The sequence below is a fragment of the Amblyomma americanum genome, chromosome 7, assembly GCF_052857255.1.
Source record: "Amblyomma americanum isolate KBUSLIRL-KWMA chromosome 7, ASM5285725v1, whole genome shotgun sequence".
NCBI lineage: Eukaryota > Metazoa > Arthropoda > Arachnida > Ixodida > Ixodidae > Amblyomma > Amblyomma americanum.
Window position 1 is genome coordinate 107,036,532 of NC_135503.1, and position 140,200 is coordinate 107,176,731.

Genomic DNA, 140,200 nt, shown 5'->3' on the forward strand with positions numbered 1-140,200 from the left:
GAAACCCTTTACTGCATCGATTGTCCTGCTTATGCTATCTTGGTTAACGCAGAAAACAGCAACGTCATCTGTGTATGCTAAGAGCTTCACTTCTGATGCCTGTACACGAAAGCCATGGATAGGCTCGTTTCCTATAATGTTTAGGCAGAGGGTTTCTATATAAATACAAAACAGCAGGGGGCTGAGGGGACAGCCCTGGCGTACCGATCTCTGCACACAAATGGGGGCCCCCAAGGTCTTGTTTACTATTAGCCTCGGAGTGCAGTTACGGTAAGCCATGGCCACACCCTCTCTGATAACAGAACAAACGTTAATGTAATGTAGAATGCAAAGCAGCAATTCGTGCGCCTCACAGTCAAACGCCTTCTCGAGGTCAATCTGAAGAACTGCGACCCGAGGATATATTGCGTCACAACACTTAAGCACGCACCTAGCCTTGTGAATATTCTCAATAATGGAACGCCCCTTGATCCCACACGTTTGGTGAGGTCCGACTATTTTATGCATTACGGTCTGTATCCTGCCTGAAAGAACCTTCACATAAATTTTTCAGTCGACATTTGTGAGGGCTATGGGCCTGTACGATGTTACCTGTCTGAGTTTTTCTGTTTGATCGGTTTTTGATATGAACACAGTATGCCAGGATGCATATGATGGAGGCAAAGTATGCAACACATACGCTTCATTAAATACCACTGAGAGGAGCGGTGCTAGTTCCTTCTTGAAAGCTTTATAAAAAGCCGCGCTCAGGCCGTCAGGCCCCGGCTACTTTCCTGAGTTTAATTTATCAATAGCCTGTTCCACTTCTTGTTCGCTAATTGGCAGCTCTAATCTTATTCTGTCTGCGTCATCAATGCGTGGCATGGCCCCTAAAAATATCTCCTTAAATCTTCCCATGTCAACCTGCCTCGAAGCGAAAAGCGCTTGATAGTAATAAAAAAAAGCCGTTGCTATGCTGTCATCGTCAGATGGAGTGGCACCGCCCCATTGAATTTCCTCGACATGGTTTCGCCGAGCGTGCGCCCTTTCCATTCCTAACGCCCGTTTTGTGGGTGTTTCGCTCGCGGCGAATTGCTCAGCTTTCGCGCGCACAAGTGCACCGCGATATCGCTCCTCCTCTATCGTTTCTACCTTTTGTTTGGTTTTTCCGACGTTTTCACTGAAAACGCCCGGTGCCTTGCATTCCTGAGCTAATAACTTGTCCAGTAAGGACTTCAAATGGGCCTCGCTTAACCTTTCTTGAAAACGTATGCAGCTGGCCCTTTCTATTGCATACACTTTTATCTGCTGTTTGCAACTTTCCCATACTTCTCCAGCTGCCCGATTGCCATTAACGGTTATTTTATTAATTTCATGTGATGCAAACCCGGTGAAAATTTCGTCTTTCAGAAGCTGATTGTTGAATTTCCAGAGATCCCACTGGAAAGAGTTTTTACGTTTTACCGCGCCTATACTGCATTTCACCAAGCAGTGGTCCGAGAAAGTTGCAGGAACAACATCGTAGCTGTGACACTTTGGCGACAGGTCGACCGATACATATATTCTATCAAGGCGGGCATGGCTACTTCGTTGGAAGTGCGTGAACATCATGCCGCGCTTGTATACCACACATTCAGTCACGTACTCCAATGCAAACTTATCGATCAAGCGACGGAGAAGTTCGGTGCTTTCATCGCGGTACGACCGCGATGAAAGACACAATTAAAATCTCCCACAATATAAGGTGTTCTTCTGTGCTTAAGAAACGCTGAATGCTCTCACAAAAGGCTACCTATCCTCGCCCAGGTTAGGTGCGTAAACGCAAATTAGTCGCCATTCAGAGCAGGCGAAAGAAAAATCCACTACTACGCAACGACCCGAAGGGCACGATGTGTACGCCTGCACCTCGAGGCTAGGCAGCTTTTTTATAAACACAATGCATCCGGCAGATGTGCTGACGGCGTGGCTCACAACCGCATAGAATCTTGACGTAAAACGTTGCACGATGCGCTCGGTGTCTTGTTCCCCTTCCACTTTCGTTTCCTGAATAGCAAGCAGATCGATATTTTGATCTGTTAAAATGCGGTGCACTTGGCTCTGCTTCCTCTTAGCGGCAAAACCTCGGACATTGAGCGTTGCAAAAGTCAAGGAGGTTGCAGAAGCCATATTTAAAACGTGTGAAGACGCCGAGAGCACCGTGCTCACCTTTCACGTCTAGCACGAAGCTAGACGCCGTTGCCACCACCGGAGCCGTCACGAGCGGATGCCTGGTTTTGCTGCGGAGGCAGAGGAGGCGCCTTCTCGGCGACCCGCGTGCCTGCCGCAAGGTTGGGCGTTGGCCTGAGTGTTGGTCGCCTGGACTGGCCTGTTTTCGCTGGCGGCTCCTCAACGCCGCCATCTGCGGGCTTGTCCCCTTCGTTGTCGGTCGGGTCGTGAGGTCGCTTGGCTGGGGCGGCGACGGTTGTCACACGGGCGCCGCTCTGGTCCATCTGTTCCTCGCTGGTTGGTGGTTGGTTGACATTTTTAGCCGGATGACTGGTCCCGTCGCTGGATGACCCTTCATTTGTCCCAGCTGGAATTACCGTCCCCGTTTCCTTCCCACCGCCGCTGGCCGTGTTTCCGTCGCCGCTCGGGTGCCCTGAAGTCTCCGTCGTCACCACCGGTTTCGTCGTCACGTCGGTTCCCTTTGCCGCCTCTTCTGTCTCGGCGACGTCCATAATGTGCTCCGTCGTGTCGACTCCCATTGCCAGCCTGGTTGCCACTGCGTATGTGCGGACGCAGTCGCTGTCGGCGTGGCCGTAACGCCTGCATTTCGAACACCGGGGCACTTTACACTCTCGCCGAACGTGGCCCGTGCCATGACAGCGCAAGCACTGCATCGGTCGCCCCGGCGCCACAACAAGGGCCAATCCCCCGGCGACACGTATCTGGTGAGGCAGATCGTCGACCTTCAAACCAGGTTTCAGTTTTAGGAGCACAGTTCGTGTTGTAGATCCCTTGTCGTGGACGCCTTGGTCGCGCCACCGTTCCCGTGTAATATCGGTTACCTTCCCGAACGCAGCAAAAGCCGTCCGGATGTCTTCGTCGGCCACGCCTTCCAGCATCCAGTGGAGCCGTAGCTTGACTTGTTGGTCTTCCGGATCGATGATAAGACATCGCCGTCCTTCCACTTTCAGTTCCTTGAAGGCGGTAAGCCTCTTGGCTCCTTCAGCGGTCTTGAAAGTCACAGCCCAAACGTGGTTGATTTGGTACGCCCCCAAAGCCACCACGTCAGGGAGCGTACCAGCCTGGGCCAGCGCATCACGAAAATCCTCGACCCGAAATGGCCTAACACAAACATCACCGTGCAGAAAAAGTGTGTTTGAAACCACATGTCCGGTAGGCAGCTGTGGCAAGATCACCTGATAATCCGTATCTTCGTTTCCCTCGATCCTGTTTCCGCGGCCAGCAAGGGCCGCAGTCGCCGCTCCGCCGGAGTTCATGATCCTGCGTCCGTCACGCTCGGTGGCCGGAAGTAGAATGCGGACGGATTCTTTCTCCACTCACTTCCCAGAGCATAAAGGCCGCGCTATTGTGTGCACTCCATTGGAAAGGAAAACAGGGCCAGAAACGTGTGTCCTGTTCATTCCACGCGGCCCGCTTCACAGCTCTTCTCAACCACAGCGATGCCTGCATGCACTGTAGGGGAGAGTGTGTACCCACCATTGTCATAAGCGCTTTGTCAGTGAGCGATGTCTAAAAATAAAAAGGAACACGTCCGCGACAGGACTCGAACCTGCAATCTTCTGATCCGAAGTCAGACGCCTTATCCATTAGGCCACGCGGACGGATTCTTCCTCCACTCACTTCCCAACGCATAAAAGCCGCGCTGTTGTGTACACTCCCCTGGAAAGGAAAACTGGGCCAGAAAGGTGTGTCCCGTTCATTCCACGCGGCCCGTTTCACAGCTCTTCTCAACCTTAGCGATGCCTGCACGCACTGTAGGGGAGAGTGTGTACCCACCATTGTCATAAGCGCTTAAAATGGAGAGATTGGTGCCTTTCCATTTTCCAGCTCTGTCACGTGCTTCTTTCGTTTGCTGTTTCCAATACTCCTCGCTTTCGCGATAAGCATCGAGCGGAACGCCCAAATGCTTGCCCGGTGTCGTCGTCCACGGTACGTTGGCAAAATGGTCCGGGTGGGATGGCCACCATCCATGCCATAGTCCGAGGCATTTGGACCAATTAACAGAGGCTATGTACAGGGCCTTGTACAGTGCAGGTCCTGGAGCTGATGTTTTAAAAAGGGTAAAGAAAATGCAGGTGCCACCAGGAGTAAAGACCTTCTTTTTTAAATTACACACCGGGACACTCCCAGTTAAAAAGTTTTTGGAGGGAAAGGATTTCTTTTTAACGTGGGGATCGAACTGCTTAATTTGTAAACAGCCCGAAACAATAGACCACGTTTTTTTGCATTGCTGGGAAGGGGTTTATTTTTGGGATGTGTTACAAAGGACAATAAAGAAAGAGCTACCACTTGACGCGCAGGGAATTCGTTATTTAAGCACAGACAATGAGGATGGGGTACCATTTGATCTCATAATGCTCTTGGGCCTCCACAGTATATGGCGCTCCAGAATGGCAGGCTATTATTGTGACAAAGACGCACGACCTGCCCGAATTTATTTTCGGGAAAGAATGGACTGCTTTCTGGCCATCCAGAAAGCAGCTGCGGAGCCTCCCGAGTGGCTCTCGAGGCTAGAGCCGCTCTGTATGCTTCGTGAATTTTAGAATGACGAAGCCAGACTCGTGCTGGCTGACCACGACAGTGTCTTATGTACATAGTGTTTTGTGTGTTTTTTGTTGAATGTTTTTTTGCTTAAATGTTATGAGCCAAAGCCAGGCAATAAAGGAAAAAAAAGGTGTGTCCCGTTCATTCCACGCGGCCTATTTCACAGCTCTTCTCAACCTTAGCGATGGCTGCATGTACTGTAGGGGGAGAGTGTGTACCCACCATTGTCATAAGCGCTTTGTCAGTGAGCGATGTCTAAAAATAAAAAGGAACACGTCCGCGACAGGACTCGAACCTGCAATCTTCTGATCCGAAGTCAGACGCCTTATCCATTTTTTTTCCTTTATTGCCTGGCTTTGACCCATAACATTTACGCAAAAAACACTCAACAAAAAACACACAAAACGCTATGTACATACGACACTGTCGTGGTCAGCCATCATGAGTCTGGCTTCGTCATACTAAAATTCACGAAGCATACAGAGCGGCTCTAGCCTCGAGAGCCACTCGGGAGGCTCCGCAGCTGCTTTATGGATGGCCAGAAAGCAGTCCATTCTTTCCCGAAATTAAATTCGGGCAGGTCGTGCGTCTTTGTCACAATAATAGCCTGCCATTCTGGAGCGCCATATACTGTGGAGGCCCAAGAGCATTATGAGATCAAATGGTACCCCATCCTCATTGTCTGTGCTTAAATAACGAATTCCCTGCGCGTCAAGTGGTAGCGCTTTCTTTATTGTCCTTTGTAACACATCCCAAAAATAAACCCCTTCCCAGCAATGCAAAAAACATGGTGTATTGTTTCGGGCTATTTACAAATTAAGCAGTTGGATCCCCACGGTAAAAAGAAATCCTTTCCTTCCCAAAACTTTTTAACTGGGAGTGTCCCGGTGTGTAATTTAAAAAAGAAGGTCTTTACTCCTGGTGGCACCTGCATTTTCTTTACCCTTTTTAAAACATCAGCTCCAGGACCTCCACTGTACAAGGCCCTGTACATAGGCTCTGGGAAAACAATATCACAAAGATCATGGTACAACTTCTTTCTTTTAGTTTTATACAAATAATCGCTAGAAAAACGCGCTGAAAGAAACCTAACACTTGCTACAATCTCTTTGTAGTAACCAAAAATTCCACCCGAGACCTCTTCTGTGGTAACAACAAACTCGGGCAGCAATCGCCGCAGCCTCACCTGGCACACGGTGCGCAAGAACGGGTCTGACACGTCGCGAAAAAACATAAAACGGTTCACCAGCTGCCTTAAATAGAGGTGCCCTAGCCCCAACCCCCCGTTTTTTACCCGCCGGAACAGGTTCGTTCGGCTGCAACGTTCCCATTCGGAAGCCCATATAAAGACGGCAAAAATCCGGTGTAACTTCTGAATGTGCACCCGAGAGCAATGCAAAACCTGCATCACATACCACAGCTTGCTAATAAAAAACAGGTTGCAGACTGTAGCTCTGACGAAAATGGAGAGATTGGTGCCTTTCCATTTTCCAGCTCTGTCACGTGCTTCTTTCGTTTGCTGTTTCCAATACTCCTCGCTTTCGCGATAAGCATCGAGCGGAACGCCCAAATACTTGCCCGGTGTCGTCGTCCACGGTACGTTGGCAAAATGGTCCGGGTGGGATGGCCACCATCCATGCCAGAGTCCGAGGCATTTGGACCAATTAACCCCGCTACCGGTGACTTCGCTGAACTCGCGTACACACCCGACAGCTTCGCTTATGCTCTCCTGGTCAACCGTGAATACAGCAACGTCGTCAGCATACGCCAGCAGCTTAACTTCAGCAGCTTGCAACCTAAAGCCATTAATACTATTGTCTTCTAATATTTTCCTACACAGTGTTTCGATGTAAATACAAAATAAGAGAGGGCTGAGGGGGCAGCCCTGACGCACCGAACGCTGCACGCTAATGGGGGCCCCCAGGCACTTGTTAACAATCAATCTTGTCGTGCAGTTTCGATACGCCAGGGCTACACCCTCGCGGATAACTGAACCGACATTCACATGGTCTAAAACGGAAAACAAGATTTCATGAGAAACACAATCAAAAGCTTTTTCGAGATCAATCTGAAGCATTGCCACCCGCCCATTAATTGCATCGCAGGTTTCAAGTACACTGCGTGCTTTGTGAATGTTGGAAAAAATCGATCGCCCTTTTATTCCACATGTCTGGTGGGGTCCAACAATTTCCTTTATCACTGTCTGTAGTCTTCGCGCCAATACCTTCATAAAAATTTTGTAGTCCACATTAGTGAGTGCTATCGGTCGATATGCGGTAACAGATTTTAATTTCTCTATATCATCAGTTTTCGGTATGAGTACCGTATGGGGGGTCCCAAAAGACGGAGGCAAAAAGTTTATTCCATAGGCTTCGTTAAACATTGTACATAGCACCGGGGCAATTTCATGCTTATATTCTTTATAAAATGCCGCACTGAATCCATCTGGTCCTGGTGATTTTCCGAGGTTTAATTCATCTATCGCATGCCGTACTTCGTTTTCAGTTATTTCTAGTTCCATTTTCTTTTTCCTTTCTTCGTCCAGCCGTGGCAATGCACCAAGAAACTGATGCTTAAATGCAACTGCGTCTGCCGGATGCCACGAAAAAAGCCTCTGGTAGAATTGTGTAAAGGCTGCTTCGATGTGGTCATTGTCTGCCGATAAGATACCCCCCCCCCCCCCATTCTATTTTATCGATGTGATTACTTTCAGCGTGGGCTTTTTCTAAACCGAGAGCACGTTTTGATGGCGCTTCGCCAGCAGCTGTGTCTTCCGCCCTCGCCCTCACCAGTGCTCCGCGATAACGCCGTTCTTCCATGAGTTCTATCTTTTGCTTGGTTTTCCTGACATCTTCAATCCATTTCCCAGGCGCCTTGCATTCCTGCTTCAGCAACGTTTGCAGTAGTGCCTTTAACTCAGCTTCGTCTTGTTTTTCCTTATACCGGATACAAGTGGCCCTTTCTATTGCTTTGATTTTTAAAGATTCTTTGCTTAACTCCCACTGTTGCCATATCTTCAGGGTCTTGCACGGGTTTATTTTTCCTATTTCATCCTTTACTGCTCGATAGTAGACATCGTCGCGAAGAAGCGTGTTGTTTAGCTTCCACATTTCCCATGAAAATGCCTTGCTTCGCTTGACACTTCCGAGGCAGCACTCAACTAAACAGTGGTCTGAGAAGGACACTCCCACAACTTCGTACTGGCTCCATACAGGGGCAAGGTCAACTGATGTATAAATGCGGTCCAGCCGTGCATGGCTTGAGCCCTGAAAATGGGTGAACTTCACTGCCCGCGCAACCTCAAGACATTCAGCCACATCTTAGAGGTTTCCGTTATCAATAATTCTGATCAACACTTCAGTGCTCCTGTCTCGAAACCCCCGGATGCTTGACTTATCGCGAGCATTTAGGACACAATTGAAGTCACCTAAGACGATGAGCTGCCTCTCCGTGCAAACGCGTTCTAGGAGGCTTTGGAAAAAAGCAACTCTTTCCTCTACCCCGTTCGGTGCATACACAACAACAATGCGCCACTCAATGCTATTCAGGGAAAAGTCAAGGACAATACACCGGCCAGACACACACGAAAAATATGCTTGCACCTCTAGCCCCTGGATCTTCTTTACAAAGAGCACGCAACCAGCAGATGTCTCCACTGCATGACTGACGACAGCAAAAAATCTTGTCGTGAAACGCAGCACCATACTGTCGGTTCCTTCGTTGCCGTCCACTTTCGTCTCTTGCACGGCCAATACATCTATCTCGCGCTCCGTAATAAGTCGATACACCTGACCTTGTTTTTTCCTAGTCGCCAGGCCTTGTACATTCAGCGTAGCGACTTTAAAGGCAGAGGCGGGAGCCATTTTAACTTAAAAGGAAAGGACCCAACAGCATGGCGCTTACCTCCCACGTCTAGCGCGCGGCTAGACGCCACTGTTGCCGCCGGTATCATCCGGCGGAAGAACATCGGCCTGCTCGAGGAGTACCTTGCCGCCGGCCCGCTTGTCATCCGAAAGGTTCGGGCGCGGCCGTAACTTCGGACGCCGGGATTGAGCCGTCTTTGCAGGGGGTTCCTCGACGCCGGGCGCTACCACCTTGTCCCCTTCGGGGCTGGTCTGGTCGTGGGGACGCTTCGCCGGTGTGGTGACGGGGGGCGTGACGCTAGTTGCACGGGCGCCGCTCTTCTCGTGGATGTCCTCGCTCGGCTCTTTTGCCTCGACGTCCTCAGGCTCTGTTGGGCAGGCCCCGTTCCCTGACGTCTCGTTAGCAAAGCGGGGGCAGTCTACCGTCGGCGGTTGGCTCGCTGGTTCGTCGGCCGCCTTGGTGCTATCCTCGGAGCTCACACACGTGGCAAGCGTCGAAGGCGGCTTGCCCGCCTCGTCCGTGCCAGTCGCTGCTTCCTCCGCCTCGGCGACGTCCATGAGTTCCACGGTGTCGTTCGCCTTTCCGAGACCGGTAGCCGACGCGTAGGTACGGACGCAGTCCGCGTCCGTGTGTCCATAGCGCCTGCACTGGGAACACCTGGGAACCTTGCAATCTCGGCGAACGTGGCCCGTGCCGTGACAACGCAAGCACTGCATCGGTCGCCCGGACACAACCACGAGGGCCAGCTCACCGGCTACTCGCAACTGGTGTGGCAAATCATCCACCTTCATTCCAGGCTTCAACTTGAGTAGCACGGTCCTGGTGGTTGAGCCTTTCTCCTTCATCCCTTGGACGCGCCAACGCTGCCGCGTCACCTCCGTCACGTTTCCGAACGCCGCGAAAGCAGTCCTGATGTCTTCGTCAGCCACACCGTGCAGCATCCAATGCAGGCGCAGCTTAACCTGCTGATCCTCCGGGTCGAAAATGATGCACCGGCGTCCTTTCACTTGTAGCTCCTTCAATGCAGCAAGCTTTTTCGTGGCTTCAGCACTGCTGAGCGTCACCGCCCACACATGATTTATCTGATACGCCCCCAACGCCACGACGTCGGGAAGCGCACCAGCGTTGGCGAGGGCGTCCCGAAAATCTTCCACCCGGTAGGGCCTCGCTCGCACGACACCATTCAGAAACACCGTGTTAAACCGCGTGGAATGAACGGGACACACATTTCTGGCCCTGTTTTTCTTTCCAGGGGAGTGTACACAACAGCGCGGCTTTTATGCGTTGGGAAGTGAGTGGAGGAAGAATCCGTCCGCGTGGCCTAATGGATAAGGCCACGCGGACGGATTCTTCCTCCACTCACTTCCCAACGCATAAAAGCCGCGCTGTTGTGTACACTCCCCTGGAAAGGAAAACAGGGCCAGAAATGTGTGTCCCGTTCATTCCACGCGGCCCATTTCACAGCTCTTCTCAACCTTAGCGATGCCTGCATGTACTGTAGGGAAGAGTGTGTGCCCACCATTGTCATAAGCGCTTTGTCAGTGAGCGATGTCTAAAAATAAAAAGGAACACGTCCGCGACAGGACTCGAACCTGCAATCTTCTGATCCGAAGTCAGACGCCTTATCCATTAGGCCACGCGGACGGATTCTTCCTCCACTCACTTCCCAGCGCATAAAAGCCGCGCTGTTGTGTACACTCCACTGGAAAGGAAAACAGGGCCAGAAAGGTGTGTCCCGTTCATTCCACGCGGCCCGTTTCACAGCTCTTCTCAACCTTAGCGATGCCTGCACGCACTGTAGGGGAGAGTGTGTGCCCACCATTGTCATAAGCGCTTTGTCAGTGAGCGATGTCTAAAAATAAAAAGGAACACGTCCGCGACAGGATTCGAACCTGCAATCTTCTGATCCGAAGTCAGACGCCTTATCCATTAGGCCACGCGGACTTTTTTTTTTTATTGCCGACTTTGACATTCAAAACACACAAGATCAACGATTAAAACGTGTCGGCAGACCTTTGCCTGACACGGCATGTTAAAATTTTTTCAGTCTTGCCAAATCATCAAGCACATCGATCCATTTTGGCTGTTCAGGGAGGGCCTTATACGCCTCCATAAATCGCACAACATTTTGAATGAAATGTTCCCGTACAGGTTTCACTTGTTCATCTGCATGGTTAAACTCCATTCTGGTTTTCCACAAGCTGTGTAGTCCCAGGAGCATTACTGCATCAAATGGAAAATCATCTGTTTTGTGAAAAGGTAGAAATCTTATGCCATATGCATCTAATGGTAGGTCTTTCTTTAAAGTTCTCTGAAGGACATCCCAGAAAAAAATGGGATCCCAACAGTCCAAAAACACATGTTCAATGGTTTCCGGTTTGTGGCACAGGAAACAGCTTGTTGACCAAGGGACGAAAAGACCTTTATCGTGCATCCACGTTTTCACCGATAAGGTATTAGTGTGGAGTTTAAAGAAAAAGGATTTGATCGCTGGCAATATTGGCATCTTCTTAACTCTTTTAAGCACATCAGCTCCTGGGCCTGCAATGTGTGGCAAACGATATATCGGCGGAGGAAGCATTGTGTCCACTAAGTCCACGTACAATTTTTTTTTCTTGACATTACACAAATACTCCATGGAAAACCGAACATGCAGCATTCTGTACGCGAGCACAACTTCTTTAAGGTACCCTCTTATCGCACCATTTACATGTACCGAACTTACAAGAAGGTCAGGAAGAAGTCGCCAAAGCCGTACTTGCATTACGGTCCGGAGGAAGACATCATTTTCATCCCGTAGGTAAATGAAACGCGAGACAACTTGTCTCAAAAATAAATGCGCCAGGCCAAGCCCACCTTTCTTCACAGAAAGAATCAAGTTTGTTCGACTCGTCGTTTCCCAGGTCGAAGCCCAAATAAAAACCGCAAATACACGATGAAGTTTTTGAATGCTTGCCCGGGAAGCACTGAGCACATTCATCACATACCACACTTTAGCAGTAAGGAACAGGTTGCAGATAATGGCACGCGAAAACATCGATAACTGTCTCCCTTGCCATGCATCACTTCTTTCCTTGGCCCTCGATGCTTGGTCAAGCCAGTACGGATCTGGGTCCCGGTAACTGTCAAGGGGTACTCCTAAATACAACGCTGGAGTGGTGGACCAGCGCGTCCGAGAATAGTGTTCAGGCGTGACGTCCCAGCCAGCGTGCCAGAACCCGATGCTTTTTTCCCAGTTGATCTGGGCTCCAGTGCAGCTACAAAATTTGTGCACGACGTTCGTTACCTCAGAAATATTTTCTGTATTTGCACAAAATACAGCGATGTCATCAGCATAAGCCAAGATTTTTACGTGCGCTGATTGCAGCCTGAAACCCGTTATGCATTCATTATTCCGGATGGCCAAGCAAAGTGGCTCAAGGTACGCCGCGAACAGCAATGGCGACAGGGGACAACCCTGTCTTACAGAAGATCGCACTTGCAGGCTGCCAGTGAGTTCGCCGTTCACAACAATCTGAGTCGTACAGTTTGCGTATGCCATTCTACCGCCTTCTGTTATTATTCGGCCAACATTCGCATGCTCTAGTACGGCAAACAGGACGTCATGAGACACCCGGTCAAAGGCTTTTGCCAGATCTAGTTGTATCATCGCCACTCGGTCATCAAAAGAGTCACAGCATTCTAGTATGGACCGCGCCACGTGTATGTTCGTAGCGATACTTCGACCTTTTATGCCACACGTTTGGTGCGTGCCTACAATCGATGTTATAACACTCGGCAGTCTCTTCGCCAACACCTTCATGAAAATCTTTTAGTCGACGTTTTTGCGGCTTATCGGGCGATAAGACCCCACCATCAGGAGCTTTTCAGCATCATCGGTTTTAGGAATGACCACTATGTGCGAAGTTGTGAAGGACAGCGGAACACGTTTTTCTCATAACTTTCAACGACAATGACTTGCAGTATCTGGGCTATTGCAGTTTTGAAATCTTTGTAGAAAGCTGCTCCCAGGCCGTCGGGGCCAGGAGCTTTACCGGTTGGCAATGCATCTATCGCGTCCTCTATTTCTTGCAAGGAAATCGTCTGTTCGAGCCGTATTTTGATTTCTTCGTCAAGTTTCGGCATAAGTGGTAGAAATTCGAAATGGAAGCCCCTTTCCGCTCTCCGCGAATGACCCAGCATGTCTTTGAAGTGATCACAGATTGTTTCTTTGATTACGCCACTGTCTGCCGAAACCCCTGCCCCAGTGTTTATTTGTCGTATTTGCTTTCGGCACGAGTATCGTTTTTTATCGGATATCGCTCGTTTTGTTGGTGTTTCCCCTGCCCATAGCTGCTCAGTTCGCGCCCGAATAACTGCCGCAGTATACTTATCGGCGTCCATTTTATCCAGCTGGGCTTTGACATCCCTGATTTCATTAAAACATGTGCCTGGTTGGTCGCTTTCTATACACGTGAGGTATTCAAGCTGTTCACGAAGCTCTGCTTCCTTTTGTTTCTCCGCATATTTCAACTGCGTACCTTTTTCAATCGCTCTTATTTTTATCCTTTGCTTAAACTCCTCCCACTCTGCAGCGAAGTTCGACGGTTGCGCTCTAATTAGCTTCTCTAGTTCTTGCTTTACTTCCTTAGCGAACCCTTCGTCCTCCAACAACTTATTATTTAATTTCCATAAATGCCAATTAAACCGCTTTTTGCTTTGCTGCCTGCCAAAGGCTGTAATCACAAGGGCGTGGTCACTGAAAGCCACAGGTCTGACATCGTACAATGTGCATAGTGAAAAAAGTTCTGCCGACACATACACTCTGTCCAATTGGGCATGGCTATTGCCCTGAAAATGGGTATACCGTGTACAAGGGCCATTGGTGAAAACACTTCCAATATCTTCTAAATTATGGCCATGGACCAATTCGTTCAAGACATCAGCACTCCTATCTCTCAGAAACGAACTTCTTGCACGATCGGTAGCCTGACAGACGCAGTTGAAATCGCCCAGTAGGATTAGTACTTTGTCACAGTTTAGTTATGTCTCAAAGCGGACAAAGAACACTCTTCGCTCGGACTCCGCATTTGGTGCATATTCACAAATAACTCGGAACTCAACGACAGAGTGCAAAAAATCAACGACAAGAAGACGGCCGCTATCACACGAGAAAAGTGACTGCACCGTAATACCGAAATTATTGCGAAGAAAAAGTACGCAGCCGCCAGAGGCACCTACAGAATGACACACACATACTTCAAAGTGCGTACGGAAAACGGACACCATACGTTCTGTAGCTTCTTGGCTTTCAATTTTTGTTTCTTGTATTGCAACTACGTGCAGATCGTTGCCTAGAAGAAGGCGACCGAGCTGGCATTGTCGCCTTCTTGCTGCAAGGCCTCGCACGTTTAAAGTGGCTACAGGCAGCGCTTCAGTTAAAATGAGAGCCATATCGAGAAAAAAAACGCCTTATTTTATGGTGTCTGCCTAGGCCACGCAGACGGATTCTTCCTCCACTCACTTCGCAGCGCATAAAAGCCGCGCTGTTGTGTACACTCCACTGGAAAGGAAAACAGGGCCAGAAAGGTGTGTCCCGTTCATTCCACGCGGCCCATTTCACAGCTCTTCTCAACTTTAGCAATGCCTGCACGCACTGTAGGGGAGAGTGTGTACCCACCATTGTCATAAGCGCTTTGTCAGTGAGTTCCCGGGTTCAAACCCGACCGCGGCGGCTGCGTTTTTATGGAGGAAAAACGCTAAGGCGCCCGTGCGCTGTGCGATGTCAGTGCACGTTAAAGATCCCCAGGTGGTCGAAATTATTCCGGAGCCCTCCACTACGGCACCTCCTTCTTCCTCTCTTCTTTCACTCCCTTCCTTATCCCTTCCCTTACGGCGCGGTTCAGGTGTCCAACGATATATGAGACAGATACTGCGCCATTTCCTTTCCCCCAAAACCAATTATTATTATTATTATTATTGTCAGTGAGCGATGTCTAAAAATAAAAAGGAACACGTCCGCGACAGGACTCGAACCTGCAATCTTTTGTTTTTTTCTTTATTGCCTGGCTTTGACCCATAACATTTACACAAAAAACACTCAACAAAAAACACACAATACGCTAGGTACATACGACACTGTCGTGGTCAGCCATCATGAGTCTGGCTTCGTCATACTAAAATTCACGAAGCATACAGAGCGGCTCTAGCCTCGAGAGCCACCTGAAATCTTCTGATCCGGAGTCAGACGCCTTATCCATTACGCCACGCGGACGGATTCTTCCTCCGCTCACTTCCCAACGCATAAAAGCCGCGCTGTTGTGTACACTACACTGGAAAGGAAAACAGGGCCAGAAAGGTGTTTCCCGTTCATTCCACGCGGCCCATTTGACAGCTCTTCTCAACCTTAGCGATGCCTGCATGTACTGTAGGGGAGAGTGTGTACCCACCATTGTCATAAGCGCTTTGTCAGCGAGCGATGTCTAAAAATAAAAAGGAACACGTCCGCGACAGGACTCGAACCTGCAATCTTCTGATCCGAAGTCAGACGCCTTATCCATTAGGCCACGCGGACGGATTCTTCCTCCACTCACTTCCCAACGCATAAAAGCCGCGCTGTTGTGTACACTCCCCTGGAAAGGAAAACAGGGCCAGAAAAGTGTGTCCCGTTCATTCCACGCGGCCCATTTCACAGCTCTTCTCAACCTTAGCGACGCCTGCATGTACTGTAGGGGAGAGTGTGTACCCACCATTGTCATAAGCGCTTTGTCAGTGAGCGATGTCTAAAAATAAAAAGGAACACGTCCGCGACAGGACTCGAACCTGCAATCTTCTGATCCGAAGTCAGACGCCTTATCCATTAGGCCACGCGGACGGATTCTTCCTCCACTCACTTCCCAGCGCATAAAAGCCGCGCTGTTGTGTTAACTCCACTAGAAAGGAAAACAGGGCCAGAAAGGTGTGTCCTGTTCATTCCACGCGGCCCGTTTCACAGCTCTTCTCAACCTTATCGATGCCTGCACGCACTGTAGGGGAGAGTGTGTACCCACCATTGTCAAAAGCGCTTAAAATGGAGAGATTGGTGCCTTTCCATTTTCCAGCTCTGTCACGTGCTTCTTTCGTTTGCTGTTTCCAATACTCCTCGCTTTCGCGATAAGCATCGAGCGGAACGCCCAAATGCTTGCCCGATGTCGTCGTCCACGGTACGTTGGCAAAATGGTCCGGGTGGGATGGCCACCATCCATGCCAGGGTCCGAGGCATTTGGACCAATTAACAGAGCCTATGTACAGGGCCTTGTACAGTGGAGGTCCTGGAGCTGATGTTTTAAAAACGGTGAAGAAAATGCAGGTGCCACCAGGAGTAAAGACCTTCATTTTTAAATTACACACCGGGACACTCCCAGTTAAAAAGTTTTTGGAAGGAAAGGATTTCTTTTTACCGTGGGGATCGAACTGCTTAATTTGTAAACAGCCCGAAACAATAGACCATGTTTTTTTGCATTGCTGGGAAGGGGTTTATTTTTGGGATGTGTTACAAAGGACAATAAAGAAAGAGCTACCACTTGACGCGCAGGCAATTCGTTATTTAAGCACAGACAATGAGGATGGGGTACCATTTGATCTCATAATGCTCTTGGGCCTCCACAGTATATGGCGCTCCAGAATGGCAGGCTATTATTGTGACAAAGACGCACGACCTGCCCGAATTTATTTTCGGGAAAGAATGGACTGCTTTCTGGCCATCCAGAAAGCAGCTGCGGAGCCTCCCGAGTGGCTCTCGAGGCTAGAGCCGCTCTGTATGCTTCGTGAATTTTAGAATGACGAAGCCAGACTCGTGCTGGCTGACCACGACAGTGTCTTATGTACATAGTGTTTTGTGTGTTTTTTGTTGAATGTTTTTTTGCTTAACTGTTATGAGCCAATACCAGGCAATAAAGAAAAAAAAAAGGTGTGTCCCGTTCATTCCACGCGGCCCATTTCACAGCTCTTCTCATCCTTAGCGATGCCTGCATGTACTGTAGGGGGAGAGTGTGTACCCACCATTGTCATAAGCGCTTTGTCAGTGAGCGATGTCTAAAAATAAAAAGGAACACGTCCGCGACAGGACTCGAACCTGCAATCTTCTTATCCGAAGTCAGACGCCTTATCCATTTTTTTTTCCTTTATTGCCTGGCTTTGACCATAAACATTTACGCAAAAAACACTCAACAAAAAACACACAAAACGCTATGTACATACGACACTGTCGTGGTCAGCCATCATGAGTCTGGCTTCGTCATACTAAAATTCACGAAGCATACAGAGCGGCTCTAGCCTCGAGAGCCACTCGGGGGGCTCCGGAGCTGCTTTCTGGATGGCCAGAAAGCAGTCCATTCTTTCCCGAAAATAAATTCGGGCAGGTCGTGCGTCTTTGTCACAATAATAGCCTGCCATTCTGGAGCGCCATATACTGTGGAGGCCCAAGAGCATTATGAGATCAAATGGTACCCCATCCTCATTGTCTGTGCTTAAATAACGAATTCCCTGCGCGTCAAGTGGTAGCGCTTTCTTTATTGTCCTTTGTAACACATCCCAAAAATAAACCCCTTCCCAGCAATGCAAAAAACATGGTGTATTGTTTCGGGCTGTTTACAAATTAAGCAGTTGGATCCCCACGGTAAAAAGAAATCCTTTCCTTCCAAAAACTTTTTAACTGGGAGTGTCCCGGTGTGTAATTTAAAAAAGAAGGTCTTTACTCCTGGTGGCACCTGCATTTTCTTTACCCTTTTTAAAACATCAGCTCCAGGACCTCCACTGTACAAGGCCCTGTACATAGGCTCTGGGAAAACAATATCACAAAGATCATGGTACAACTTCTTTCTTTTAGTTTTATACAAATAATCGCTAGAAAAACGCGCTGAAAGAAACCTAACACTTGCTACAATCTCTTTGTAGTAACCAAAAATTCCACCCGAGAGCTCTTCTGTGGTAACAACAAACTCGGGCAGCAATCGCCGCAGCCTCACCTGGCACACGGTGCGCAAGAACGGGTCTGACACGTCGCGAAAAAACATAAAACGGTTCACCAGCTGCCTTAAAAAGAGGTGCCCTAGCCCCAACCCCCCGTTTTTTACCCGCCGGAACAGGTTCGTTCGGCTGCAACGTTCCCATTCGGAAGCCCATATAAAGACGGCAAAAATCCGGTGTAACTTCTGAATGTGCACCCGAGAGCAATGCAAAACCTGCATCACATACCAGAGCTTGCTAATAAAAAACAGGTTGCAGACTGTAGCTCTGACGAAAATGGAGAGATTGGTGCCTTTCCATTTTCCAGCTCTGTCACATGCTTCTTTCGTTTGCTGTTTCCAATACTCCTCGCTTTCGCGATAAGCATCGAGCAGAACGCCCAAATACTTGCCTGGTGTCGTCGTCCACGGTACGTTGGCAAAATGGTCCGGGTGGGATGGCCACCATCCATGCCAGAGTCCGAGGCATTTGGACCAATTAACCCCGCTACCGGTGACTTCGCTGAACTCGCGTACACACCCGACAGCTTCGCTTATGCTCTCCTGATCAACCGTGAATACAGCAACGTCGTCAGCATACGCCAGCAGCTTAACTTCAGCAGCTTGCAACCTAAAGCCATTAATACTATTGTCTTCTAATATTTTCCTACACAGTGTTTCGATGTAAATACAAAATAAGAGAGGGCTGAGGGGGCAGCCCTGACGCACCGAACGCTGCACGCTAATGGGGGCCCCCAGGCACTTGTTAACAATCAATCTTGTCGTGCAGTTTCGATACGCCAGGGCTACACCCTCGCGGATAACTGAACCGACATTCACATGGTCTAAAACGGAAAACAAGATTTCATGAGAAACACAATCAAAAGCTTTTTCGAGATCAATCTGAAGCATTGCCACCCGCCCATTAATTGCATCGCAGGTTTCAAGTACACTGCGTGCTTTGTGAATGTTGGAAAAAATCGATCGCCCTTTTATTCCACATGTCTGGTGGGGTCCAACAATTTCCTTTATCACTGTCTGTAGTCTTCGCGCCAATACCTTCATAAAAATTTTGTAGTCCACATTAGTGAGTGCTATCGGTCGATATGCGGTAACAGATTTTAATTTCTCTATATCATCAGTTTTCGGTATGAGTACCGTATGGGAGGTCCCAAAAGACGGAGGCAAAAAGTTTATTCCATAGGCTTCGTTAAACATTGTACATAGCACCGGGGCAATTTCATGCTTATATTCTTTATAAAATGCCGCACTGAATCCATCTGGTCCTGGTGATTTTCCGAGGTTTAATTCATCTATCGCATGCCCTACTTCGTTTTCAGTTATTTCTAGTTCCATTTTCTTTTTCCTTTCTTCGTCCAGCCGTGGCATTGCACCAAGAAACTGATGCTTAAATGCAACTGCGTCTGCCGGATGCCACGAAAAAAGCCTCTGGTAGAATTGTGTAAAGGCTGCTTCGATGTGGTCATTGTCTGCCGATAAGATACCCCCCCCCCCCACCATTCTATTTTATCGATGTGATTACTTTCAGCGTGGGCTTTTTCTAAACCGAGAGCACGTTTTGATGGCGCTTCGCCAGCAGCTGTCTTCCGCCCTCGCCATCACCAGTGCTCCGCGATAACGCCGTTCTTCCATGAGTTATATCTTTTGCTTGGTTTTCCTGACATCTTCAATCCATTTCCCAGGCGCCTTGCATTCCTGCTTCAGAAGCGTTTGCAGTAGTGCCTTTAACTCAGCTTCGTCTTGTTTTTCCTTATACCGGATACAAGTGGCCCTTTCTATTGCTTTGATTTTTAAAGATTCTTTGCTTAACTCCCACTGTTGCCATATCTTCAGGGTCTTGCACGGGTTTATTTTTCCTATTTCATCCTTTACTGCTCGATAGTAGACATCGTCGCGAAGAAGCGTGTTGTTTAGCTTCCACATTTCCCATGAAAATGCCTTGCTTCGCTTGACACTTCCGAGGCAGCACTCAACTAAACAGTGGTCTGAGAAGGACACTCCCACAACTTCGTACTGGCTGCATACAGGGGCAAGGTCAACTGATGTATAAATGCGGTCCAGCCGTGCATGGCTTGAGCCCTGAAAATGGGTGAACTTCACTGCCCGCGCACCCTCAAGACATTCAGCCACATCTTCGAGGTTTCCGTTATCAATAATTCTGATCAACACTTCAGTGCTCCTGTCTCGAAACCCCCGGATGCTTGACTTATCGCGAGCATTTAGGACACAATTGAAGTCACCTAAGACGATGAGCTGCTTCTCCGTGCAAACGCGTTCTAGGAGGCTTTTGAAAAAAGCAACTCTTTCCTCTACCCCATTCGGTGCATACACAACAACAATGCGCCACTCAATGCTATTCAGGGAAAAGTCAAGGACAATACACCGGCCAGACACACACGAAAAATATGCTTGCACCTCTAGCCCCTGGATCTTCTTTACAAAGAGCACGCAACCAGCAGATGTCTCCACTGCATGACTGACCACAGCAAAAAATCTTGTCGTGAAACGCAGCACCATACTGTCGGTTCCTTCGTTGCCGTCCACTTTCGTCTCTTGCACGGCCAATACATCTATCTCGCGCTCCGTAATAAGTCGATACACCTGACCTTGTTTTTTCCTAGTCGCCAGGCCTTGTACATTCAGCGTAGCGACTTTAAAGGCAAAGGCGGGAGCCATTTTAACTTAAAAGGAAAGGACCCAACAGCATGGCGCTTACCTCCCACGTCTAGCGCGCGGCTAGACGCCACTGTTGCCGCCGGTATCATCCGGCGGAAGAACATCGGCCTGCTCGAGGAGTACCTTGCCGCCGGCCCGCTTGTCATCCGAAAGGTTCGGGCGCGGCCGTAACTTCGGACGCCGGGATTGAGCCGTCTTTGCAGGGGGTTCCTCGACGCCGGGCGCTACCTCCTTGTCCCCTTCGGGGCTGGTCTGGTCGTGGGGACGCTTCGCCGGTGTGGTGACGGGGGGCGTGACGCTAGTTGCACGGGCGCCGCTCTTCTCGTGGATGTCCTCGCTCGGCTCTTTTGCCTCGACGTCCTCAGGCTCTGTTGGGCAGGCCCCGTTCCCTGACGTCTCGTTAGCAAAGCGGGGGCAGTCTACCGTCGGCGGTTGGCTCACTGGTTCGTCGGCCGCCTTGGTGCTATCCTCGGAGCTCACACACGTGGCAAGCGTCGAAGGCGGCTTGCCCGCCTCGTCCGTGCCAGTCGCTGCTTCCTCCGCCTCGGCGACGTCCATGAGTTCCACGGTGTCGTTCGCCTTTCCGAGACCGGTAGCCGACGCGTAGGTACGGACGCAGTCCGCGTCCGTGTGTCCATAGCGCCTGCACTGGGAACACCTGGGAACCTTGCAATCTCGGCGAACGTGGCCCGTGCCGTGACAACGCAAGCACTGCATCGGTCGCCCGGGCACAACCACGAGGGCCAGCTCACCGGCTACTCGCGACTGGTGTGGCAAATCATCCACCTTCATTCCAGGCTTCAACTTGAGTAGCACGGTCCTGGTGGTTGAGCCTTTCTCCTTCATCCCTTGGACGCGCCAACGCTCCCGCGTCACCTCCGTCACGTTTCCGAACGCCGCGAAAGCAGTCCTGATGTCTTCGTCAGCCACACCGTGCAGCATCCAATGCAGGCGCAGCTTAACCTGCTGATCCTCCGGGTCGAAAATGATGCACCGGCGTCCTTTCACTTGTAGCTCCTTCAATGCAGCAAGCTTTTTCGTGGCTTCAGCACTGCTGAGCGTCACCGCCCACACATGATTTATCTGATACGCCCCCAACGCCACGACGTCGGGAAGCGCACCAGCGTTGGCGAGGGCGTCCCGAAAATCTTCCACCCGGTAGGGCCTCGCTCGCACGACACCATGCAGAAACACCGTGTTAAACCGCGTGAAATGAACGGGACACACATTTCTGGCCCTGTTTTCCTTTCCAGGGGAGTGTACACAACAGCGCGGCTTTTATGCGTTGGGAAGTGAGTGGAGGAAGAATCCGTCCGCGTGGCCTAATGGATAAGGCCACGCGGACGGATTCTTCCTCCACTCACTTCCCAACGCATAAAAGCCGCGCTGTTGTGTACACTCCCCTGGAAAGGAAAACAGGGCCAGAAATGTGTGTCCCGTTCATTCCACGCGGCCCATTTCACAGCTCTTCTCAACCTTAGCGATGCCTGCATGTACTGTAGGGGAGAGTGTGTGCCCACCATTGTCATAAGCGCTTTGTCAGTGAGCGATGTCTAAAAATAAAAAGGAACACGTCCGCGACAGGACTCGAACCTGCAATCTTCTGATCCGAAGTCAGACGCCTTATCCATTAGGCCACGCGGACGGATTCTTCCTCCACTCACTTCCCAGCGCATAAAAGCCGCGCTGTTGTGTACACTCCACTGGAAAGGAAAACAGGGCCAGAAAGGTGTGTCCCGTTCATTCCACGCGGCCCGTTTCACAGCTCTTCTCAACCTTAGCGATGCCTGCACGCACTGTAGGGGAGAGTGTGTGCCCACCATTGTCATAAGCGCTTTGTCAGTGAGCGATGTCTAAAAATAAAAAGGAACACGTCAGCGACAGGATTCGAACCTGCAATCTTCTGATCCGAAGTCAGACGCCTTATCCATTAGGCCACGCGGACTTTTTTTTTTATTGCCGACTTTGACATTCAAAACACACAAGATCAACGATTAAAACGTGTCGGCAGACCTTTGCCTGACACGGCATGTTAAAATTTTTTCAGTCTTGCCAAATCATCAAGCACATCGATCCATTTTGGCTGTTCAGGGAGGGCCTTATACGCCTCCATAAATCGCACAACATTTTGAATGAAATGTTCCCGTACAGGTTTCACTTGTTCATCTGCATGGTTAAACTCCATTCTGGTTTTCCACAAGCTGTGTAGTCCCAGGAGCATTACTGCATCAAATGGAAAATCATCTGTTTTGTGAAAAGGTAGAAATCTTATGCCATATGCATCTAATGGTAGGTCTTTCTTTAAAGTTCTCTGAAGGACATCCCAGAAAAAAATGGGATCCCAACAGTCCAAAAACACATGTTCAATGGTTTCCGGTTTGTGGCACAGGAAACAGCTTGTTGACCAAGGGACGAAAAGACCTTTATCGTGCATCCACGTTTTCACCGATAAGGTATTAGTGTGGAGTTTAAAGAAAAAGGATTTGATCGCTGGCAATATTGGCATCTTCTTAACTCTTTTAAGCACATCAGCTCCTGGGCCTGCAATGTGTGGCAACCGATATATCGGCGGAGGAAGCATTGTGTCCACTAAGTCCACGTACAATTTTTTTTTTCTTGACATTACACAAATACTCCATGGAAAACCGAACATGCAGCATTCTGTACGCGAGCACAACATCTTTAAGGTACCCTATTATCGCACCATTTACATGTACCGAACGTACAAGAAGGTCAGGAAGAAGTCGCCAAAGCCGTACTTGCATTACGGTCCGGAGGAAGACATCATTTTCATCCCGTAGGTACATGAAACGCGAGACAACTTGTCTCAAAAATAAATGCGCCAGGCCAAGCCCACCTTTCTTCACAGAAAGAAACAAGTTTGTTCGACTCGTCCTTTCCCAAGTCGAAGCCCAAATAAAAACCGCAAATACACGATGAAGTTTTTGAATGCTTGCCCGGGAAGCACTGAGCACATTCATCACATACCACACTTTAGCAGTAAGGAACAGGTTGCAGATAATGGCACGCGAAAACATCGATAACTGTCTCCCTTGCCATGCATCACTTCTTTCCTTGGCCCTCGATGCTTGGTCAAGCCAGTACGGATCTGGGTCCCGGTAACTGTCAAGGGGTACTCCTAAATACAACGCTGGAGTGGTGGACCAGCGCGTCCGAGAATAGTGTTCAGGCGTGACGTCCCAGCCAGCGTGCCAGAACCCGATGCTTTTTTCCCAGTTGATCTGGGCTCCAGTGCAGCTACAAAATTTGTGCACGACGTTCGTTACCTCAGAAATATTTTCTGTATTTGCACAAAATACAGCGATGTCATCAGCATAAGCCAAGATTTTTACGTGCGGTGATTGCAGCCTGAAACCCGTTATGCATTCATTATTCCGGATGGCCAAGCAAAGTGGCTCAAGGTACGCCGCGAACAGCAATGGCGACAGGGGACAACCCTGTCTTACAGAAGATCGCACTTGCAGGCTGCCAGTGAGTTCGCCGTTCACAACAATCTGAGTCGTACAGTTTGCGTATGCCATTCTACCACCTTCTGTTATTATTCGGCCAACATTCGCATGCTCTAGTACGGCAAACAGGACGTCATGAGACACCCGGTCAAAGGCTTTTGCCAGATCTAGTTGTATCATCGCCACTCGGTCATCAAAAGAGTCACAGCATTCTAGTATGGACCGTGCCACGTGTATGTTCGTAGCGATACTTCGACCTTTTATGCCACACGTTTGGTGCGTGCCTACAATCGATGTTATAACACTCTGCAGTCTCTTCGCCAACACCTTCATGAAAATCTTTTAGTCGACGTTTGTGAGGCTTATCGGGCGATAAGACCCCACCATCAGGAGCTTTTCAGCATCATCGGTTTTAGGAATGACCACTATGTGCGAAGTTGTGAAGGACAGCGGAACACGTTTTTTCTCATAACTTTCAACGACAATGACTTGCAGTATCTGGGCTATTGCAGTTTTGAAAGCTTTGTAGAAAGCTGCTCCCAGGCCGTCGGGGCCAGGAGCTTTACCGGTTGGCAATGCATCTATCGCGTCCTCTATTTCTTGCAAGGAAATCGTCTGTTCGAGCCGTATTTTGATTTCTTCGTCAAGTTTCGGCATAAGTGGCAGAAATTCGCAATGGAAGCCCCTTTCCGCTTTCCGCGAATGACCCAGCATATCTTTGAAGTGATCACAGATTGTTTCTTTGATTACGCCACTGTCTGCCGAAACCCCTGCCCCAGTGTTTATTTGTCGTATTTGCTTTCGGCACGAGTATCGTTTTTTATCGGATATCGCTCGTTTTGTTGGTGTTTCCCCTGCCCATAGCTGCTCAGTTCGCGCCCGAATAACTGCCGCAGTATACTTATCGGCGTCCATTTTATCCAGCTGGGCTTTGACATCCCTGATTTCATTAAAACATGTGCCTGGTTGGTCGCTTTCTATACACGTGAGGTATTCAAGCTGTTCACGAAGCTCTGCTTCCTTTTGTTTCTCCGCATATTTCAACTGCGTACCTTTTTCAATCGCTCTTATTTTTATCCTTTGCTTAACCTCCTCCCACTCTGCAGCGAAGTTCGACGGTTGCGCTCTAATTAGCTTCTCTAGTTCTTGCTTTACTTCCTTAGCGAACCCTTCGTCCTCCAACAACTTATTATCTAATTTCCATAAATGCCAATTAAACCGCTTTTTGCTTTGCTGCCTGCCAAAGGCTGTAATCACAAGGGCGTGGTCACTGAAAGCCACAGGTCTGACATCATACAATGTGCATAGTGAAAAACGTTCTGCCGACACATACACTCTGTCCAATTGGGCATGGCTATTGCCCTGAAAATGGGTATACCGTGTACAAGGGCCATTGGTGAAAACACTTCCAATATCTTCTAAATTATGGCCATGGACCAATTCGTTCAAGACATCAGCACTCCTATCTCTCAGAAACGAACTTCTTGCACGATCGGTAGCCTGACAGACGCAGTTGAAATCGCCCAGTAGGATTAGTACTTTGTCACAGTTTAGTTATGTCTCAAAGCGGACAAAGAACACTCTTCGCTCGGACTCCGCATTTGGTGCATATGCAAAAATAACTCGGAACTCAACGACAGAGTGGAAAAAATCAACGACAAGAAGACGGCCGCTATCACACGAGAAAAGTGACTGCACCGTAATACCGAAATTATTGCGAAGAAAAAGTACGCAGCCGCCAGAGGCACCTACAGAATGACACACACATTCAAAGTGCGTACGGAAAACGGACACCATACGTTCTGTAGCTTCTTGGCTTTCAATTTTTGTTTCTTGTATTGCAACTACGTGCAGATCGTTGCCTAGAAGAAGGCGACTGAGCTGGCATTGTCGCCTTCTTGCTGCAAGGCCTCGCACATTTAAAGTGGCTACAGGCAGCGCTTCAGTTAAAATGAGAGCCATATCGAGAAAAAAAAACGCCTTATTCTATGGTGTCTGCCTAGGCCACGCAGACGGATTCTTCCTCCACTCACTTCGCAGCGCATAAAAGCCGCACTGTTGTGTACACTCCACTGGAAAGGAAAACAGGGCCTGAAAGGTGTGTCCCGTTCATTCCACGCGGCCCGTTTCACAGCTCTTCTCAACCTTAGCGATGCCTGCACGCACTGTAGGGGAGAGTGTGTACCCACCATTGTCATAAGCGCTTTGTCAGTGAGTTCCCGGGTTCAAACCCGACCGCGGCGGCTGCGTTTTTATGGAGGAAAAACGCTAAGGCGCCCGTGTGCTGTGCGATGTCAGTGCACGTTAAAGATCCCCAGGTGGTCGAAATTATTCCGGAGCCCTCCACTACGGCACCTCCTTCTTCCTCTCTTCTTTCACTCCCTTCCTTATCCCTTCCCTTACGGCGCGGTTCAGGTGTCCAACGATATATGAGACAGATACTGCGCCATTTCCTTTCCCCCAAAACCAATTATTATTATTATTATTATTATTATTATTATTATTGTCAGTGAGCGATGTCTAAAAATAAAAAGGAACACGTCCGCGACAGGACTCGAACCTGCAATCTTTTGTTTTTTTCTTTATTGCCTGGCTTTGACCCATAACATTTACACAAAAAACACTCAACAAAAAACACACAATACGCTAGGTACATACGACACTGTCGTGGTCAGCCATCATGAGTCTGGCTTCGTCATACTAAAATTCACGAAGCATACAGAGCGGCTCTAGCCTCGAGAGCCACCTGAAATCTTCTGATCCGAAGTCAGACGCCTTATCCATTAGGCCACGCGGACGGATTCTTCCTCCACTCACTTCCCAACGCATAAAAGCCGCGCTGTTGTGTACACTCCACTGGAAAGGAAAACAGGGCCCGAAATGTGTGTCCCGTTCATTCCACGCGGCCCATTTCACAGCTCTTCTCAACCTTAGCGATGCCTGCATATACTGTAGGGGAGAGTGTGTACACACCAATGTCATAAGCGCTTTGTCAGTGAGCGATGTCTAAAAATAAAAAGGAACACGTCCGCGACAGGACTCGAACCTGCAATCTTCTGATCCGAAGTCAGACGCCTTATCCATTAGGCCACGCGGACGGATTCTTCCTCCGCTCACTTCCCAACGCATAAAAGCCGCGCTGTTGTGTACACTCCACTGGAAAGGAAAACAGGGCCAGAAAGGTGTGTCCCGTTCATTCCACGCGGCCCATTTCACAGCTCTTCTCAACCTTAGCGATGCCTGCATGTACTGTAGGGGAGAGTGTGTACCCACCATTGTCATAAGCGCTTTCTCAGTGAGCGATGTCTAAAAATAAAAAGGAACACGTCCGCGACAGGACTCGAACCTGCAATCTTCTGATCCGAAGTCAGACGCCTTATCCATTAGGCCACGCGGACGGATTCTGCCTCCACTCACTTCCCAACGCATAAAAGCCGCGCTGTTGTGTACACTCCATTGGAAAGGGAAACAGGGCCAGAAATGTGTGTCCCGTTCATTCCACGCGGCCCATTTCACAGCTCTTCTCAACCTTAGCGATGCCTGCATGTACTGTAGGGGAGAGTGTGTACCCACCATTGTCATAAGCGCTTTCTCAGTGAGCGATGTCTAAAAATAAAAAGGAACACGTCCGCGACAGGACTCGAACCTGCAATCTTCTGATCCGAAGTCAGACGCCTTATCCATTAGGCCACGCGGACGGATTCTGCCTCCACTCACTTCCCAACGCATAAAAGCCGCGCTGTTGTGTACACTCCATTGGAAAGGACAACAGGGCCAGAAATGTGTGTCCCGTTCATTCCACGCGGCCCATTTCACAGCTCTTCTCAACCTTAGCGATGCCTGCATGTACTGTAGGGGAGAGTGTGTACCCACCATTGTCATAAGCGCTTTGTCAGTGAGCGATGTCTAAAAATAAAAAGGAACACGTCCGCGACAGGACTCGAACCTGCAATCTTCTGATCCGAAGTCAGACGCCTTATCCATTAGGCCACGCGGACGGATTCTTCCTCCACTCACTTCCCAGCGCATAAAAGCCGCGCTGTTGTGTTAACTCCACTGGAAAGGACAACAGGGCCAGAAATGTGTGTCCCGTTCATTCCACGCGGCCCATTTCACAGCTCTTCTCAACCTTAGCGATGCCTGCACGCACTGTAGGGGAGAGTGTTTACCCACCATTGTCAAAAACGCTTAAAATGGAGAGATTGGTGCCTTTCCATTTTCCAGCTCTGTCACGTGCTTCTTTCGTTTGCTGTTTCCAATACTCCTCGCTTTCGCGATAAGCATCGAGCGGAACGCCCAAATGCTTGCCCGATGTCGTCGTCCACGGTACGTTGGCAAAATAGTCCGGGTGGGATGGCCACCATCCATGCCAGATTCCGAGGCATTTGGACCAATTAACAGAGCCTATGTACAGGGCCTTGTACAGTGGAGGTCCTGGAGCTGATGTTTTAAAAACGGTGAAGAAAATGCAGGTGCCACCAGGAGTAAAGACCTTCATTTTTAAATTACACACCGGGACACTCCCAGTTAAAAAGTTTTTGGAAGGAAAGGATTTCTTTTTACCGTGGGGATCGAACTGCTTAATTTGTAAACAGCCCGAAACAATAGACCATGTTTTTTTGCATTGCTGGGAAGGGGTTTATTTTTGGGATGTGTTACAAAGGACAATAAAGAAAGAGCTACCACTTGACGCGCAGGGAATTCGTTATTTAAGCACAGACAATGAGGATGGGGTACCATTTGATCTCATAATGCTCTTGGGCCTCCACAGTATATGGAGCTCCAGAATGGCAGGCTATTATTGTGACAAAGACGCACGACCTGCCCGAATTTATTTTCGGGAAAGAATGGACTGCTTTCTGGCCATCCAGAAAGCAGCTGCGGAGCTTCCCGAGTGGCTCTCGAGGCTAGAGCCGCTCTGTATGCTTCGTGAATTTTAGAATGACGAAGCCAGACTCGTGCTGGCTGACCACGACAGTGTCTTATGTACATAGTGTTTTGTGTGTTTTTTGTTGAATGTTTTTTTGCTTAAATGTTATGAGCCAAAGCCAGGCAATAAAGAAAAAAAAGGTGTGTCCCGTTCATTCCACGCGGCCCATTTCACAGCTCTTCTCATCCTTAGCGATGCCTGCATGTACTGTAGGGGGAGAGTGTGTACCCACCATTGTCATAAGCGCTTTGTCAGTGAGCGATGTCTAAAAATAAAAAGGAACACGTCCGCGACAGGACTCGAACCTGCAATCTTCTTATCCGAAGTCAGACGCCTTATCCATTTTTTTTCCTTTATTGCCTGGCTTTGACCATAAACATTTACGCAAAAAACACTCAACAAAAAACACACAAAACGCTATGTACATACGACACTGTCGTGGTCAGCCATCATGAGTCTGGCTTCGTCATACTAAAATTCACGAAGCATACAGAGCGGCTCTAGCCTCGAGAGCCACTCGGGGGGCTCCGGAGCTGCTTTCTGGATGGCCAGAAAGCAGTCCATTCTTTCCCGAAAATAAATTCGGGCAGGTCGTGCGCCTTTGTCACAATAATAGCCTGCCATTCTGGAGCGCCATATACTGTGGAGGCCCAAGAGCATTATGAGATCAAATGGTACCCGATCTCATTGTCTGTGCTTAAATAACGAATTCCCTGCGCGTCAAGTGGTAGCGCTTTCTTTATTGTCCTTTGTAACACATCCCAAAAATAAACCCCTTCCCAGCAATGCAAAAAAACATGGTCTATTGTTTCGGGCTGTTTACAAATTAAGCAGTTGGATCCCCACGGTAAAAAGAAATCCTTTCCTTCCAAAAACTTTTTAACTGGGAGTGTCCCGGTGTGTAATTTAAAAAAGAAGGTCTTTACTCCTGGTGGCACCTGCATTTTCTTTACCCTTTTTAAAACATCAGCTCCAGAACCTCCACTGTACAAGGCCCTGTACAAAGGCTCTGGGAAAACAATATCACAAAGATCATGGTACTTCTTTCTTTTAGTTTTATACAAATAATCGCTAGAAAAACGCGCTGAAAGAAACCTAACACTTGCTACAATCTCTTTGTAGTAACCAAAAAAACCACCCGAGAGCTCTTCTGTGGTAACAACAAACTCCGGCAGCAATCGCCGCAGCCTCACCTGGCACACGGTGCGCAAGAACGGGTCTGAGACGTCGCGAAAAACAAAAAACGGTTCACCAGCTGCCTTAAAAAGAGGTGCCCTAGCCCCACCCCCGTCTTTTACCCGCCGGAACAGGTTCGTTCGGCTGCAACGTTCCCATTCGGAAGCCCATATAAAGACGGCAAAAATCCGGTGTAACATCTGAATGTGCACCCGAGAGCAATGCAAAACCTGCATCACATACTAGTGCTTGCTAATAAAAAACAGGTTGCAGACTATAGCTCTGGCGAAAATGGAGAGATTGGTGCCTTTCCATTTTCCAGCTCTGTCATGTGCTTCTTTCGTTTGCTGTTTCCAATACTTCTCGCTTTCGCGATAAGCATCGAGCGGAACGCCCAAATACTTGCCCGGTGTCGTCGTCCACGGTACGTTGGCAAAATGGTCCGGGTGGGATGGCCACCATCCATGCCAGAGTCCGAGGCATTTGGACCAATTAACCCCGCTACCGGTGACTTCACTGAACTCGCGTACACACCCGACAGCTTCGCTTATGCTCTCCTGAGCAACCGTGAATACAGCAACGTCGTCAGCATACGCCAGCAGCTTAACTTCAGCAGCTTGCAACCTAAAGCCATTAATACTATTGTCTTCTAATATTTTCCTACACAGTGTTTCGATGTAAGTACAAAATAAGAGAGGGCTGAGGGGGCAGCATTGACGCACCGAACTCTGCACGCTAATGGGGGCCCCCAGGCACTTGTTAACAATCCATCTTGTCGTGCAGTTTCGATACGCCAGGGCTACACCCTCGCGGAAAAGCTGAACCGACATTCACATGGTCTAAAACGGAAAACAAGATTTCATGAGAAACACAATCAAAAGCTTTTTCGAGATCAATCTGAAGCATAGCCACCCGCCCATTAATTGCATCGCAGGTTTCAAGTACACTGCGTGCTTTGTGAATGTTGGAAAAAATCGATTGCCCTTTTATTCCACATGTCTGGTGGGGTCCAACAATTTCCTTTATCACTGTCTGTAGTCTTCGCGCCAATACCTTCATAAAAATTTTGTAGTCCACATTAGTGAGTGCTACCGGTCGATATGCGGTAACAGATTTTAATTTCTCTATATCATCAGTTTTCAGTATGAGTACCGTATGGGAGGTCCCAGAAGACGGAGGCAAAAAGTTTATTCCATAGGCTTCGTTAAACATTGTACATAGCACCGGGGCAATTTCATGCTTAAATTCTTTATAAAATGCCGCACTGAATCCATCTGGTCCTGGTGATTTTCCGAGGTTTAATTCATCTATCGCATGCCCTACTTCGTTTTCAGTTATTTCTAGTTCCATTTTCTTTTTCCTTTCTTCGTCCAGCCGTGGCATTGCACCAAGAAACTGATGCTTAAATGCAACTGCGTCTGCCGGATGCCACGAAAAAAGCCTCTGGTAGAATTGTGTAAAGGCTGCTTCGATGTGGTCATTGTCTGCCGATAAGATACCCCCCCCCCCCCCATTCTATTTTATCGATGTGATTACTTTCAGCGTGGGCTTTTTCTAAACCGAGAGCACGTTTTGATGGCGCTTCGCCAGCAGCTGTGTCTTCCGCCCTCGCCCTCACCAGTGCTCCGCGATAACGCTGTTCTTCCATGAGTTCTATCTTTTGCTTGGTTTTCCTGACATCTTCAATCCATTTCCCAGGCGCCTTGCATTCCTGCTTCAGCAACGTTTGCAGTAGTGCCTTTAACTCAGCTTCGTCTTGTTTTTCCTTATACCGGATACAAGTGGCCTTTTCTATTGCTTTGATTTCTAAAGATTCTTTGCTTAACTCCCACTGTTGCCATATCTTCAGGGTCTTGCACGGGTTTATTTTTCCTATTTCATCCTTTACTGCTCGATAGTAGACATCGTCGCGAAGAAGCGTGTTGTTTAGCTTCCACATTTCCCATGAAAATGCCTTGCTTCGCTTGACACTTCCGAGGCAGCACTCAACTAAACAGTGGTCTGAGAAGGACACTCCCACAACTTCGTACTGGCTGCATACAGGGGCAAGGTCAACTGATGTATAAATGCGGTCCAGCCGTGCATGGCTTGAGCCCTGAAAATGGGTGAACTTCACTGCCCGCGCACCCTCAAGACATTCAGCCACATCTTCGAGGTTTCCGTTATCAATAACTCTGATCAACACTTCAGTGCTCCTGTCTCGAAACCCCCGGATGCTTGACTTATCGCGAGCATTTAGGACACAATTGAAGTCACCTAAGACGATGAGCTGCTTCTCCGTGCAAACGCGTTCTAGGAGGCTTTTGAAAAAAGCAACTCTTTCCTCTACCCCATTCGGTGCATACACGACAACAATGCGCCCCTCAATGCTATTCAGGGAAAAGTCAAGGACAATACACCGGCCAGACACACACGAAAAATATGCTTGCACCTCTAGCCCCTGAGCACGCAACCAGCAGATGTCTCCACTGCATGACTGACGACAGCAAAAAATCGTCGTGAAACGCAGCACCATGCTGTCAGTTCCTTCGTTGCCGTCCCCTTTCGTCTCTTGCACGGCCAATACATCTATCTCGCGCTCCGTTATAAGTCGATACACCTGACCTTGTTTTTTCCTAGTCGCCAGGCCTCGTACATTCAGCGTAGCGACTTTAAAGGCAGAGGCGGGAGCCATTTTAACTTAAAAGGAAAGGACCCAACAGCATGGCGCTTACCTCCCACGTCTAACGCGCGGCTAGACGCCACTGTTGCCGCCGGTATCATCCGGCGGAAGAACATCGGCCTTCTGGAGGAGTACCTTGCCGCCGGCCCGCTTGTCATCCGAAAGGTTCGGGCGCGGCCGTAACTTCGGACGCCGGGATTGAGCCGTCTTTGCAGGGGGTTCGTCGACGCCGGGCGCTACCACCTTGTCCCCTTCGGGGCTGGTCTGGTCGTGGGGACGCTTCGCCGGTGTGGTGACGAGGGGCGTGACGCTAGTTGCACGGGCGCCGCTCTTCTCGTGGATGTCCTCGCTCGGCTCTTTTGCCTCGACGTCCTCAGGCTCTGTTGGGCAGGCCCCGTTCCCTGACGTCTCGTTAGCAAAGCGGGGGCAGCCTACCGTCGGCGGTTGGCTCGCTGGTTTGTCGGCCGCCTTGGTGCTATCCTCGGAGCTCACACACGTGGCAAGCGTCGAAGGCGGCTTGCCCGCCTCGTCCGTGCCAGTCGCTGCTTCCTCCGCCTCGGCGACGTCCATGAGTTCCACGGTGTCGTTCGCCTTTCCGAGACCGGTAGCCGACGCGTAGGTACGGACGCAGTCCGCGTCCGTGTGTCCATAGCGCCTGCACTGGGAACACCTGGGAACCTTGCAATCTCGGCGAACGTGGCCCGTGCCGTGACAACGCAAGCACTGCATCGGTCGCCCGGGCACAACCACGAGGGCCAGCTCACCGGCTACTCGCAACTGGTGTGGCAATTCATCCACATTCATTCCAGGCTTCAACTTGAGTAGCACGGTCCTGGTGGTTGAGCCTTTCTCCTTCATCCCTTGGGCGCGCCAACGCTCCCGCGTGACCTCCGTCACGTTTCCGAACGCCGGGAAAGCAGTCCTGATGTCTTCGTCAGCCACACCGTGCAGCATCCAATGCAGGCGCAGCTTAACCTGCTGATCCTCCGGGTCGAAAATGATGCACCGGCGTCCTTTCACTTGTAGCTCCTTCAATGCAGCAAGCTTTTTCGTGGCTTCAGCACTGCTGAGCGTCACCGCCCACACATGATTTATCTGATACGCCCCCAACGCCACGACGTCGGGAAGCGCACCAGCGTTGGCGAGGGCGTCCCGAAAATCTTCCACCCGGTAGGGCCTCGCTCGCACGACACCATGCAGAAACACCGTGTTAAACCGCGTGAAATGAACGGGACACACATTTCTGGCCCTGTTTTCCTTTCCAGGGGAGTGTACACAAGAGCGCGGCTTTTATGCGTTGGGAAGTGAGTGGAGGAAGAATCCGTCCGCGTGGCCTAATGGATAAGGCCACGCGGACGGATTCTTCCTCCACTCACTTCCCAACGCATAAAAGCCGCGCTGTTGTGTACACTCCCCTGGAAAGGAAAACAGGGCCAGAAATGTGTGTCCCGTTCATTCCACGCGGCCCATTTCACAGCTCTTCTCAACCTTAGCGATGCCTGCATGTACTGTAGGGGAGAGTGTGTACCCACCATTGTCATAAGCGCTTTGTCAGTGAGCGATGTCTAAAAATAAAAAGGAACACGTCCGTGACAAGACTCGAACCTGCAATCTTCCGATCCGAAGTCAGACGCCTTATCCATTAGGCCACGCTTTTTTTTTTCTTCTTTATTGCCGGTATTTTGACCCACATGAAAAGAAAACACATATTCATACATAAGCACTAAAACACAATCAACATCTTTGTTAAAACAACGGCCGCCCTGCTTGTGCGGTCACGCTCATACTAAAATTACTTCATCGCCAATAATAACTCAACACGTGATAGCCACTCTGGACTACATTCCAGCATCTTTTTCTCCGTAACAAAGTTGCTTATGCTTTCTTTGAAATATTGACGTGCCGGCCTTGCATCGAGATCGGCGTGCCTTACTGCCATTCTGCATTTCCAAATACTGTGTAGGGCTATTAGCATGATCAAATCAAATGGGGTACCGTCATCACTTACAATTGGCAAGTAGCGAATTCCGTACCCATCAAGCGGAAATTCTTTTTTGATTGTGCGCTGAAGCACATCCCAAAGGAACACAGCATCCCAGCATTCAAGGAACACATGCTCAATTGTCTCCTCCTTTCTGCATATTATACAGTGAGTACCCCAGGGAACAAAAAAACCTTTTTCAGCCATCCACGGTTTGACAGTCAGAGTTCCAGTGTGTAATTTAAAAAAGAAAGTCTTAACACCAGGCGGGACTAACATTGCCTTAACACGCTTTAGTACCTTGTTACCTATACCTTCCCTGTAAAGGGACCGATATAAAGGCACGGGGAGAACCACACTACAAAGGTCTTTATACAGTTTTTTCCGGTTGACTTCACTCAGGTATTGGAGCGAAAACCGCGCCGTCAAAAACCTACATGAAACCACAACTTCGCGTAGAAAACCATGCACTCCACCGGGCATATTGCCAGCAGAGACAACCATATTAGGCAAGTGCTTCCCCAGGCGAAGTTGACAGACAGTGTGTAGAAACGGGTGCTTAACGTCCCGAAGAAATAAATACCGATTGACATCCTGTCTCAAAAACAAATGTGACAAACTGAGTCCTCCATTTCGAACTCGTAGAAATAAATTGGTGCGGCTTGATCTTTCCCAAGAAGATGCCCACACGAACACTGCAAACACCCGATGAAATTTTTGGATATGAACCCTGGAGCAATGCAAGACTTGAAGGACATGCCAAATTTTGCTCACTAAAATCATGTTGCAAATAATTGTGGCTCTCGAGAACATTGACCAATTCCATCCATTCCATTTATTCACTCTTTCCCTCATTTTATCCACTTCACTCCTCCAGTAGGCTTCGCTGTCTTTGTAACACTCAAGAGGAACTCCCAAGTATTTAACAGGAGTCGTAGTAAAACTCATGTTGGCAAAAGTGTCTGGGGCCTCCGGCCAATCCCTGTGCCAGAATCCCAGGCACTTACTCCAGTTTACCGCGCTGCCACTGGCCGCACAAAAACTTTTAACACACTTAACAGCCTGTGTTACACTGTCGTAATCATTACAAAACATGGCTATATCATCCGCATAAGCCAACAGTCGGACTTCTAACTGATGTAGTTTAAAACCGCGCATACAATCGCTCTGTATCACGCTCAAACAAAATGACTCTATATACAAACAAAACAACAGTGGCGAAAGAGGGCAACCCTGGCGCACCGAGCGTTTGACTGGAATGCGTGAACCCACAACCTTGTTGACAATTAGACTTGTCGTGCAATCCTGGTACGCCATGGCGACCCCGCCTCGTATGATTCTACCCACATTCATATGATCTAGAATGCACAGAAGAATTTCATGAGGCACCCTATCGAAAGCTTTCTCCAGATCAATTTGGATCATTGCCACTTGTGTGCCCATTAAGTCGCAGCACTCAAGGATACTACGCGCTACATGTATATTTGAGAAAATAGATCGGCCTTTAATACCGCACGTTTGATGCGGCCCCACCAGGTCAGTAATGACTGTCTGCAATCGCTTAGCCAAAATTTTGATCATTATCTTAGTCTCCATTTGTGAGGCAAATTGGACGGTAAGAAGTTACTCTGCGCAATACAGAGGGGTCTTCTGATTTCGGTATAAGAACAGTGTGGGAGGATGTGAAGGACGGCGGCAGTACATTGAGATCGAATGCCTCATTATAGACAGCAGCTAAAACTGGTGAAATTATTCCTTTTAGACGTTTATAAAAGGCTGAGGTCAGACCATCCGGGCGCGGAGACTTCCCCGGCTGCAAGCTTTCAATTGCGTTTTTCACCTCCGCTACTGAGATAGCTGCCTCCAATAGTTCCTTCGTACTGTCGTCTAGACTGAGCATCAACAAAAGGAAGTCCTTCTTGTCAACTGAGCAGTTGGCAAATAGCCCACTGTAGTGCTCGAAGAAAGCGCGCTCAATATCTTCTGCTGTGTCACTAACTTTTCCACCAACTTCAATTTCCACTATCTGATTGCGCCGCGCATGCCACTTTTCTGCGCCCAACGCTCTTTTTGATGGAACTTCCCCCGCTATCAGCTTTTCAGCTCTCGCTCGCACCAGAGCACCGTGGTATCTTTCGATGTCGAACTGTTCTATTTTATGCTTTAGTGCGCGAATATCGTCCATGAACATGCCGGGTCTACTACACTCTTCACTGATCAATTTTTCCCAGTTTCTGCGCATCGTTTTTTCATCTGCCCCCTTTTGTCTGCGTATAGCACTCGCCCGCTCCAATGCTTTCACTTTAACTGTCTGTTTGAAGTTCTCCCATTTTTCTCTGCACGTCGTATTGCCCATATGATTCATTGCATCAACTTGCGTCGTCATGTCTGCCATAAAAATTTGAACATCCAGTAATTTTGAATACAATTTCCATAACTGCCACTCGAAGCTTCTTTTCCTTTCTTTCGTGCTTGCTACTAAAAAACTGACTAAGCAGTGATCAGTAAATGAAATAGCGCTCACTCGGTACTCCTTGCAAAAGGGTACCAAATCAAGGCTTACAAATGCTCTATCCAAACGAGCGTGGCTCGAAGCATGAAAATGGGTGTACTGTGTATTTCTTCCACCACCAAGGCATTCAGCCACATCCGCCAAGCTACTGTTCTCTATTATTTCATTTAGGGCAGTGGTGCTTGCATCCTTGTACGGTCGGGTGCTAGTTTTGTCCCGGGTTGAAAGAACGCAGTTGAAATCACCAATAAGAATGACCAACCTATTGCACTGGGTATACTGTTTTAGCTGTTCAAAAAACCTGCACCTTTCCCCAGCAACAGTCGGCGCATACAAACAGATTACACGCCACTCCAAGGACGATAACAAGAAATCACATACAATAAACCGTCCTGACGTGCATGACGTAACGGCTTCTATTTTAGCTCCTAGACTATGTCGGACCAACAATGCACAGCCTGAAGAATATCCCACGGAATGGCTCACAATAGCACAGTATCGCGCTACGAATTGCTGCACCATGCCCCCGGTTTCCACGTCGCCCTCGACTTTCGTCTCCTGCACTGCTAGAATGTCAAGGTCAAAGTCGCTTAACAGGCGGTACAGTTGACTCTGCTTCCTCCTTGAGGCAAGCCCTCGGACATTTAATGTTGCCACGCGAATGGACTTATCCATAGTCATCATAGCAAGGTGGGAAAGAAAACCGGGGGCATGGCGCTTACCTCACAACTGCGGTTTGATCCGGAGTGTGCTAGCAACGGGCGGTCCTCACGGCGGCATAGGCGGCGATTCCGCCGTCTTGCGCGCCGCCGAAGTGTTCGGCAGCGGTCGAAAGGAAGGACGCCGTCCAACAGTCGTCTTGGCTGGCGGCTCGTCTGCAGCAACGACACTAAGCTCCTTCCCATTTTCGCCTGCGTCGTGAGGTCGCTTTGCAGCGGCACTAATACTGTCGCTGTCCATCACGGTTACTGGTGCCGGCTCGGTGGGTGGTTTCTCGCCTCCTCCGGGAGAGGGGTGGCCCGTAGTGCTTGCCTCATCCTTCTCGGTCCCGCCTTCTGCTTCGTCATGTCGCCGCTTGTCTGCGGGTTTATCTCCACCGTCAATTAGTTGTTCCCCTTGAATGTTCAACGATGCACCTTGCGTAACCAGGTTACGGCTCGTCCTTGCTGTTTCCTCGGAGTCTTCCTCGTCCATCAGGTGGTCCGATATGTCGTTTGCCTGCACTGGTCCGGCTACGCTGGCGTACGTCTTTGCGCAATCAGCATCGACATGGCCGAAACGACGACAACGACTACAGCGCGGCACTTTGCAGTCGCGACGTATGTGCCCGGTGCTCTTGCAGCGCAGACACAGAGGAGCGCGGCCCGGCACAACAACAAGAGTTAGCTCTCCGGCTATCTTGAGCTGATGCGGAATATCGTCTATTTTGACGTCGGCATGCAATTTTAGTCCAACTGTACGAGTCGTCGACCCTTTTTCAGTGACACCGAGCGCCCGCCACTTCTCCCGGGTCACTTCCAACACCTTCCCGTAAGGCGACAGCGCCACGCGAACGTCTTCGTCGGTAACGCCATGCAGCCACCAGTGCAGCTTTACGCGAACCTCTCGGTTATTCGGATCAATGAGCAAACATGGGCGATCCTTTACCTTCACGTCGACGGCCAAAAGCAGCTTCTGAGCAGCATCAGCAGTTGTCATTGTCACAGCCCACACGTGGTTCATTTGATACGCCCCCAACGCCACAACGTCGGGAAGCGCACCAAGGTTGGCCAAAGTGTCCCGGTAGTCTTCAACACGATAGGGCCGGGCTCTTGGATCGCCGTGCATGAAAACGGTGTTGGCGACGATGCGTCCGGATGGCAGATTGGGCAGAATAACCTGATAATCTTCGGCAGTAGCCGCAAGAAACCTGTTACCGCGGCCTGACTGGGCCGCTGAAACCGCTCCGACGGAGCTCATGATAACGCGTCCGTCACGCTCGGTGGCCGGAAGTCGAATGATCCATTAGGCCACGCGGACGGATTCTTCCCCTACTCACTTCCCAGCGCATAAAAGCCGCGCTGTTGTGTACACTCCCCTGGAAAGGAAAACAGGGCCAGAATGTGTGTCCCGTTCATTCCACGCGGCCCATTTTACAGCTCTTCTCAACCTTAGCGATGCCTGCATGTACTGTAGGGGAGAGTGTGTACCCACCATTGTCATAAGCGCTTTGTCAGTGAGCGATGTCTAAAAATAAAAAGGAACACGTCCGCGACATGACTCGAACCTGCAATCTTCTGATCCGAAGTCAGACGCCTTACCCATTAGGCCACGCGGACAGATTCTTCCTCCACTCACTTCCCAGCGCATAAAAGCCGCGCTGTTGTGTACACTCCACTGGAAAGGAAAACAGGGCCAGAAAGGTGTGTCCCGTTCATTCCACGCGGCCCGTTTCACAGCTCTTCTCAACCTTAGCGATGCCTGCACGCACTGTAGGGGAGAGTGTGTGCCCACCATTGTCATAAGCGCTTTGTCAGTGAGCGATGTCTAAAAATAAAAAGGAACACGTCCGCGACAGGATTCGAACCTGCAATCTTCTGATCCGAAGTCAGACGCCTTATCCATTAGGCCACGCGGACTTTTTTTTTATTGCCGACTTTGACATTCAAAACACACAAGATCAACGATTAAAACGTGTCGGCAGACCTTTGCCTGACACGGCATGTTAAAATTTTTTCAGTCTTGCCAAATCATCAAGCACATCGATCCATTTTGGCTGTTCAGGGAGGGCCTTATACGCCTCCATAAATCGCACAACATTTTGAAGGAAATGTTCCCGTACAGGTTTCACTTGTTCATCTGCATGGTTAAACTCCATTCTGGTTTTCCACAAGCTGTGTAGTCCCAGGAGCATTACTGCATCAAATGGAAAATCATCTGTTTTGTGAAAAGGTAGAAATCTTATGCCATATGCATCTAATGGTAGGTCTTTCTTTAAAGTTCTCTGAAGGACATCCCAGAAAAAAGGGGATCCCAACAGTCCAAAAACACATGTTCAATGGTTTCCGGTTTGTGGCACAGGAAACAGCTTGTTGAGCAAGGGACGAAAAGACCTTTATCGTGCATCCACGTTTTCACTGATAAGGTATTAGTGTGGAGTTTAAAGAAAAAGGATTTGATCGCTGGCAATATTGGCATCTTCTTAACTCTTTTAAGCACATCAGCTCCTGGGCCTGCAATGTGTGGCAAACGATATATCGGCGGAGGAAGCATTGTGTCCACTAAGTCCACGTACAATTTTTTTTTCTTGACATTACACAAATACTCCATGGAAAACCGAACATGCAGCATTCTGTACGCGAGCACAACTTCTTTAAGGTACCCTCTTATCGCACTATTTACATGTACCGAACTTACAAGAAGGTCAGGAAGAAGTCGCCAAAGCCGTACTTGCATTACGGTCCGGAGGAAGACATCATTTTCATCCCGTAGGTACATGAAACGCGAGACAACTTGTCTCAAAAATAAATGCGCCAGGCCAAGCCCACCTTTCTTCACAGAAAGAAACAAGTTTGTTCGACTCGTCCTTTCCCAAGTCGAAGCCCAAATAAAAACCGCAAATACACGATGAAGTTTTTGAATGCTTGCCCGGGAAGCACTGAGCACATTCATCACATACCACACTTTAGCAGTAAGGAACAGGTTGCAGATAATGGCACGCGAAAACATCGATAACTGTCTCCCTTGCCATGCATCACTTCTTTCCTTGGCCCTCGATGCTTGGTCAAGCCAGTACGGATCTGGGTCCCGGTAACTGTCAAGGGGTACTCCTAAATACAACGCTGGAGTGGTGGACCAGCGCGTCCGAGAATAGTGTTCAGGCGTGACGTCCCAGCCAGCGTGCCAGAACCCGTTTCTTTTTTCCCAGTTGATCTGGGCTCCAGTGCAGCTACAAAATTTGTGCACTACGTTCGTTACCTCAGAAATATTTTCTGTATTTGCACAAAATACAGCGATGTCATCAGCATAAGCCAAGATTTTTACGTGCGCTGATTGCAGCCTGAAACCCGTTATGCATTCATTATTCCGGATGGCCAAGCAAAGTGGCTCAAGGTACGCCGCGAACAGCAATGGCGACAGGGGACAACCCTGTCTTACAGAAGATCGCACTTGCAGGCTGCCAGTGAGTTCGCCGTTCACAACAATCTGAGTCGTACAGTTTGCGTATGCCATTCTACCACCTTCTGTTATTATTCGGCCAACATTCGCATGCTCTAGTACGGCAAACAGGACGTCATGAGACACCCGGTCAAAGGCTTTTGCCAGATCTAGTTGTATCATCGCCACTCGGTCATCAAAAGAGTCACAGCATTCTAGTATGGACCGCGCCACGTGTATGTTCGTAGCGATACTTCGACCTTTTATGCCACACGTTTGGTGCGTGCCTACAATCGATGTTATAACACTCGGCAGTCTCTTCGCCAACACCTTCATGAAAATCTTTTAGTCGACGTTTGTGCGGCTTATCGGGCGATAAGACCCCACCATCAGGAGCTTTTCAGCATCATCGGTTTTAGGAATGACCACTATGTGCGAAGTTGTGAAGGACAGCGGAACACGTTTTTCTCATAACTTTCAACGACAATGACTTGCAGTATCTGGGCTATTGCAGTTTTGAAATCTTTGTAGAAAGCTGCTCCCAGGCCGTCGGGGCCAGGAGCTTTACCGGTTGGCAATGCATCTATCGCGTCCTCTATTTCTTGCAAGGAAATCGTCTGTTCGAGCCGTATTTTGATTTCTTCGTCAAGTTTCGGCATAAGTGGTAGAAATTCGCAATGGAAGCCCCTTTCCGCTTTCCGCGAATGACCCAGCATATCTTTGAAGTGATCACAGATTGTTTCTTTGATTACGCCACTGTCTGCCGAAACCCCTGCCCCAGTGTTTATTTGTCATATTTGCTTTCGGCACGAGTATCGTTTTTCATCGGATATCGCTCGTTTTGTTGGTGTTTCCCCTGCCCATAGCTGCTCAGTTCGCGCCCGAATAACTGCCGCAGTATACTTATCGGCGTCCATTTTATCCAGCTGGGCTTTGACATCCCTGATTTCATTAAAACATGTGCCTGGTTGGTCGCTTTCTATACACGTGAGGTATTCAAGCTGTTCACGAAGCTCTGCTTCCTTTTGTTTCTCCGCATATTTCAACTGCGTACCTTTTTCAATCGCTCTTATTTTTATCCTTTGCTTAAACTCCTCCCACTCTGCAGCGAAGTTCGACGGTTGCGCTCTAATTAGCTTCTCTAGTTCTTGCTTTACTTCCTTAGCGAACCCTTCGTCCTCCAACAACTTATTATTTAATTTCCATAAATGCCAATTAAACCGCTTTTTGCTTTGCTGCCTGCCAAAGGCTGTAATCAAAAGGGCGTGGTCACTGAAAGCCACAGGTCTGACATCATACAATGTGCATAGTGAAAAAAGTTCTGCCGACACATACACTCTGTCCAATCGGGCATGGCTATTGCCCTGAAAATTGGTATACCGTGTACATGGGCCATTGGTGAAAACACTTCCAATATCTTCTTAATTATGGCCATGGACCAATTCGTTCAAGACATCAGCACTCCTATCTCTCAGAAACGAGCTTCTTGCACGATCGGTAGCCTGACAGACGCAGTTGAAATCGCCCAGTAGGATTAGTACATTGTCACAGTTTAGTTATGTCTCAAAGCGGACAAAGAACACTCTTCGCTCGGACTCCGCATTTGGTGCATACACACAAATAACTCGGAACTCAACGACAGAGTGCAAAAATTCAACGACAAGAAGACGGCCGCTATCACACGAGAAAAGTGACTGCACCGTAATACCGAAATTATTGCGAAGAAAAAGTACGCAGCCGCCAGAGGCACCTACAGAATGACACACACATACTTCAAAGTGCGTACGGAAAACGGACACCATACGTTCTGTAGCTGCTTGGCTTTCAATTTTTGTTTCTTGTATTGCAACTACGTGCAGATCGTTGCCTAGAAGAAGGCGACTGAGCTGGCATTGTCGCCTTCTTGCTACAAGGCCTCGCACATTTAAAGTGGCTACAGGCAGCGCTTCAGTTAAAATGAGAGCCATATCGAGAAAAAAAACGCCTTATTTTATGGTGTCTGCCTAGGCCACGCAGACGGATTCTTCCTCCACTCACTTCGCAGCGCATAAAAGCCGCGCTGTTGTGTACACTCCACTGGAAAGGAAAACAGGGCCAGAAAGGTGTGTCCCGTTCATTCCACGCGGCACATTTCACAGCTCTTCTCAACCTTAGCGATGCCTGCATGTACTGTAGGGGAGAGTGTGTACCCACTATTGTCATAAGCGCTTTGTCAGTGAGCGATGACTAAAAATAAAAAGGAACGCGTCCGCGACAGGACTCGCACCTGCAATCTTCTGATCCGAAGTCAGACGCCTTATCCATTAGACCACGCGGACGGATTCTTCCTCCACTCACTTCCCAGCGCATAAAAGCCGCTCTGTTGTGTACACTCCACTGGAAAGGAAAACAGGGCCAGAAAGGTGTGTCCCGTTCATTCCACGCGGCCCATTTCACAGCTCTTCTCAACCTTAGCGATGCCTGCATGTACTGTAGGTGAGAGTGTGTACCCACCATTGTCATAAGCGCTTTGTCAGTGAGCGATGTCTAAAAATAAAAAGGAACACGTCCGCGACAGGACTCGAACCTGCAATCTTCTGATCCGAAGTCAGACGCCTTATCCATTAGGCCACGCGGACGGATTCTTCCTCCGCTCACTTCCCAACGCATAAAAACCGCGCTGTTGTGTACACTACACTGGAAAGGAAAACAGGGCCAGAAAGGTGTGTCCCGTTCATTCCACGCGGCCCATTTCACAGCTCTTCTCAACCTTAACGATCCCTGCATGGACTGTAGGTGAGAGTGTGTACCCACCATTGTCATAAGCGCTTTGTCAGTGAGCGATGACTAAAAATAAAAAGGAACGCGTCCGCGACAGGACTCGAACCTGCAATCTTCTGATCCGAAGTCAGACGCCTTATCCATTAGGCCACGCGGACGGATTCTTCCTCCACTCACTTCCCAGCGCATAAAAGCCGCTCTGTTGTGTACACTCCACTGGAAAGGAAAACAGGGCCAGAAAGGTGTGTCCCGTTCATTCCACGCGGCCCATTTCACAGCTCTTCTCAACCTTAGCGATGCCTGCATGTACTGTAGGTGAGAGTGTGTACCCACCATTGTCATAAGCGCTTTGTCAGTGAGCGATGTCTAAGAATAAAAAGGAACACGTCCGCGACAGGACTCGAACCTGCAATCTTCTGATCCGAAGTCAGACGCCTTATCCATTAGGCCACGCGGACGGATTCTTCCTCCACTCACTTCCCAACGCATAAAAGCCGCGCTGTTGTGTACACTCCACTGGAAAGGAAAACAGGGCCAGAAAGGTGTGTCCCGTTCATTCCACGCGGCCCATTTCACAGCTCTTCTCAACCTTAGCGATGCCTGCATGGACTGTAGGTGAGAGTGTGTACCCACCATTGTCATAAGCGCTTTGTCAGTGAGCGATGACTAAAAATGAAAAGGAACGCGTCCGCGACAGGACTCGAACCTGCAATCTTCTGATCCGAAGTCAGACGCCTTATCCATTAGGCCACGCGGACGGGTTCTTCCTCCACTCACTTCCCAGGGCATAAAAGCCGCGCTGTTGTGTACACTCCACTGGAAAGGAAAACAGGGCCACAAAGGTGTGTCCCGTTCATTCCACGCGGCCCATTTCACAGCTCTTCTCAACCTTAGCTATGCCTGCATGTACTGTTTTTTTTCTTTATTGCCTGGCTTTGACCCATAACATTTACACAAAAAACACTCAACAAAAAACACACAAAACGCTATGTACATACGACACTGTCGTGGTCAGCCATCATGAGTCTGGCTTCGTCATACTAAAATTCACGAAGCATACAGAGCGGCTCTAGCCTCGAGAGCCACTCGGGAGGCTCCGCAGCTGCTTTCTGGATGGCCAGAAAGCAGTCCATTCTTTCCCGAAAATAAATTCGGGCAGGTCGTGCGTCTTTGTCACAATAATAGCCTGCCATTCTGGAGCGCCATATACTGTGGAGGCCCAAGAGCATTATGAGATCAAATGGTACCCCATTCTCATTGTCTGTGCTTAAATAACGAATTCCCTGCGCGTCAAGTGGTAGCTCTTTCTTTATTGTCCTTTGTAACACATGCCTGCATGTACTGTAGGGGAGAGTGTGTACCCACCATTGTCATAACCGCTTTGTCAGTGAGCGATGTCTAAAAATAAAAAGGAACACGTCCGCGACAGGACTCGAACCTGCAATCTTCTGATCCGAGGGGTTTATTTTGGGATGTGTTACAAAGGACATTAAAGAAAGAGCTACCACTTGACGCGCAGGGAATTCGTTATTTACGCACAGACAATGAGGATGGGGTACCATTTGATCTCACAATGCTCTTGGGCCTCCACAGTACATGGCGCTCCAGAATGGCAGGCTCTTATTGTGACAAAGACGCACGACCTGCCCGAATTTATTTTCGGGAAAGAATGGACCGCTTTCTGGCCATCCAGAAAGCAGCTGCGGAGCCTCCCGAGTGGCTCTCGAGCCTAGAGGCGCTCTGTATGCTTCGTGAATTTTAGTATGACGAAGCCAGACTCATGATGGCTGACCACGACAGTGCTGTATGTACATAGCGTTTTGTGTGTTTTTTGTTGAGTGTTTTTTGTGTAAATGTTATGGGTCAAAGCCAGGCAATAAAGAAAAAAAAAGTCAGACGCCTTATCCATTAGGCCACGCTGACGGATTCTTCGTCCACTCACTTCCCAACGCATAAAAGCCGCGCTGTTGTGTACACTCCCCTGGAAAGGAAAACAGGGCCAGAAATGTGTGTCCCGTTCATTCCACGCGGCCCATTTCACAGCTCTTCTCAACCTTAGCGATGCCTGCATGTACTGTAGGGGAGAGTGTGTACCCACCATTGTCATAAGTGCTTTGTCAGTGAGCGATGTCTAAAAATAAAAAGGAACACGTCCGCGACAGGACTCGAACCTGCAATCTTCTGATCCGAAGTCAGACGCCTTATCCATTAGGCCACGCGGACGGATTCTTCCTCCACTCACTTCCCAGCGCATAAAAGCCGCGCTGTTGTGTACACTCCACTGGAAAGGAAAACAGGGCCAGAAATGTGTGTCCCGTTCATTCCATGCGGCCCATTTCACAGCTCTTCTCGACCTTACGAATCCTGCATGTACTGTAGGGGAGAGTGTGTACCCACCATTCTCATGAGCGCTTTGTCTGTGAGCGATGTCTAAAAATAAAAAGGAACACATCCGCGACAGGACTCGAACCTGCAATCTTCTGATCCGAAGTCAGACGCCTTATTCATTAGGCTTTATTTTTTTTATTGCCTGGCTTTGGCTTATAACATTTAACCAAAAAAAACATTCAACAAAAAACACACAAAACACTATGTACATAAGACACGGTCGTGGTCAGCAGTCCGTCCCCGTGGCCTAATGGATAAGGCATAAGGAAGCCAGACTCATGCCTTATCCATTAGGCCACGCGGACGGATTCTTCCTCCACTCACTTCCCAGCGCATAAAAACCGCGCTGTTGTGTACACTCCCCTGGAAAGGAAAACAGGGCCAGAAATGTGTGTCCCGTTCATTCCACGCGGCGCATTTCACAGCTCTTCTCAACCTTAGCCATGCCTGCATGTACTGTAGGGGAGAGTGTGTACCCACCATTGTCATAAGCGCTTTGGCAGTGAGCGATGTCTAAAAATAAAAAGGAACACGTCCGCGACAGGACTCGAACCTGCAATCTTCTGATCCGAAGTCAGACGCCTTATCCATTAGGCCACGCGGACGGATTCTTCCTCAACTCACTTCCCAACGCATAAAAGCCGCGCTGTTGTGTACACTCCCCTGGAAAGGAAAACAGGGCCAGAAATGTGTGTCCCGTTCATTCCACGCGGCCCATTTCACAGCTCTTCTCAACCTTAGCGATGCCTGCATGTACTGTAGGGGAGCGTGTGTACCCACCATTGTCATAAGCGCTTTGTCAGTGAGCGATGTCTAAAAATAAAAAGGAACACGTCCGCGACAGGACTCGAACCTGCAATCTTCTGATCCGAAGTCAGACGCCTTATCCATTAGGCCACGCGGACGGATTCTTCCTCCACTCACGTCCCAGCGCATAAAATCCGCTCTGTTGTGTACACTCCACTGGAAAGGAAAACAGGGCCAGAAAGGTGTGTCCCGTTCATTCCACGCGGCCCGTTTCACAGCTCTTCTCAACCTTAGCGATGCCTGCACGCACTGTAGGGGAGAGTGTGTGCCCACCATTGTCATAAGCGCTTTGTCAGTGAGCGATGTCTAAAAATAAAAAGGAACACGTCCGCGACATGACTCTAACCTGCAATCTTCTGATCCGAAGTCAGACGCCTTATCCATTAGGCCACGCGGACTATTTTATTATTGCCGACTTTGACATTCAAAACACACAAGATCAACGATTAAAACGTGTCGGCAGACCTTCGCCTGACACGGCATGTTAAAATGTTTTCAGTCTTGCCAAATCTTCAAGCACATCGATCCATTTTGGCTGTTCAGGGAGGGCCTCATACGCCTCCATAAATCGCACAACATTTTGAATGAAATGTTCCCGTACAGGTTTCACTTGTTCATCTGCATGGTTAAACTCCATTCTGGTTTTCCACAAGCTGTGTAGTCCCAGGAGCATTACTGCATCAAATGGAAAATCATCTGTTTTGTGAAAAGGTAGAAATCTTATGCCATATGCATCTAATGGTAGGTCTTTCTTTAAAGTTCTCTGAAGGACATCCCAGAAAAAAATGGGATCCCAACAGTCCAAAAACACATGTTCAATGGTTTCCGGTTTGTGGCACAGGAAACAGCTTGTTGACCAAGGGACGAAAAGACCTTTATCGTGCATCCACGTTTTCACTGATAAGGTATTAGTGTGGAGTTTAAAGAAAAATGATTTGATCGCTGGCAATATTGGCATCTTCTTAACTCTTTTAAGCACATCAGCTCCTGGGCCTGCAATGTGTGGCAAACGATATATCGGCGGAGGAAGCATTGTGTCCACTAAGTCCACGTACAATTTTTTTTCTTGACATTACACAAATACTCCATGGAAAACCGAACATGCAGCATTCTGTACGCGAGCACAACTTCTTTAAGGTACCCTCTTATCGCACCATTTACATGTACCGAACTTACAAGAAGGTCAGGAAGAAGTCGCCAAAGCCGTACTTGCATTACGGTCCGGAGGAAGACATCATTTTCATCCCGTAGGTAAATGAAACGCGAGACAACTTGTCTCAAAAATAAATGCGCCAGGCCAAGCCCACCTTTCTTCACAGAAAGAATCAAGTTTGTTCGACTCGTCGTTTCCCAGGTCGAAGCCCAAATAAAAACCGCAAATACACGATGAAGTTTTTGAATGCTTGCCCGGGAAGCACGGAGCACATTCATCACATACCACACTTTAGCAGTAAGGAACAGGTTGCAGATAATGGCACGCGAAAAACATCGATAACTGTCTCCCTTGCCATGCATCACTTCTTTCCTTGGCCCTCGATGCTTGGTCAAGCCAGTACGGATCTGGGTCCCGGTAACTGTCAAGAGGTACTCCTAAATACAACGCTGGAGTGGTGGACCAGCGCATCCGAGAATAGTGTTCAGGCGTGACGTCCCAGCCAGCGTGCCAGAACCCGATGCTTTTTTCCCAGTTAATCTGGGCTCCAGTGCAGCTACAAAATTTGTGCACTACGTTCGTTACCTCAGAAATATTTTCTGTATTTGCACAAAATACAGCGATGTTATCAGCATAAGCCAAGATTTTTACGTGCGCTGATTGCAGCCTGAAACCCGTTATGCATTCATTATTCCGGATGGCCAAGCAAAGTGGCTCAAGGTACGCCGCGAACAGCAATGGCGACAGGGGACAACCCTGTCTTACAGAAGATCGCACTTGCAGGCTGCCAGTGAGTTCGCCGATCACAACAATCTGAGTCGTACAGTTTGCGTATGCCATTCTACCACCTTCTGTTATTATTCGGCCAACATTCGCATGCTCTAGTACGGCAAACAGGACGTCATGAGACACCCGGTCAAAGGCTTTTGCCAGATCTAGTTGTATCATCGCCACTCGGTCATCAAAAGAGTCACAGCATTCTAGTATGGACCGCGCCACGTGTATGTTCGTAGCGATACTTCGACCTTTTATGCCACACGTTTGGTGCGTGCCTACAATCGATGTTATAACACTCTGCAGTCTCTTCGCCAACACCTTCATGAAAATCTTTTAGTCGACGTTTGTGAGGCTTATCGGGCGATAAGACCCCACCATCAGGAGCTTTTCAGCATCATCGGTTTTAGGAATGACCACTATGTGCGAAGTTGTGAAGGACAGCGGAACACGTTTTTTCTCATAACTTTCAACGACAATGACTTGCAGTATCTGGGCTATTGCAGTTTTGAAAGCTTTGTAGAAAGCTGCTCCCAGGCCGTCGGGGCCAGGAGCTTTACCGGTTGGCAATGCATCTATCGCGTCCTCTATTTCTTGCAAGGAAATCGTCTGTTCGAGCCGTATTTTGATTTCTTCGTCAAGTTTCGGCATAAGTGGTAGAAATTCGCAATGGAAGCCCCTTTCCGCTTTCCGCGAATGACCCAGCATATCTTTGAAGTGATCACAGATTGTTTCCTTGATTACGCCACTGTCTGCCGAAACCCCTGCCCCAGTGTTTATTTGTCGTATTTGCTTTCGGCACGAGTATCGTTTTTCATCGGATATCGCTCGTTTTGTTGGTGTTTCCCCTGCCCATAGCTGCTCAGTTCGCGCCCGAATAACTGCCGCAGTATACTTATCGGCGTCCATTTTATCCAGCTGGGCTTTGACATCCCTGATTTCATTAAAACATGTGCCTGGTTGGTCGCTTTCTATACACGTGAGGTATTCAAGCTGTTCACGAAGCTCTGCTTCCTTTTGTTTCTCCGCATATTTCAACTGCGTACCTTTTTCAATCGCTCTTATTTTTATCCTTTGCTTAAACTCCTCCCACTCTGCAGCGAAGTTCGACGGTTGCGCTCTAATTAGCTTCTCTAGTTCTTGCTTTACTTCCTTAGCGAACCCTTCGTCCTCCAACAACTTATTATTTAATTTCCATAAATGCCAATTAAACCGCTTTTTGCTGTGCTGCCTGCCAAAGGCTGTAATCACAAGGGCGTGGTCACTGAAAGCCACAGGTCTGACATCATACAATGTGCATAGTGAAAAAAGTTCTGCCGACACATACACTCTGTCCAATCGGGCATGGCTATTGCCCTGAAAATTGGTATACCGTGTACATGGGCCATTGGTGAAAACACTTCCAATATCTTCTTAATTATGGCCATGGACCAATTCGTTCAAGACATCAGCACTCCTATCTCTCAGAAACGAGCTTCTTGCACGATCGGTAGCCTGACAGACGCAGTTGAAATCGCCCAGTAGGATTAGTACATTGTCACAGTTTAGTTATGTCTCAAAGCGGACAAAGAACACTCTTCGCTCGGACTCCGCATTTGGTGCATACACACAAATAACTCGGAACTCAACGACAGAGTGCAAAAAATCAACGACAAGAAGACGGCCGCTATCACACGAGAAAAGTGACTGCACCGTAATACCGAAATTATTGCGAAGAAAAAGTACGCAGCCGCCAGAGGCACCTACAGAATGACACACACATACTTCAAAGTGCGTACGGAAAACGGACACCATACGTTCTGTAGCTTCTTGGCTTTCAATTTTTGTTTCTTGTATTGCAACTACGTGCAGATCGTTGCCTAGAAGAAGGCGACCGAGCTGGCATTGTCGCCTTCTTGCTGCAAGGCCTCGCACGTTTAAAGTGGCTACAGGCAGCGCTTCAGTTAAAATGAGAGCCATATCGAGAAAAAAAACGCCTTATTTTATGGTGTCTGCCTAGGCCACGCAGACGGATTCTTCCTCCACTCACTTCGCAGCGCATAAAAGCCGCGCTGTTGTGTACACTCCACTGGAAAGGAAAACAGGGCCAGAAAGGTGTGTCCCGTTCATTCCACGCGGCCCGTTTCACAGCTCTTCTCAACCTCAGCGATGCCTGCACGCACTGTAGGGGAGAGTGTGTACCCACCATTGTCATAAGCGCTTTGTCAGTGAGTTCCCGGGTTCAAACCCGACCGCGGCGGCTGCGTTTTTATGGAGGAAAAACGCTAAGGCGCCCGTGTGCTGTGCGATGTCAGTGCACGTTAAAGATCCCCAGGTGGTCGAAATTATTCCGGAGCCCTCCACTACGGCACCTCCTTCTTCCTCTCTTCTTTCACTCCCTTCCTTATCCCTTCCCTTACGGCGCGGTTCAGGTGTCCAACGATATATGAGACAGATACTGCGCCATTTCCTTTCCCCCAAAACCAATTATTATTGTTATTATTATTATTATTATTATTATTATTAATATTATTATTGTCAGTGAGCGATGTCTAAAAATAAAAAGGAACACGTCCGCGACAGGACTCGAACCTGCAATCTTTTGTTTTTTTCTTTATTGCCTGGCTTTGACCCATAACATTTACACAAAAAACACTCAACAAAAAACACAAAACGCTAGGTACATACGACACTGTCGTGGTCAGCCATCATGAGTCTGGCTTCGTCATACTAAAATTCACGAAGCATACAGAGCGGCTCTAGCCTCGAGAGCCACCTGCAATCTTCTGATCCGAAGTCAGACGCCTTATCCATTAGGCCACGCGGACGGATTCTTCCTCCACTCACTTCCCAGCGCATAAAAGCCGCTCTGTTGTGTACACTCCACTGGAAAGGAAAACAGGGCCAGAAAGGTGTGTCCCGTTCATTCCACGCGGCCCATTTCACACCTCTTCTCAACCTTAGCGATGCCTGCATGTACTGTAGGTGAGAGTGTGTACCCACCATTGTCATAAGCGCTTTGTCAGTGAGCGATCTCTAAAAATAAAAAGGAACACGTCCGCGACAGGACTCGAACCTGCAATCTTCTGATCCGAAGTCAGACGCCTTATCCATTAGGCCACGCGGACGGATTCTTCCTCCACTCACTTCCCAGGGCATAAAAGCCGCGCTGTTGTGTACACTCCACTGGAAAGGAAAACAGGGCCACAAAGGTGTGTCCCGTTCATTCCACGCGGCCCATTTCACAGCTCTTCTCAACCTTAGCTATGCCTGCATGTACTGTTTCTTTTCTTTATTGCCTGGCTTTGACCCATAACATTTACACAAAAAACACTCAACAAAAAAAACACAAAACGCTATGTACATACGACACTGTCGTGGTCAGCCATCATGAGTTTGGCTTCGTCATACTAAAATTCACGAAGCATACAGAGCGGCTCTAGCCTCGAGAGCCACTCGGGAGGCTCCGCAGCTGCTTTCTGGATGGCCAGAAAGCAGTCCATTCTTTCCCAAAAATAAATTCGGGCAGGTCGTGCGTCTTTGTCACAATAATAGCCTGCCATTCTGGAGCGCCATATACTGTGGAGGCCCAAGAGCATTATGAGATCAAATGGTACCCCATTCTCATTGTCTGTGCTTAAATAACGAATTCCCTGCGCGTCAAGTGGTAGCTCTTTCTTTATTGTCCTTTGTAACACATGCCTGCATGTACTGTAGGGGAGAGTGTGTACCCACCATTGTCATAACCGCTTTGTCAGTGAGCGATGTCTAAAAATAAAAAGGAACACGTCCGCGACAGGACTCGAACCTGCAATCTTCTGATCCGAGGGGTTTATTTTGGGATGTGTTACAAAGGACATTAAAGAAAGAGCTACCACTTGACGCGCAGGGAATTCGTTATTTACGCACAGACAATGAGGATGGGGTACCATTTGATCTCATAATGCTCTTGCGCCTCCACAGTATATGGCGCTCCAGAATGGCAGGCTCTTATTGTGACAAAGACGCACGACCTGCCCGAATTTATTTTCGGGAAAGAATGGACCGCTTTCTGGCCATCCAGAAAGCAGCTGCGGAGCCTCCCGAGTGGCTCTCGAGGCTAGAGCCGCTCTGTATGCTTCGTGAATTTTAGAATGACGAAGCCAGACTCATGATGGCTGACCACGACAGTGTTGTATGTACATAGCGTTTTGTGTGTTTTTTGTTGAGTGTTTTTTGTGTAAATGTTATGGGTCAAAGCCAGGCAATAAAGAAAAAAAAAGTCAGACGCCTTATCCATTAGGCCACGCTGACGGATTCTTCGTCCACTCACTTCCCAACGCATAAAAGCCGCGCTGTTGTGTACACTCCCCTGGAAAGGAAAACAGGGCCAGAAATGTGTGTCCCGTTCATTCCACGCGGCCCATTTCACAGCTCTTCTCAACCTTAGCGATGCCTGCATGTACTGTAGGGGAGAGTGTGTACCCACCATTGTCATAAGTGCTTTGTCAGTGAGCGATGTCTAAAAATAAAAAGGAACACGTCCGCGACAGGACTCGAACCTGCAATCTTCTGATCCGAAGTCAGACGCCTTATCCATTAGGCCACGCGGACGGATTCTTCCTCCACTCACTTCCCAGCACATAAAAGCCGCGCTGTTGTGTACACTCCACTGGAAAGGAAAACAGGGCCAGAAAGGTGTGTCCCGTTCATTCCACGCGGCCCATTTCACAGCTCTTCTCAACCTTAGCGATGCCTGCATGTACTGTAGGGGAGAGTGTGTACCCACCATTGTCATAAGCGCTTTGTCAGTGAGCGATGTCTAAAAATAAAAAGGAACACGTCCGCGACAGGACTCGAACCTGCAATCTTCTGATCCGAAGTCAGACGCCTTATCCATTAGGTTATGGGTCAAAGCCAGGCAATAAAAAAAAAATAGGCCACGCGGACGGATTCTTCCTCCACTCACTTCCCAACGCATAAAAGCCGCGCTGTTGTGTACACTCCCCTGGAAAGGAAAACAGGGCCAGAAATGTGTGTCCCGTTCATTCCATGCGGCCCATTTCACAGCTCTTCTCGACCTTAGCGATGCCTGCATGTACTGTAGGGGAGAGTGTGTACCCACCATTGTCATGAGCGCTTTGTCAGTGAGCGATGTCTAAAAATAAAAAGGAACACGTCCGCGACAGGACTCGAACCTGCAATCTTCTGATCCGAAGTCAGACGCCTTATTCATTAGGCTTTATTTTTTTTTATTGCCTGGCTTTGGCTCATAACATTTAACCAAAAAAAAAACATTCAACAAAAAACACACAAAACACTATGTACATAAGACACGGTCGTGGTCAGCAGTCCGTCCCCGTGGCCTAACGGATAAGGCATAAGGAAGCCAGACTCATGCCTTATCCATTAGGCCACGCGGACGGATTCTTCCTCCACTCACTTCCCAGCGCATAAAAACCGCGCTGTTGTGTACTCTCCCCTGGAAAGGAGAGAGAGAGAGAGAGAAAACTTTTATTTCTTTCCAAGAGGTTCGCGGGGATGAAGACTTCCTGGTCGTCTTGCTTGGGTGCTGGCGACTTGAGTCTTCAAGCAAGAGTGGGCCCTCAGTCCAGGGCTCCACTGAGTTGTGCCGCTTCAGTTGCGTGCTTTACCAAGGCCCTCTGGACCTCAAGCTCGCTGCTGAAGAGACAGCTCTCCCATTGCTCCGCACTCGGTGTTTGTTGATTGTGGAATGCTATGTTTCTCTTGCATTCCCAGGTGATGTGATAGAGTGTGGGCGTACTGCCGCACCAGGGGCAGTCTGGTCTGAATTGCGTTGGTGATATCTTGTTGTATGTGTGTAGGTTAGGGAAGGTGTTCGTCTGTAGCCTACGCCATCCTACAGCCTCTTCCCTATTTAGTGCTTTGTGTGGTGATGGATATCTCTTTCTGATTCCCCTATATAGTTGTAGGGTCTCTGTGTAGCCCCCCTCGCATATGAGTAGCCGTGACTCCGAGACGATCGATAAGCCTGCTCGGTAAGTGAGCCCTCGAGCTAGACTGTCCGCCCTTTCGTTTCCTGCTACGCCTGCGTGGGCTGGCACCCAGATTATATGTTGTATGGGTATTCTTTCAGCTGAGGCTGCCGCCTCGCTGATTATTCTGAGGGCAGTGCCGCTGATATTGCCCTTCGTATAGTTTCTGCATGTTTCTTTCGAGTCCGTTAGGATATTTAGGGAGCGACCTTTTCTGTAGCCTTCGGCTATCGCTAGCGCGACGGCAATTTCTTCGGCCTCTGCTATCCCTGACACCCCTACTGAAGCGCAGGTGATAGTTTCCCCTGTACCGTTGACCACCGCTACCGCGGCTGTGCGTTTCTCTGCTCTTGCGTACATAGAAGCGTCTGTGTATAGTGTGCTTTCGGATTGGCCTAGCCTTCTGTTTATCTGTTCGGCCCTGGCTCTCCGCCTTTCTTCGTGTAGGTTGGGATCCATATTTTTAGGTAAGGGTCCCACGTTGAAAGTTCTTCTGAGGTCGTCTGGAACTTCTGTGTATCTGTCAGCCAGACCACTTGCGTTCCGACCTAGCCTTTTTAGGAGCGCCCTTCCTGTGGGGGAAACAGGGCCAGAAATGTGTGTCCCGTTCATTCCACGCGGCGCATTTCACAGCTCTTCTCAACCTTAGCCATGCCTGCATGTACTGTAGGGGAGAGTGTGTACCCACCATTGTCATAAGCGCTTTGGCAGTGAGCGATGTCTAAAAATAAAAAGGAACACGTCCGCGACAGGACTCGAACCTGAAATCTTCTGATCCGAAGTCAGACGCCTTATCCATTAGGCCACGCGGACGGATTCTTCCTCAACTCACTTCCCAACGCATAAAAGCCGCGCTGTTGTGTACACTCCCCTGGAAAGGAAAACAGGGCCAGAAATGTGTGTCCCGTTCATTCCACGCGGCCCATTTCACAGCTCTTCTCAACCTTAGCGATGCCTGCATGTACTGTAGGGGAGAGTGTGTACCCACCATTGTCATAAGCGCTTTGTCAGTGAGCGATGTCTAAAAATAAAAAGGAACACGTCCGCGACAGGACTCGAACCTGCAATCTTCTGATCCGAAGTCAGACGCCTTATCCATTAGGCCACGCGGACGGATTCTTCCTCCACTCACTTCCCCGCGCATAAAATCCGCGCTGTTGTGTACACTCCACTGGAAAGGAAAACAGGGCCAGAAAGGTGTGTCCCGTTCATTCCACGCGGCCCGTTTCAAAGCTCTTCTCAACCTTAGCGATGCCTGCACGCACTGTAGGGGAGAGTGTGTGCCCACCATTGTCATAAGCGCTTTGTCAGTGAGCAATGTCTAAAAATAAAAAGGAACACGTCCGCGACATGACTCGAACCTGCAATCTTCTGATCCGAAGTCAGACGCCTTATCCATTAGGCCACGCGGACTTTTTTTTTATTGCCGACTTTGACATTCAAAACACACAAGATCAACAATTAAAACGTGTCGGCAGACCTTTGCCTGACACGGCATATTAAAATTTTTTCAGTCTTGCCAAATCATCAAGCACATCGATCCATTTTGGCTGTTCAGGGAGGGCCTCATACGCCTCCATAAATCGCACAACATTTTGAAGGAAATGTTCCCGTACAGGTTTCACTTGTTCATCTGCATGGTTAAACTCCATTCTGGTTTTCCACAAGCTGTGTAGTCCCAGGAGCATTACTGCATCAAATGGAAAATCATCTGTTTTGTGAAAAGGTAGAAATCTTATGCCATATGCATCTAATGGTAGGTCTTTCTTTAAAGTTCTCTGAAGGACATCCCAGAAAAAAATGGGATCCGAACAGTCCAAAAACACATGTTCAATGGTTTCCGGTTTGTGGCACAGGAAACAGCTTGTTGACCAAGGGACGAAAAGACCTTTATCGTGCATCCACGTTTTCACTGATAAGGTATTAGTGTGGAGTTTAAAGAAAAAGGATTTGATCGCTGGCAATATTGGCATCTTCTTAACTCTTTTAAGCACATCAGCTCCTGGGCCTGCAATGTGTGGCAAACGATATATCGGCGGAGGAAGCATTGTGTCCACTAAGTCCACGTACAATTTTTTTTTCTTGACATTACACAAATACTTCATGGAAAACCGAACATGCAGCATTCTGTACGCGAGCACAACTTCTTTAAGGTACCCTCTTATCGCACCATTTACATGTACCGAACTTACAAGAAGGTCAGGAAGAAGTCGCCAAAGCCGTACTTGCATTACGGTCCGGAGGAAGACATCATTTTCATCCCGTAGGTAAATGAAACGCGAGACAACTTGTCTCAAAAATAAATGCGCCAGGCCAAGCCCACCTTTCTTCACAGAAAGAAACAAGTTTGTTCGACTCGTCGTTTCCCAGGTCGAAGCCCAAATAAAAACCGCAAATACACGATGAAGTTTTTGAATGCTTGCCCGGGAAGCACTGAGCACATTCATCACATACCACACTTTAGCTGTAAGGAACAGGTTGCAGATAATGGCACGCGAAAACATCGATAACTGTCTCCCTTGCCATGCATCACTTCTTTCCTTGGCCCTCGATGCTTGGTCAAGCCAGTACGGATCTGGGTCCCGGTAACTGTCAAGGGGTACTCCTAAATACAACGCTGGAGTGGTGGACCAGCGCATCCGAGAATAGTGTTCAGGCGTGACGTCCCAGCCAGCGTGCCAGAACCCGATGCTTTTTTCTCAGTTGATCTGGGCTCCAGTGCAGCTACAAAATTTGTGCACTACGTTCGTTACCTCAGAAATATTTTCTGTATTTGCACAAAATACAGCGATGTTATCAGCATAAGCCAAGATTTTTACGTGCGCTGATTGCAGCCTGAAACCCGTTATGCATTCATTATTCCGGATGGCCACGCAAAGTGGCTCAAGGTACGCCGCGAACAGCAATAGCGACAGGGGACAACCCTGTCTTACAGAAGATCGCACTTGCAGGCTGCCAGTGAGTTCGCCGTTCACAACAATCTGAGTCGTACAGTTTGCGTATGCCATTCTACCACCTTCTGTTATTATTCGGCCAACATTCGCATGCTCTAGTACGGCAAACAGGACGTCATGAGACACCCGGTCAAAGGCTTTTGCCAGATCTAGTTGTATCATCGCCACTCGGTCATCAAAAGAGTCACAGCATTCTAGTATGGACCGCGCCACGTGTATGTTCGTAGCGATACTTCGACCTTTTATGCCACACGTTTGGTGCGTGCCTACAATCGATGTTATAACACTCGGCAGTCTCTTCGCCAACACCTTCATGAAAATCTTTTAGTCGACGTTTGTGCGGCTTATCGGGCGATAAGACCCCACCATCAGGAGCTTTTCAGCATCATCGGTTTTAGGAATGACCACTATGTGCGAAGTTGTGAAGGACAGCGGAACACGTTTTTTCTCATAACTTTCAACGACAATGACTTGCAGTATCTGGGCTATTGCAGTTTTGAAATCTTTGTAGAAAGCTGCTCCCAGGCCGTCGGGGCCAGGAGCTTTACCGGTTGGCAATGCATCTATCGCGTCCTCTATTTCTTGCAAGGAAATCGTCTGTTCGAGCCGTATTTTGATTTCTTCGTCAAGTTTCGGCATAAGTGGTAGAAATTCGCAATAGAAGCCCCTTTCCGCTTTCCGCGAATGACCCAGCATATCTTTGAAGTGATCACAGATTGTTTCTTTGATTACGCCACTGTCTGCCGAAACCCCTGCCCCAGTGTTTATTTGTCGTATTTGCTTTCGGCACGAGTATCGTTTTTTATCGGATATCGCTCGTTTTGTTGGTGTTTCCCCTGCCCATAGCTGCTCAGTTCGCGCCCGAATAACTGCCGCAGTATACTTATCGGCGTCCATTTTATCCAGCTGGGCTTTGACATCCCTGATTTCATTAAAACATGTGCCTGGTTGGTCGCTTTCTATACACGTGAGGTATTCAAGCTGTTCACGAAGCTCTGCTTCCTTTTGTTTCTCCGCATATTTCAACTGCGTACCTTTTTCAATCGCTCTTATTTTTATCCTTTGCTTAAACTCCTCCCACTCTGCAGCGAAGTTCGACGGTTGCGCTCTAATTAGCTTCTCTAGTTCTTGCTTTACTTCCTTAGCGAACCCTTCGTCCTCCAACAACTTATTATTTAATTTCCATAAATGCCAATTAAACCGCTTTTTGCTTTGCTGCCTGCCAAAGGCTGTAATCACAAGGGCGTGGTCACTGAAAGCCACAGGTCTGACATCATACAATGTGCATAGTGAAAAAAGTTCTGCCGACACATACACTCTGTCCAATTGGGCATGGCTATTGCCCTGAAAATGGGTATACCGTGTACAAGGGCCATTGGTGAAAACACTTCCAATATCTTCTAAATTATGGCCATGGACCAATTCGTTCAAGACATCAGCACTCCTATCTCTCAGAAACGAACTTCTTGCACGATCGGTAGCCTGACAGACGCAGTTGAAATCGCCCAGTAGGATTAGTACTTTGTCACAGTTTAGTTATGTCTCAAAGCGGACAAAGAACACTCTTCGCTCGGACTCCGCATTTGGTGCATATTCACAAATAACTCGGAACTCAACGACAGAGTGCAAAAAATCAACGACAAGAAGACGGCCGCTATCACACGAGAAAAGTGACTGCACCGTAATACTGAAATTATTGCGAAGAAAAAGTACGCAGCCGCCAGAGGCACCTACAGAATGACACACACATACTTCAAAGTGCGTACGGAAAACGGACACCATACGTTCTGTAGCTTCTTGGCTTTCAATTTTTGTTTCTTGTATTGCAACTACGTGCAGATCGTTGCCTAGAAGAAGGCGACCGAGCTGGCATTGTCGCCTTCTTGCTACAAGGCCTCGCACGTTTAAAGTGGCTACAGGCAGCGCTTCAGTTAAAATGAGAGCCATATCGAGAAAAAAAACGCCTTATTTTATGGTGTCTGCCTAGGCCACGCAGACGGATTCTTCCTCCACTCACTTCGCAGCGCATAAAAGCCGCGCTGTTGTGTACACTCCACTGGAAAGGAAAACAGGGCCAGAAAGGTGTGTCCCGTTCATTCCACGCGGCCCGTTTCACAGCTCTTCTCAACCTTAGCGATGCCTGCACGCACTGTAGGGGAGAGTGTGTACCCACCATTGTCATAAGCGCTTTGTCAGTGAGTTCCCGGGTTCAAACCCGACCGCGGCGGCTGCGTTTTTATGGAGGAAAAACGCTAAGGCGCCCGTGTGCTGTGCGATGTCAGTGCACGCTAAAGATCCCCAGGTGGTCGAAATTATTCCGGAGCCCTCCACTACGGCACCTCCTTCTTCCTCTCTTCTTTCACTCCCTTCCTTATCCCTTCCCTTACGGCGCGGTTCAGGTGTCCAACGATATATGAGACAGATACTGCGCCATTCCTTTCCCCCAAAACCAATTATTATTATTATTATTATTATTATTGTCAGTGAGCGATGTCTAAAAATAAAAAGGAACACGTCCGCGATAGGACTCGAACCTGCAATCTTTTGTTTTTTTTTATTCCCTGGCTTTGACCCATAACATTTACACAAAAAACACTCAACAAAAAACACACAAAACGCTAGGTACATACGACACTGTCGTGGTCAGCCATCATGAGTCTGGCTTCGTCATACTAAAATTCACGAAGCATACAGAGCGGCTCTAGCCTCGAGAGCCACCTGCAATCTTCTGATCCGAAGTCAGACGCCTTATCCATTAGGCCACGCGGACGGATTCTTCCTCCACTCACTTCCCAACGCATAAAACCCGCGCTGTTGTGTACACTCCACTGGAAAGGAAAACAGGGCCAGAATTGTGTGTCCCGTTCATTCCACGCGGCCCATTTCACAGCTCTTCTCAACCTTAGCGATGCCTGCATGTACTGTTGGTGAGAGTGTGTACCCACCATTGTCATAAGCGCTTTGTCAGTGAGCGATGTCTAAAAATAAAAAGGAACACGTCCGCGACAGGACTCGAACCTGCAATCTTCTGATCCGAAGTCAGACGCCTTATCCATTAGGCCACGCGGACGGATTCTTCCTCCACTCACTTCCCAACGCATAAAAGCCGCGCTGTTGTGTACACTCCACTGGAAAGGAAAACAGGGCCAGAAAGGTGTGTCCCGTTCATTCCACGCGGCCCATTTCACAGCTCTTCTCAACCTTAGCGATGCCTGCATGGACTGTAGGTGAGAGTGTGTACCCACCATTGTCATAAGCGCTTTGTCAGTGAGCGATGACTAAAAATAAAAAGGAACGCGTCCGCGACAGGACTCAAACCTGCAATCTTCTGATCCGAAGTCAGACGCCTTATCCATTAGGCCACGCGGACGGATTCTTCCTCCACTCACTTCCCAGCGTATAAAAGCCGCTCTGTTGTGTACACTCCACTGGAAAGGAAAACAGGGCCAGAAAGGTGTGTCCCGTTCATTCCACGCGGCCCATTTCACACCTCTTCTCAACCTTAGCGATGCCTGCATGTACTGTAGGTGAGAGTGTGTACCCACCATTGTCATAAGCGCTTTGTCGGTGAGCGATGTCTAAAAATAAAAAGGAACGCGTCCGCGACAGGACTCGAACCTGTAATCTTCTGATCCGAAGTCAGACGCCTTATCCATTAGGCCACGCGGACGGATTCTTCCTCCACTCACTTCCCAACGCATAAAAGCCGCGCTGTTGTGTACACTCCACTGGAAAGGAAAACAGGGCCAGAAAGGTGTGTCCCGTTCATTCCACGCGGCCCATTTCACAGCTCTTCTCAACCTTAGCGATGCCTGCATGTACTGTAGGGGAGAGTGTGTACCCACCATTGTCATAAGCGCTTTGTCAGTGAGCGATGTCTAAAAATAAAAAGGAACACGTCCGCGACAGGACTCGATCCTGCAATCTTCTGATCCGAAGTCAGACGCCTTATCCATTTTTTTTTCTTTATTGCCTGGATTTGACCCATAACATTTACACAAAAAACACTCAACAAAAAACACACAAAACGCTATGTACATACGACACTGTCGTGGTCAGCCATCATGAGTCTGGCTTCGTCATACTAAAATTCACGAAGCATACAGAGCGGCTCTAGCCTCGAGAGCCACTCGGGAGGCTCCGCAGCTGCTTTCTGGATGGCCAGAAAGCAGTCCATTCTTTCCCGAAAATAAATTCGGGCAGGTCGTGCGTCTTTGTCACAATAATAGCCTGCCATTCTGGAGTGCCATATACTGTGGAGGCCCAAGAGCATTATGAGATCAAATGGTACCCCATCCTCATTGTCTGTGCTTAAATAACGAATTCCCTGCGCGTCAAGTGGTAGCTCTTTCTTTATTGTCCTTTGTAACACATTCCAAAAATAAACCCCTTCCCAGCAATGCAAAAAAACATGGTCTATTGTTTCGGGCTGTTTACCAATTAAGAAGTTCGATCCCCACGGTAAAAAGAAATCCTTTCCTTCCAAAAACTTTTTAACTGGGAGTGTCCCGGTGTGTAATTTAAAAAAGAAGGTCTTTACTCCTGGTGGCACCTGCATTTTCTTTACACTTTTTAAAACATCAGCTCCAGGACCTCCACTGTACAAGGCCCTACACATAGGCTCTGGGAAAACAATATCACAAAGATCATGGTACAACTTCTTTCTTTTAGTTTTATACAAATAATCGCTAGAAAAACGCGCTGAAAGAAACCTAACAATTGCTACAATCTCTTTGTAGTAACCAAAAATTCCACCCGAGAGCTCTTCTGTGGTAACAACAAACTCGGGCAGCAATCGCCGCAGCCTCACCTGGCACACGGTGCGCAAGAACGGGTCTGAGACGTCGCGAAAAAACAAAAAACGGTTCACCAGCTGCCTTAAAAAGAGGTGCCCTAGCCCCAACCCCCCGTCTTTTACCCGCCGGAACAGGTTCGTTCGGCTGCAACGTTCCCATTCGGAAGCCCATATAAAGACGGCAAAAATCCGGTGTAACATCTGAATGTGCACCCGAGAGCAATGCAAAACCTGCATCACATACCAGTGCTTGCTAATAAAAAACAGGTTGCAGACTATAGCTCTGGCGAAAATGGAGAGATTGGTGCCTTTCCATTTTCCAGCTCTGTCACGTGCTTCTTTCGTTTGCTGTTTCCAATACTTCTCGCTTTCGCGATAAGCATCGAGCGGAACGCCCAAATACTTGCCCGGTGTCGTCGTCCACGGTACGTTGGCAAAATGGTCCGGGTGGGATGGCCACCATCCATGCCAGAGTCCGAGGCATTTGGACCAATTAACCCCGCTACCGGTGACTTCACTGAACTCGCGTACACAGCCGACAGCTTCGCTTATGCTCTCCTGATCAACCGTGAATACAGCAACGTCGTCAGCATACGCCAGCAGCTTAACTTCAGCAGCTTGCAACCTAAAGCCATTAATACTATTGTCTTCTAATATTTTCCTACACAGTGTTTCGATGTAAGTACAAAATAAGAGAGGGCTGAGGGGGCAGCCCTGACGCACCGAACGCTGCACGCTAATGGGGGCCCCCAGGCACTTGTTAACAATCAATCTTGTCGTGCAGTTTCGATACGCCAGGGCTACACCCTCGCGGAAAAGCTGAACCGACATTCACATGGTCTAAAACGGAAAACAAGATTTCATGAAAAACACAATCAAAAGCTTTTTCGAGATCAATCTGAAGCATAGCCACCCGCCCATTAATTGCATCGCAGGTTTCAAGTACACTGCGTGCTTTGTGAATGTTGGAAAAAATCGATTGCCCTTTTATTCCACATGTCTGGTGGGGTCCAACAATTTCCTTTATCACTGTCTGTAGTCTTCGCGCCAATACCTTCATAAAAATTTTGTAGTCCACATTAGTGAGTGCTATCGGTCGATATGCGGTAACAGATTTTAATTTCTCTATATCATCAGTTTTCAGTATGAGTACCGTATGGGAGGTCCCAAAAGACGGAGGCAAAAAGTTTATTCCATAGGCTTCGTTAAACATTGTACATAGCACCGGGGCAATTTCATGCTTAAATTCTTTATAAAATGCCGCACTGAATCCATCTGGTCCTGGTGATTTTCCGAGGTTTAATTCATCTATCGCATGCCCTACTTCGTTTTCAGTTATTTCTAGTTCCATTTTCTTTTTCCTTTCTTCGTCCAGCCGTGGCATTGCACCAAGAAACTGATGCTTAAATGCAACTGCGTCTGCCGGATGCCACGAAAAAAGCCTCTGGTAGAATTGTGTAAAGGCTGCTTCGATGTGGTCATTGTCTGCCGATAAGATACCCCCCCCCCCCATTCTATTTTATCGATGTGATTACTTTCAGCGTGGGCTTTTTCTAAACCGAGAGCATGTTTTGATGGCGCTTCGCCAGCAGCTGTGTCTTCCGCCCTCGCCCTCACCAGTGCTCCGCGATAACGCCGTTCTTCCATGAGTTCTATCTTTTGCTTGGTTTTCCTGACATCTTCAATCCATTTCCCAGGCGCCTTGCATTCCTGCTTCAGCAACGTTTGCAGTAGTGCCTTTAACTCAGCTTCGTCTTGTTTTTCCTTATACCGGATACAAGTGGCCCTTTCTATTGCTTTGATTTTTAAAGATTCTTTGCTTAACTCCCACTGTTGCCATATCTTCAGGGTCTTGCACGGGTTTATTTTTCCTATTTCATCCTTTACTGCTCGATAGTAGACATCGTCGCGAAGAAGCGTGTAGTTTAGCTTCCACATTTCCCATGAAAATGCCTTGCTTCGCTTGACACTTCCGAGGCAGCACTCAACTAAACAGTGGTCTTAGAAGGACACTCCCACAACTTCGTACTGGCTGCATACAGGGGCAAGGTCAACTGATGTATAAATGCGGTCCAGCCGTGCATGGCTTGAGCCCTGAAAATGGGTAAACTTCAATGCCCGCGCACCCTCAAGACATTCAGCCACATCTTCGAGGTTTCCGTTATAAATAATTCTGATCAACACTTCAGTGCTCCTGTCTCGAAACCCGCGGATGCTTGACTTATCGCGAGCATTTAGGACACAATTGAAGTCACCTAAGACGATGAGCTGCCTCTCCGTGCAAACGCGTTCTAGGAGGCTTTGGAAAAAAGCAACTCTTTCCTCTACCCCATTCGGTGCATACACGACAACAATGCGCCACTCAATGCTATTCAGGGAAAAGTCAAGGACAATACACCGGCCACACACACACGAAAAATATGCTTGCACCTCTAGCCCCGGGATCTTCTTTACAAAGAGCACGCAACCAGCAGATGTCCCCACTGCATGACTGACGACAGCAAAAAATCTAGTCGTGAAATGCAGCACCATGCTGTCGGTTCCTTCGTTGCCGTCCACTTTCGTCTCTTGCACGGCCAATACATCTATCTCGCGCTCCGTAATAAGTCGATACTCCTGACCTTGTTTTTTCCTAGTCGCCAGGCCTCGTACATTCAGCGTAGCGACTTTAAAGGCAGAGGCGGGAGCCATTTTAACTCAAAAGGAAAGGACCCAACAGCATGGCGCTTACCTCCCACGTCTAGCGCGCGGCTAGACGCCACTGTTGCCGCCGGTATCATCCGGCGGAAGAACATCGGCCTGCTCGAGGAGTACCTTGCCGCCGGCCCGCTTGTCATCCGAAAGGTTCGGGCGCGGCCGTAACTTCGGACGCCGGGATTGAGCCTCTTGTCAGGGGGTTCCTCGACGCGGGCGCTACCACCTTGTCCCCTTCGGGGCTGGTCTGGTCGTGGGGACGCTTCGCCGGTTTGGTGACGCTAGTTGCACGGGCGCCGCTCTTCTCGTGGATGTCCTCGCTCGGCTCTTTTGCCTCGACGTCCTCAGGCTCTGCTGGGCAGGCCCCGTTCCCTGACGTCTCGTTAGCAAAGCGGGGGCAGTCTACCGTCGGCGGTTGGCTCGCTGGTTCGTCGGCCGCCTTGGTGCTATCCTCGGAGCTCACACACGTGGCAAGGGTCGAAGGCGGCTTGCCCGCCTCGTCCGTGCCAGTCGCTGCTTCCTCCGCCTCGGCGACGTCCATGAGTTCCACGGTGTCGTTCGCCTTTCCGAGACCGGTAGCCGACGCGTAGGTACGGACGCAGTCCGCGTCCGTGTGTCCATAGCGCCTGCACTGGGAACACCTGGGAACCTTGCAATCTCGGCGAACGTGGCCCGTGCCGTGACAACTCAAGCACTGCATCGGTCGCCCGGGCACAACCACAAGGGCCAGCTCACCGGCTACTCGCAACTGGTGTGGCAGATCATCCACCTTCATTCCAGGCTTCAACTTGAGTAGCACGGTCCTGGTGGTTGAGCCTTTCTCCTTCATCCCTTGGACGCGCCAACTCTCCCGCGTCACTTCCGTCACGTTTCCGAACGCCGCGAAAGCAGTCCTGATGTCTTCGTCAGCCACACCGTGCAGCATCCAATGCAGGCGCAGCTTAACCTGCTGATCCTCCGGGTCGAAAATGATGCACCGGCGTCCTTTCACTTGTAGCTCCTTCAATGCAGCAAGCTTTTTCGTGGCTTCAGCACTGCTGAGCGGCACCAACGTTGGCGAGGGCGTCCCGAAGATCTTCCACCCGGTAGGGCCTCGCTCGCACGTCACCATGCAGAAACACCGTGTTAAACACAACACGTCCCGTTGGCAGAGTAGGCAGAACAATCTCGTAGACCTCATCTGCGTCGGCAACAAGCCTGTTTCCGCGGCCAGCAAGGGCCGCAATCGCCGCTCCGCCGGAGCTCATGATCCCGCGTCCGTCACGCTCGGTGGCCGGAAGCAGAGTGCCACGCGGACGGATTTTTCCTCCACTCACTTTTCAACACATAAAAGCCGCGCTGTTGTGTACACTCCACTGGAAAGGAAAACAGGGCCAGAAAGGTGTGTCCCGTTCATTCCACGCGGCCCATTTCACAGCTCTTCTCAACCTTAGCGATGCCTGCATGTACTGTAGGGGAGAGTGTGTGCCCACCATTGTCATAAGCGCTTTGTCAGTGAGCTATGTCTAAAAATAAAAAGGAACACGTCCGCGACAGGACTCGAACCTGCAACCTTCTGATCCGAAGTCAGACGCCTTATCCATTAGGCCACGCGGACGGATTCTTCCTCCACTCACTTCCCAACGCATAAAAGCCGCGCTGTTGTGTACACTCCACTGGAAAGGAAAACAGGGCCAGAAAGGTGTGTCCCGTTCATTCCACGCGGCCCATTTCACAGCTCTTCTCAACCTTAGCGATGCCTGCATGTACTGTAGGTGAGAGTGTGTACCCACCATTGTCATAAGCGCTTTGTCAGTGAGCGATGTCTAAAAATAAAAAGGAACGCGTCCGCGACAGGACTCGAACCTGTAATCTTCTGATCCGAAGTCAGACGCCTTATCCATTAGGCCACGCGGACGGATTCTTCCTCCACTCACTTCCCAGCGCATAAAAGCCGCGCTGTTGTGTACACTCCACTGGAAAGAAAAACAGGGCCAGAAAGGTGTGTCCCGTTCATTCCACGCGGCCCATTTCACAGCTCTTCTCAACCTTAGCGATGCCTGCATGTACTGTAGGGGAGAGTGTGTGCGCACAATTGTCATCAGAGCTTGGTCAGTGAGCGATGTTTATAAATAAAAAGGAACACGTCCGCGACAGGACTCGAACCTGCAATCTTCTGATCCGAAGTCAGACGCCTTATCCATTAGGCCACGCGGACGGATTCTTCCTCCACTCACTTCCCAACGCATAAAAGCCGCGCTGTTGTCTACACTCCACTGGAAAGGAAAACAGGGCCAGAAATGTGTGTCCCGTTCATTCCACGCGGCCCATTTCACAGCTCTTCTCAACCTTAGCGATGCCTGCATGTACTGTAGGGGAGAGTGTGTACCCACCATTGTCATAAGCGCTTTGTCAGTGAGCGATGTCTAAAAATAAAAAGGAACACGTCCGCGACAGGACTCGAACCTGCAATCTTCTGATCCGAAGTGAGACGCCTTATCCATTAGGCCACGCGGACGGAATCTTCCTCCACTCACTTCCCAACGCATAAAAGCCGCGCTGTTGTGTACACTCCCCTGGAAAGGAAAACAGGGCCAGAAATGTGTGTCCCGTTCATTCCACGCGGCCCATTTCACAGCTCTTCTCAACCTTAGCGATGCCTGCATGTACTGTAGGGGAGAGTGTGTGCGCACTATTGTCATCAGAGCTTGGTCAGTGAGCGATGTTTATAAATAAAAAGGAACACGTCCGCGACAGGACTCGAACCTGCAATCTTCTGATCCGAAGTCAGACGCCTTATCCATTAGGCCACGCGGACGGATTCTTCCTCCACTCACTTCCCAACGCATAAAAGCCGCGGTGTTGTCTACACTCCACTGGAAAGGAAAACAGGGCCAGAAATGTGTGTCCCGTTCATTCCACGCGGCCCATTTCACAGCTCTTCTCAACCTTAGCGATGCCTGCATGTACTGTAGGGGAGAGTGTGTACCCACCATTGTCATAAGCGCTTTGTCAGTGAGCGATGTCTAAAAATAAAAAGGAACACGTCCGCGACAGGACTCGAACCTGCAATCTTCTGATCCGAAGTCAGACGCCTTATCCATTAGGCCACGCGGACGGATTCTTCCTCCACTCACTTCCCAGCGCATAAAAGCCGCGCTGTTGTGTACACTCCACTGGAAAGGAAAACAGGGCCAGAAAGGTGTGTCCCGTTCATTCCACGCGGCCCATTTCACAGCTCTTCTCAACCTTAGCGATGCCTGCATGTACTGTAGGGGAGAGTGTGTACCCACCATTGTCATAAGCGCTTTGTCAGTGAGCGATGTCTAAAAATAAAAAGGAACACGTCCGCGACAGGACTCGAACCTGCAATCTTCTGATCCGAAGTCAGACGCCTTATCCATTAGGCCACGCGGACGGAATCTTCCTCCACTCACTTCCCAACGCATAAAAGCCGCGCTGTTGTGTACACTCCCCTGGAAAGGAAAACAGGGCCAGAAATGTGTGTCCCGTTCATTCCACGCGGCCCATTTCACAGCTCTTCTCAACCTTAGCGATGCCTGCATGCACTGTAGGGGAGAGTGTGTACCCACTATTGTCATCAGAGCTTGGTCAGTGAGCGATGTTTATAAAAAAAAAAGGAACACGTCCACGACAGGACTCGAACCTCTTATCTTCTGATCCGAAGTCAGACGCCTTATATTTTTTTCTTTATTGCCGACTTCGACATCCAAAACAGACACGATGAACGATAAAAACGTGTCAGCACACCTCTGCATGACACGGTATGTTAAATTTTTGCAGCCTTACCAAACCGTCAAGCACATCAATCCGTTTTGGCTGTTCAGGGAGGGCTTATACACTTCTCTGGACCTCACAACATTTTGAATGAAATGCTCCCGTACAGGTTTGACTTGTTCATCTGCATTGTCAAACTCCAATCTGGTTGTCCATAAGCTGTGAAGGCTCAGGAGCATTATTGCATCAAAAGAAAAATCATCTGTTTTGTGAAACGGTAAAAATCTTATTCCATATGAATCTAGGGGCAGCTCTTTTTTTAAGTTCTCTGAAGGACATCCAAAAAAAATGGGATCCCAACAGTCTAAAAACGCATGTTCAATGGTTTCAGGTTTGTGGCACAAGAAACAGTTTGTTGACCCAGGGACGAAAAGACCTTTATCGTGCATCCATGTTTTCACTCATAAGGTATTAGTGTGGAGTTTAAAGAAAAAGGATTTTATCGTTGGTAATATTGGCATTTTCTTAACTCTTTTAAGCATATCGGCTCCAGGGCCTGCATTGTGTGGCGAACGATATATCGGTACAGGAAGCATTGTGTCCACTAAGTCCACGTACAATTTTTTTTTCTTGACATTACACAAATACTCCATGGAAAACCGAACATGCAGCATTCTGTACGCGAGCACAACTTCTTTAAGGTACCCTCTTATCGCACCATTTACATGTACCGAACTTACAAGAAGGTCAGGAAGAAGTCGCCAAAGCCGTACTTGCATTACGGTCCGGAGGAAGACATCATTTTCATCCCGTAAGTACATGAAACGCGAGACAACTTGTCTCAAAAATAAATGCGCCAGGCCAAGCCCACCTTTCTTCACAGAAAGAAACAAGTTTGTTCGACTCGTCCTTTCCCAGGTCGAAGCCCCAATAAAAACCGCAAATACACGATGAAGTTTTTCAATGCTTTCCCGGGAAGCACTGAGCACATTCATCACATACCACACTTTAGCAGTAAGGAACAGGTTGCAGATAATGGCACGCGAAAACATCGAAAACTGTCTCCCTTGCCATGCATCACTTCTTTCCTTGGCCCTCGATGCTTGGTCAAGCGAATACGGATATGGGTTCCGGTAACTGTCAAGAGGTACTCCTAAATACAACGCTGGAGTGGTGGACCAGCGCATCCGAGAAAAGTGTTCAGGCGTGACGTCCCAGCCAGCGTGCCAGAACCCGATGCTTTTTTCCCATTTGATCTGGGCTCCAGTGCAGCTACAAAATTTGTGCACTACGTTCGTTACCTCAGAAATGCACAAAATACAGCGATTTCATCGGCATAAGACAAGATTTTCACGTGCGCTAATTGTAGCCTGAAACCCGTTATGCTTTCATTATTCCGGATGGCCAAGCAAAGTGGCTCAAGGTAGGCCGCGAATAGCAATGGCTACAGGGGACAACCTTGCCTTACAGAAGATCGCACTTGCAGGCTATCAGTGAGTTTGCCGTTCACAACAATCTGAGTCGTACAGTTTGCGTATGCCACTCTAACTCCCTCTACTATTATTTTAGCAACATTTGCACGCTCTAATACGGCAAACAGGACATCGTGAGACACACTGCCAAAGGCTTTTGCCAGGTCTAGTTGTATCATCGCCACTCGGTCATCAAAGGAGTCGCAGCATTCTAGTATGGACCGCGCCACGTGTAGGTTAGTACCAATACTTCGACATCTTATGCCACACGTATGATGCGTGCCTACAAGCGATGTTATAACCCTGTGCAATCTCTTCGCCAACACCTTCATAAAAATGGTGTAGTTGACGTTGGTGAGGCTTATCGGGCGATAAGACCCCGCCATCAGCAGCTTTTCAGTGTCATCGGTTTTAGGAATCAGCACTATGTGCGAAGATGTGAAGGACAGCGGAACACGTTTTTTCTCATAACTTTCAACGACGATGATTTGCAGAATTCGGGCTATGGCACTTTTGAAACCTTTGTAGTCAGCTGCTCCCAGGCCGTCAGAGCCCGGAGATTTACCGGTTGGCAATACATCTATCGCGTCCTCTATTTCTTGCACGGAAATCGTCTGTTCAAGCCGTGTTTTGACTTCGTCGTCAAGTTTCGGCATAAGTGGCAAAAATTCACTATAGAAGCCTCTTTTGGCTTTTCGAGAATGACCCAGCATATCTTTGATGTGATCACAGATTGCTTCCTTCATTACACCACTGTCTGCCGAAACCCCTGCCCCAGTGTTTACGTTTCGTATTTGCTTTCGGCACGGGTATCGTTTTTCATTAGATATCGCTCGCTTTGTTGCTGTTTCCCCTGCCCATTGCTGCTCAGTTCACGCCCGAATAACTGCCGCAGTATAATTATCGGCGTCCATTTTTTCCAGCTAGGCTTTGACTTCTCTGATTCCATTAAAGCATGTACCTGGTTTGGCGCTGTCGATACACGTGAGGTATTCAAACTGTTCACGAAGCTGTGCTTCATTTTGTTTCTAGGCATATTTCAACTGCGTACTTTTTCCAACCGCTCTTATTCTTACCGTTTGCTTAAACTGCTCCCACTTTGCGGCGAAGCTCGACGGTTGCGCTGTTATTAGCTTCTCAAGCTCTTGCTCTACTTCCTTAACAAATCCTTCGTCCTCCAACAGCTTATTATTTATTTTCCATAAATGTCAATTAAACCGCTATTTTCTTTGCTGCCTACAAAAGGTTGCAGTCACCACAGCGTGGTCACTGGAAGCCACAGGTCTGACTTCATACAAGGTGCATAGTGAAACAAGTTCTGCCCACACATACACTCTGTCCAATCGGGCATGGCCATTGCCCTGAAAATGGGTATACTGTGCACAAGTGCCATTTGTTAAAATACTTCCAATATCTTATAAATCATGGCCATGGCCCCAATTCGTTCAAGACCTCAGCAGTCTTATCGCTCACAAATGACCTTTTTGCGCGATCGGCAGCCTGACAGACGGAATTGAAATCGCTTAGTAGGATCATCACCCTGTCAAAGTTTTGGTAAGTCTCAAAGCGGTCAAAAAACACTCTTCGCTCGGACTCTGCATTTGGTGCATACACAAAAATAACTCTGAACTCAAGGCCTCAGTACAAGAAATCAACGACAAGAAGACGGCCGCTATCACAAGAGAAAAGTGGCTGCACCATAATGCCGAGATTATTGTGAAAAAGTACGCAGCCACCCGAGACACCCACAGAATGACACACACATACATCGAAGTGCGCACGGAAAACGGACACCATAAGTTCTGTGGCTTCTTGGCTTTCAATTTTCGTCTCTTGAATTGCAACTACGAGCAGATCGTTGTCTAGAAGAAAGCGTCGGAGCTGGCATTGTCGCCTGCTTGCTCCGAGGTCTCGCACGTTTAAAGTGGCTGCACGTAGTGCTTCACTTAACATGATAGCCATATCGAAAAAAAAGCCTTAATTTATGGTGTCTGCCATCGCACTACACCTCAACATTCCCCAGACCCCTGAACGGGCTCTAGGCATGAAACTATGCAGGCGGTTTCCCCGTCTGCCGTGTTTCGGCTGCGACTTTAATGTCGGTCGCCTCATACCTGCGGCTTTGGACGGCGGCTCGTCTCTGCCTTTGCCGTCCTGGTGAAGCGCCGTGTTGTCGCTGTCGTCGTGCGGGCGCTTCCCCCGCCAGGCTAGCCGATCCAGGAGACATGTCCATGCTCTCAGGGTCAGGAGGAACGCAAGGAGCCCCAGTAACGACTGAGGATTTCACCTCGCCCTCCGACCTCGGCACGGCTTCCTGGGGAGGCGCTGGTTCACGTATTGCGACGGCCGCCTCAGCATCAATTTTCTCCTGTTGCGGTGTCCCCAAGGCCTTCTTCGCCTCGCCCGCTTCTGTCTCAGTAGTAGCGGCAGACGTCTCTTTCATATCAGCCTCGTCCATGAACAAAGCTGAAGCGTCCTGAGTGTTTGTGGACCCGGTGACTTTTGCGTAGCTCCTCTCGCACTGGCTGTCCTTGTGGCCGAACCGTCGACACGCACCGCGCCGCGGTATGCGGCACTCCCGGCGAATGTGGCCCGTGCCGCGGCAGCGAAGGCATGCAGAGCGGAGCCCTCCCCGGCACGACCACGAGAGCCAGCTCACCTGGTGCAGTATGTCGACGAGCTTCACTCCCGGTTTCAGCTTCAGGGTGACGAGCCTTGACGTAGAGCCTTTGTCTGTTATGCCCTGCACTCGCCACCGCTCGCGGGCAACATCAGTCACCTTGCCAAATGCCGCGAAAGCGAGCTTCACGTCGTCGTCAGGAACACTGTGCAAAAGCCAGTGCACTTTCATGCGCACGTCTTGGTTAGTTGGGTCGGTGACGAGACACCGGCACTTTTTCACGACCAGCTGAACCGCACTCGCAATCTTTTTCACGGCGTCTTCATCCTTAAACGTAACCGCCTACACGTGACTCATCCTGTAGGCTCCGATGGCGATGACTTCCGGCAGGAGCGATAACTCAGCAAGAACATCGCGGAAATCTTCCTCCCGGTATGGGCGTGCCCTAATATCACTGCAAAAAAACTGTGTTCGCAACGAAACGCCCTGTAGGAAAACTCGGTAAAACTACCTGGTATTCAGAACATGTCGAAGAAAAAGCAGCAAAAAACCTGTTACCGCGGTCCTGCTCTGCCGGTGACACCGTTCAGACGGAGCTCATGTTAACGCGTCCGTTCGCTAGCGTGGCCGGAAGCACACTCCCAGGCCACGCGGACGGATTCTTCCTCCACTCACTTCCCAACGCATAAAATCCGCGCTATTTTGTACACTCCATTGGTTAAGGAAAACAGGGCAAGGAATATGTGTCCTGTTCATTCCACGCGACCTGTTTCACAGCTCTTCTCAATCTCAGCGATCCCTGTATGCACTGTAGGGGAGAGTGTGTACCCACTACTGTCATCAGCGCTTGGTCAGTGAGCGATGTCTAAAAATAAAAACGAACATGTCCGCGACAGGACTCGAACCTGCAATCTTCTGATCCGAAGTCAGACGCCTTATCCATTAGGCCACGCGGACTTTTTTTCTTCTTTTTTCTTTATTGCCGTCTTTGACATTCAAAGTAAGAAACTCAACAGATAAAACTCGTCAGCGAAGTTTCGACTGACACATGTTAAAATTTCTTAAACTGTGCCAACCCGTCAAGTACATCAATCCACTCTGGTGGTTCGGGCAGTGCCCGATACACTTCCCTGAAACGGACAACACCCTCTATGAAGTGATCACGCATGGGTCGGACTTCAATATCTGCATTGTTGAACTGCATCCTCGTTTTCCACAAGCTGTGGATGCCCAGGAGCATTATCGAATCGAATGGAATTCCGTTGGTGTTATGAACCGGCAAAAATCTTATACCGTGTGAATTTATCGGTAAATCCTTTTTTAGAGTTCTTTGAAGAACATCCCAGAAAAAAATTTGGTCCCAACAATCCAGAAACACGTGTTCTATTGTTTCAGGTTTCCTACATAGGTAACAATTAGTTGTCCAAGGGACGAATAGACCTTTATCTTGCATCCATGCTTTGACTGATAATGTGTTAGTATGGAGTTTAAAGAAAAACGATTTGACTGATAGTAGTACTGGCATCTTCTTAACTCTCTTGAGCACATCTCCTCCTGGGCATCCACGTTGTGGCGAACGGTAAATCGGTACAGGAAGCATTGCGTCCACTAAATGCGAGTACAATTCTTTCCGCGTAACATTACTTAAGTATTCAGCAGAGAATCGAACATCCAGCATTCTATATGCGAGCACCACTTCACGCATGTACTCTCTAAGTGCACCAATCATAGTTTGACATGAGTATGCAACAAATTCTGACAGGTGTCTACCTTGTCTAACTTGCACTACTGTGCGAAGGAACACATCATTTTGGTCACGGAGAAACATAAACCGTGAAACAACTTGTCGCAAATGCAAATGTATAAGACCTAGCCCACCTTTTTTCAGAGACAGAAACAAGTTTGTTCGACTGGTTCTCTCCCAAGTCGAAGACCAAATAAAAACGGCAAAAACACGGTGAATTTTTTGAATGGTAACTCGTGATGCACTAAGCCCATTCATCACGTACCATATATTTGCAACGAGAAATATATTGCAGACAGTGACGCGCGAGAAAACAGGCAATTGTCTCCCCTGCCACGCGTCAGCCTTTTCCTTCGCCCTTGAAGTTTGATCCTCCCAGTACGGATTAGGGCCCCGTTAAAGGCAAGAGGCACACCACGGTACGTTGTCGGTGTGGTGTACCAGGGTATTCTACTGTAATGGTCTGATGTGGCTTCCCAACTGCCATGCCAAAAACCATAGCTTTTTTCCCACTTTATCAAGGCCCCCGTGCACTGACAAAATTTATGGACATCATTTGTTACCTCACAAATGCTTTCTATTTCGGAACAGAAAATAGCAATGTCATCGGCGTAAGCCAGAATTTTCACATGCCCTGACTGCAGCCTAAATCCCATTATGCGCTCGTTAGTTTGAATGGCTATGCAAAGCGGCTCGAGGTAAGCAGCGAATAACCGGGGCGACAACGGACATCCCTGTCTCACAGATGAGCGCACTTGCAGGCTATCAGTCAGGTCTCCGTTCACAATGATCCGTGTTGTACAATTGGCATACGCCATCTTGACGCCGCCTGTTATTGCGCTTCCTACGTTGGAATGGTCCAATATTGCGAACAGCAAGTCATGCGAAACACGGTCAAACGCTTTTGCGAGGTCTAGTTGCATCATCGCAACTCGCTCAGCAAGTCCGTCAAAACATTCCAGCACACTTCGCGCTACGTGTATGTTCGTGGCGATGCTTCGACCCATTATACCGCAGGTTTGATGTGGGCCAACCAGCATTGTTATCACACTGTGCAGTCTATTGGCCAGAACCTTCATGAATATCTTGTAGTCGACGTTAGTGAGGCTTATCGGGCGATAAGACCCCACTAGCAGGCGTTTTTCCGGTGACTCAGTTTTAGGAATAAGAACAACGTGCGAAGTTGTAAAGGAGACTGGTACACGGTTTTGCTCATAAGCTTCGGCGATAACCTTGAGCAGAACATGAGCTATCATTGTTTTGAAAGTTCTATAAAAACACAAGAAAGAATGACATGGAACACACGAGCGCTCGTGTGTTCCATGTCATTCTTTCTTGTGTCCTTGTCTGTATTTGCGCTGTACATTTCCATTATGAATCACCAACATGCCCAGTCTGCCACCTTAGTGTTCTATAAAAAGCTGCCCCCAGGCCATCAAGGCCAGGAGCCTTTCCAGTTGGCAGAGCGTCTATTGCGTCCTCTATTTCTTTCACGGAAATCGGTTGTTCCAGGCGCGTTTTAAATTCGTCATCGAGGTTTGGCATTAACGGCAGAAATTGCGCTTGGAAACCACCTACAACTTTGCACGAATGGCCAAGGAGTTCTTTGAAATGATCGACAATGACGCGTTTGATAACTGTGCTGTCAGCCGAAATGTCGCTCCCGTTTCTTATTTCCCGTATTTCCTTGCGACGCGCGTACCGTTTCTCGTCCGATAACGCTCGCTTTGTTGGTGTTTCTTGGGTCCACTGCTTCTCGGACCGAGAACGAATAACTGCCGCACTGTCCCTGTCTGCATCCAGTCTTTCTAAGTGAGTTTTGATGTCTCTTAATTTTTCATAGCACGTACCAGGTTGGACGCATTCTATACCTGTAAGGAATTCAAGTTGCTCTCGAAGCTGCGTTTCGCTTCGTTTCTCTTCATGCCGCAGTGCGCTGCTTCTTTCGACGGCTTTCATTTTAACTACCTGTTTAAATTCCTCCCATTCAACCCCAACGTTTATCGACTGCGTTAAGAGTACCTGCTTTAGCTGCTCTTCTACATATTTAACAAAGCCCTCATCCTTCAACAATCTTGCATTCAATTTCCAAAGGTCCCAGTTAAAGTGTTTTTTGTTTTCTTTTTTACCAATGGCTGAAATCACGAGGCAGTGATCACTGAAAGACACTGGCTTAACCTCGTACTTTGTACATAGTGGCACAAGTTCAAGTGACACATACAACCTATCTAATCGTGCATGGCTACTGCGTTGGAAATGGGTGTATTGAGGACGAGCACCACGTGTGAAAACACTACCAATATCTTCCATGTTGTAATTGTGAACTAGTGCGTTCAAGATTTCCACACTTTTGTCTCGCACTGTCAAACATTTTACACGATCTACCGCATGACACACGCAGTTGAAATCACCTAACGACACTAGCACTTTTTCACAATCTAAGTACATTTGGAAACGTTCAAACAACTCTTTTCTCTCCGACTCTACATTCGGAGCATATGCACAGATAACTCGAAAGTTAAGGCCAAGATGCAAAAAGTCAATAAGAAGGAGTCGCCCGGTTTGACAAGAAAAAAGTGACTGCGCCGTTATTCCGACATTATTTCGTATGAAAAGGGCACAGCCGCCTGAGGCGCCTACAGAGTGGCGCACGCAAACATCAAAATGTAGACGGAAAGCGGACACCATACCATCTGTCGCTTCTTGGCTCTCAATTTTCGTTTCTTGAATGGCTATTACGTGTAGCTTATTTTCTAAGAAATGGCGACTAAGCTGATACTGTCGCCTTCTTGCTCCGAGGCCTCGCACGTTTAAAGTCGCTACACGGAGTGCTTCTGGAAAATGAATCGCCATTTGGAAAGAAAGGGGACAATATCCTATAGCGTCTGCAATCACGCCAAGCACCGCGACCCCACAAACCCTAAAGCGGGCTTAACAGGACAAAGCTACGGAGGCGGTTTCCCCGCCTGCCGTGAATCGACCGGAATGTTCGGCCGTGGTTTAGATCTCGCTCGCCTCATACCGGGCGTGCTAGGAGGAGGCTCGTCTCCATGTTTGAGGTCCTGCTGCGCCTCAATGTCTGCGCCGTCCTCATGTGAACGCTTTCTGGCCATAAGGCTGGTTGCTGTCGGGGGAACGTCCATGGGCTCAGCACCAGGATGGGCGACACTCACTGTAGATTCCTCTTGCGCTGCAGCCTCATCTTTTGGCGCAAAGTCTGCTTGTACTGTAGGTCCCGCCGGCTGTCCAAGCGTTGCTCCATTACTGGGAAGTGCCACTAACTGTTCGGCTTGAGGAACAGTAGACGTAGACGCCTGCGCTACTGGAACACTCGCTTCTTTCGATGCATCCTTTGCATCTGCCTCATCCATGAGAAGTGAAGACGTGTCCTCACTGTTCACGGGCCCTGCGACGCTGGCGTACGTTCGAGCGCACTGGCCCTCCTCATGGCCGAAGCGACGCGAAGCTCCGCACCGTGGAATCCGACAATCTCGCCCAATATGCCCTGTGCCGCGGCAGCGCAGGCAAAGGGGAGGCCTGCCTGACACGACCACAAGCGACAGCTCTCCGGCTACGCTCACCTGGTGGGGCAGGTCGTCCAGCTTCACGCCGGCGTTTAACTTAAGGGTCACCAGCCTCGTAGTTGAACCCTTGTCAGACACGCCTTGTGCGCGCCATCGCTCTCTTGAGACGTCGGTCACCTACCCAAACGGCGCGAAGGCGAGCCGCACGTCTTCGTCCGGTACGCTGTGTAGCAGCCAGTGCAGCTTCATTCGGACATCACGGTTGGCGGGGTCGATCACAAGGCCTCGGGCACCCTTCACTTTGAGCTCGCCGACGTTTGCAATCTTCTTCACAGCCTCAGCGTCATTAAAGGTTACCGCCCACACATGGCTCATGCGATAAGCGCCTAGGGCGATAACTTCCGGCAGGAGCGACAGCGGAGCGAGCGCATCTCGAAAATCTTGAACTCTGTAAGGGCGCACACTGATGTCCCCGTGCAGAAAAACAGTATTCAAAACAAAACGCCCTGTTGGCAGACTAGAGAGTACGACCTGGTAATCGTTGCTCGATGCGAAATCCCTGTTTCCGCGGCCAGACATGGCCGCTGTTGCCGCTCCGACGGAGCCAGTCATTACACGTCCGTCACGCTCGGTGGCCGGAAGTGCAATCCCGGACGGATTCTTCCTCCACTCACTTCCCAACGCATAAAAGCTGCCGAATTTTGTACTGTTCATTAGAAAGGGAAAGAGGGCAAGTAACGTGCCCTGTTCACCCCACGCGGCCCATTCCACAGCTCTTCTCATCCTTAGCGATCCCTGTATGCACTGTAGGGGATGGAATGTACCCACTATTGTTATCAGCGCATGGTCGGTGAGCGATCTTAGAAATGAAAAGGAACACGTCCGCGACAGGACTCGAACCTGCAATCTTCTGATCCGAAGTCAGACGCCTTATCCATTAGGCCACGCGGACGGATTCTTCCTTTTTTTTTCTTTATTGCCTGACTTCGACAAGAACCACAGTACACAAATACACTTACACGGCACAATGAACAACACTTAACACTATCCGCCTGGTGGGTTGTGACTTGGTCATATTAAAACTCAAAACTCTCTAAGCGCCACCAAAGCCTCTACTCTTTCGAGCCACACGGGAGCTTCATGTGTGAGTTTCTGAATTTCAGTATACTTATGCATACACTCCTGAAAATAGATCCGTGCTGGACGTGCATCAGGATGGCAATTATATCCTGCCATTCTGGAGCGCCAAATACAGCGGAGACCCATTAGCATAAAAAGGTCGAATGGTGTCCCATCCTCATTCTATACAGGCAAGTACCGTATTCCATGAGAGTCTACCGGAAATACCTTTTTTAAAGTCCTCTACAAGATGTCCCAGAAGTATACCCCGTCCCAGCAATGTAAAAAAACGTGGTCTATTGTCTCCGGTTTTTTACAGATCAAACAATGTGATCCCCACAATAGAAATAAATGCTTCCCCTCCAAAAATTACTGGTAGTGTTCCGGTATGTAACTTAAAGAAGAATGTTTTTGCACTTGGCGGCACCTGCATCGTTTTCACACGCTTAAGTACGTCGCGTCCCAGGCCTCCACTGTGTACGGCCCTGTACATAGGTTGCGGAAGAACTACATCGCACAAATCCCTATGCAACTTCTTCCTGCTAACAGAAGACAAATACTCATACGAAAATCGAACAGATAGGAATCGAACACTCACGACAACCTGTCTAAAATAACCAAAAATACGTCCCGATAAACTTTAGGTTGAGACAACAAAACCCGGCCGTGCATTTCCAAGCCTTAATTGGCACACAGTGCGCAAAAACGGATCCCTTACATCACGCACAAAAAAAAAAAACCGGCTTACGATCTGCCGCAGAAATAAGTGCCCCAGACTGAGGCCACCGTCCTTGACCCGCCTAAACAAATTCGTCCGGCTGCATCGCTCCCAGCTTGCAGCCCACTCAAGAACGGCAAAGATCCGGTGCAGTCTCTGTACGTTCATCCTTGCACATGCAACACTTGCATCACGTACCACAGCCTAGACATAAAAAAACAGATTACACACTGTAGCCCTTGCGAAAATTGACAAATGTTGCCCTTTCCACCTCTCCACCTTTTCATGCGTGGCTTGCGTGTGTTCTCTCCAGTACGGTTCGCTATCGCGATAACCCTCTAGTGGGACGCCAGAGTACTTTACTGGGGTCGTCACCCAGGACATGTTTGCAAATTGGTACAGTTTCGTTGGCCATTCTCTGTGCCAAAGCCCCAGGGACTTTGACCAATTCACTCTACTGCCGGTGACTTTGGTGAATTTTTTTACACATGCCACGGCCTCGGTTACACCTTCCCGATTCACTGTAAACACTGCGACATCATCCGCATAGGCCAGCAGCTTAAATTCTGCCGCTTGAAGCTGGAAGCAACGAATTTTTTTTAATTTTTCATGATATTCAATCACAACGCTTCGATGTAAATGCAGAATAGAAGGGGGCTAAGGGGACACCCCTGGCGCACCGAACGCGGCAGGACGATGGGGGCCCCCAAACTCTTATTTACAATTAATCTTGTCGTGCAGCTCCGGTACGCCATGGCCACTCCCTTGCGAATAATGGACCCTGAATTTACATGGTCGAGTATGCAGAACAGGATTTCGTGTGAAACACACTCAAATGCTTTCTCAAGATCTAGCTGAAGTTTGACTACACCGCTATTTGTATGATCACAACATTCAAGCACACACTTCGCTCTATGAATATTGGTAACAACGGAGCGTCATTTGATCCCACGCGTCTGGCGAGGACCGACTATATCTTGAATAACTGACTGTAGTCTACGGGCTAAAATCTTCATGAAAACTTTATAATCTACGTTTGTGAGTGCGGTAGGTTGATATGCTGTTACCTGTTGTAACTTTTCTGCTTCATCATAGTTAGGAATTAACACTGTGTGGGATTTACCCTAAGACGGAGGATATTCATTTACTTTGTAGGCTTCATTATACACTGCTGTCAGTACTGGCACTATTTCGTGTTTATATGCTTTGTAAAAAGCCGTTCTTAATCCATAAGGTCCAGGTGATTTTCCAAGGTTCAAATTTTCTATCGCATGCTCAACCTCTGACGCAGTTATCGACAGCTCCAGCCTTTCTTTCTGTTCGTCATCTAATCCACTTCTTGCTTTGCAAACAGCAACTGATAATATTCAAGAAATGCCTGCAGGATATGACCGCTTTCTCCAGATAACGCCTCACACCCAATCAATCTTTTCAATGTGGTTTCGCTGAGCATGCGTTTTTTCAATTCCTAGCGCTCGTTTTGACGGTGTCTCCCCAGCTGCTACATCTTGCGCCCTAGCCCGCACAAGCATGCCACGATAGCGTTCTTCTTCGAAGAGTCCAACCTTGTGTTTTATTTTTCTAATGTCGTCCATCCACTTCCCAGGCTCTTCGCTTTCTTTTTCGAGAATTCTAGCCAGTAAAGATCTTAAATTTTCTTCCGCACGCTTCTCCTCTTGTCGTATACAGCTTGACCTTTCGATCGCTGCTATCTTTATTTGGTTTTTGCAAAGTTCCCACTGCTGCCATACTTTCAATTCCCCGCTCATCTCTAATTTGCCGATTTCTTCATTTACTTTCCTGCTAAAGATACCCTTTGTAATGATCTTATTTAATTTCCACATCTCCCAAGAAAACTGATTTCCTCTTTTCTTTGTTCCTATCCCACCCTCCACTAAACAATGATCAGAAAATTATACCGGTACTACACTGTAGGTGCTGCACTTTGAAATAACATCCGGCGACACATAAATGCGATCTAGCCGTGCATGACTTGACCGCTGAAAATTTGTGAGCCTCACAGAGCGCCCGCCTTCTAAACATTCCGCCACATCATCGAGGTTGCACGTCGCTATAATAACCTCTGAGAGTGCCTCAGTGCTTCTGTCCCTAAACGCCCGTGCAGTGGTTTTATCACAACCTCTCAGAACGCAATTGAAGTCAGCTATGATGATCAGGGATTTCTCACAAATTCAGTACTTTTGTAGGTTTTGAAAAAAAACTGTCCTTTCATCCACCGCATTTGGAGCGTATACACAAATGATGCGCCAATATCTTTTGTTGTACACGAAGTCAACCAAAACACACCTACCCGATGGACACGCCATATATCCCTGAACCTCAAGTCCCGGTAAATTCTTAACAGAAATGACACATCCCGCAGACGTGCCTATAGCGTAGGACACTACTGCAAAAAAACGAGACGTGAAGCGTCGCACCATGTTCCCGGTCTCATCTTCCCCGTCAATTTTCGTTTCCTGCACTGCCAGGACGGCAATGTCATGCTCAGTTAAAATGCGGTATACCTGGCTCTGCTTCTTCTTGCTTGCCAGTCCCCTGACGTTAAGTGTACCAACTTTTATGGGGTACGCCGAGCCATTTTCACGCAGAAGAAAGAGGCCGGGAACATGGTGCTTACCCTTCCCGTCTAGCGCGTGGCTAGACGACGTCTTTGACACCGGACCCATCCGGTGCTGGTTCCAGGCCTGGCTGCGGGGGCGGTTTGTCGAGGGTTCTCCTCTCCGTCGACACATTAGGTCGTGGTCGGACGGATGGCCGCCGTCCTTTGGTAGTTCTTGCCGGTGGCTCCTCGACACTGGGGGCTTCTGCCTTGTCTCCATCGGCTCCGGTATGGGCGTGTGGTCGCTTCGCAGGGGCAGGGCCACTGGTAGTACGGGCGCCGCTCTTGTCATGGTTCTCGTTCGGAGTCGCGTGTTCGGTTTCCTGGAGCGCTGGGTCGGTTTCTTGGAGCGCTGGCGCGCTAATTGCATCTCTCGACGCCTCCATCCCATTTGTCGAAGATTCTGCCTCTTCAGGCTTCCGCCCACCATCGCTGCTGGAGGTCCCGAAGAGTCCGTCGCGCCTGCGTGCTTTTCGGACTCTCCAATGCCTTTTGCAGGTTCCTCGGCCTCGGCTACGTCCATCAGGAGTTCCGCAGAGTCGTCTTTCGACACAGTGCCCGTAGCCACCGCATAAGTGCGGACACAGTCGGTATCCGCGTGACCGTACCGCCGACATTTCGTACAGCGGGGAACTTTGCATTCACGCCGCACGTGGCCCGTACCGTGGCAGCGCAGGCACTGCATTGGACGTCCATGCAGGCACCACGACAAGAGCCAACTCTCTGGCGACACGTTCCAGGTGTGGTAGGTCATCCACTTTCAGACCGGGCTTCAACTTCAGTAGGACAGTTCTTGTCGTTGAGCTCTTGTCATTGACGCCTTGGATCCGCCACCGCTCTCGCGTAACGTCGGTCACTTTGCCAAATGCCGCTAATGCCGTCCGGATGACGTCGTCGGCCACACCATGAAGCATCCAGTGTAGCCGCAGCTTTACCTGCTGGTCTTCCGGGTCGATGATGAGGCAGCGGCGTCTCTTAACTTGCAGCTCATTGAAGGCGAGCAACTTCTTTGCTGCTTCCGTGCTCCGCACGGTAACCGCCCACACATGGTTGATTTAATACGCCCCCAACGCGACCACGTCGGGGAGCGTACCGGTCTCGGCCAGGGCGTCGCGGAAATCCTCGACCCGAAACGGCCTCGCTCGCACGTCTCCGTGAAGAAAAACTGTGGTGAAAACAACACGTCCTGTTGGCAGTGTCGGCAAAATTACCTGGTACTCCTTATCTTCGCCGTCATCAATCCTGTTTCAGCGGCCGTCGAAGGCCGCTGTCGCCGCTCCGCTGGAGCCCATGATACTGCGATACGATCAGCTCGGCTGCCGGAAGCAGAATCCGGAAGTCAGACGCCTTATCCATTAAGCCACGCGGCCGGATTCTTCCTCCACTCACTTCCCAACGCATGAAAGCCACGCTATTGTGTACACTGCATTGGAAAGGAAAACAGGGCAAGGAATATGTGTCCTGTTCATTCCACGCGGCCCGTTTCACAGCTCTTCTCAACCTTAGCGATCGCTGTATGCACTGGAGGGGAGAGTGTGTTCCCACCATTGTTATCAGCGCATGGTCAGTGAGCCGATGTCTAAAAATAACGAACACGTCCGCGACAGGACTCGAACCTGCAATCTTCTAATCCGAAGTCAGACGCCATATCTATTAGGCCACGCGGGCGGATTCTTCCTCTTTTTTTTAATGCCTTTTTATTGATACAAGCACGATACATTGCTAAAACAACGCGGCCTGCTTCGGTCGGTCACAAGTTAAAATTTCCTGAGTTGCACCAATTCATCCAGCACACTCAAGCATACAGGTGGGTCTGCCTGTGCCCGGTACACATCTCGCATGTATCACACACTCTCCACAAAGTTCTCTCTTACAGACCAAATAACAACATCAGCATTCCGGACAGCCATTCGAGTTTTTCATAAACTATGGAGACCCAGAAGCATAATCATGTCGTAAGGGACGCCTGTGTCCTCTATGTCTGCCGGTAAGTAGCGAATGCTAATTGGTGTTATAGGTAATTCCTTTTTTAGTGTCCGTTGTAAGACATCCCAATAAAAAATCGGATTCCAGCATTCAATAAACACGTGTTCTATAGTTGCGGACTTTTTGCAAAGCAAGAAGCTCGTTGTCCATGGTACAAATATACCTTTGTCTGCAAGCCACGTCTTAACCGGCAAAGTACTCGTGTGTAATTTGAAAAAGAATGTTTTCGGGCTTGCCTTGACTGGCATCTTTTTAATTCTTTTTAGAACATCTTGCCGTGGGCCTCCAGAATTTATGGTACTGTACAGAGGCACAGGCATTATGATGTCTATCAGATCCCTGTACAACATTTTTTTCTTTACAGCGCTAAGGTACTCTAGTAAAAATAGAACCTTAAGGAATCGCACAGAGTCCACAACCTCTCTCAAGTAACCTCTAACACCATAACTTGACAATCTCACAGTAGACACTATAAAATCTGGCAGAGCCCTGCTGAGACGAACCTGCATCATGGAACGCAAAAAGGGGTCGTTCTGATCCCTCATAAACATATATCGCGACACAAGCTGGCGAACAAACAAATGTGGGAGACCAAGGCCGCCATCTTGAACAGCTCGAAAGAAATTGGTTCTCTTAACCCTCTCCCAACTTGAACTCCAGATAAATACAGCAAACACCCTATGCATTTTTTGGACATTTACACGTGACATAGCCAAAAAGTGCAAAACATACCACACCTTCGCGATTAAAAACATGTTGCATACTGTTGCCCTCGCAAACATCGACAACTCTCGTCCTTGCCATGCCCTTGCTTTTTCCTTAACTTTTGGCGTCACCTTATTCCAATAATCAGCGCTCTTGTCATAGTGCTCTAGAGGCACACCCAAGTATCTTGGTGGCAGGGCTGTCCACTGCAAATTCGCGAACACCGGCGGTGTAATATCCCAGCTTCCTTGTCAAAAGCCGAAACTCTTCTCCCAAATAATCTCAGCACCTGTTAGCTGGCAAAATCGTTTGGCGACACTAACAGTTTCCTGAACACTTTCGCGGTCACTGCAAAATACAGCTATGTCGTCTGCATACACAAGGATTTTAACAATAGATGACTGAAACCCGAAGCCATTAATTCGCTCGCTGTTAATAAGATTTCAACAGAAGAGCTCGAGATAAAGCGTAAACAGCAAGGGTGAAAGTGGGCATCCTTGCCTAACGGAGGAACGCAGAGGGACGGCTTCACTCAAGTTTTTATTGACAATGATATGAACATAACAGTTGCTGTAAACCATCTTAAGGCAATCTTGTATTACAGTGCCCACATTCACTTGTTCCAGGACCGAGAACAAGACATCGTGTGCCACGCGATCAAACGCCTTGGACAGGTCTAGCTGCATCATTGCGACTCGGCTCCCGAAGACATCACAGCATTCAAGAATACTGCGAGCAACGTGTGCATTCGTGCAAATTGTACGGCCTTTCACTCCGCATGTTTGGTGCGGTCCAGCGAGCTTCGTGATCACACTCTGCAACCTTCGTCCTAGAATTTTCATATAGATCTTATTGTGAAAATTTGTGAGGGTTTTCTGACGATAAGCCCCCACTGACTGCAATTTCTCTCGGTCATCTGTTTTAGGGATCAATACTATGTGAGCAGTGCGAAAGGAAGGCGGCATTTGATTCACTCTATATGCTTCTGAGATCATTTCATATAAATCTGGGCTGACTTCTTCTCTGAATGCTTTATAAAAAGCAGCCCCTAGACCATCCGGTCCCGGTGTTTTCCCAAGTTGTAGTTCATCTATAGCCTTCTGAACCTCCTCTAAACTAATAGGCCGTCCTAGGCGAGCCTGTGTCTCTTCGTCTAATGGAGTCATGAGCTGCAAAAAATCTTCCCACTGCCCGCTCTTCACGGTTCTTTCATTCCCTATCAGCTCTTTGTAATGGTCGACAAACGCCTGCTCAATTTATTCTTTATCAGTCGTTATTCTGTTTCGGTAACGGTTCTGTCGTATTTCATATGTGCAGCATACTTTCTTTCATCACACAACGCACGCTTATTGGGAGTTTCGCCCGCCCACAGCGTGTCAGAGCGCGCCCTTATCACAGCCGCCCGGTACTTAACTGTTTCCAGAGCTTCTACCTGGCTTTTCACTTCTCGGATTTCTTTTATGTGCAACCCAGACGCTGCTGTTTCCATGCACGTCAAAAAGTTTAATTGGCACTGGAATTCTTTGATTCTTTTCTTTTGATTTTGATGAAGGATAGTTCCCCTTTCTATCGCTACCATCGTGACGGTGTTCTTAGTTTTTCTCACTTATCTGCACAGCTTCCTGACTGGATGGACGACACTTTGGTCACTTCTTTTTTAACTTGTTCAACGAAGGCTTCGTCTTCTAGCAATTTCACATTTAGTTTCCAATGTTTCCAGTTGAAGCGTGTCTTAACGGCTTTATTCCCAAAGGTTACCATCACAAGGCTGTGGTCGCTGAATGAAACGTGTTTAACTTCATATTTGCTACACACGGGCACAAATCCTATGCTTGCGTACACTCTATCTAGCCTCGCATTGCTGCCGCGTTGGAAGTGCGTAAAGCATGGCTGCGAGTCATGGGACAACACCCAGCCATGATCTTCCATGTCGTGTTCTTGAATTATTGCATCCAGGTATTGTGCACTCTGATCACGCACCGGGGCGTTCGGTACTCGATCCTCTGGCATACAAACGCAGTTAAAGTCACCCATCAGCATGACACTTTTCTCACAGTTCAAATACATCTCGACTTTTTCAAAAAACCTAATACGCTCCTTATGACTGTTAGGAGCGTAGACACAAATCACTCTCCCAGCATATCCAGAAAAGCTAAAATCCACAACCAGTAACCGTCCTCCTTCCGACGCAACAACAGTTTCATTTGCAATGCCCACATTATTCCTCAGAAATAACGCACAACCCCCGGATTTGCCAACCGCGTGACATATACCGACACTGTAACGGGTCCGAAAATTTTCAACCATGCGCTCTGTGTGTTCCTGGCTCTCAATCTTTGTTTCTTGCAATGCGACTACATCCAATTCATTTTCTAGGAAGAGGCGACTTACCTGGCACTGGAGTTTCCTCGCAGCCAGTCCCCGCACGTTCAGCGTGGCTACGCGCAGTGGCAGGTGAAACTTAGGTTCATCATCGTTTTTAAAAGCACCCGCAGTTCGAGCAGTGCTCACCACAGGGCACCCCGACGCTGCAGAGGGTTCCGTGCGCTGGGGCTTCACGGGCCTTAAGCTGAGCCTGGCACTTTCACAGTCCATGGCCAAAGTTTGACGGTCACGCGCAGAGTTCCCTTTTATAGCTTATCGTCGGCACCGTTGCACGTTGATCCGGACCCGAAGGCAGCGCATTACCGCAGTTGCAGCGCTATTTCGGCGCCGCTTCCGCTGGTATTTTGTCTGGTGGAATATTTGGCTTTGGTTTGACGGACGCCCGTCGCGTCGGCGCCGCTTTGGTGGGCGGCTCCTCCGATGGTGCGCCGTCTGCTGACTTGTCATCCTGCACTGTTTCAAGATGAGCGCGCTTTGTGGCTAAAACCACAGCGTTTCCCATTGGGATTTCATTATTTTCTTGCCCTATGTGCGACTCCTGCACTGGGCTGATAGGAGTTTTGAGGGTAGGCTGCTTCTCTTCGCTCGCCTTCTCATCAGGGATGTTTGGTACCACTTGAGGTGGCTTGACCGTACTTGTCTCACTATGCTCAAAGCTTGAGGGTTGAGCGCTCTTCTCATCGGCTGCTGCTCTCCCTCCAGCTGGCCCTGACGCTTCCTCAGCCTCCACCTCGTCCATGACATGTTCAGCCACGTCAATATTCCTTGCAGGTCCTGTCATGCTCGCGTACGTCGGTACACATTGGCTTTCGTCATGACCAAATCGGTGACATCGCGAGCACCGAGGTACTCGACAGTCGCGACGAATGTGGCCCTTGCCTTGGCATCGAAGGCAGAGGGGGGCCTCCCAGCGACTAGAAAAAGCGCATGTTCACCGGCAATACACAGCTGGCGAGGTATGTCCTCAACAGTGATGCTCGACTTCAACTTCAGGGTTAGGACTCGGGTTGTTGACCCTTTTTTCGTCACGCCGAGCACACGCCAGCGCTCGTTCGAGAGCTCGGTCACCTCCCCATACGGCAGGAAGGCCGCACGCACTTCTTCGTCAGTCACGTTGTGAGCAACCCAGTGCACTTTAACACGCACCTCTTGCTTGTTGGGGTCGATCACGAGACACCGGTGCTCCTTGACGCTAATGCTGCCGGCAGCGAGCATTTTCTTTACTGCATCAGAGTTCTTAAACGTGACCGCCCACACATGATTCATTTGAAACGCTCCCAAGGCCACGACCTCGGGAAGCAGTTCCAAACGGGCAAGTTCGTCCTTGTAGTCCTCGAGCCTATACGGCCACGCTCGAACGTCGCCGTGCAAAAATACAGTATTAAAAACAATACGAGCTGTTGTGAGGTGGGGCAGCATAACTTCGTAGCCTGCTTCGCTATGTTCAGTAGCAATCCTATTTCCACGGCTCGGCTGAGCCGCTAACACCGCTCCGACAGAGCTCATGATAACGCGTCCGTTCGCCTCGGCGGCCGGAAGCAGAATCATCCATTAGACCACGCGGACGGACTCTTCCTCCACTCACTTCCCAACGCATAAAAGCCGCGCTATTGTGTACACTCCATTGGAAAGAGAAACAGGGCAAGGAATATGTGTCCTGTTCAGTTCCCGCGGCCTGTTTCACAGCTGTTCTCACTTTAGCGATCCCTGTATGCACTGTAGGGGAGAGTGTGTACCCACTATTGTCATCAGCGCTTGGTTAGTGAGCCGATGTCTAAAAATAAAAAGGAACACGTCCGCGACAGGACTCGAACCTGCAATCGTCTGATCCGAAGTCAGACGCCTTATCCTTGGGCCACGCGGACGGACTCTTCCTCCACTCACTTCCCAACGCATAAAAGCCGCGCTATTGTGTACACTCCATTGGAAAGAGAAACAGGGCAAGGAATATGTGTCCTGTTCATTTCCCGCGGCCTGTTTCACAGCTGTTCTCAACCTTAGTGATCCCTGTATGCACTGTAGGGGAGTGTGTGTGGCCACCATTGTTATCAGCGCACGGTCAGCGAGCCGATGTCTAAAAATAAAAAGGAACACGTCCGCGACAGGACTCGAACCTGCAATCTTCTGATCCGAAGTCAGACGCCTTATCCATTAGGCCACGTGGACAGACTCTTTTTCCGCTCACTTCCCAACGCATAAAAGCCGCTCTATTGTGTACACTCTATTAGAAAGGGAAACAGGGCAAGGAATATGTGTCATGTTCATTCCCCGCGGCCTAAGTTTATTTTATCTAAGTTTATTTTACTCCCGGTCTCTCTGCAATATTTTTCTGCAACTGCAACGACTTCTCGGACGCTGTCTCTATCGGAGCAGAACACAGCAATATCATCAGCGTAAGCAAGTACTTTAGCTTCTGTTGACGCTAGACTCTAGCCAACACTCCTATTGCTCTTTAAAAACGCCAGGCAGAACGGTTCAAGATAAAGGGCAAAAAGTAGAGGCGAGAGCGGACACCCCTGCCGCACCGAAGAATGTACGTGCACAGGTTCCGTGAGGTCACCGTTCACGATGACACGTGTGGTACAGGCAGCATACGTCATCTTCACGCCACTATCATGAAAATTTTGTAATCTACGTTGGTGAGGCTTATCGGACGATAATACACCACCGACAATCTCATCTGTTTGTCATCTGTTTTTGGAATGAGCACATTGTGGGACGTGCGGAACGAAGGAGCGGCGCGCCTCATTTCATAGGCTTCAGCAGGAATTGACCAAGCGTGCTCTTAAAGGCTTTGTAAAAAGCCGCGCCAAGGCCATCAGGTCCGGGTGATTTTCGAGCTGCCAGGTCATCGATTGCGCATTCATCCTCCTCAACAGTGATCGATGTTTCGGTGCGCTCCTTAACTTGATCTTCATGCCTTGGCATCAAATGGAAAAAATCCTGCTCAAAATCATTTTTTGTTGCGCTCTTGATAGCAAACAACTCCTGAAAATACTCTTTAAAAGCTGCGTGGATTTTTTCTTTTTCATTTGTTACCTCATTATTGTACATGACCTGCTTAATTTCCTTGCTGCATGCGTGCCTTTTCTCGTCGGCTAGGGCCCGTTTTGTCGGCGCTTAACTTGCCCAGAGCGTTTCGGCCCTCGCTCTAATCACTGTGGTTCTATACTTGTCACTGCTGATATGGTCGAGCTCGCTTTAACTTCCCGTGAAGTTAACTTCGCGAAGCAGCCTGGTTGATTAGATTCCAGTCCAATCAGATACTCAAGTTCATCGCATAATTCTTGTTTCCTTTCGTTGTACTTGACAACAGAACTTATCTCAATAGCTTTTATTTCTTACTTTTTTTTAAATTCTTCCCAATCCTCGCTGTAATTTGACGTGGAGACCAGCAGCTTTTCAATTTCCTCCGACACAATAATTTCGAAAGCTTCGTCGTCCAGGAGTTTTGTATTCAGTTTCCAGGTCTGCCAGTTAAAGCGTGTCTTCCTCTCCTTATTCCCTAATGTGGTTATTACGAAGCAGTAGTCGCTAAAATTTACCGGCTTAACTTCGTAGCCAGTGCACATTGCCGCGATCTCCAAAGGAACATCCTATCCAGTCTAGCATTACTTCCCCGCTGGAAGTGCGTGTTCAACACTTCAGCTCTTTTGGCACGCACAATGTGACAGTTCGCTCTGTCTTCCATTTTACAAACACAGTTAAAGTCCCCTAACAAAATGATCATTTTTTTCACGGCTCAAATACATGTCAAGCACTTCGAAAAACATTTCACGGTCGCGTTCAACATCTGGGGCATAAACACACAGTACTACACGCCAGCACTTATCAGAAAAAGAAATCAACAACAAGTAGCCGCCCGCTTTGACAGGCAGTGACAGACTCTACGAGTATTCACAAATTATTTCTTATAAACAAAGCACACCCACCAGACAAACTGCTGGAGAGGCATACGCATACATCGTACTGAGCTCGAAATGGTGCCACCATTCTGTCCGTTTGCACCTCGCTTTCCAACTTTGTTTCCTTGACTGCCACCAAATCAATCTCGTTTTCAAGGAAGAGGCGGCTGAGTTGGCACTGCCTTCTCCTCGCACCCAGTACCTGCACGTTCAGTGTGGCATTCCGCTGAGAAGCTCGTAGCTTAGAAGCCATCAGTTCAAGATAGCCGTCAGGAAAAAAGACGGGCCCATCTCGTACTGACGACTCGATGCCAATGCGAGCCATACGTGCGAGTCCTTCCTTCTGCCATCTTTCGGAAAGAGTCGATCTGTCGTCGGCACAGCACCACACACATAATTCGCAGACACAAATTCTGATGCCGCGTCGTACCACCTTGCCGGACAGGTAGGGCACTACGACGGCGGTTTAGGCGCTGGATGTGGTTCGGCTGGTACATTCGGCGGCGGCTTGAACGACGGCCGCCTAATCGCGATCGACATTGAAGGTGGCTCCTCGGTTGAGCAATCTTCCGTGGTCCCTTTCGCCCCTTCGGTGTCATCCCAAGACGCTTGACAGTCTGGTTGCTCACGTCATCCTCGCCTACTTCCAAGTTTTCGTGCTGTTGGCTCTGGGTGATCATAGGCACATTATTGGTATCGCTTGCAGTCTCCTTTGAGTGGACAGAATTATCCCCCCCGATGCCTGTGCCCTCGGCGCCTCGACTAGCTTATTCAACTCTGTGGTAGGCTCGAGAGGCGGAGCTGGCGATACCACTTTGGAGGCCTTCTTCTCTGCAGTCTTCGTGACTTCTTCGGCATCGGCTTCATCCATGAACAGCTCGAATGTATCCTCACCACTCCTACGGCATTGGCGTACGTACATACGTACGCACTGCTCCTCGGTGTGCCCAAAGCGGCGGCAGGTGTTGCAGCGCGGCACACGGCAGTCACGGCGAATGCGGCCCTGACTGCGACAACGAAGGCATAGTGGTTGTCTGCCTGCCACGACGACGAGTGCCAGCTCACCCGCGATGCTCATTTGATGCGGAAGGTCTTGCAGCTTGGCTCCAGCCTTCAGAATCAACGTGACCAAGCGTGTCGTTGATCCCTTGTCGGCAATTCCTTGCACTCGCCATCGCTCCTTGCTCACTTCGGTGACCTTGCCATACGGAGCGAAAGCCACCCGCCCATCTTCGTCGGGAACTGTGTGAAGGAGCCAGTGCACCTTTTTGCGTATTTTTTGGTTGGCCGGATCGATGACAACGTAGCGGCGTTGCTTCACCTTCACTTCGCCAAGGCTCAGCACTTTTTTTAGTTGCTCCCGCATCCTTGAAGGTCACCGCCCATGGGGAACCTGCGCTGCCAATGTGGCACTGCAATTGTTCCATTCGGTGACTCAAAACTGCTTTTGCCAGCCGCTTGGACCTTTGCAAACGTGAGAACACATTCTGCGCGATTAGATACCCGCGTTTGGCTGACAGCATTCATTGCCTAGCTTCTCTCGGCGTAGCCCAGATACCTGACGCACGGCACGTGCGCATTCCACAAAAGCACGGAGGCTCACGCCAATAAGCGTCTGAAGGTGGCGGGGAAAAGTACTAACAGTCGGCAAGCTAGGAAAGCTAAGGAGGACAAGGACGGGGAGTTAGTACAATGCCAGGAGTGCGACCGTTGGTGTTACTTAGATGAGACAGGGTTCGGGAGCTTAGCCGAGGCGGATGAGGCTAGCTTCGTGTGTAAGATGTGCAAGCGGTTTGGGGACGCCGTTCATGCGTTAAAAGGGGAATGGGAAGCTGGGTTTAATGCACTTAATGCGGACCGGCAGGTCGAACGAGAGGCACGGATTAAGCTGGAAGCTCAGGTCGCCAATTTGATTAAAAAGGAGGAGAATAATGCCGCCCTGTTGAAGCGAATGGTGGGCGAGATTAAAGAAGAGCGGGAAAAGCGGACCCAGCTAGAAAAACAGGTTGAAGCGCTCAGGTCGCGGCCGGCTGGGCACCCCAGTTCGGAGAAGCGTCAGGTGGGGGACGAGGCTCGTCGATCGTACAGTGCTGTAGTGCAGCGAGCATTGAGTGAGAAAAATGAGAACGAAATGAAAAAGGTTAAAGCAGGCATGGAAACTCGCGACAATAGCGTACAGCGGCAGGAGAGTCAGCTAGAGCGATCCGGAGGCCAACAGACGGAATTAGGAAGCGAACGTTTGAGGCGCAGGAGAGTTCTGGTGGTCGGGGACTCGAATGTAGCGAGGGTTGAGGGAGGTGTTCTGACGGCAGTGAAGGCAGACAGGCGGGTGCAGGTGGAGGCTCAGTCGGGAAAGTGCATGGTGGATGCAATGGCCAGAGCCCGGGAGGTGGTGGTGGGCAGCATGGATGGCGAACACCTTGTGGTCATCCATGCTGGTCTCAATGATGTACTGCAGGGGAGGAGCCAGAATCTTGAGACGCAGTTGGAGGTGGGGATGCGTAGGCTTAGAGAGGCCTCTGAGAGTGTGCATGTGACCATATGCACAATCCCAGAGGTCCAGAGGCAGGCTCGCGAAACGGAAAGGAGGGTCGTGGAGACTAATCGGGTAATTAGGCTATTGAGTCGACGACTAAGATACGAGGTGATGGAGGTCAACAGGGAAGTGTACGAGGTTAGGCCCCACCCTTTTGCACAGGATGGCATCCACTACGGTGGTGCCACTGGCAAGAAGGTGGGTAGTAGGATAGGTCGCCAGGCAACAGCTTTTTTGGGGGGACCCAGAGCTCTGAAGGAACCAGTGTAGAGAAGGAAGAATTAAGATCAAACGGACAATGGAACCACAGGGGAAGAAAGAGACGCAAGCGCCAGGGCCAAGATAATTCAGATATAGGTTGCATTAACATGCAAGGTGGCAGGAATAGACTGAAATGGGAGGAAATAGAAGAACAGTTAAGACAGGAGGAATTAATGGTATATGGTTTAGCGGAAACACATCTTAGAGACATGGAGCAACCACCCTGTAACCCAGACTACGCATGGTAATATTGCAATAGAACAGAGGGCAGCAGAAAGGGAGGTGGAATTGGGGCATTCATTCATAAAAGTATGAATTTTCAAAGGGTTATACTGGGATGCAGGGAACATTTATGGCTAAAAGGAACAGTGGCAGGCAAGCAAACACTCCATGGCTTTGTATACCTGTGGACCGGGGTTAATGCCAAAGAGGAAAACAAGAAAATGTTAGAACGTATTGCAAGCGACATTGATGAGCTAGGAGGACAGGGCGAGATAATTATATTAGGCGACATGAATGCACACATAGAAGACCTGGATGGGTACACGGATTCGACAGGAAGCATGATGCAGGACATGTGTGACAGGCATGATTTAGTTGTATGCAACAGCACCGAGAAGTGTGAAGGGCTCATAACATGGGAGGCGGGGAGTCTGCACTCGACGATAGATTATGCACTAATGTCACAGAGGATGTATAACAGATTAGGGGTAATGAGCATAGATGAAGATGGTTCCAGAAGTCTAGGTAGTGACCACAAGCGTATCAAGTTGAGCTTCAGAAGAAAAAGCAATGTAGGACTGAATCAAGATAAACAATCAGGGGGAAATTTTTACTCAGAAAAGCAATTGGAAGTAGCAGCCAAACAATTCGAGAAAGTAATTTTTAAAGATAGTGAAACAGAATGGACTTATACCAAATTAACTCGATTACTGGAGCTAGAGCTAGCTAAGGTGCGAGTAAAGCTAAAAGGGAAAAGATGCAAACCCAAGAGTTGGTGGGATGAGGAGGTCAAGAGGGCAATAGAAAAGCGCAAGGAAGCATCCAGGGAACACAGATATTTCAAGAAGAGGGGGGAACCAAAACCCGAAGTAGACAGAAAATGGGATACCTTCATAAAGTGTAGAAGGGACGCATCCTATTTGATTAATGAGAAAATTATAAGAAAGGGTGCCCAATGGCTGTCAAAAGTAAATAAAAAGGATAGAAAAGCAGCCCCAAAATTCTGGAAACATCTAAATGCAATGAGTAATAAAACTAGGCTAGAACAAAGGTTTATTGTTACAGATGAGGGTTTTCGACTAGAAGGGGATGAAGCAATAAAACACATAGGAACAAGGATAACGGAAAAATTTTCAGCAAAGCACGTGGTACATAATTTATCGAAGGAGGATAGACCGGTTACAGCAATAGCTTCACTTGAGCAAGGAGAGTGGGAAAGGGCAGAGAAGAAGGTTCCTAGTGGCACATCAACAGGACCAGATGGTATCCCGATTATGTTGATAAAGAAGTTAGGACCAAAATCCAAGCAAACATTAATACAGGTAGTGAACAAAATGATAGTGGATGAGAAAGTTCCCGATGAATGGCGATGAAGTAGAATGAACATGATATATAAGGGAAAGGGGGACAAAGCAGACGTAAGTAACTATCGCCCCATAACAGTGACATCTGTGGTTTACAGGGTGGTGATGCAAATTATAAAGGATAGACTGCAGGCTTGGGTGGAGAACGAGGGGGTGTTAGGTGAACTACAGAATGGGTTCCGGAAACAAAGGAGGTTGGAGGACAATCTATTTTCATTGACACAGTGTATAGAAATTGCGGAAAAGGAACATAGGCCCTTATTGCTAGCATTTCTGGATATTAGGGGAGCCTATGACAACGTTACTCAGGAGCATTTGTGGGACATATTGGGCACATTGGATGTGGAAAATGGAGTAATTAATCTTTTAAAAGATATATATAGAGGTAACAGAGTGCTCATAAAATGGGAAAAAAATGTATCAAGGCCTGTAGAGATACAGCGGGGGCTTAGACAAGGATGTCCTCTGTCCCCTTTGTTGTTCATGTTGTACCTGCAAGGTTTGGAGGCCAAGCTAGAGGGGAGCGGACTAGGTTTCAACCTATCTTTTTTCAAGCAAGGGGAATTCATTAAACAGACATTACCGGGACTAATATATGCGGACGATATAGTGATAATGGCTGACAACAAGGAAGACCTGCAGAAGTTGTTAGACATATGCAGTACAGAGGGAGATAGATTAGGCTTCAAGTATAGTAAGGAAAAATCTGCAGTCATGACATTTAATGAAGAGGGCGGCGAGCATAGAATACAGGAGTTCGTGCTAAAAGTAGTGAATGAGTACAAGTATCTTGGGGTGTGGATAAATAACAGTGTTGAGTATCTGACAGAGCATGAAAAATATGTAATGAATAAAGCTAGTAGGAATGCAGCTGTCATGAAAAATAGGGCACTGTGGAATTACAATAGGTATGAGGTGGTAAGAGGGATCTGGAAAGGGGTGATGGTTCCTAGCCTGACCTTCGGGAATGCGGTCCTGTGTATGACGCCAGATGTTCACGCAAGGCTGGAAATTAGGCAACGGGGAGTAGGGAGGTTAGCTTTGGGAGCACATGGCAATACACCAAATCAGGGGGTACAGGGTGATATGGGATGGGCGTCTTTCGAGAGCAGAGAGGCTAGCAGTAAGATAGCATTTGAGGAACGATTGAGAAGGATGGAGGAAAAGCGGTGGGCTAGGAAAGTTTTCAGATACCTGTATATAAAGAATGTTGACACGAAATGGAGAAAGCGAACTAGAAAATTGACAAGCAAATATCTGGACAGCAGTAAGGGGGCAAATCAGCAATTATCGGTTAAGAAAAAGGTTAAAGGAACAGAGAGAGCTTTGTGGAAAACAGGGATGCTGACGAAATCGGCACCAGAAACATACCGGACCTTTAAACAGGAAATTGTCAAAGAAAATATCTATGATAATTGTAGGGGAAGTTCTTTGTTGTTTGAGGCCAGGACTGGAGTTTTGCGGACTAAGACGTATAGAGTCAGGTACCAGGAGATAGACACTTTGTGCATTGCGTGCGGAGAGGAGGAGGAAACAGCTGAACACTTGATACTTTTCTGTAAAGGGCTTCACCCTACAGTGGAAGGCAGCGGGGCTGACTTACCCAAGGCATTGGGGTTTAGGGATAGTGAAGGCAAAGTGGATTTTAAGAGGTTAGAAGTAACCAAGCGAAGGTTATCTGATTGGTGGCTAAAAGCAAGACAGGAATAAAATTTCACAAGACATGGCTAGGTGGCTTGAGCCACCGCCCGATGTAAAGGGTTCAGCCGTATCCATCCATCCATCTAGTACTACCCAAAACTGCTTGCTCTTCTCGCTAGGCATTGTGTTATGGCGCTGCAATCGGCACCGCAAACTTTAGCGCAAGTTCCTCATACGTGACTCATTCGATACTCTCATAGAGCCAAAACGTCAGCGAGCATTGACTGACGCGCAAGCATATCTCGGAAATCTTCGACTCCGTAAGGGCGAGCCTGAGAATCAGCGTGCAGAAAAACAGTATTTAAAGCTAAACGACCGGTTGGCAAAGTAGGCAAAATGACCTGATATTCTTCCGTGGCAGACACCTGGTTTCCGCGGCCGAACATGGCCGCTTCAGCGACTCCAACGAAGCCCATGATCGCACGTCCGCACCGTGCCACGACTACGACCACTCGGCCACGACTACGGATCATTAGGCCACGGCGATGAATTCTTTCTCCACGCGCTTCGCAACGCATAAAAGCTGCCCTGTTGTGTACTGGCCATTAGATAGGGAAAGAGGGCAAGGAATATGTGTCCTGTTCATTTCACGCGGCCTGTTTCACAGCTCTTTTCAACCTTCGCGATCCCTGTTTGCACTGTAGGGGAGAGTGTGTAACCACCATCGTTATCAGCGCATGGTCAATGAGCGATGTCTAAAAATAAAAAGGAACACGTCCGCGACAGGACTCGAACCTGCAATCTTCTGATCCGAAGCAAGACGCCTTAATTATCCATTAGGCCACGCGGACTTTTTTTTATTGCCTCCTTAGACAACAATTCAAACAATACAGACACGACTAATATACCCCAGTACAGGCCGGCCTGGCGTGGTTAGAATTTTTTTAGTCTGACCAAATTCTCAAGAACAGCCATCAATTGCGGCGACTCCGTTTTTGCGCGATACACCTCTGCAGCGTACGTTACGCTATGAATAAAATTCTCACGGGCAGAACGAACAACGACGTCTGCATGTTGCACCGCCATCCTTGTCTTCCACAAACTGTGGAGGCCCAGGCGCATGAACTTGTCATAAGGTGTGTCATCATCAGTCTCTGCAGCTAAAAACCTGGTTCCTGAAGGTGTAATTGGTAGTTCCTTTTTAAGTGTGCGTTTTAAAATGTCCCAAAGAAAGAGAGGATCCCAGCATTCAATGAAAACGGGTCCAATTGTTTATGGTTTTTTGCACAAAAGACAATTTACTGTCCAGGGCACTCAAATTTCTTTGTCCTCGAGCCATATCTTTACAAGAGTATTACTGTGCGGCATGAAAAAGAAAGTTTTAATAGAAGCTCTTACTGGAATATTTTTCACTCTTTTCAGAAGGTCATCTCCTGGGCCTCCGCAGTACATCGTTCTGTACATTGGGACTGGCATCATGATGTCAATTAAATCTTTGTATAGCTTCTTTTTGTTAACCAAAGACAAGTACTCTAATTAAAACCGTTCTGTTAGTACGCGATATGACAACAACTTCCTGCAGATAACCAGTTGCACAACGATTCACAGCATTACTAGTGGTAATAATCAAAACAGGTAAATTTTGAGCCAGTGGAACATGTGACATTATGCGCAAAAAACCATCACTTTGGTCCCGTAAGAAAAAGAACCGTGACACAATTTGTCTAACAAACAAATTTGATAAGCCAAGTCCTCCATTGCGAACAGATCGAAAAAGATTTGAGCGACTAACTCTCTCCCAAGTCGAGCCCCAAATGAACACTGCAAAAGCTCTGTGCATTTTTTGCACATTCACGCGCGATATAAAAAGAACTTCCAATATATGCGAAATCTTTGCGACAAGAAATACATTGCACACTGTAGCCCGCGCAAACGTCGAGAAACCATGACCTTGCCGTGATGGAGTCTTTTCTTTCAAGGTCTCCATTTCTGCCTTAAAATATTCGTTATTTCCTTTGTAATGCTGCAGCTGGACTACCAGGTATCTAGTTGGTGTCGCCGCCCAAGACATATTTGCAAAACAGCCCGGAGTCATGTCCCAGTTGCCGTGCCAGAAGCCAACGCTGTTTTCCCAATTAATCTGGGAGCCCGTCTGTTTGCAAAATTTGTCGGCTACTTGAACCACCTCAAGGACACTACTTCAGTCCGCGCAAAATACAGCGATATCATCCGCGTAAACTAACACTTTAACTTCAGATGACTGCAGTTTGAAGCCACGAATGCTTTCATGGCGTAAGAGAGCAACCCAAAAAGGTTCAAGGTACAAGGTAAACAACAGTGGGGAGAGTGGGCAGCCTTGCCTCACTGATGACTGAACAGGAACAAGTTCACTAAGCGTCCTGTTTATTACAATACGCGTTGTGCAGTCACTGTAAGCCATCCTGACACCTTCAGTAATCACGTGACCGATATTGATGTGTTTTAGCACCTCGAACATTATTTCATGCGAGACCTTGTCGAAAGCTTTCGCTAGGTCAAGCTGCAACATAGCAACTCGGCCTGGAACGCGTCACAGCACTACAACACAGTTCTCGCAATATGAGTATTAATTGTGATCGTGCGGCCCTTGATTTTGCATGTTTGGTGAGGCCCCACAAGACTTTTAATTACTGTTTGTGTTCTCTTCGCCAAAACTTTCATTAAAATTTTATAATCGGTGTTTGTTAATGTAATTGGCCTGCATGACTCAACCGACATCAGCTTCTCTGGGTCTTCTGTTTTCGGTATTAACACCATGTGTCTTGTCCTGAAAGAAGGGGCAGTCTATTTTGCTCATATGCTTCAGCGTACACACGGTGTAAGATCACTGAGAGTTCGGGCGCAGAAGCCTTGTAAAAGGCTGCTCCGAAGCCATCGGGCCCGGGCGACTTGCCTTAAGCTAATTCCTTTATCGCCCTCACAATTTTGTCCGTGCTTATGGCATCTTCTAGGTTCCCTTCAGTTTCATCATCTAACTTGGGCGTGTTAGCAAGAAACTGCTCTTCAAACTCACTTTGCACTTGTTTTGCGCCGCCAAAAAGATACCTATAGTGCTCGACGAATGCCCTTGCAATTACAGCGCTATCAGGACTCACTTCATTTTGATAAGAAATCTGTTTGATTTCCTTCTTCGTAGCGTATCGTTTTTAATCGCCCAACGCCTGTCTATTTGGGGTTTCCCTCAGCCACAACCTTTCTGCGCCTGCGCGAATCGCTGCTGCTTTGTATTTTTCCACATCAAGCAGTTACAATTCGCTTTTAATTTTGCTTACTTCTCTAGTGTACGCACCGGGTTCCATTCCTTCCATCTTTACAAGCCATTCAAGTTGCCGTTTGAGCTCTTTTTCCTTTAACGTTTCGTCAGCGTTGGATAGTTCCCTTTTCAATTGCCATCATTTTTACTTGGATTTTTAGTTCCTCCCACGCGACCGCATACTGCGCGGACTCTCTTGTAAACACATCGTCCAATCCTTTCTTTTACTCTATTAACAAAAGTGACATCTTCGAGCAGTTTCGCATTAAGCTTCCACAATTGCCAGTTAAATTTTGACTGCTTTCTTTTCGTCCCTAGCGTAAAGGAGACTATACAGTGGTCACTAAATGATACGGGACTAAATGATATGCACCTGCGCGGCCAGACAGAGCGGGGGCGGACACGGCTGATTCATCTTACCCTCTGGAATGCCCGGGGCCGTCAGGACACATCTTTCCACGGAGGGGATCACCGCCTGCTAAGCCAACGACCTTATGCACCTGGTCAACCGGTCGAAAACAGCATTCCAGGACCTCAAGGCGCCAGGATTCCTTATCGCCTGTGCACGTGTTTGTGGGGGCGGAGCGGTCACGGGGTTAGGGAAGAGGCTATGAAGAGTGTGTCTGCCCATTGGACGCTTGATCAGCCACCGGTTTCCCTAGCTAGGTGCCTAGGGAATATCCACTGTATTTAAGCCGCGATTTGGCTGGTTTCAGCACTTCATCTCTGACTTTTGGTCTCCCTGCTTCTCTTGTAAATACGTAAATAAACCTTCAAGTTTACCAACCCTCCTGAAGGCTTCTCTCCGTCGTCTGCAGAGTTCATCGTCATGCGGTGAATACCTCGGTCCCGATACCCAAGCATATCAACTGGTTGGCAGCGGTGGGATGGTCTGCGCCTGGTCCTGACTCTGGTATGGTAAGTGCGCGGTCTTTCTCTTGGAGCATTGCCAGGCTTTACAACTTTGGAAAATTGTTAGCCTAGGTAATCGAAGGTTGGTATAAGAGGCAGCCGGGGCTTCTCTGACCACGTGAGTAGAGACTTTGCCGTTGCTTAAATAGTCATGGACTGGAAGAAGCTGCGCAAACCAGACCTAGTTCTCGTATGCGGGGAATTGGGCATTGATTGTGGGTCGATCCGTAGAAAACCTGAATTGATTAGGGCAATTGAGGATTTCGGTGCGTACGAGGAGGAGATAGTAGAATGTTGGGAGCTAATTAAGGAGGAGTTGGAGAAGGAAAGGGAACAAAAGAAGCGAGAGAATGAACAAAGGAAGCGAGAGGATGAAGAAAAAAGGAAGCGCGAAGAGCACGAAAGAAAGCGCGAAGAGCAGGAAAGGGAGCACGAAAGGAAGCGCGAAGAGCAGGAAAGAGAACACGAAAGAGAGATCGAGAAAAAACGGCTCGATCTACAGATATCTCAGGCTGCACAGGCAGAACGCACTAGGCTAGAGGTGCCGAACACAGTGGCAAGCCAGGCAGAGATAGAGAAGCAACGCGAACGAGAACTGGAAGAGCTCAGGCGTAAAGTTAAATTTCTCAAATGGCGAAGAGCGAGAGCGCGTCTGAGAATTTTTAGAAGAGGAGAAAATTTTCTCGCAAATTTTGAAAACATTTGCGCAGATGAGCAGGTAGACGAGGGCGACTGGCCACGGATGTTGACGGCCATCCTCCCTTGTGATGTCGGCGCCGTATTAGCGCGGCTGTCCGACGAGGATGCCGACAACTACGAAATGGCAAAAAGAGCCCTCTTCCACTTTTTCGGCATACATACAGAGGCGCACTCTGAAGATTGTAGTGATGGCAGCGGGCCGCGCTCCCATCAAGGTGTCAGCGACCAGCCCACGAACCCCGCTTGGTCAGCTAGGGGCACAATTGTTGCTCGGAAGAGCAGAGGAAAGGCCGGTTCTAGCCCTGATACAGATGCCGCTATGGCAAATGAGGCACAGATTCCGCGCCAGAAAGACTGCGGCGAACTTGTATGTCACCGCACGGAAAGAGAGCTTTCCGTCGAAGAACGTAACGCAGAGTCACTTGACAGCAGCGTTGAAGCGCCCAGACAGAGCGCAGCGTTAGTTGAAAAGTGCGATGTCACTGTAACCCGGAATGGCAATGACGCTGCTCCGATATCCAGAATTATGGACAGCGACGTGTTACGCTCTGCGGAGATGCAAATGCGGGCAGACTGTTTTGAGTTGCCGACGGGTAGTGGCCCACGGATAGCGCCCGCTGACAGTTCGATTGTAAGCGCAGAATGCGGCTCAGCGCTGCATCGAAACAAAGAGAAGCTCAGTGATGAGGAAATCACAGCGGCTAGTGACCGACCGCAAGAAAATGAGCTACCTTGTTTAGAAGAAAGAGCAGCGACCGGCTCGTCAGGGAAACCGTCACCTGGTACTGAGAGCAAAAAGCGAGTGGCTTCGCTGCGCGAGAAAAACAGAGAACGCGACAAGCATTTGCCAAATGCTACGTTGGCTGCTGGTGTTGAGGCAAAGGCCGGCAGCTTAACAAAACGCGACGGCACCGCGAGAACTGATGGCAGAAAGCGAAAATCAACAATGGTAGTTTCCCGAAGGCGGCTGCAGGCAAAGAAAGATGTGCGGGTCAAAAGCACCGGAAGTGTGAAAATCTAATCAGCAGTGTAACGGCCCGACATCTTCGCCGCTGCACAGGAAATGAGAAAGGCGTCGCGTGCAATACCAACCAACTAAGCGTGCAGGGCGAAAGCCACCTGTTCCATTGTGGGACCACGACAGGAGTTGTCGCGAAACAGGTTAAGCGTGCGGCGTGCTGCGCAGAAGGGCGCGCAGCTGCCACACAGAAGGGCGCCACAGAACGCGCGGGTGTCGGAGGGGGACACAACATACAAGAAAGAGAGAGAGGAGGAAGCGACCCTGTTCAAGACCCTTGCACTGTAAAGTTCCCAGGAGCCACCCGAGATTTCGACGCATGTCTTTGCGAAAAAAAGAAAAACAAAAAGAGGAACTAGTTTGGTTCAGCAGACTTCCGAGCGTGAGCTGTTGGCGAGGGTTAAGTCATCCAAAATTTGCAGCCATATTGCTCCGTATTAAAGACCTGGCAATGTTCTGAGGCTGGCCGCGTACTGCCTAGCCGGAGGTAAGGGCTGAGCTCAGATCTGATCGCAAATGCTCCGTTGAGGACCCTTGCCAGCTGTGCAGGTCAAGTGGACTGGCTACTACAAGGCCGACTGGGACTCTGACGCCCATTCGTGGTGCACCAACCAGCTGCTACCACTTCGTGGCGTCTTCTTGGCGGCGGACGGATTGTTGTGATCGGAGGCCCCGACAGCGGGAACAGACGAGCCCGGCCGGCGCCATCGAACTATGTGTGACCAAAGGTGCTGTCGTCCTGAGAAGAGGATTAGGAACGGCTCCTGGCGACGGTGAGCTGTGACGAAAGGCCTCTCATCCCTTCGTCCGGAGTATGGAATTCGGCATTTCTCCCGAACTACGCCCTCACGTGGACCGGCAGAAAGACCCGAACAAAGGCGCCGGACCCTCCTCGCTCGCTTGCACCTGCGCGGCCAAACAAAGCGGGGGCGGACACGGCTGATTCATCTTACCCTCTGGAATGCCCGGGGCCGTCAGGACGCATCTTTCCACGGAGGGGATCACCACCTGCTAAGCCAACGACCTTATGCACCTGGTCAACCGGTCGGAAACAGCATTCCAGGACCTCAAGGCGCCAGGATTCCTTATCGCCTGTGCACGTGTTTGTGGGGGCGGAGCGGTCACGGGGTTAGGGAAGAGACTATGAAGAGTGTGTCTGCCCATTGGACGCTTGATCAGCCACCGGTTTCCCTAGCTAGGTGCCTAGGGAATATCCACTGTATTGTTACGTGGCGGCCAGCCGAAGAAAGACACGATGATCGATGGCAATGAGATGATTTAATGGCCGGTAGCCTAGCGCGAGCGCTCCTGCCCGCGCCACTGCACAGTTCGTCTTCTTCGTCACACTACCCGGGGCCACCGAGCGATCGTCTCGATCGGTGACAAAGAGACGCGCGAAGTGGTTACTGGCTTAAGAGGATGGTTGCACAGGAACGAAAAAGGGGTGAGGTGCTGGCCGCCACGATGAATAAGATGGCTGAATGATTCCTGGCCTTGAAGCTTCCGGGCCGCAGGTCGCCAAGAGCTGACGGTCGAGTTCCCAGGACGCGCCGAACGGCCTGGGCAGGGGATCGGTGTCTTCAGGTGTAAGCGCCATCTCGGGTCGGTGGGGTCGATAGGTCAAGTCCTTGCGTCGGGTTCAGTTCGTCGTGTTGAGTGGTCGGGGCGGGGGACGGGGCGGGGGGAACAACGGCGAGGTCGGTTCGGGTCTGAAAGGCTGGGGCACGGCCGAGCGACGCACGCCAAGAACTCACGGCTGACGACCACGGCTGACGCAGGACGCCGAAGCTCCCCGGACCAGGATGTCGATGGTACCCCGCAAGCTCCACCAAATGTTACGTGGCGGCCAGCCGAAGAAAGAGACACGATGATCGATGGCAATGAGATGATTTAATGGCCGGTAGCCTAGCGCGAGCGCTCCTGCCCGCGCCACTGCACAGTTTGTCTTCTTCGTCACAGTATTTAAGCCGTGATTTGGCTGGTTTCAGCACTTCATCTCTGACTTTTGGTCTCCCTGCTTCTCTTGTAAATATGTAAATAAACCTTCAAGTTTACCAACCCTCCTGAAGGCTTCCCTCCGTCGTCTGCAGAGTTCATCGTCATGCGGTGAAGACCTCGGTCCCGATACCCAAGCATGTCTCCTCTCTCGTACCTTGTTAGCGTCGCACGAGCACACCGCTGCTTGTCCGTCCGTTTCTTAGCGTTGTGCTCCCAGGAGCCCTTCGACGCACAGGTCGCGTCGTCTACGGGGGCGGTGGTGCCGGCGGTCTTCTGTCCGGCGCGATGTTAGGTTTCGGGCGTAGTGACGCCCGGCGTCCCCCCACCGTTTTGGGTGGTTGTTCATCGTTGCTGGGAGAAAGGAGCTCGCCGTCGTTTAACGTTTCTTTGCGCGACCTTTTGGCCGCTGCTCCGCTTGCCTCAACGCCGTCCACATCGACGATGCCCTCCTCAAACCCGGGCGCTTCCTCCGGTTCACCTACGCTTTTGGCGTTCTGTTCCCTGGAAGATGCTTCGAAGTGCTCGAGGTCCTCCTGCTTTCTCTTCGTATTGGTGCTCTCAGGAGGCAGTTCAAGTGCAGCCTTTGGCACGCTGTCGTTGCCACCTGAGGCTTCTTCGGCGTCGGCCTCGTCCTGGAGCAGCTCGGAAACTTCCTCTTTCCCTCTTAGTCCAATGACACTGGCGTACGTTCCTATATACGCACTCAGATTCGTCATGCCCGTAGCGCCGGCAAAGCGCACAACGCGGAACAAGACATTCCCGCCGTACATGGCCTGTGTTACGGTACCGGAGGCAGAGCGGAGCCCTCCCCGGGACAACAACGAGTGCCTGCTCCCCAGCAATGCGTACTTGATGGGCAAATCGTCGACCGACCGGCACGTTTTGAGCCGAAGAGTCACCAGTTGCATCGACGTCCCTTTGTCCTGGACGCCATGGACTCGCCACCGTCCCCTTGTGACTTAAGTGACCATTCCATATGATGAAAAGTCATGGAGTATGTCTTCATAAAAGTGCGCGAAAGGACGCCCTCTGGCAGCGAGACGTGGTTATTTGCCCATATCTTCTCATCTTCGGCGTATCCCTGCGCGTATTTCTATACAGAGGGCAACTGCCATCTTTATCAGTGCAAGGTGGGGGACTGAGGTATAAAAGTAAAAAAAAAAAGATACGACCGCGGCAGGACTCGAACCTGCAATCTTCTGATCAGAAGTCAGACGCCTTCTCCATTAGGCCACGCGGCCGGATTTGGCTTCTGTTTCCTTCCCAAAGCAGGAAATCTGAGAATCTTTAGGAGTCTTGAAACGACGGACGGACGGACGAACGGACGGACGGACGGACGGACGGACGGATGGATGGATGGATGGATGGATGGATGGATGGATGGATGGATGGATGGATGGATGGATGGATGGATGGATGGATGGATGGATGGATGGAATGATGGATGGATGGATGGATGGATGGATGGATGGATGGATGGATGGATGGACGGACGGACGGACGGACGGACGGACGGACGGACGGACGGACGGACGAACGGACGGACGGACGGATGGATTTGATTTGATTTGATCTTTATTCAACATCAGGTGATGTTGGGGGCACAGGCAAAAAGCCAGAAAGGCTTAACTAGGCCAGTGCACCCAATTCTTTTACAGCAGGAGCGGCAAATATTACGTTACACAACATGAATACATACATCGATAAAAATACAGAAAGAGGACAATGGAAGATTACACAGCATATATAAGACACTCGTAGACACAATGTTCACATTATCAGAAAAAGCAAAACTTAAAATGCTTACTGTCGTATTTGCAAAAAAAGTTACAGAACAAGCATGACTAGTTAATAAAATAAGTACAAGTGGAAAACACATGCGTTATCACAGTAAAGATATCGCGCAACTTTTTCATGGACAATCCCGTAAGATCTATGTTATTTTTTAGTAGCTAATTTATGGTAGTTGGCAAAGTGAACTTTAGCATCTGTTTTCCATAATTGGCACGGCAATTGGCAACTTTCCAGAATTGAGGCTTACGTGTGGGGTATGAAGCTATGTTTCTATTTAATTCGGCTAATTCAGCCAGGGTTCGGATGTTGTTTATGACGTTTGACCTGTAACATTTGCATAACCTAAAGTCATACATGGAGTCCACGCGAGTAACGTTGCTTTTTGAATAAGTCAGCCGTAGGATATTGGTATGGCACTTTACTTATAATTCTAATGGCACGGTTTTGCAAGACTACCAACTTGTGCATGTTTTCTGTACTTGTAGTGGCCCACACTAGGATGCCATAGTTAATCAAAGATATGATGAGCGATTTAAAAAGGAGGGTATTAACGGATGCGGGGAAAGTCGGGAAGTAGCGACGTATAAGGCCGATGGTGCTAGATAATTTACCGGACAAAGGTTCAATGTGTCTATCCCATGACATGTTTTCAGTGAAGTAAACTCCTTAAGTTTTATAACAGGGTACAACTTTCAGTACATTTTCGTTGAGCAGGAGGGAAGGCAGTTCAGTATTCGTGTTTCGTGTATGAAATATAACTGCTTTAGACTTATTAGTATTTAACTTTAAATAGTTGTTACTTGCCCAGTTGTTTATTTGCAAAAGGGTGCCATTCCCACGAGTACTTAAGTCTGAGTCTTTGCTTCCCGAAAAGAACACTGCTATATCGTCTGCATATAATATGTATTTGTCAGAATCACCTATGCGCAAAATGTCGTTAATATATAGCATAAAAAGAAGCGGACCAAGAATACTACCTTAGGGAACGCCTGCACTCACCGTTTTAACATGTGAGAAGGGCCAATTTATATCAACAAATTGTGTACGGTGCTGTCGATACGATGTTAATAGTGACAAAGCCTTACCACGGATCCCGTAGTAGTTAAGTTTCTGGAGCAATATTTGATAGTTAACGAGATCAAAAGCTTTGCTGGAGGCAAGAAAAATACCTAATGCTATACGTCTGTTCTGAAAGTTATCTAATATGAATTCTTTTTGAGAGAGAAAGTCAAATTATGTTGATCTGTTTTTTTTTTTCAAAAACCATATTGCGACGGGCTTGGGATACTGTATTGGTCAGTGAAGGATGTGAGAGGCTCAAGAATCAGTTTCTCAAAACCCTTTGAAAATACTGGCAAAATTGAAATGAGACGATATTTTGATAAGTCGTTTCGGTCACCTTTCTTATGCACTGCAGTCACTTTGGCGGATTTCATGCTCCGAGGAAAAGTTCCCTCTGAGATACAGAGGTTGAAAATGCAAGCTAAGCTAGGGGCGATTACATCTATAACATATTTAACGGGCTTGATCTGAATTCCAGATGCATCGGAAGATTTGCTATTTTTTAAGGACATAAATGCAGTTATTACTTTATTATGGAAGATTGGATTCAAGAAAGCAGTGCGATTTACGCCGTCCATGTCACAGCTTAGACCATTGTTGATAGTCGGTGTGGAGCTGATAGTGAGAAAGCAATTATTAAAAATGGTAGCTAAACCTTTTTCTTTCAGTTCGATGCCATCTCTTAGGAGTCCCGTAATTGGTTTAGGGGCACTGTCAAACACAAATTTCCATTTTTTCCAGACAGACTCCGACCGCCCTTCAGTTGAACTGATTAGATTGACATAGTGATTGTTTTTAGCCTCCCTGAGCTCTTTGGTGACGTAGTTTCTGTAACTCTCGAATGCGCTCAGTGCGTCTGGACTGCTTTTTTTGTAGAAAGCGTTTGAGCAGTGTATCTCGATTTTGTATGAGCTTTAAGAGTTCACGGTCTACCCACGGCTTCCGCGCTTTACGCGGGGAGCAAAGTTTCTTTCTGGCAAGCAAGAAATATTTATACTGATAATCTTAGCAAGAAACAAGTTATATGCCGTATTGGGGCCATACGCAGTTAACGCATCATTCCAGTTAGCATCAGTTATGCGCTCACGAAATACCGATAACGTGTGCGAATTCACATTCCGATACGAGTGCTGTTGCAGACGTTTTTTGCACGTGACGGTGTGAGCACCGGACAAGAAGATGGGCAGGTGGTCACTAAGCGGAAAGCTAATTACACCAGATCGCAGGCGGCTTGCTTCGACATTAGAGATGAAAAGGTCCAGATGCGTCTCGGAACATACTGAATGTCTTGTTGGCGATTCGATGAGATTATTACACAAATGCATATTGAGTAGGTTTTGAAATTCTGTATTAGTGTTCGATGTAGCAAGCATATCCATATTAAAATCCCCTCCAATTGATTACTTCATATCTATGTTCATTTACGGCTTTAAGAACACATCTAAAAAAGGAAACAACTGGGTAACATCAGCACACGGGGGGCGGTAGCAAACACTGAACACGCGGAATTCTGAGCGAAGCGTAAATATTTTGTAATGTGGCGTCACAGAAGAATATTCAGTGAGTAATTCGCATTCCAAGTTGTTAGATACGAGTATAGAACCCCCCCCCCCTCCCCCTTCGCTTTGTTTGCCGATTTAAGCAGTACAACTCGTACCCTGGTAGTGTAAATACGTCTGCCTCAGTGGCAAACCAGGTTTCGGTAAACATGATGACGTCAAAATGAGTATTCCATGCAGTGAAGAAGCATTCGAGCTCGTCATACTTATTTCGACCAGATCTTAGATTGAAGTGCACAGAGTTGAAGCGCCTTCCATTTTTGCAGGAAATGTAACTGCCAAGATGCGGGAGGTCAACCATTTTATTAGAAAAACAAGCCATTAGGGAAGCGATAAAAGCGATGAAAAAGTGCACGTAAAAGAACAAGTGGTAATGCAGAAGCGCCAAGGTACCCCAAGGAACAGCACTTCCCCGTTGTCACGCCTGCGCTGATAAAAAGCGAAAGTTCTTGGCATTTTATACGAGCATCTAAATATCTGCTTGTGTTTCTGGGCAAGCGCAGCTTTTGTGCTGACATTATCCACTGCTGAAGCGCATGGCAAAAATGCCCATGTTATCTTATGGTTTTCAAGCACAAGAAGCAGTTTTTGTGCTTCTGCTACCTTTACTAACTTAGCGGTGTTTTGGAGAATTTCAGGTAAGTTGCTACGTGGGAATGGAAAAATCGTGGCACTAGCATGCGTTTGGATGGTTGGATCGTCCTCTTTGATGGCGGCAGTTGCTACTATGCTCGGCTTTTTTCTTTATTTTTATTTAACGCTGTTATAAATGGGTTCGTATAATTCGCGTTTTTCTTAAAGTACGTATTCAGTCCTACACTTCTAACCCTAAGACACCTCTCAGCTTTTGAGCCACGAATCTTCGAATCGCTTTTTGCTAACTTCCACCGCAGATATATCCACGTGACCATTGGTATCTCTAAACTCTAGGGCCTTAGGGAGGGACTGTGCCTGCATCGACATCCGGATAAAGAGCATCACATTCGAGAATAAGATGTTCAGTTCTTGTGCTATCATAGAAAGGTTGCTTCGTGATCTGCCTTTCCCAATTTCGGTAATAATTCTACTCTGCTTCTTTTTCATTGAGGTAATCCAGTTTTGACCTTCTGCGTTTTTATACCTGTCGTTTAAAGCTTTTTACTTCTCCGTCCTTGTGTCCCGCATACTTACTGATATCCTCCTGTACTGCCTCGTTTGTGGTCTTACCGTGGGCGCCTAGTGTTAATCTTCCGACAGATTTCTGATTAACTTCTAATCGCGACTGAACTTCTATCCTTAGGCACAAAACCGTGTTCCCGAAAGTAAGCCCTGGCACCATTACTCCTCTCCAAATACCTCTCAGTACTTCATATTGGTTGTGTCCCCATAATTTCCTATGTTTCATTATCTCGGCATCCCTTCGCCCTATTGCCCTGACAGACTGTTCATTCTTTTTCGTGCATACCTGTCCATCATTTGCGTATACCCCAATATATTTGTATTTGGACTCTCTGGGTATTTCATGGTCTTGTATTGTAAGCACTTGCAAACTTGCGCGAACGAACGCTGTCTGGACGCGGCACGTGGTCTCTTGCCCAGCTCTTCAAATCCTCGGCGCATTCCTACTCGTGATCCTGAAGAGAGCGGAACCTCCATCGTTATCAGTGCAAGCTAGGTTGCTGTGGTCTAAAAGTAATAAAAGCTATGACCTCGGCAAGACTCGAAGCTGCACTCTTCTGATCAGAAGTCAGACACCTTCTCCATTAGGCCACGCGGACGGATGAGTTTTCAGTTTCTTTTCCAAAGTAGGAAACTTGAGAATGTTTCGGAGAGAGTTTTGAAATAAAAGCGCAGTAAGGATGCCCTCTGGGCGGCGCACGTGGCCTCTTTCCAAGCTCATCTCACTATTAGCGTATCCCTAACCACGATCGTGAAAAGAGCTGACCCGCCATCTTTATCAGTGTAAGCTTAGAGACCGAGGTCTAAAAGTAAATAGAATATGACCGCGGCGGGACTCGAACCTGCAGTCTTCTGGTCGGAATTCGGGCGCCTTGTCCTAGTTGAGCAGGGTGCGTTGTTTTTTTGAAGTTGATTGAAGGGAGTAGACAGATGGGCTGCGCATAAGGGACATTCACAAGAGAGAAGACGAGACAGGCGCGAACTGACAACTGGGGTTTATTTGAGCTAACACGTTTATATATGCGCTAGCCCGCAGAAGGACAAATTGGCATAAAAAGCTGATAGCTGAAGCAAAAACATAAAAAGCGAATTTACATCATCATGAGAGTTGAGATTAGGCCACACGGCCTCCCACGCCGGAGCAGTTGCAGGTATACCGCTGTCGAACTGGGAACTCGGAGCTTTCCCTAGTCAAACGGGTCCATGCTGCCGCAGTCGCCTCTGCAGTCCTTCACTAGGGACTCCACCCATGAGGACTCCCAAGACGCCATGAGCAATGTATAAACGTTTTTTCTCTCTCTCTCTCTGTCTGTATTACCTGCTCGTTCCATACACACGTACAAACGCATTAGAATTCCATACTTTGAATTCAGTGGAGGGAAGGGCACATGGTAATTCTTTTAATGTTCGCCTGCGCAACGGCCAGGGCACCTAGTTTAAATGGGCTGAATAGAAACCATTTAGCAAAAAGCTGACATCCAGTACGGGGGCTCACTTTGATTCTTGTGCCCATCCCGCACGAAAATCGCGAGCTTAGTGACTACAACAGCCATACTTTTTTTGCAGCTAAAATCTGCTCCGTTACCTAGGCGATAACGAACCCGCAGCTATACAGCATAGAGATATTTTAGAAACCGCTATAAAAAAATAAAAATAATATTGTCCAGCCCGTCCCGCCGTTTGGCAAGACAAGCTTGCACATAAAACGGCGCTCAATCCACGACATAACAGAACTGATAAAGAGTGGTGTCAAGGAAAGGAACTTCCAGTTTCGATGACCCGGGTTCGTAAATCGAACAGGATTTTCCACCCGATCGATGGGAAACGTTCAGTGTACCCTTCCCCTCGTGTCGGGTAGCAAACCAGTTATTCTTCTGGTTAACCTCCCTGCCTTTCCTCCTCCTCCTCCTTTGTTACAACCGCTCTAACTCAAAGAGCAGCGAGTAAGATAAGCTTTCCTTACTATGTGTTTCACGTGCGACCCGTATGTGAATCACAGGTGAAACGATCCAGCCACGCTTTACAACATTTGCTTTCGAAATCTTTAGTTGAAGGCTTTAGAAGTTGTAGCAGATTTTTTTTTTCCTTTTTTTTGGAGGGGGGAGGGAGGGGGGCTTAGGACATTATTTGTCTCAAGCAACATAAATGAGTACGGAAAGGAGGGCTTGGCGAGCGGTAGAGGCCGTAAGACGAGAGACAACGCACTGCTATGTCTCATTTCGCATCACTCGTCACTACATGAGCATCGCTGACTTGTTGCCGAGTCTTTAGTGTTTCTCCTTAATCGCGTCAGAACAAAGTGCGCTGCTGCTCTTTAGGTTTCTTGTTGCCTCGATAACTTGGGCTTTGTTCAGAGTATCAAGGAAAGCTCAGCGGTTTCTCTAATCACTGTTTTTTAATCCTTACTGTCGCTTGAGAAGGAGAGTTTACAAGGAGGAGGAGAAGAAGAAAGAAAGGCAGGGAGGTTAACCGGAAGAATAACCTTTTTGCTACCCTGAACGGGGAAAAGGGGTGCGGGGATAAAAAGATCAAGAAAACAGAGTAGCAGGAACATGAAGTCACTATGCAAAGTGACAGGCCAGAAGTTCTCAAGTAGCGGAGCAGTGCCTTGGAGGCCTTCACTGCCGACGATCGCCGCGGCCAGTGGCCGACAGTCTTGATTTCCGACAGTGGGCGTCGATCTAGACGCTCCAGCGCACGGCAGAGAGACTACCTTTCGGCGCTGTAGGCAGGGCATTCACAAAAAATGTGGACTATAGTCTCATCACATCCGCAGATGGCACATGCAGGGCTATCAGCCATAGCGATTAAAAAATAGTAATTGAGAGTTTACAAAATGATCATTAAACGAATTGGCTAATGCTTTGCCTAACAGTTCGATTTATTATGTTTTACATCATGCGTCAATTAATTTTTACATCCTAATTTAACAAGTTTAGCTGTGTCTATAAGGCATTTGTGCATCCAGTAATAGTGGTCAAATAATTATTGAAATATTGTCCCCGCGCCCTTTTTAGTTTTTTGCATAAACGATTACAGTAAATGTTTAATTTCTGAAGTGCTTTGGAATCTTTACTTTCAATAAACTTACTGAACTCTATTTTTTCTATCTTGGTTGCCACATCAGAGCCTAGCCGTGTTCTCCAGATACTTCGAATTTGTTTCATACGTGGAAAGGAACGCTGCCAGCATATACATTCTTATGGACTAAATTGAAGCTTTATATGCATATTTATTGTATACACTAAATCCCACAATGCTTTTGACAAATTTTCAATAAAAGAGGAAATGTTATGTAGTTTAATACCTCTCATTTCCTACGCCAGTTCCAGTTCAGTTCCAAAAACTTTTATTTCCATCAGAAATGGAGGCCCTCTACTCCCTACCCCTGGCGCGCAGGCCTAGGGGCAGAGGCCAGGGCCTCCGCGACTAGATGCAGGCAAAGAGTTCTTGGCTCTTCGCGGTCTCTGCCGCCAGATGGATGGCTTTCTTCTGGGTCGCGGGGTCCGCGCTTTGCAGAAGGGTATGCCAGGCTTCTCTACTATCTATTCCTTCCCTCACCCCTGGGGAGTGTACACACTGCCAAATTATATGGTCGAGGGTCCCCCTCTCTCCACATTTTTTACATTTGTCTTCTATGTCCTCGTCCTGTAGGACGTGTGACGCCCATACCGGGTTTATGAAATTCAATAATGGCTGCATTTGGGCGAGTTGGTTTTCCATTCTGAACGTAAAAGCGCAAAAAACACAAGGACACAGACTAAGGCAGACAACACGAGCGCTTACTTCCAACTGATTTTATTTCATGCAAGAAGCGAAATTTATACTCTTGATATGGATGATTGCATAAGTGCTCCATCAATTCTGCTGTCACAAAAAGAGATGGCATATCTGACATCTTTCATATGTGTTACATGATAACTGGTATCAGTCATAACTCTGCAGTAATTGCCCTGTAAGCATGTGCAGACACTTATCAAGAGTATAAATTTCAACAGGGTGAGTTGTTGGGCTAGTTGGTGTTCGGATTTTACAGGCATATTTTTAGCGCAAAGGACGGGACGAGATACAGACAAGACGAGCACGGGCGCTACTGACAACTGCTTTATTGAAGAAAGATCGAGGCATATAAATACATATCTGGCCTGCGCCAGCGCTACCTAACAAGGAACTTGGAATCACAGCAGATGACGCGATAGGAAATTGATCTCAGCATTATACAAAACGACAGACGTGTCACTAACGCAGTTCTGACCCCCTTTCCTGATAAAGAAAGCTTCCAAAGTTTCACGGGCAGTTTTTTGACAACTTCTGCCAAGGATTGAAGCACTCCGGAACCGTGGCTCACACTTGGTGCAAGCAATGCAGTGGGCAACTAAATTCGTGCGTTCCTTATTGTAGATATCTTTAGCATGCTCCCGGAGTCGATCGTTTACGCAGCGCCCTGTCTGGCCGATGTACACCTTGCCACATGACAGGGGAATCCTGTACACGACGTTCATAGCGCACTGCACAAACCGTTTTTCGTGGTTCTTATGACAGCCCCCTTTTTTTTTGTCTTCGCAAGTAATGCGGCGGCTCAGCTGAGCAAGTTTCTTAGGGGCTGAAAAAACCATAGGCACGTCAAACCTATTAGCCACCTTTTTCAAGTTGTGGGATACCTTGTGCAGGTACGGTACCACTTCCGGCTTTTGCTGACCATCCATAGTCTTTGCTGCAGATGTGCGCTTACCAGGATTCATTTTCTTGAGGAGCGTTTCCGCGACTGCCATCACGACCGACCCAGGGAAGCCGGCTGAAAACAGCCTACCCAATTGATGCTCAAAACTTGCCTGCATCTCATGGACACACGACTTCCTTAGCGCCAAATCCAAGCAGAGAGTTGCTATGCCTCTCTTTACTATTTTCGAATGAGAGGAGTCGTACGGCAAGAGCTCTTTTTGTGCTCGGGGAGAATACGCCCAGCAGACGTGCTTTTCCCTGAACATAAGCCTCAAGTCTAAAAACTGAAGAATCCCTTCGACTGGAAGTTCGTAGGTAAAACTGAGCCCTCTGCCATGTAGTTTAAAATCATCAAGAACACACTGTAGTGTTCGCTCATTAGAAATGGGGCAGAGGTTGTTTAAAACAATTAAAAAGTCGTCCATAAAACGAAAAACTTTAAGGACTTTGTCATTGTTAAAATGATTAAAATGATCGTGTAAAGAGCGATCAATATATGATAAAAAAAATGTTGCACAAGCCAGGGGCGATGCATGAACCAATGCAAATGCCCTTCTTTTGTAGATAAAACTGGTCGTCAAATTTGATAAAAGTGGAACGAAGATAAAATTCTAAAAGGCCTAAAAAGTTGTCTACCGTCAAACCTGCAGCATTCTGGAAAGCCACTGCACCATTTTCATCTATGCAATTTTTGACGGCAGCAAACAATTCAGGGTGAGGCACAGCATAAAAGAGCTCTTCTACATCGATAGAGAAGGCATACTTCACGTCACTATTCTCTTCAAAAACTCGAACTATATCGGTAGAGATCTTCACGAAGAAGGGGTCATTTATCACAAGGCCATTCAACACCTTCAAAAGAAACTTACTGACACAATGCTGCCATGTACCACCTTCGTTCACAACAGTGCGGAAAGGGGAATCCGGTTTATGGGTTTTAACACTAAAGAACACCTGCAACGCGGAACTTTCACTGATTGCAATATCCCTTGCGAGCCTCTCCAGATTTAAACGCTTGCAAAGTTCGGCTGCTTTAGTCTTAACTCTTGTTTGGCCTTTTTTCACTAGGACAAAGTTCTTGGTAACCGCCGAAGCTGCTTTTTCATTGTACATAGACCTAGGCAAGGCAACAAAGCCACCCACCTTATCTGCTTGCAAAAGACAGAGCTCATTATCCTTGAAAAAGTTCACAACATTCTGCAAACCATCCTTAGCACACTTGGGACCAGACACTTTCACATTCTTGGCCAAGCAGTCGATTCCTTCCAAGAGGCATCGTTCCCTGTCTTCCTGCTGGGCCCTCTTAGCCATTTTCCTATTCAAGGCTACGAGTTCGTGTGGTGGAACCGAGGGCTCCTGTCCGAACTTGGGACCCTTGTCAAGAAGATTCGAAATGTTGGAGGGAATGAAAGCACCACCCATCACGATTAGGCCTCCCTTTCGGTGTTTAGAGACCTTCGGCTTCCCCAAGGTACCAAGGATCCATCGAAGGTTGTAGCTCCACCAAAATTCAGTCAGGCGCGCTGCTTCACGTTTCAAGGAGAAGAATCTCTTGTCAGCAATCCATTCCGGAAACTGAGCAGAAATGGCAGTCCTCAGCCAGTCGAAATATAAACGCACTTGGCGCCACAGTTCCGAGCGTAAGATCTTCAAAACTCTTTTTGCATGTCCCCATGAAGGCGAAACAGGACCAAACAAGGCACTTACTTCCGACGGTGTAATTGACTTCCTGATGCAGAATCCAAGAAACCGAGCACGGCACGTCGCTGACACAATGTAGGTCAAGATAAGATTGACGTCAAGAAATTCCTTTGAAGACACATAGAAAGAAGAGCCCGATGTAGAAGAAATATACTTCAACAGGGTGAGTTGTTGGGCTAGTTGGTGTTCGGATTTTACAGGCATATTTTTAGCGCAAAGGACGGGACGAGATACAGACAAGACGAGCACGGGCGCTACTGACAACTGCTTTATTGAAGAAAGATCAAGGCATATAAATACATATCTGGCCTGCGCCAGCGCTACCTAACAAGGAACTTGGAATCACAGCAGATGACGCGATAGGAAATTGATCTCAGCATTATACAAAACGACAGACGTGTCACTAACGCAGTTCTGACCCCCTTTCCTGATAAAGAAAGCTTCCAAAGTTTCACGGGCAGTTTTTGACAACTTCTGCCAAGGATTGAAGCACTCCGGAACCGTGGCTCACACTTGGTGCAAGCAATGCAGTGGGCAACTAAATTCGTGCGTTCCTTATTGTAGATATCTTTAGCATGCTCCCGGAGTCGATCGTTTACGCAGCGCCCTGTCTGGCCGATGTACACCTTGCCACATGACAGGGGAATCCTGTACACGACGTTCATAGCGCACTGCACAAACCGTTTTTCGTGGTTCTTATGACAGCCCCTTTTTTTGTCTTCGCAAGTAATGCGGCGGCTCAGCTGAACAAGTTTCTTAGGGGCTGAAAAAACCATAGGCACGTCAAACCTATTAGCCACCTTTTTCAGGTTGTGGGATACCTTGTGCAGGTACGGTACCACTTCCGGCTTTTGCTGACCATCCATAGTCTTTGCTGCAGATGTGCGCTTACATGGCAGAGGGCTCAGTTTTACCTACGAACTTCCAGTCGAAGGGATTCTTCAGTTTTTAGACTTGAGGCTTATGTTCAGGGAAAAGCACGTCTGCTGGGCGTATTCTCCCCGAGCACAAAAAGAGCTCTTGCCGTACGACTCCTCTCATTCGAAAATAGTAAAGAGAGGCATAGCAACTCTCTGCTTGGATTTGGCGCTAAGGAAGTCGTGTGTCCATGAGTTGCAGGCAAGTTTTGAGCATCAATTGGGTAGGCTGTTTTCAGCCGGCTTCCCTGGGTCGGTCGTGATGGCAGTCGCGGAAACGCTCCTCAAGAAAATGAATCCTGGTAAGCGCACATCTGCAGCAAAGACTATGGATGGTCAGCAAAAGCCGGAAGTGGTACCGTACCTGCACAAGGTATCCCACAACCTGAAAAAGGTGGCTAATAGGTTTGACGTGCCTATGGTTTTTTCAGCCCCTAAGAAACTTGCTCAGCTGAGCCGCCGCATTACTTGCGAAGACAAAAAAAGGGGCTGTCATAAGAACCACGAAAAACGGTTTGTGCAGTGCGCTATGAACGTCGTGTACAGGATTCCCCTGTCATGTGGCAAGGTGTACATCGGCCAGACAGGGCGCTGCGTAAACGATCGACTCCGGGAGCATGCTAAAGATATCTACAATAAGGAACGCACGAATTTAGTTGCCCACTGCATTGCTTGCACCAAGTGTGAGCCACGGTTCCGGAGTGCTTCAATCCTTGGCAGAAGTTGTCAAAAAACTGCCCGTGAAACTTTGGAAGCTTTCTTTATCAGGAAAGGGGGTCAGAACTGCGTTAGTGACACGTCTGTCGTTTTGTATAATGCTGAGATCAATTTCCTATCGCGTCATCTGCTGTGATTCCAAGTTCCTTGTTAGGTAGCGCTGGCGCAGGCCAGATATGTATTTATATGCCTCGATCTTTCTTCAATAAAGCAGTTGTCAGTAGCGCCCATGCTCGTCTTGTCTGTATCTCGTCCCGTCCTTTGCGCTAAAAATATGCCTGTAAAAAGTATAAATTTCGGTTCTTGCATGAAATAAAATCAGTTGGAAGTAAGCGCTCGTGTTGTCTGCCTTAGTCTGTGTCCTTGTGTTTTTTGCGCTTTTACGTTCAGAATTTATGAAATTTCCGGCCTGTAGCCTTCTCCAGGTTACTGCCTCTCTGTTCCCGAGCTCCTTGTCCGGAGGAGGGACAGTTCTCTGCAGTCTGTAATTCTCTATGATTTCTGTGTATGTTTGTAGTCTCTCGTCAAGTTCCTTGCAATCCGGCGGTTCCGCTTCTGCTCAGAGGTAGAGATCTCGAGCTAGAAGGTGCGCCGCTTCATTGCCTGGTACTGACGTATGAGCTGGTGCCCATATTAGGCTAATTTTTCTATGCATCTTTTTCCCCGTTAGAATCCGCACCGCTTCTGATGCGACTCTACCTCTTCCATAATTGTAGATGGCTGTTTTACTGTCACTTATTATATAGTTTGCCTCTGTTCCCACGCAAGCAAGCGTTATTGCTACCTCTTCTGCTATTTCCGAATTGCGGCTGCGTATCGTAGCTGCTGATATTGCTGTACCCTTGCCATCCACCACTGAGGCTACAGCTGCTCCCAGTCTACCGCTCGCCGCATCCGTGTATGCTACCGTCTCCTTATTCATTTCGTTGAACCGTCTCATGAGGGCTTCGGCTCTCTTTTCCCTCCTCTCATTGTTGAAGGTGGGGTGCATGTTTCTCGGAAGTGGGTCTATTCTGAGATGTTCCCTGACCTCCTTCGGGATGTCTTGTTTTTGCTGCATGCCTCTGTCTGCCTGAAATCTTACCATGCCTAAGATGGCTCTGCCTGTATATGTCTGGCTAAGTCTTTCCTGTTGAGCAGTTCTGACCGCCTCGGTCGTTTCCTTCCACGTGTTGTGTATCCCCATAGCAAGGAGTCTTTCCGTTGAGGTGCTTATGGGTATTCCTAACGCTCGTTTGTAGCACCTCCTAATTATTGAGTCCAACGTATCTCTTTCTGGGGCCCGGATGTTAAGGTATGGTGTAGCGTAGCTGAGTCGACTGATTATGTATGCTTGCACTAATTTTATTAGGCTCCTTTCTTTGAGTCCTCTCCCTTTGAGCGCTATTTTTCTGAATATTCCAGTTACTTGCGCTGCATATCCTTCCAGTTTCTTTACTGTTTCATCATTGTATCCATTTTCCTGAATAAAAAGGCCAAAAATTCTAATCTTGTCAACCCTAGGCATCGGTTTGCCTCCTACCATAATGCTAAGATTGCTATCCATTTTTAATCTTAAAGATTTCGGGTTGTATATTAAGAGTTCTGACTTCTCTGGCGAGCAGGCTAGCCCCCTTCCTGCCGCGTACTCCACTACTGTGTCTGCCGCAGTTTGAAGTTTGTTTTCTATCTCTGCATCGCTGCCTTTGTTTATCCAGACATTTATGTCGTCCGCATACATGCTAAAGTGTAAGTTCTCGATTCCTCCCAGTTTCGCTGGGAGGCCTCTCATGGCTAGGTTGAAGAGGAGCGCGGATAGGACCGATCCCTGTGGTGTACCTCTGTTTCCTAGCTCTATTTCTTCTGACTTCAGGTCCTGGTATCTTATTTTGGCTGTCCTATTAGACAGGAAGTCTTCAATGTAGTTGTATATCTTGCCGCCTACACCGATCTCCTGAAGTTCCGATAGGACCGCCTCATGTTTTACATTGTCGAAAGCTTTCTTAATATCTAATCCCAAGATTGACTTTGTGTCCTTAGTCCGAGAGTCTATGATGTCATGTTGTAATCTCAACATAACGTCTTGAGTACTTAGGCCTGGCCTAAATACGGCCATCTCGTTTGGCCATAATTTCTTGTCCTCTATGTATCTGGTTAGCCTCGTTTGGATTACATGCTCCATCAACTTCCCTACACATGAGGTGAGGGAGATTGGTCTGAGGTTCTCCAATTTTAAGGGCTTTCCAGGTTTGGGAATAAGAATGATGCTTGCTTCTTTCCATTGTTTTGGTAGCTTCCCATTTTCCCACACCTGCTGCATGTAATTAGTTATAGCAGTGATCGACTCATCATCCAGGTTTCTTAGCATTTTGTTGGTTTCCGTCTGGGCCTGGAGCCGATTTAGTTTTGAGCTTGATTATCTCCGCTCACACTTCCGCCTCCGTTATGGGCGTGTCCAGTTCTTCATTGCCCGGTCCCTCATAATCTGGCAGGTTAGTGTGTGCTATGTTCTCTATGTATGTTTGTTTGATTTCCTCCATGAAGCTATCATCTGTTCCCTCATATTTGGGCCGTGTTTTGGCCAATCTAATGTTCGTCTGTGACTTTGACTGGGTTGGGTATAGCAGGTGTCTCAGGATGTTCCAGGTTTTCGCTAGGCTCATTCCCTTCTCCATGTCATCGCATTTACTGCACCAGTTTTGTTCGCACAACTGTATGGCGTACTTTTCGATCTCTCGGTTTAGCCTAGCTATTCGTCTCTTCAGGGTCCGATTCCATCTCTGTTTTTTAAGTCGGTTCTCTAAGCCTCTTTTTGCCTCCCACATGTGCAGAAGTTTGCTGTCTGCCACTAACGGAGCTTCTTGGCCTTCTAGAGTTGCCGTCGCTTCGGTGGCATATCTTTTAAGAGTATTTGTCCACTCTTTTAGGTCCGTGATTGTAGTAGCGGCGGACTGTTCCCTTCGCTTCCTGAATTTGTCCCATTCTGTAACTTTTGGTTGCTTCAGCTGTTTTTCCTTGATACCTTTGGTCGTTGTTGTAGCTATTATATAGTGGTCACTACCTAGGTATTTCCCTGTATTTTCCCAGGACACCGCCTTGGTGTTCTTCGACAGTGTTAGGTCAGGTGTGGTGTCTGCAGTGACACTGTTCCCTTTTTTCGTCGGAGTTCCTGGATCAGTGTGTAGTGTCAGACTCAGTTCTTGTATATCCTCCCAAAGCTGTCTTCCCTTACTATCTTTTCTATTGTATCCCCACTCCTCATGCATTGCGTTTATAACTCCTACTATGAAGAGGGGGTTTCTTCCTGCTGCTTTCAGGGCTTTCCTGAATATGGCCCTGAACCTTACTTTTCTTTGTTTGGGACTTGAGTAGATGTTAAGTAGGAAGAGGCTAGGCTCTTCTTTCCTACCCGTGAGCATTTCTACCAAGACTCCTTCTATGTCCCTGCATTGAATCTCATGTTCGATCGTCGCTATGTTTCTCTCTACTAGAGTCGTTACTCTCGATTTCTCTCTCCTGTCGCTGTGGAATGCCTGATATCCTTTCAGGAATGCTGGTTTCCCGGTCTCTTGTATCGCTATCGCTAGCGGCTTCTCTTCTAACGTATTCACGTAATTTTGCAATAACGCTCGCTTGCGTTGGAATCCTCGCCAATTCCATTGCCAAATAATGGACTTATTGCGTGCGTTTCTGGCCATATTGAATTTGGGTAAAAGCGTCCTCCAAGTTTTTCTGTCGTTCCCCTAGGGCAACCAGCTCAGTTGTCTGCGTTTGCAATTCAGCTCTTTGCGCCTGTAATTCTGCCGTCATGCTATCAAATCTCAGATTCATGTTCTCTTGTATCTGGTTGAGTGCTGCCATGACCTGTGCCATGAAGTCTCTCTGTTCTGTTTGTATCGCCTTTATGGCATTCCTATTTTCTTCACATTCCTTCTTTACCTCTACCCATATATCTGTTTCGTTGTCCCCCTTTGGCTTAAGCGGGGGTCTCCTGACTGTCTCTGCCTCCTCCATTTTGTCCTCTACCGTTTCCTGCCGCTTAGGTGTCGAGGGGGTACTTTGTTGTGCTGCCTGCACGGGCTGTATAGGTAGCATGTGAGGGAGAGGGGGCGCTGCCTTCTCTTTTTCCTTTATTGCTTTCGTAAGGTTACTTATTAACCCTTGGAGATCACTCACTTTCTTTTTCAACTGTTCTATTTCTTTATCTTTATCCTCTTTAGCCTGGGAAGACCCTTCTACAAAGCTTACTTGTTTGGGTTCTTTGGTCGGGGTCCTGCTTCTGCTCTGTCTTCTGCCCCAGGGATTCTTTGGGTCCCTGGATCTCGATCTTCTTGTCCCTTTCGGCGTCGCTTGGGCCCCGGGTGTTGCCTGGTTTTTGCTCTTGTTTTCCCCAGTCTCGAGACGCTGTCGTCTCTGCGACGCTCCTTCATCTCGCCTGCTCGTGGTGTTTGGGGCCTGTGCTTCTTCTTGTTTCTTCTCCCATATCTTATTCTTTACTTCGTACGGTGTTCTGTACATCTCCTTGCATTTCCTGTCTCCCAATGGGTGCTCCTTTCCACAGAGCTGGCACTTGGTCTTGCACTGATGACTTCCCTGTGGGTTTTCTTCCCCACAGTTTCTGCACTTTTTGTTGTCTGGGTCCGGGCATACGTCCTGCCTATGGCCCATCCTGCCGCATGCGTAGCATATTTCGAAGCGTTTCTTGTATAGTACGCATTTGGATGGTGCGGGCGACAGGTACACTTGCCACGGGACCTTGTTGCTCTCGAAAAGAATTAGGACTGCCTTTGGTTCTTTCCCAAGTCTTCTCACTCCCAATACGGGTTGGTTCTTGTTTCCAATGTACTTGAGTCTCTTTAGGATCTCTTCCTCCGTCCAAAAAATCGGTGCATCATATATCACCCCTTTTCCGCAGTTTTCCGGCGCTGCCACGTAGGCGCTTACCGTCGTCTATACGTCGCCCACTATGAGTTCGGTGAGCGACGCGTACTTGTTTCTTCTCGACGCATCTCCCGTTGCCACGACTATAGACTGCTGCTTCGTGTTGAACGTGATTACGTCTCCCGCTCCTCCATCTTCGTTGCCCGCCATTTTGCTGATTGCATCAGCCAGGAAGGCTCCCCCATATTTCATCAGCCTTTCGAGTCCTCCTTGGGGCCTCAGAATGATCTTGTCAAAACCTTTCGGAATCCTCATTTGTTGTCTCTCCACGGACTTTTCCGCGAGTTTTCTTCCCTCGCGTCTCTCCGTCGCTCTTCCTCCGCCTTTCGAGCCGTCCACGTTGCCCCTGTCTCCGCTTCTTCTGGGATTGCTTTCCCATTTCTCTTCGCTCTGAACCACTGTCCCGGAATCTTCAGTGCTTCGGGATCCATTTCTCTCCCCTCTACCACCTCCATGATGTACGAGGTCGCTTAGGCGTGGCCGTAGGCCTAGCCCTCTTTGTCCTTGCCGCTAGGCCTCGTTAGGCCTAGCTCTCTTCGCCTCTCCTGACGCCTCGCTGGCTCGGTATCGTAAAAAGTACGGCCGACCTTGCGCTGTAGCGTTCGGTCCACCGTCTTTACTTCTTCCGTCGTTGATCCCAGCCAGTTTCGCCCACACTCAGGTCCTTGAGTGCGATACAGCCCCCGTTGTCGAAGAAGCGCGCCAAGCGCACGTTCGATCACTTCGACAGCCGGCGGAGGAATCAGTTCCAACGCCAGCTCCCGCTAGTGACGTAAAGCGCTGTGCTTTACCAACACCTTTTTGTCGTTTTGTTCGGGGGCGCTGCGTGTCCCAAGTGAACATTTTATGTAAATCGGCATACTGTACATTGTTACCTATTTAAATGGATTTCCAGTCAGCAGTATTTTGATGCGCTTTCTGAGATCGCAAATGCATGTAAACCGACCCACAACTGGCTATCAAAATGCATGGTAAAAGACACATTCTCTCTTTCTGAAGAGGCCACTTTGGTGCGTGACCTTCAAGAGTTTAATGTCACAGCATACGGCCTGAAAACAACGTCAAGGTTACTTTCCGTCGCTCTCTTACGAAGAGCCTTACATTAAATTTCATTAATCCTATCTAGCCACGATGCCATACACGCAGCTGTTTCGGAAACGCAATGGAACAGATTCATCTCATCAGAATGCAAAAAATGTGAAATGAAATTGAAAATGAAAAAGTGCCCGGCGTATCCTGACGTACATTCGAGTGGGCTCCACAAAAAATAAGAATAAAAAATACCCGCACCGCGAAAGTCACAATAGAGAAGATAAAAAGCAAATAGAAATTTGGAATTGCAGGGAAAAGAATGTGCAACTAACATCGTTTACATTGGGATTTGGTATTCAGGAGTCTTCATTAGCCGGCGGCAGTGGGTCTAAGACGGGTTGTAAATTTACAAATCCGCGAGTTAACTGGGAACTGGGACCAAATGGAGCGCTTCACGATTCTTCTTTTAGAAGCCAGTTATTCTGTAAAAGATTATACGAGAATAGGCGTGCGTTTTTTTTTCGGATCTGACGAGTGGCTGCCCGATAGAAGCTAAGCAAAAAGGAGAATGCAATCAATTTGTTACTTTACTTTCTAGGCGCTGTCCAAGCGTATCATTCGTCTACTACGGCAGAGACCGTAATCTAAAACGGCATATTGCAGGTAGCCGCATTCTTGGTAAGGAGATTCTTACATTCCTTTAGCCCAATAGTACACTTTTTGCTCGTTATATTCGGCTTACCACTTTACAGTCTAATCGATGACAATAACATGATATATTGTCGATCATTCTTTACCAAAAATCCACGTTTCCTTTCAGTTGGTTACCGTATAACATTGTTTTCATTATTTTACCACTTCAAGAAACGCATTAAAGCGAACGTGCAGTGAACTAACCTGTCTGTCTTGTTACGACAACTGGTAATAAAGGGGGGGGGGGGGGGAAACGCGGCAGGGGACAACACAGGACCAAGCAGGGCATGAAATTAGAGAATTTTTTCAAAATGCCTGCCCGCTACTGGCAGAAGACAGGACGCGTTTGCAAGGGTTTCCGGGTAAATGCAAAGGAGTAACAGAGATAAGCCTATGCAGGGCAGTGGACTCAGCCTCACAAACATAACGATGGTGATGATATTTGTTGCATATGTTAGCGTTCGCAAGCCTTTCATCAGGGAATGATAGTGCCAGTTTTATGAAATTTTCTCCTAACAGCGTCGTCTCCAAGTTAAAACACTAAAGGTAAAGAAAATTCTCTGGCACCTTCCCAATAAAGAGCCCGCTAAAATTTTCTTGTTTTGCAGCTCCCGAAAGCGCCACAAGGACGTCCTGACGTGCAAAACGAGTAACGGCTTGCTTTCTGTAGCCAGAATGTCCGGCTATCTGTCGGCACATTTTCCGGCTGCTCAAAAAGCAGGGCCTAGTCGTTACTTGCACAATGAAGCATTAGTCGGCAAAAAGCGTTGTTTGAAGATGCAAAACAAAAACAGAATTCTTGCGCTCACTTTTATGAGTAGCAAGAGATTCTAAATGACACCGCTGTCTTTGCTACCCTGAATGCCTTTCTCCTCGTCCGGAATTCACGGGCGCACAACCCATAATCAGAAACCGCGCGTCAAAAACAGGATGCGTTTGCAAGGGTTTCCTGGTAAATGTAAAGCAGTAACAGTCCAAGTGGTTTGGTTTGCGGCTTTTGACGGCTTCCTTTGTTGCGGAGTTTTCACAAGGAAGTTAAACCGGATATAGAACCAATTAGGTCTTGTAAATTTTTCTTCTTCTTCATCATCATCATCATCTTATTATTATTATTATTATTATTATTATTATTATTATTATTATTATTATTATTATTATTATTATTATTATTATTATTATTATTATTATTAATCTAATCTTGTTAATCTTATCGCTTCATTTGATTGGGCTTCGTTAACTAACGAAATATCAGCGGGAAAAGTCTATGAAAAGTTTTGTATGCAGCTGAAAAACTTTGAATTACAGTGCGCTCGGTTGGCAACTAAAACCGTCAGAAAGGGTCACTGCTGGATGAGGCCGGACATTCTTATGCAATTTCGTATGGAGATAGATTGTGGAAACGGTGCAAAAGAAGTCAAAAAAACCTAGATCGGCGTTTAGAATACAAGTCAGCAAGAAACAGGGTTGTTGCCCTTTTGCGCGGCGCCAAGCGTCGTTTCCTTTATTTTTTAAATTTCAGCAATCTTCAAATAATGTGAGCAAAACTTGGTCATTAGTAAATCATCTCAGAGGTACGAATTCTAATAAATTTTCTGTTTTCGATTCTTTTCGTCAGCCTCTGCCAGCAGTAGCAGGTGCTTTCAACAGGCACTTTGTAAAAGCGTCGCAAAGGGCTTTTAATACCACTACTAGCTCTAGTTCATTAATGCAATCCATACCTGCAACAGCTTTTCTTGATAGAAATTTGAAATATGAACTGGAAACAATTCTTTTCAGCTTCCGCCCTAACAAGCCTACTGGATATGATGGAATACCATTACACATCCTTTGCAGGAACTTTAATGCTCTGTCAGATATTCTCCTTTGCATACTGAATGGTTTTCTGGAGGGTGATGAAATTCCTGAACGCCTGAAAACTACAGTTGTTTTACCCCTACACAAGTCTGGACACAAAGTTAAGATGGTAAACTACCGGCCAATTTCTGTCCTACCTGTAATTGCCCAGGTCTTGGAGAAATTTCTTTTTTGCATCATGTGTTCTTTTCATAACAAATTTTCTGCCCTGAATGATCGCCAGTTTGGCTTTGTCTCTGGACGTGGTACTGTTGCCCTTCGTGAGGAATTTTCGGATGAACTGTTTTCAGCGTTTGATCAGAATCTTTTCACGTGTGCTCTCTTCTTATATGTAGCGAAAACATTTGACTCCCTGAACAATCAAATTTTGTTAAGCAAGCTGTGCTTGTCAGGATTCCGTGGGACTTTTTACCACATTCTCGAAAACTACCTCAGCAATCGTTATAAAATGGTCGCTACCGGCAATAAGGGCGTTTTCAGTTGTAAATTGCCGCTGAATGCGGTGTACCTCAGGGGTGAATTCTATCTCCATTTTTGTTTATTATTTTTGTGAATGAATTCCCTTTGGCTATTTCCAAACGTTTAGTGTTCCAATATGCTGAGGACTCAGCGTTACTGGCAAAGCATCTATCCTACAAAATGGCCTCTGGTTTGTTGCAAAATGGCATTTACAATGCAATGCGCTGGTTTGCTGACAATGGAATTGCTGTCAACGCCCAAAAAACACAGCTCGTCAGTTCTCGTTCTCCTGCAAAGACAACGGTTATTAACATTCCTGTTTACTTAGATATTTCAAACTGTGTTTCTTGTAAATGTTGACCTATGTAAAATGGGGAATGTGTATCTAAGAGTGTCTTTCGACAGTAGCTTAACCTAGCATCACCATTTATCTAATGTTTGTTCTAAATTGAGGTCAGTGGCATGGTTGTCGTTTAATATCAAAAGTTTTGTGCCTTTATCTGTAGAAAAAAAGGTCGATTGTACATGCTTTGGCGTACAGTGTGTTAAGATACGGTATAATCATTGTCGCCTTTTGCTCGGATCGTTTGATACGTAGGATCGACAGCATTTTAAAGAATATTCTTAAAAACATTGCTTATAACACACTCATTTTGTCAGCTGGAGATATCTTCCGTGAACTAGGGCTCCCAAACTTCATATCCTTATTCACTGATACAGTCGTCCTTAAGCACTATTGGTACATTGAATTTAAACAGGAAATTACCCCGACGAGACAACTTAGAAAACATAACCCTTACATTGTTCCTCGTTCAAACACGAGGTATGGTGCGGCCAGGCGTTGCGCTTATGTTGCGGCTACCCTCAACAAACTGCCAGATGAAATATTTACGGCTAGCTCTAGAGGCAAGCTGAGAGAATTATTGAAGAATGAACGGTAAAGTTAGTTTTAATATTAGTGCAATCTGTTTCGCCTTGTTAGATTTTGCCCGTTTATGTTGTTTTCAGTCTTTGTTTTGAATCGACTTGCTCATTTTTAGTGTGCTGTTTTCCAGGTTTATTGTTATGCGTTTTCTTTGTCTATATACGCATGATATATGCTTTTCAGTCACTTTGTATTTTTTTAGGCACGGTCCTACAAGCCATCTAAAGGCTCAGACCGGCCTGTCTCCCCTGTATTGCTAATGACGGTGACAAAAGAAAATTACTATTATTACTATTAGTATTATCATTGTTACGTTATTATTTATCATTTTTTATTATTCATCCTTCCGTCACCTCTACCCTATCTGGAAAAATCTTTAGCAGTGGTTTTTGACTTGTGTAAACTGGGCCGCTCCTCTTCTGCAATAATTACACCCGATAGTTATCGCTTTAGACTCTAAGCGCGCCTCCTGAATTGCCAGGCATCGGCGTGTTGAAGTTTCTTTGCATTAGCGCATTCAATTCCGACACTGTGGCAAAGACTTCCCATAGCGGCCTAATCGCTGTTCTTCCACAAACCTCCGCGTGCATTACCACTCCTAGGCTTCTTAGGCACATGGCAATAGGAACTTTCCGCTTGGAGCATGCGAGTCTTAGTTGCTTAGCTGCCTTAAAACACAACGAAGCAATGCAACAATTTTTTGAAGCCACATTTCTCTTGTCACCAGACCTACACCACGTTCCCTTCCCTATAGAGCAGGAAGCAACGGCGATCTCAAGAGCCTGATGTTCCTGTAATTTACATCCGCTACGTTGTTGCATTCCGCAGTCGCATTTCTGCCTTCAAAAATCTGGTCTGCCAGTCACTTCTTTCTACTCGCTCTGCGCTGAACCCGAAACTATTGACAATTTATGCCCTCCTGTCACTGCTCCTCCTCTCTTCTGGAACAGCAGCTTTAGCAGCTCGGCCTGCGTTTATGTAGTGTGGTTGTTTGCTCCGTTGAGGCTTCAATATTTTGCCACAATGCCAGAAATATGCGCTGCGCCACACTGCATTTTCTCTGAGAGTCAGAGAATCTTCCTCTATTCTTTTAGTAGCTCATGCTCACACTCACAATCAATTTATTTCAGTCCAGTTTCCTGCCTCATTCAGTTACTGGTGCATCTCGCAGAGCTCTGTCCATTTATGGTTCAATAACCCAATGTCCTCCCATCAGTTACATTGCAGCAGGATAATCTCCAGCATTATCACGTCCCTACGTGCCCGAAGGTTGGTCAATTCCACGCAGGGCGCATATATGCCATTCTCCAGTTAAGAGCAACAAAAATACATTGGCCTGTACGGGCACTCTCTCAAGAAGAAAGGAGTACAACAAACTTCATGGAAATCCTACACCATTCGCATACGGGATAGGTAGAAATGCATTTCTGCGTAATTTGCAACCAGAATTTCGCGTGTGCATGAGCAGTTTTTTTTTTTTGAACCAGTTGTCGGGTGCCCATTGGTTGGCGTTTCTGTGGATCAGACATCGAGTGTCACAGGCATTGGCAATGCTTATATTTCTCAGTCTAGTCATGGCTGCAAGCGTGGGTGAAGAAAACAAGAAAAATATCTGTTATGCAAATTTACACCATTGTTCAGGCGGCGCGCTGTCACTCTCTCACATGAGCCGAAGTGAAAAGGTATACACTTTTTCCACGGTGGAAAGCGAGAGACCGTTCCATTCAGTGCACCGCCCTAATTCTCGCTTACCGGGCTTGACATGAGAGTGAAAGGATCTGCCGAGGTTTCACGTCATGGGTTCGCGTAGTCTACTTACTCGCTGTGGCGTCCATTCGGTGAAAGTTTGACCGACAGCCATCAACTCCGACGCATTCCAGACAGAGGCAGGGTAGGTTTGCAGTTAATAAGAAACAATAATTTAAACTAGAAACCTTGCAGAGAGTTGTCAAAGAGTACGCGAGAGTTTCCTTTTGTTTAAGACGCGAGAAAACAATAAAATAAAAAATAAACGGGTCATCTATGTTTAATAGAAGCTTGCCAGCATACAAGTTTTCTTTTTTGTTAGACAGACAACATACTAGCACAGAAAACATAATTTGTAGCCTAAGTATCCTACGAATATCACGATCAACGAAAATAAATAGTGTGCAGAACAGAGGAAAGAATGTGAAACAGACGAAAAAAAAATGCGACACTGCCTCATACTTAATGGCAGTTCATAAACGATTGCACACCTTAATAAGAGAAAACAGGCCCTGTGCTAATTTACAGCGTTTATCTTTTTCGTTTCGTGAACAGTGAACTATTTATTCTGCAGACAGTGTCCCATCTGGGTGGTTTTAGAAACAGCCAGCAAAGTTCTACAAATTATGAACCAAGAAAAAGAGAAGCTTACCCACTTAAAAAAACGCCAATATTTGCGCATAAAATCCTTGCATTGTCTTTACCATCTTTTGGGGAAAAAAAGAAATGTGACCGTGAAACAGCTGCCATCATCTAAAAATACTGTCTCGATTTGCTCATTGTTTTCGGAATCATGTTTGGAGGTAAGTGCAGGTCTAAAGAGACAACAATTACCGACAAATTGCAGCACAGTTCGTTCTTGAGCATGCACGAGTTGCGTTTTTCCGTTACGCATGTTTCAGTCTTGCCAAGCATTTGAATGACGTCGCATAACTCTTCAGACTCCCCCTTGCGCTGGGGCATCCTTGTTGTGGCGATAACATTGCACTTACTTCGATGCCTTTTTAGTTTTTATTAGTGTTAACTTCCTCAAACGAGCAAACAAATGAGAAGAAATTCAGATGGCGGTTACATGAAATATCAAGCACTTCATGCGCTCAACGAAGGCAACTATCGTTTTACAAGTAAATTTCGAGGTCAGCGCACAAAAATCTGCAGTCTGCAGGCGACGTCATTACAACCGAGCCGCTGCTTCTGCTGAGCTCTCCGTGAATGTAAAAATTTATCCTGAAAAAGCCTTTGTGATAGGCACGCACAGAAGAGCATATTTATTCCACAATGGTTATTCTTAAAGCGAGAAATACGACCCTTGACGTGTGGCGGAAGAACTCTTCTACCAGGTTCCATCAAGGAAAACGCGACGTGGATGCTGCCTGTATAATTGTCGCTTAAGAAAACGCAATGCACCATATTAGCTGCAAGCTATAACAGAATGAAACGGTAGAAATCTGGGCTTACAGGAAAACAAAGAGGTGCATGCGATGTAGATGAAATATACTAGAGCCCCTGAAGCCAGCTCTGCCTCTCATCATTTTCCTGTGGGCCCTTAGCTTCGTTGCATCCCGTTTGGAAAACGGCGAAATTGTCTGCGTTTCAAGTCGAGAGCACTAAATGCGCGGAAACGTTCGCAAATTGCACTTTTCTCTAGGTATGTGTCCTTCAGTCAGTCTTCCCGTTTAAAACGGTCTCGGTGCTAACATACTCGCTTTCTTTGTGCCCATGTCGAACCGACTTCCTCAGGTACGTCGTGATGTAGAAGTTAATGAACAGGCATAGTATGAGGAACGTCTGAATGTTGCCCATTATAACAAGATGCTTCGGGAAGCCGCAGTCCACAAACAACGGTATGGACATGTGTATCATGATGATGACGAACTGCGCAATCTGCAGGGTGGTGAGGTACTTCTTCCACCACAGGTACTTGTGCATCGCAGGGCCGAAGGTTGCCAGGAAGTAGTACGAGTACATAATGATGTGGACAAACACGTTCAGGCACATACCCAGGGCGGTCTGGCCTTCAGGCGCGAAGAGGGTGAAGAACCAGCCGTTGGCCACCACAATAGTGTGGTGAAGAACGTGCAGGTGGGTGATATGGGTGAATTTCTTGCGCAACACGAAGAACACGGTGTCAAGGAGGTCCATGTACCGCGCCGCAGTGTACACCCAGCCCGTTCGGTAGAACTCGCGCATTTCGTCGGTCATGAAGCCCGTGATGCCCTGACACCACAGATTGTAGTGGCCGCCCGGAAGATAGGTGAACCGCAGTAACACGTAGAGGAACCTCAAGTTGATTACCACCAGGGCCAGATTGTAGAAGCGCACGATGCTGAGGATCCTAAAGGGTTCGCGGTTCTTCATCCACCGTGGTCCGGCGACCTTAACGAAGTAGAGGTAGCTGGCCAGCAGTGCGAACACGAACAGAGGGTTCATCACGAGCGGGTAATCCCGCGTCCTGGGATCACCCATCTCGCGAATTTGGTGCGAGAGCACGAACGGGTTCAGGCTGTACTTCATGGCGGCTTGGTGGGCGGCTATTTCTGGACTGGAGGAGGCTCTGCGGAAGGAAAGATGGTGAAAAGTGAAAACACCCTCATGATGTTTTCGCAGTCTCTCGAGAGAAGGGAGAAAACCTGAGGTAGGAAAGGAAAAGTGTAATGTGGAGAGGAGACAACAGACCAACCGTCAGGGCTGGATGATACATTTTTTTTAAGTGTGAAAGCGCTGGACTAGCCATGGTCACTCGTCGTTTAGGGCATCTTGCCTACAGGGAAGAACACCAGGATGGCGCGGGAGGTCCCTCTGCCAGTGTGTCGTGTCTTCGTGCGCTGGTGAAAATCCTTGAAACGTTGTAGTGATATAAGGAAATTTGACAGGTAGAATTAGAGGCCAGTGGTAGAAGGAAGCCTTTGCCCTGCAGTGGCCGTAGCCGGGGCTATCAGGATAATGACAAAGCGACTCCGCCAGTTTTCTTTGTAGTTAGTCATAGACTCAGCAGGAGGATATGTAGAAAATTTCATGTCAAGTTAACTAGTACTCCTTGCGTTCTTAATAATTGATTTTTTGGGAAAGGAAATAGCGCAGTATCTGTCTCATATATCGGCGGACACCTGAACCGTGGCGTACGGAAAGGGATAAAGGAGGGAGTGAAAGAAGAAAGGAAGAAAGAGGTGCCGTAGTGGAGAGCTGGGAATAATTTCGACCACCTGGAGATATTTAACGTGCACTTACATCGCAAAGTACACGGGCGCCTTAGCGTTTTGATTCCATAAAAACGCAGCCTTGCGTTCTTTGTTTCCGTTTTAGAAACATTGGAGATAATTTCCCTTAGCACATGAAAAACGTGCCTCTTACCCAAGGTTTGGCTTTGGGGGATTTTATGAAATACATTTTTAAGCCTGAAAATTTCTTCTACACATAATCCGAAGCACGGAACGTATCAGTCTGATGCAATGAATCTTCGTCTCTACTGGTACTTTAAATACATTCGATAAGAGCGTAATGCATAAAACCACGATACGGTACGAATACTAAAGCGCATTACTGGCGAATGTCTTTGGTGACGTTTACGTGTTGCAAAGCGTGTGTTTAAAGTATGGGTCCTGATTCAGTCGATCATGCTGCACGAATAAATAAACGTTATCACCATCATCATCAGCCTTACTACACCCACTGCAGGGCAAATGCCTCTCCCATGTCTCTCCAATTAACCTTGTCCTTTGCCAGCTGCATTCACCCTTTGCCTGCAAACTTCTTAATCTCATCCGCCCACCTAACCTTCTGCCGCCACCTGCTACGCTTTCTTTCTCTTGGAATCCACTCCGTTACCCTTAAGGACCAGCGGTTATCTTGCGTTCGCATTACATGCCCTGCCCAAGCCCATTTCTTCCTCTTGATTTCGACTAGAATGTCATTAACCCGTGTTCCCTCACCCACTCACTGGCATCATTCAGGATGTGGCCGTCCTCGGAATAAACGTTATAAGAGAAGCTAACACCTATAGTGCTTAGCTCCCCATTCTCGAGGAATAGAAAACGAAGCGATCAAATGCCTCATCAGTTGAACCATATACCAATGAAAACTCTCAGACAAAGATGGATGGGCGTGCATACCTCCGTGCAAAGGCTTTAGATATCTCACGTTGTCCAGGTTCTCGGGTCCACCTCTGCCTCCTTCACCGCGACACAGCTCCTGCGACTTCCAGTCGAGCCAGTACGGTTTTTTCTCTCTTTGGCAACTCAACACACGTCCGGAGAAGATCTTCTCGAGGGCGACATGAGAGACCGTGGCAGGGCAAGAAATGACGGCTTTAGAGCGACTCAGTTGAATCTCGCTGCTCGTTCGTCGCTCTCGTAGTCTGTAATTACCGAGCAAGCGAGCGTTGAGCTGAATGAAGTTTCCATTGTTCTCTAGCCTTACACAAGTCACTAGCACTTTCCTCTGCGCCTCTACAGCGCTGCTACGTAATGGGATATGTACATATAACTGTTATTTTTTCAGCTTAACTCCCAACTGCCGCCAGGGTTCCCTGAAATAGATGCCCGCCCTCGCGTTTTCGCCATCAGCCTATGCTTTTCTGCTTACCTGTCGCGTTCTTCCTTGGGTATTTTTGGTGTCACCTACGTGTTAACGGGGGGGGGGGGGGGGGGGTACCCTGCGTAGAGCCATCGTTCCCTGAACTCGCTGTATTTACAGCTGCGTGGCTTTCTTGCGTACAAGAGCACGAGTGTCCCCTTTGGTCTAAACCTAGCAAAGAACGTTCGCTATGGCGTGCGAAGTGTTATTCGTACAGAAAGCAAAAAGGGGTCAAGCCTCCGTCCGTTCGACTGCCTCCTGAACCATAAGAAACTCAGAAAAAAATACCATAAGCGCTGATTGTATATATCGCCAAGCCATGGATTGAATTAGTTTAACTCAGGTAATTGCAACGTTATCTATGGCGTAATATGTTGTCACGTAGGTGACTAGACCGCCGGATGCGTCAAGGGCGGACCCCGAGAAGTGAAGCTTTAGTCCGAGAATGTACGGAGACTCACGAGCCGGCCGACTTCTTCCGGTCTCCTATTTAAAGCGCTTGCGGCAATATATGATGATGGAGTTTTATCAGGCGCATATGCATCATGAACTGTGCGGCTCGCCTTTGTCGAGGGCTACGTACTAGTTCTCTCCAGCTGACAGGGGCGTAGCCAGGGGGGCTGTTTCGGCGTCAGAACACCCTCGAAATTTTCTGGCGTCCTTTTTCTTGTAGGCACAGTTTGACCAATTAAACATAACTTTTCAAGTCAGCCTACTCTTTTCACGTCGTGAAAACAAAAAAGTGCTTTTTTAAATGGCCTCTGCGGCCGAGCGCAGCTTCACATGCTGGGTGTGAAATTTTTGACAAATGCCGTGCCTTCGCACTTGCCTACTTTATTGCAGAGCAGAAGTTTTTGTTTTGTATGTTATGTGAAAATATTCTAAAAAGCCGCGATTTGTCGTACGACTGTTCTTTTTTTGTGAGAAAATAAATGCTGTTTACAAATCAAGTCCTCGGATTCCTGTGTGCACTCTTATGTTTATGTATATATTACAGGGAAAGAAACAACTAACGCTTCGGCTTTATTATAGCGGAAAAATGACTGAGGTATTGTTTAAAAAAAAAGCGATCGCTGAAAAAGGATCCCTAAAAAGCTATCCTTTCTCTAGGCACGAAACAGCCCTACCAGTCTGTCCAGCAGGAATTTGAAATGAAACCTGTAAGCTTCAGTTGCTTCATGAAAATAGAAACTTAAAAAAAAGTCTCACAAGTCACGTCCACAAATCAGGACGAAGTGCCGAAAGGGGTTAAAAGGCACTCGCACTCGTGAGGGCACTCGCAAATAGGCGTTTTTGCATTTTGCCTCCACCGAAATCTATATCCGGCATGGTTGTGGTTCAATGCCGCGGTTTTGGGCCCACCAGATGAACGCCATTACCACTAACACCACTACATCATTAGGTTGTATCCTCATGTTAAAGAAACGGTTAGACATAGAAGGTTGTCCTCGGTCAGTTTTTTCATGGTTTTTGAACGTCCTTACATCACTGCAAAACTAGACAACAACAGATAAAGACCCACCCGAGCCAGGTGTGGAAATAATTTCAGTGTCAGCGGTCAGCGCATTTGGCATTTAGCGCTGTTGCGATATTTCAAAAGCTGTAGTCCACGCTAAAAGGACAGAAAAACTCCAAGGCGTTCCTTGGTGGATCGTTTGAATGCGTGAGCAGCCAGACATTCGTTGTGTCCGAGGTTGACACACTTAAGTTCGTTATATCCGAAGTGACATACTAAGTTCATATAGATAGTATACTAAGTTTGTTCGTGGCACGGTGGACAGATGGGCCCCCCGTCACTGGCTACTGAAAGACGGCGCTCGCCATTTCCGCCTGCACAGATCCAGAGAGCGGGTGTGACAAACTGAACCACTACAGCAGCTACACATAGACTGTTTTTAGAATGCGGTTCAAGAGGTTCTCTGACATCCTACAACAAAATATCTCGAACTGACTCGACTAATCTTGCGGCCACGACGGAAATTTGCGTACTTTGTGCTTTTACACGAAAGCAGCCAGTAAGCGAGATACGGTCTACATTTCTTTACTGGAGAACTGATGCATATTTTAACGGTTATAGCTTTTTAATTATAGGTAACTAATGGTTTGGATTAACTACAGCACAGAAGCTGCGCGTACTTTTATGCAGTCCTCAGTGACGAAATACGTTATTTCGAGAAACAAAGATGGCGCAACAATTTCTTCAATGTTTTATCTAGTCCTTGCTCGAAAATAAATTCGCGTTTAGGACGCTCCATCGTATGAAATCAGAAAAAGCCGCCCTTCCACAAAAATCCTTTGATAGAATGTTGATAGGGGTGCAACTGAAGATCCCCAAGCAACACACACTAATGGCACACAACGCTGAGCTATCACTCTTCAAAGCATTTCAGAGTATGCGATTTGAATCGTCTTGACTTGGAGCATATAAAGGGATTTAGTACGTGAAATTCAACACCTGTCGCATCCTATGTGTTCTACGTTCGCCTGTCGTACCATTATATCTACTATATGCTTCAAAACAACTAGACGCGTGATGTGTCGTGTCAAATTCGTTTGAACTTGAAGCCCGTTATTAAATAATGTGGCTGAGATTAGAGCCGAAAAGTTAAGGTGCTGTTTGGGCTACGTCCTGTCTTAACCAGGAAAAAAAAAGCTCAAAGAAAAGCGCGCCGAAGACACTTGTGTGTGGAACTGAGGGATATGTGTGTGGAACTGAGAGAAGTCGGCGCTTTTATGATAGATATAATTAAGAGCCTCCGTATTCTGCCCGTCCGGCTCGTCCTGCTAAGGCACCCAGAAAAGTGAACTTAGGTAGAAAAATTAAGTACTATACAAGGCACAAATGGACACATAACCCTTAACTAACACTTTGTATCCTGCTTAGATTAGGGGAGTGTAATGGGGGCTGTGATTTATTTAGTGTAGTTTTGTGCAACATGGACCGCTTCATAGATGGCCAGTTTGCCTGCGCAGTGTCGAGTGGAAGAATCAATGCATCAAGTCCACTGCACTTTACCTTCTTTTAGACTTTCAGGAAAGGCTACTTTCAGGAAGTAATTTCTGCAGAAGCGTCCTTGAAGGGACTGACAAGTTCATTTTAAAGCAGAAGAGTGAATTATGCCGCTTGGTTCATCTTCATCTTCAAAAAGTGTGGATGTAGGCAAAAGAACGCCAAACAACAATGATGCGCGTTAACTACCCGCTCAACTTTGTAAAGAGCCTTTTTTTTTTGTAAAACGAAAACGCTATTGTGCGAATTGTCCTATTCCTCAACTGTTTCTCTACAAACGCCGTAGAAGGTTTGTACGGGGAATTTTTCGATCAGTGAATGCGCTATTTTTTGTGTATACCTACTAATTATCAGTGAGCGAGACGGCTATTGAACATCGAGAACTTCGAATGAGACTAATTTGGCTCCGACCAGTCAGACAGTCATTAAACAGTTAGCGTGCTGCTCAGCGTTAACTTGTGTATACCCTTACGCAAAGCCGACAGGGTCCGCTGATGTAGAGGTGCGGGCAAAAGTAAACGCAGCAGGCAATTGCCTTTGAATATTTTGCAAGCATTGGCTAATTCAAATTTCCAGCAGTGGTATGTCCATGCTGGTAGTGGAGCTTGGTGCGCTTTCTCATAGAGAAACAATGTTTCTTCATTTTCAGAAGGGAAGGCGTGATAACATAATAGCATGCTCTGATTACTTGTGTCCGCAAATATACGTATCATCGACGACCTTTATGTGAAGTATAAATCCTACTACTGCGACTGACAGGGGCTAAACCTTGTGGCGTCATTTGGTAGCAACAATTTAAACTATACTTAAAGCGCGAAAAACTTGACGACAAACCCATTTATGGATCTTGGTTACACGAGGTTCGTAAACTACCAAGGAGCATGTATACCGAGCTTGGTCATGACCTGCGCAGTCGAAATGGAGAAAATTATTTTCTCGTGAATGCTGCGCCCGAGGCGTCAGCGCTAGTGCTCGAAAACTTCGTTTCCAATGCTCAGAGCACAGACTAACAAGCAATTCGCATTTGATTTTCGCCGTTTCTGGCCTGTTCAGACATTTGGCCAGGCTGTAACACACACGCTTAAAACACGGACGCAAGAACAATAGAATCCTGGCATTGAGGGCGGTAACTGGGAGGCAAAAACAAAAATGAGTAACTGATAAGCGAAAACACATCGCGTCACCTTCAAAGAGAAATGTGTGGTCCTTATCTTTCATGGGAACACGATTTTAATTCTCCCGACGCAACTTATTTTTACGGTTCATGTAATGCACGAGGCCAAAGCAAGCCAGTGCAGGCACCCGTCTGAGAGGAGGAGGACAGCTGTTCACAATGCGCGAGAGCTGGCCTTTCTTTTAGTGCACTAGCACTAAGGCTTCCACTCAGCCAAAAAAGCCGTTGCCTGTCAGTTTGTTGTGCTGCCCCCGGTCTTGCGACAGGCTGCCCACTAGGTTGTGGA

General features: G+C 48.1%; 43 non-coding genes and 2 pseudogenes across 43 annotated transcripts; all 45 read right to left on the reverse strand.

Annotated features, from left to right (window-relative positions):
- Window positions 1-3,733: 3,733 nt before the first annotated feature.
- TRNAR-UCG (transfer RNA arginine (anticodon UCG)) lies at window positions 3,734-3,806 on the reverse strand. Its single transcript has one exon. It is a non-coding gene; the product is annotated as a tRNA-Arg (tRNA).
- Window positions 3,807-10,184: 6,378 nt separating this feature from the next.
- TRNAR-UCG (transfer RNA arginine (anticodon UCG)) lies at window positions 10,185-10,257 on the reverse strand. Its single transcript has one exon. It is a non-coding gene; the product is annotated as a tRNA-Arg (tRNA).
- Window positions 10,258-10,484: 227 nt separating this feature from the next.
- On the reverse strand, window positions 10,485-10,557 carry TRNAR-UCG (transfer RNA arginine (anticodon UCG)). Its single transcript has one exon. It is a non-coding gene; the product is annotated as a tRNA-Arg (tRNA).
- Window positions 10,558-15,093: 4,536 nt separating this feature from the next.
- On the reverse strand, window positions 15,094-15,166 carry TRNAR-UCG (transfer RNA arginine (anticodon UCG)). Its single transcript has one exon. It is a non-coding gene; the product is annotated as a tRNA-Arg (tRNA).
- Window positions 15,167-15,393: 227 nt separating this feature from the next.
- On the reverse strand, window positions 15,394-15,466 carry TRNAR-UCG (transfer RNA arginine (anticodon UCG)). The gene has a single exon. It is a non-coding gene; the product is annotated as a tRNA-Arg (tRNA).
- Window positions 15,467-21,845: 6,379 nt separating this feature from the next.
- On the reverse strand, window positions 21,846-21,918 carry TRNAR-UCG (transfer RNA arginine (anticodon UCG)). Its single transcript has one exon. It is a non-coding gene; the product is annotated as a tRNA-Arg (tRNA).
- Window positions 21,919-22,145: 227 nt separating this feature from the next.
- Window positions 22,146-22,218, reverse strand: TRNAR-UCG (transfer RNA arginine (anticodon UCG)). The gene has a single exon. It is a non-coding gene; the product is annotated as a tRNA-Arg (tRNA).
- Window positions 22,219-26,768: 4,550 nt separating this feature from the next.
- Window positions 26,769-26,841, reverse strand: TRNAR-UCG (transfer RNA arginine (anticodon UCG)). Its single transcript has one exon. It is a non-coding gene; the product is annotated as a tRNA-Arg (tRNA).
- Window positions 26,842-27,068: 227 nt separating this feature from the next.
- Window positions 27,069-27,141, reverse strand: TRNAR-UCG (transfer RNA arginine (anticodon UCG)). Its single transcript has one exon. It is a non-coding gene; the product is annotated as a tRNA-Arg (tRNA).
- Window positions 27,142-27,368: 227 nt separating this feature from the next.
- TRNAR-UCG (transfer RNA arginine (anticodon UCG)) lies at window positions 27,369-27,441 on the reverse strand. The gene has a single exon. It is a non-coding gene; the product is annotated as a tRNA-Arg (tRNA).
- Window positions 27,442-27,668: 227 nt separating this feature from the next.
- On the reverse strand, window positions 27,669-27,741 carry TRNAR-UCG (transfer RNA arginine (anticodon UCG)). Its single transcript has one exon. It is a non-coding gene; the product is annotated as a tRNA-Arg (tRNA).
- Window positions 27,742-39,249: 11,508 nt separating this feature from the next.
- On the reverse strand, window positions 39,250-39,322 carry TRNAR-UCG (transfer RNA arginine (anticodon UCG)). Its single transcript has one exon. It is a non-coding gene; the product is annotated as a tRNA-Arg (tRNA).
- Window positions 39,323-39,549: 227 nt separating this feature from the next.
- TRNAR-UCG (transfer RNA arginine (anticodon UCG)) lies at window positions 39,550-39,622 on the reverse strand. The gene has a single exon. It is a non-coding gene; the product is annotated as a tRNA-Arg (tRNA).
- A 3,764-nt stretch (window positions 39,623-43,386) lies between these two features.
- TRNAR-UCG (transfer RNA arginine (anticodon UCG)) lies at window positions 43,387-43,459 on the reverse strand. The gene has a single exon. It is a non-coding gene; the product is annotated as a tRNA-Arg (tRNA).
- Window positions 43,460-43,686: 227 nt separating this feature from the next.
- Window positions 43,687-43,759, reverse strand: TRNAR-UCG (transfer RNA arginine (anticodon UCG)). The gene has a single exon. It is a non-coding gene; the product is annotated as a tRNA-Arg (tRNA).
- Window positions 43,760-43,986: 227 nt separating this feature from the next.
- TRNAR-UCG (transfer RNA arginine (anticodon UCG)) lies at window positions 43,987-44,059 on the reverse strand. Its single transcript has one exon. It is a non-coding gene; the product is annotated as a tRNA-Arg (tRNA).
- A 227-nt stretch (window positions 44,060-44,286) lies between these two features.
- Window positions 44,287-44,359, reverse strand: TRNAR-UCG (transfer RNA arginine (anticodon UCG)). Its single transcript has one exon. It is a non-coding gene; the product is annotated as a tRNA-Arg (tRNA).
- Window positions 44,360-44,586: 227 nt separating this feature from the next.
- On the reverse strand, window positions 44,587-44,659 carry TRNAR-UCG (transfer RNA arginine (anticodon UCG)). Its single transcript has one exon. It is a non-coding gene; the product is annotated as a tRNA-Arg (tRNA).
- Window positions 44,660-46,051: 1,392 nt separating this feature from the next.
- On the reverse strand, window positions 46,052-46,124 carry TRNAR-UCG (transfer RNA arginine (anticodon UCG)). Its single transcript has one exon. It is a non-coding gene; the product is annotated as a tRNA-Arg (tRNA).
- A 697-nt stretch (window positions 46,125-46,821) lies between these two features.
- Window positions 46,822-46,894, reverse strand: TRNAR-UCG (transfer RNA arginine (anticodon UCG)). Its single transcript has one exon. It is a non-coding gene; the product is annotated as a tRNA-Arg (tRNA).
- Window positions 46,895-47,121: 227 nt separating this feature from the next.
- On the reverse strand, window positions 47,122-47,194 carry TRNAR-UCG (transfer RNA arginine (anticodon UCG)). The gene has a single exon. It is a non-coding gene; the product is annotated as a tRNA-Arg (tRNA).
- A 227-nt stretch (window positions 47,195-47,421) lies between these two features.
- On the reverse strand, window positions 47,422-47,494 carry TRNAR-UCG (transfer RNA arginine (anticodon UCG)). Its single transcript has one exon. It is a non-coding gene; the product is annotated as a tRNA-Arg (tRNA).
- Window positions 47,495-52,057: 4,563 nt separating this feature from the next.
- TRNAR-UCG (transfer RNA arginine (anticodon UCG)) lies at window positions 52,058-52,130 on the reverse strand. The gene has a single exon. It is a non-coding gene; the product is annotated as a tRNA-Arg (tRNA).
- Window positions 52,131-53,522: 1,392 nt separating this feature from the next.
- Window positions 53,523-53,595, reverse strand: TRNAR-UCG (transfer RNA arginine (anticodon UCG)). Its single transcript has one exon. It is a non-coding gene; the product is annotated as a tRNA-Arg (tRNA).
- A 2,143-nt stretch (window positions 53,596-55,738) lies between these two features.
- On the reverse strand, window positions 55,739-55,811 carry TRNAR-UCG (transfer RNA arginine (anticodon UCG)). The gene has a single exon. It is a non-coding gene; the product is annotated as a tRNA-Arg (tRNA).
- A 227-nt stretch (window positions 55,812-56,038) lies between these two features.
- On the reverse strand, window positions 56,039-56,111 carry TRNAR-UCG (transfer RNA arginine (anticodon UCG)). Its single transcript has one exon. It is a non-coding gene; the product is annotated as a tRNA-Arg (tRNA).
- A 227-nt stretch (window positions 56,112-56,338) lies between these two features.
- Window positions 56,339-56,411, reverse strand: TRNAR-UCG (transfer RNA arginine (anticodon UCG)). Its single transcript has one exon. It is a non-coding gene; the product is annotated as a tRNA-Arg (tRNA).
- Window positions 56,412-60,949: 4,538 nt separating this feature from the next.
- TRNAR-UCG (transfer RNA arginine (anticodon UCG)) lies at window positions 60,950-61,022 on the reverse strand. The gene has a single exon. It is a non-coding gene; the product is annotated as a tRNA-Arg (tRNA).
- Window positions 61,023-61,249: 227 nt separating this feature from the next.
- TRNAR-UCG (transfer RNA arginine (anticodon UCG)) lies at window positions 61,250-61,322 on the reverse strand. Its single transcript has one exon. It is a non-coding gene; the product is annotated as a tRNA-Arg (tRNA).
- Window positions 61,323-61,549: 227 nt separating this feature from the next.
- Window positions 61,550-61,622, reverse strand: TRNAR-UCG (transfer RNA arginine (anticodon UCG)). Its single transcript has one exon. It is a non-coding gene; the product is annotated as a tRNA-Arg (tRNA).
- Window positions 61,623-66,965: 5,343 nt separating this feature from the next.
- TRNAR-UCG (transfer RNA arginine (anticodon UCG)) lies at window positions 66,966-67,038 on the reverse strand. The gene has a single exon. It is a non-coding gene; the product is annotated as a tRNA-Arg (tRNA).
- Window positions 67,039-67,265: 227 nt separating this feature from the next.
- Window positions 67,266-67,338, reverse strand: TRNAR-UCG (transfer RNA arginine (anticodon UCG)). Its single transcript has one exon. It is a non-coding gene; the product is annotated as a tRNA-Arg (tRNA).
- A 227-nt stretch (window positions 67,339-67,565) lies between these two features.
- Window positions 67,566-67,638, reverse strand: TRNAR-UCG (transfer RNA arginine (anticodon UCG)). Its single transcript has one exon. It is a non-coding gene; the product is annotated as a tRNA-Arg (tRNA).
- Window positions 67,639-67,865: 227 nt separating this feature from the next.
- On the reverse strand, window positions 67,866-67,938 carry TRNAR-UCG (transfer RNA arginine (anticodon UCG)). The gene has a single exon. It is a non-coding gene; the product is annotated as a tRNA-Arg (tRNA).
- Window positions 67,939-68,165: 227 nt separating this feature from the next.
- Window positions 68,166-68,238, reverse strand: TRNAR-UCG (transfer RNA arginine (anticodon UCG)). Its single transcript has one exon. It is a non-coding gene; the product is annotated as a tRNA-Arg (tRNA).
- A 227-nt stretch (window positions 68,239-68,465) lies between these two features.
- On the reverse strand, window positions 68,466-68,538 carry TRNAR-UCG (transfer RNA arginine (anticodon UCG)). The gene has a single exon. It is a non-coding gene; the product is annotated as a tRNA-Arg (tRNA).
- A 227-nt stretch (window positions 68,539-68,765) lies between these two features.
- Window positions 68,766-68,838, reverse strand: TRNAR-UCG (transfer RNA arginine (anticodon UCG)). Its single transcript has one exon. It is a non-coding gene; the product is annotated as a tRNA-Arg (tRNA).
- Window positions 68,839-74,134: 5,296 nt separating this feature from the next.
- On the reverse strand, window positions 74,135-74,207 carry TRNAR-UCG (transfer RNA arginine (anticodon UCG)). Its single transcript has one exon. It is a non-coding gene; the product is annotated as a tRNA-Arg (tRNA).
- Window positions 74,208-79,397: 5,190 nt separating this feature from the next.
- TRNAR-UCG (transfer RNA arginine (anticodon UCG)) lies at window positions 79,398-79,470 on the reverse strand. Its single transcript has one exon. It is a non-coding gene; the product is annotated as a tRNA-Arg (tRNA).
- Window positions 79,471-84,570: 5,100 nt separating this feature from the next.
- On the reverse strand, window positions 84,571-84,643 carry TRNAR-UCG (transfer RNA arginine (anticodon UCG)). The gene has a single exon. It is a non-coding gene; the product is annotated as a tRNA-Arg (tRNA).
- A 3,724-nt stretch (window positions 84,644-88,367) lies between these two features.
- LOC144097989 (uncharacterized) lies at window positions 88,368-89,557 on the reverse strand (annotated as a pseudogene).
- A 287-nt stretch (window positions 89,558-89,844) lies between these two features.
- TRNAR-UCG (transfer RNA arginine (anticodon UCG)) lies at window positions 89,845-89,916 on the reverse strand. The gene has a single exon. It is a non-coding gene; the product is annotated as a tRNA-Arg (tRNA).
- Window positions 89,917-90,144: 228 nt separating this feature from the next.
- On the reverse strand, window positions 90,145-90,217 carry TRNAR-UCG (transfer RNA arginine (anticodon UCG)). Its single transcript has one exon. It is a non-coding gene; the product is annotated as a tRNA-Arg (tRNA).
- Window positions 90,218-107,067: 16,850 nt separating this feature from the next.
- On the reverse strand, window positions 107,068-107,140 carry TRNAR-UCU (transfer RNA arginine (anticodon UCU)). Its single transcript has one exon. It is a non-coding gene; the product is annotated as a tRNA-Arg (tRNA).
- Window positions 107,141-131,600: 24,460 nt separating this feature from the next.
- On the reverse strand, window positions 131,601-133,711 carry LOC144097375 (very long chain fatty acid elongase AAEL008004 pseudogene; annotated as a pseudogene).
- Window positions 133,712-140,200: the final 6,489 nt, after the last annotated feature.